We start from the raw sequence: 138,542 nt of genomic DNA, 5'->3' as shown, positions 1-138,542 counted from the left end.
CCCAATGATTCTAGAAAGTAAAAATGGGGGAGAAGGCTGATTTACAAGGTCAAAAGCTTTATGTTATGTTGTTCGTGTTGTTTTTTATGTACTGGACAGGAGAAAGATATTTGAATTTAGGAACTGCTAAAAAAGGTAGTTTAAATTTAAAACATGGGCTTAAGAATATGATGTTTTGGGAGAGAGGTTCTGTTTTCGCCTCCACGGAGGATGGGAGCCTAAGTATGTGCTTGAGATCCACGTGGTTTGAATCACCGAGACCTCCTGAAATGTTGTAGTGTATACCCCTAAGAATGCAACGGCCCAATTTCAGCAGGAAGCAGCCAAAGAGACTAAACGACGCCCAAATTCCCTAAAAGATTAAATGAGGTCCTTTCAAGCCTGCTTCTCTGAGTTCAGCTTTGCTCCATGCACTGGTTTGGGCGCGGAATGGGTGCAGCTGGGGCTGGAAGGCGGCTGGAACGGAGCTTTGCTCTATGGCTATGGTGGGGAGCACGTTGCGCCGGCTCAATTGGTGTGGCTCGGTTGGTGCCTGGCCTGGAGGATGTCACAGCAGTGCCACAGGCAGCCAGGCCAGAGGGCTTGCAATGTACCTGGGACTGTGAGGGTGTCTGAGGGTAAAATGGCTCTGATTCCATTTGGCTACGCTAAACGATGCTGACTTCAGGCAGGGCTGGTCGTATTTATCATAATAAAAGCGCAATTAAGGTTTAGACGCAGTAAACAGGCAGTACCGTATTACATCTACATAGTGCGACTTAAGTTTTTAAGAACTGCTTAGCATTTTAAGAACTCAAGTCCTCCTGAAAGATTGCTGTGTATACGCTTGGCTTGTCTGGTGTTTCGGGTTCCGCAGGGAGATGGATGCGAAGGGCCCTTGGATTTTGGGGTGATTGGGTCGTTGGCTGGATCTGTGAGAGTTTACAGCCGCTTTTGCTGTGGCACAGGTGTTGAGAGTTTGCTAGTAGAGAAGCAGCCCTGGTCGCCGCCTCTCCCATCGGCCCCTTGAGCCGCAGCGGCTCTGGCGCGGACCTTGAGATGTTGCCGCCTGTGCCGCCTCGGTCTGAGTGTCGGCTCCCGCCACACTCCGCCACCAACACAGCCTCAGAGAACTAGGCTAGCCCCGCGGGGAAGGCAGGGGCGCCTGGGGGTGGAGCCACCACTTCCTGGCCTGGGACACGGGGATCCGCGCAGCGAGCAGGCCCAGGGCCGCACACAGCCCTTGGATGGCGGGCGGGCTCTGGAGCCCGAGGCCACCATACTGGCAAGAAATACGAGAGCCAATAAATCTTAAACCTAATATCAACAAACAGGGCCTGGGTTTTTCCTAGGCGCCACTGGGGCAGCACGGCCTACATCATGAAAAACAAAGACCCTCAATCAGTTATCTACCACAGTGGCTACAGCCCTGGATCAACAGGCTACCATAGATACATCTATTAGAGGTAGAATAAAGAACAGGTGGATAGCTTATGGCAGCTTGCCCAATTGGGCTATATATGAAAAACTCCAGCCTTATGTGTGACCAATGTACCATATGAGAACTTTATAAAAGTGGCTAACTTGTCCTGAGAATTGTCTTTGTATCTTGCAGGAGAATTTTGATGATTTGCTGTCCTCCTTGAGATGGTCCATCATGACAATCAACTCCACGCGAGTGGACATAAGCCTGGTCAAAGGATTCCAGTCCTGGATTGTGTCCTTCATCCCCTACTTCAAAGAATGGGTGGGGGTGGAAGTGTTTTGGAACAATCCTATGCTATGGAATAGTGTTTCTTCTCTGGATGGTCTGCTGACTCAAATCCCAAAGTCTTAGGGACATAGTGGTTTTTGCACAGCGCTGGCTGCCCTGGAACAGGGAGCCTCTTTTGATATGTGGTTATCTATGCTAAAGCAGTAAGGTTTAAGCCAACCAGCTCCTGCATCCCTAGGACTGTGGTCCATTGCACAGGGTGGAGTGCTTGGCTTAGCTAGCCCTGAAGGTTGTGGAGCTGAAAAGCATCGCACAGAGAATGGCCCTCTCTGAGAGATAAGTCGCTCTGCATAAGGGTTTCCTGCCGTATGTTCCCTTTCCCAGAAAAATGGCAGAGGGCAGGCCGGATAAGTTCCAGGTGTCATGAGCCTAGGGACAGATTCCGTGTAAGCCCATTTTAATGTTTTCATTTTGGGAAGTGCGACCTCTATCTTTACCTTTTGAGGGAGTTGCCTTTCTGCTAAGAAGTAAAATTAGGGGGAGATGTAGAAGGCCGCAACCACACTCTCCACCATAGATGGCGCTGCACCGCCAGGTGAGCTAGAAAGCTCACACATGTTGGTATTTTTCCACTACTCCCAAGGTATCACCTGGGACTGGGAGCAGTTAACCAATCCAAGAATGACACGTCCAAAGCAGGGTCTGTTTCCTTTATAAGGGATGGGTTCCATCTTATCGGGGTCTCCGCCATGTGGCTTATGCTCTAGCTCCCAAGAGACATAAAGCTTTACTGCAGAAGTATCCTATGTGTCCCACGTGGTTCTTGCTGGCGAGACGGTAGCACGGGACACACAACCTGCTCAAAGATAAACCAGGATGTCTTAAACTTTCAAATAATCCCATGTATTTGATTATGTCATGAAAGTAACTTCTCGTTTATAGTGGATTTAAATTAATGACCATATACTGCCCAAACCTATGATGACCAGAAATAAAACTAGATGAAAAAGCCATTCAGTTTAAAGAGATCGTTCTGACTCACCCACACCTCCCACTCTAGCTACCAGGCTGCTCTGACTTCCACACTGCCTCCCACCACAACCCACCACTGCCTCTTTCCACCGTTGCTGCTCTCTCTGCCTCCCAAGAAAGAGCCTGCTCCTTTCTGCACAGGCAGTAGCCTGGTTCAGTGCTTTCACTGTGCCTTCACTTAGAATAATGAAGTCAATTATAATCATGAGTTATTGAATTTTTAATGTCAGAATTCAGCGCCTTGAGATAAAACGTATGCTTCATTCTGTTTACAACAACAAGCTGTTCTTAAGTATTGATCTTCTCTTAGTAATGTTTACAAAGAAATCATTTGCTTAGAAAGGCAAGGACGTTGTTTTATTCTTTAATGAAACATGTATTTAAATAAAACATTTTAAATCTGTGATTAGAGTTTATTTTTATGTGTTTCATGCTTTCACTTGCCAGACAGCCACTTCCTTATCAGTAGGAAAAATTCTCTTCTAAAGAAGCATGCCTGGAGTTAGAGAGATGGCTCAGTGGTGACAGATCCTTATTGCTCCTGCAGGGGGCTGGCATTAGGTTCACATTGGGCAGCTCACAATTGCCTGTAACTCTAGCTAGAGTGGATGTACATGTACACACACGTACACACACACACACTTAAAATATTAAGGGAATGATTCTTTTTTAGGGTATTCTTGATAAATTGCATAGGGATCATGGATCTCATTTTAAAGGACAAGTATTTAAATATATTTATTAATGTAGACTATTGAATAAAGAAATGAGACCAATAATTTGTCAAATTCTGCAAAAGCATTGGTTTAAAATGCATTAACAAATTGAATGTCCCAAGATAGTATATATTTCTCTTAGGTTTTTAATGCTTCTTAAATTATTATATAAATACATCTTTTTCAATTGCTTCAGATATTTATTATTTTACTTGGTATGCGGCTATGTGATTAAATAATGCCAACCTTAGATTTAAAGAACAGCATTCTGGGGAGGCAAGGTGTTGCATGCTGTATAAAGAGACCCTCTCTCAAAGAAACAAAAAGAATCATGGTTTTCACTAATCACGGTCTTGCTTACCCAGAACCACTGTCTTATTTGAATCCAGTTTTCAAGTTTAAAATAATTCAAATATTCACTTTTTCCTTTATTCAGTATTATTTGGATAAAATAAATCTACATGTCTGAGGTTTTGTTTTGGTTTTTGTTTGTTGCTTTGTAGTGTGGCTTAGTTTTAGTCATGTCCATAAATATTTCCAAAAACTTACAAAATACTCAAATGGAGAGAACACAGCAGTCGGGGTTTCTGGGTGTCTACTCTTGATACTGTGTAATCTCCTGACCTATAGACCGTTGGCTCTGAGCTCTGTAGAAACAGTGATCAGATTGCTCGCTCTGCTCTGTGACAGTGACTCCCGAAGCTCGACCCTGACCACACTGAACAAGACATGTACACAAAGACAAAAACAAACCCGGACGTCACACAAAAGGAGAAAAGTTCAAAATGACGGGGCTTCAGAGACTCCGCATATAGGTCTGGAGCGTTGGAACAACCACAGCTGCCTGGAAATGAAGACTCAGGGATGAAATAAAGACTTGGGATGGGGAAGGAACCCAGAACTAACAAGGAAACACTTCAAGATAGATTTCAAGCACAGATTTCAAAGTACTTCGCTCTTCCTCTTCGGAAAACAGATAATAAAGAGGATACAATGGCCTAACTGAATGGCTGACTCAGTTAAGGGGGGAAAGGGGTGATAGAGGCAGACAGGGAAGTGCTGTACGTCCAGGGTCCATGAGGAAGTAGCTTTCCTCAGAGTCTGGAGGATTGCAGGACAGACCACCTGAAGAGCAGTCACCAACCCCAAAAGACCACAAATGTCTCCACGCCAGGGCAGGGAGAAGTTTGATGACAAAATCTAGTTGTTATGTCGACGAATCTTATTGAAATCCACAAAATTCCATTCATGGGACATTTACAATTTTGGGGGAGCCAGAACTTATGACTATGACACTCATGATGCCTGTATTTTGAATCCAAACACTTTAGGTGGAAAAAGAAAAACTTTTCCTATTTAAAAAAAAAATCTAGTAGGGGCTAGAAAGATGACTCCGCAGTTAAGAGTGCTTATTGGTCTTGCAGAGGACTCAGGTTTATTTCTTGGCATTCATATCAGGTGGGTCACTACTGTATGTGACTCCAGCTTCAGGAGATCCGATGCCTCTGGCCTCCAGGGGCACCTGCATTCATGTGCACAGACATACACACATACACATCACTAAAAATAATACAGGGACTTGAGTGATGGCTCAGTCATTAAGAGCATTTGCTCTTACAGAGGACCTACATGGCAGCTCACACTGTCCATAGGTGCACATACACACATGCAGACAAAACACTCAAACATATAAAATAAATAAATCTAATAATCTAAAAGGTTTAAATTAATAATAATAATAATAAACCTTTTTAAAAATTGACTGGGAGCAACCAATTTGATTACTACCTCTCTAACGTTAACTCCACCTACCAGTGGGAGGAGAGACCTTTAAATTAATTCCGGTAGAATAAGTTAGAGTGCCTGTCTCCCTCCTCTGCTATCTGTACTTCCTGGAATTTTTAATATGACACTTCCATTACTTCATTGTTATCAGATACTGAGGACCGACCAGATCCTGACGGAGAATAGACTAATATGCCCCAGGAGTTTTTTCCTTAATGGCCTTTGTAACCACTTCTTCCTCCTGAAGCTCTGACTTCCTCCTGCTTATTCATCCTCATCTTCATCAAACCCTACAATGAGCCAATACTGGTCATGCTTGGACAATAGGAAACCATAAACGTTACCAGGAAAAGCTATGCCTTTGCTGCTACACCTTCAACAAGGTACGCCCACGTTGTCAGAGCTTCAGTGATGAATGTGGAAAGTAAGGCTATTTAGAGTTCAAAGCCAAAATCACCCAGGAAGCTGCTCACATGCTGACCTAAGGAAAGGGGCCAAAGGACCATATACACCTTCAACCTATTTGGACAGGGGACCACTGACCAGGGGGTGACTCATGCTGACTCTAGGGCAGGCTCAGAATCCAGGAAGCTGTATGCTTGTTGACCAAAAGACAAATCCAAGATCCAGAAAGTTACATGCATGTGACCACCAGGGCAGGCCCAGCACCCGGAAGACTGAAAACACACTAGCCCCAGCACAGGTCATAGTCAGGGGTCAGCAACACATTGGCACTCAATGCAAGTACTCAAGAGAAAACCCATATGTTGATGTCAGGGCAAGCCAGTACATAGAAGGCTGCTTATATATTGAAATCAGTGCAAGTTTAATATCTAAGAGACTGTGCCCATGCTTTCTATGGTGTAGACCCAATACACAGAGGGTGTCCTTACATGGACTAAAGGGCAAACCCAGTTCCAAGGAGGTAAATAAACACAAATAAGCATGGGCCCAGTACACACTTCACTGTGCAGACCCAATATTAAGAGGACTGTCCCAAGGAAGGAGCAGTACACCTTCACTGACCTTGGGCAGGGCCAGTACCAGTAGGAATGCCCACATGCTGAATTCAGTGGAGACCCAGAACCCAAGAGATCAACTGTAGCTATCCCCAGGGCAGGTTAGTCAATGGCAGGACCATACAATGATCCCAAGGCAGTTCTGTACATGAGCAGGCACAGGAAAGAAAACGCCAACATGACTGTCCCATCGTATGGCTAATAGAAAAGTTTTTTACTGTAAATAATAGAGAGAAAATGTCCAGAGGCATCTGGAAAAGTCCAGATCAGAGAATACATAGAGAAACAGACTGGTCATGGCCAGGGCTGCCTGCGAGAGAAGGGAAAATAGCAGGGGCGAGAGAGGCGGGCACTGTTACAAAGAGAACAAACTAGTGCCTGGGAGAAAAGAAGCCTGGGAAAATAAAAAGGTCTGGAATGCTGGCATGGAGACTTTGAAGTGTTATATACTGTACTCAGGGTGTTTGTGAGTAGGCACTGGGAAAGTCGGCAAGCTGGCATGGGCTTTGATATGCAACCACAGGTATATGACAATGGAGCCATATGTTCCTTCTGCCAGATGAAAGGAAAAAGACTCCTTTAGGCAGATAGGAACTGATTTCACAAATTCCTAAGTGATGCTGGCTTTTATCTAACTGTCAGAAGTGACTCTATAGTCCAGTCTGAGCTCACTTCTGCACATATGGACTTCTGGTTGGACTGCCTGGGAAGTACTCAGGAGCACCTTGTACACTGCTCCTAGGACAGGTGGGTAACTGCACACTGACCTCTGGGAAGATCCAGCAGCCATGTGACCAGGCCCAGGGTGACCACAGTCAAGGATCAACACCCAGGGAAGCTTCCAAATGAAGCTCCCAGGGTATCTCCTATACATAGGAAGCTGCCAAGGAGCTATCCTCTGGGTAGTTCCAGTATCCATGTTGTTACCTTCACACTTTCATCCCGAAAAAGTTCTGCATCCAGGGCTGTCCACATACTTCCCTACAATTCAAGACGAATACCCAAGTCTTCCCTGAAGTCAAATGTGGTTGTCTTCCTTTGGCACACTGCTCCCCAATGCTGCATGGTAGCCAGGGGGCCACCTGGGCACTGACCTCAGAATAGCATTGATACTCAGAAGGTCAAGTGCACACTTCAACCCTATCAGGCCAAGTAATATGGGAAAACCCATGCTGTCTCTATGGCAGGTCTAGGACCCAGAAGACGTCTTGGACGCTAACCTGACAGTAGGCACAATACTCACAGGGCACCACTCCCACCGCCTTTACAACTGGCCCAGTAGTAGGCCACATACTGAACTAGAGGATGTCAAGAAGACTCTTTCTTCCTACTGAAAATAACTGTCTTCTTTTGGCTAAAACACGACAAAGGATCCATTTTGAGTCCTTCAAAAAAACATAACCTTAAAATACATGTTTTAGGGTTGAGGGTTTAGCACAATGGCAGAGCAATTACCTAGGAAGCACAGGGCCCTCAATTTGAACCTCAGCTCTGAGGGGGAAAGAATCCATAGGTCATCTTTGCAGACAGGTTTAAAAAAAAAACAGTTGTCAAATAATGACATATACAGAACTGCTAATTTGATAATATAAAATTGAACAAAAGCTTCAGGGGAAACCTGAGTGTAGCAGATCCAAGGATAAAGAATGAGAGGAAAGAAGAAGAGGAAAAGGAAAAGAAAGAGGAGGGAGATACGGAAGAAAAACGCACAGGGGCTGGAGAGCAGGCTCAGCAGCCAAGAGCACTCACTGCTCTTCCAGAGGACCCAGGTTTGATTCCCAGCATTCCCATCATGGCTCACAACTGTCTGTAACTTCAGTTCTGGGACATCCAATGCCTTCTTAAGGCCTTCGCAGATACCAGGTACATGAGCAGGACACAGATGTGCATGCAGTCAAACACGCACACACACATAAAATATTTTTTTTTGAGTTCTTAGGGGGAAAAGAAAGAAAAGTATAGCTACTCACATATATCAATCAAGATAGCAACTGCTTGATGTATTCCATCTAATTTAATCCATGAATATCATATGAGAGAGGAGCTCACACTAAGAGGAACTAAGGCACAGGCCAGCTTAATAAACCAAGGACACACAGCCTGAAAGCAGCTCAATCACAATTCACTCTTGGACCCATTTGACCCCAAAAGTTGAGTTAGAAACCTTGCCTCCTAAACTATGGGACTGTTGCACTTTTTTCTTTTTTTTTAATTTTTTTATTGATATTTATTGAGCTCTGCAGTTGTCTCTGCTCCCCTCCCTGCCTTTCCCCTTCCCTATTCAACCCTTCCCCAAGGTCCCCATGCTTCCAATTTACTCAGAAGATCTTGTCTTTTTCTACTTTTTACTTCCCATGTAGACTGGATCTATGTAAGTCTCTCTTAGTGTCCGCATTGTTGTCTAAGTTCTCTGGGATTGTGGTTTGTAGGCTGTTTTTCTTTGCTTTATGTTTAAAAACCACCTATAAGTACATGTGATAATTGTCTTTCTCTGTTTGGGTTACCTCACTCAAAATAATGTTTTCTAGCTTCATCCATTTTCCTGCAAAATTCAAGATGTCATCATTTTTTCTGCTGTGTAGTACTCCATTGTGTAAATGCGCCACATTTTCCTTCCATTCTTCAGAGGGGCATTTAGGTTGTTTCCAGGTTCTGGTTATGGGGATTGTCACATTTTGTAAATAATAAAATACATGAAGAAACTCATAAAGACCTAATAATCTCAGCTGCCATAGAAACTGAGGCAGAAGGGTCAAGTCCACCTTATATAACTTACTCTGGCTGTGTCTCAAAGCTGAAGCAGAGTTGAGGAGTGTGTGGTAGACGCACGCATGTGTAATCGCTGCTCTGGGAAAGTCGGGACCGGAAGAGCAGGACGTCCAGGTCACCATCAGCTACGATAACCATTTGAGGCCAGCCTGAGGTAAATGATACCCAGCTTCAAAAAAATTAGAGAATTAAGGGGCTAGGAGTTGGCTCCATGGTTAAAAACACTTGTTGCTCTTGCAGAAAACTGAAGCTCAATTGCCAGTACACACACCATCTAACACACAGTGTTAACAACCATCTATAACGTCAGATAAAGTGGATTCACACTTAGGACTTCCATGGCCAACAAGTACACACAATATATATGCATAGAAGAAGCTAAAACCTCACAAAAACATGAAATAAATTCATCCCATTTTTTCTTTAGAATAACAATACAAAGTTAAAAGAGCAGACGAAAGGAAAAGCACTTGGTGATTGAGGACATACATAGCACACGGAAGACATTGGTTCAATGTCTAGTACTAGAAAAATCGGAATGAGACTCATCAAGAGAATGTCACCTGTGCAGAACAGATCACACTTTACCTACAAATTCAGAAGGTTCAGAGACACAAAGAACCCAGGAGAGGGACCTGTGGCCTGTGACTCCCAAAGGTCAGAACTGATCATACCACAGAAGCAATGGCACAAAAGGCCCAACTCAGCCCCTACTTAGAGAAGACCAGACACAGACAAGCTCAGGAGAAAAGAGAAGTGGAAGTCTGTGCACCACTGTGCGCATTGTGTGTGAGCTGAAGAACACAGCTATCAAAGGGGGAGATCTTGATGGCTCTTTCAACACCTTTGGCTCAAGATGGCCCATTGTGATTTCTTCACACAGAGGCCATTAACAGTTGGCACCAACTTTGCTTATCACAGGCAATTGTGATCTCAAGCCTGCCCTCTCCCTTCAAAGGCACATCAGAAGGTCAAATCATTTAGTGTCTGAGACAAGCTGCCCTTTGTCAACCCTTTGTCCCCAGTTGGGAAACCTGCTCTGTATGACACATTCCATGAATCCTGGATTAGCAGAATTCAATAGCTGCCCCACCTCCTAAGAACCAGGAGGATCAGAGGCCACCACAGACTGCCTCCTGATGTGTTCACTCCCTGCCTCTTTCATAAGTTGTTTGACTCCAAAGGGGACATTAAATCAAGAGGTTTAATCAATGAGAGGTGGCACAACTGTAGTCAAAAACATGGCTCAATTTCCCTCAAATGTCCAGAAAAAATAAGACCCAGAACACTTAGGTTCTGTCTTCTACTGAGCATCATGGGTAACGCTCTGAGTTCTGCCCTGTGAGAAAAAGTCAGCTTTCAACTGTTCCTTGCATCTGACATTTCACCAAGACCACACTGGGGCCTGGAGGGGAGCAGCTGCTGAGATTCAGAGCAAGGACCAGTGTGGCTGGCGAGAGCCCTGCAATGAATGCTGAGGCTGCTTGAAAGACCATGAGGGCGAGTAGGAAGACTGCTCTATTCCAGCATGTGGGCAGCCGGAGCAGGCATGAGTGACCTCTCATCGAATAACCTCATCCTGCCTTGGGTCTCAGATTGTAACAGACCATGTGATGGCATGTACAGGGGAAAGGGCAAACACTTCAGGGATGGGAGCCCCACAGCTTTCTCTGAAAGTGGAAGGGAAGCCTCACACAGAAAACAGGCATGGAAGCTTGAGAAACCCAAGATGAGAAAAGAGGCAGAAAGGAGTCAGGCTCCGAGCAGAAACTCGGTGCAGTCAGAACCACCACAGACCACTAGCAGCATTCGCACCTCATTCTGCTACTGAATTTAGGGTCACACCCAGTGTCCCATCCAGCAAGCCAGGTTTGCACACCCCTCTCAAGGAGACAACTAAAAGCCAAATGAATGTGAAAAGCACAAAAAGGAGACTTAATCGGCATGTCTCCATGGGAAGCAGGACAAAGAGACCAGTGACACACTGTCTCCCCATCGAGACCCTTTGTAGGGTCCTGGCATGAGGTTCAGGCTAAGTAGGGCCCAGCGTTATGTCAGCTAAGCAGTTCCAGTCAGGATGCGCTTGCTCCCATCACTGTCCCCCTGCAGGCTCTGCTCCTGGTGGTCTGACGAGTCCCCAGCTGTGAAATCTCTTCCAGGACACACCCCTCCTCAGGCAGGAACTGAGCTCCAGCCTTTCTGTTCCCAAAGTGAGGTTCCAGGGGTCATTTCCCATCCCCAAGAGTGCTATGTTTCAGTCTCCTTGCCAATAGGGATACCATTGTCTTTTTAAAATACCTTCATCTCTAACAGCCCTGCTATACTCCATGGGGAGAAGAAAGAAAAGGGGTAACACTCAATTATTTAGTTTTCCTTTTTAACAATCTCTAGAACACAGCAATACTCAATCAAGTTAAGTTGGTCCCCAGGTGCATCTACCTGCATATCATGCTCATTGTTACATGGTTACATTGCTAGATGTTACGTGTCAATCATGTCTGAGAGGGTCCTATAGTATGGATTCCTGACAGTCACCCTGCGCTGAGTCTCACCTATGCCCAGGGCACTGTTAGGAGCCATGAAATGAATTTCAGAGGACTGAAAACTGTCAGCTTCAATGCCCTTTCTACCCTGACATTCACCCAACACATACGACTACAAGATAGCAAGACTGTGACAAAAAGGAAGAAAGAGAAAGATCAGCCACCTAGCGTGATAAACTCAAGGAGGTCCAGATCAACAGAATTTGTAGTCTTCTCTTCCTCATAGAGCTGAATACAGAACACAAAGAAGCACCAGGCCCCTAGGGCCTTTGCACTCTCTCTGTGACGTGCCTGTCTCTGCCATCTCAAAACCAGCTCTGACAGGCCTAGGGACATGCCAACAAAAGCAAGAAGAGCCACCGCTGATTTTGGAAAGCAGACTGCATCACGCCTGTCTTATCAACACATCGAGATCATGCCCCTTCCTCTATGATGACCTTTCTAGGAGACAGTGGATGCCTATAAAAGTGGGGTTCAGCCTTGGGGTGGACAGTCAGAGGCAGGAGCAGGAGGAGAAGCAGCTACTGAAGACGTTGACCCTTCAGAGGGACAAGGTAAGGACCGCCCAGAGAGATGCACTAAGAATGGCAGGCTATGTGGAAACGACCATGGGACAGGTCACCTCTGGACAGATGACTAGGGTTTACTCACTGACGATCTAGAATGTTCCTCTGCTGTTGAACTGCAGGATACTGGGCCTAAAGTGGAACGGCAGATAATAAGGCTGTTTGGGAGACTGTTTTCTTTCTTTTCTTTTTTCTTTTGGTTTTTCAAGACAGGATTTCTCTGTGTAACAGCCCTGGCAGTCCTGGAACTAGCTCTTGTAGACCAGGCGGGCCTCGATCTCACGGAAATCTGCCTGCTCTGCCTCCTGAGTACTGGGATTGAAGGCGTGCCCAGGTGGAAGACTGTTTTCTTAAGAAAACAGAAAACTGACTGCTGAATTCTGAGAGAGGACCATCAAGTCAGCATAGCCATGAGTTTGTTAAGAGGCACAGTGCCCCACTTGTCCTGTGTTTAGATGGATGTAATACTGTTTAGATTTCCCAGAGGTCAGGGAGGAAGGGGAGAATTCTGGTGGAAATGTGGTGAGATTTAGTTTTCAAAAAGGCAATTTATTCAACGCAAAAAATTGTCACTGGCTTGAATTACTCTATGGCAATTGAGGGCTAACTTTCGCTAGTGTGTGCACACTGCCAACCTAAACCATCACAGCCACTGTCTAAGGTTCATCAGCTTCTCAGACTAAGGCCCCCTCAGCTCTGGAAAGACATAGGTACTGAGACGATTAGAGTTTGAAAAGAGAGCGGGGCATGGCAAGTTTGGAAGGATGAAAGGAGAGAGATTATAGATGATATTTTAAATCAACATCAAGTAATTACCAGAGTGGTACCAGTCGTGGGTGGAGAAGGCACTTGCTGGGCAGGTGGACCGCAGGAGCCTCTAATGTGCCAGGCAGCAGCAGCGTTTCTGTAAAGCAGGGACTACAGCTGAGGTCTGATGAATGTTTGTTGTAAACAGGAACACATATGCAGGGTTCTGTCTTTCATTAAGAAAATAGAACTTATTTACCTTCAGGATCAGGATTTGACAGAAGTGACCTATTTATAATTCTGACAACTTTCCCAAATGGCACAGCAAAGACCCAGACCCCCCGGTACTATAAACCCTCACAGGTGAAGGAGACCAAAAGGGAAGAAATGTCACAGTGCCACACATATCTTAAGAGCAGATGTGAGGGACACACACCTCAGCAGCACTCTAAATGTAAAGACAGGGGACGGCCCATTGTGACTGACATATGTGACCCATTTCTCTTCTGCAGGTTTCAGTCACAACGATGTGGGTTCTCTGGGCCTTGGCCATAATGTTGAGCATCCACGCAGGTACACTTGACCTGGTGGAAACACCCCCAGGGGTGAGCACTCTCCCTGCCGTTGTACCCAATGTGAACACCCTCCCTCTTAGCCTGCCAACACCACCACGCCTCAGAGATCCCCCCAACAAGCAAGGCTCAGCTCCCAAAAATCAACCAGCTCTCTCCAAAGGCGGCAAGTGTGCACCTGCAGCCAGATACTTCCTCTCCGGTGGCAAACTCCAAGACTGTAAGTAAGACTCACTTCAGCTGTCATCTTGGCTCCTGTCCACACCTCTCATAGCCTGATCATTTCTGAGGTCAGAGCAGGGTCGGTCAACCTTCTGAACAAGTGGTTTTCAAACACAAGGATCCTGGGACATCTTCTTGGTGCCTAGAGAGAAGGAATGTAGTTCAAACCTAGAAATTCTGGAAGACCAAGGGGCGGAATCCAGCTCATTCAAAAGCTCTGGGAGATGGTGGAGCTTCATGTAAGATTCCAATGTTTACGTAGTCCAGAACAGACCAATGCTACACTGGATGACGGGCATGTCTGACCCCAAAGGCTGTCTCTCTATTTGCCTTCCAGTGGGTTTTTACCACCTAGAGACTCTGTTACATCACAGAGTTTCTCCTTGCTGGATACTAAGCTCATTTAGACTCCCACAGTTAATTAATCCTCAGCCTGTTTCCAGAAAAAGGAAACAGAAAATGAAGAAGCTGCCAGGAAGCCTTTTACCACACACGCTCTCATGAAACTTCTACCCCATTCTCTCTCTGAAATACACACTGGTCCAAGAGATGAGGAATTCAAAGGCTGAGAGGATAGGAAACCGGGTAGTTAAAAGCATGGCAAAGAAGTGATTCAGTTTGTTAACAGGAAATGGATAGATTTGAAAACTAAAGAAGGACAACAAGAAACCCTTGTAGATCTTGGAAGTTTCCTGCAGCAATGGTCTAGCAAAGGCCTGCATCAGAGCATGACAGGATGGAGATGAAGGCCATTAGCCACTGAACTGTCACAGTGGCCAACAATCACCCCATAAGTCCAGTGTCCTAGACACAGAACTCAACAAAGAAGGACCAACAAGGCTGTAAGCGATGCTTCAGGGGACTGCTTCAATTGCAATTCTGCTGAGTCAGATGCCCTTTGGTTCAATCAGTCTCAGCTCTGAAGTTAGCAAGGCTGAACACATTCAACACTTCACCGACATTTTTTTCCCATGCACTTCCTACTAGAGCTAGCAAGACAGACATGTGGAAATAGCAACCTAGCGATTGGACTACTTTCCAAGTCACAGAATGACACTCAATCTGCTCTCTACTACCCAGAATTCCATGTCTCCCTTCCTATTTATACCAGATGGAGAGAAACATATGATAGGCCCCTGACTATCAGTGCCCAAGCCTCAGGCAAATGCAAAGGTTGTCCAACATAGCACATCCCAGAAACAATACTCTGCAAAGACTACTGAGGTGGTGAGGTGAATCAAACACCGGAGGTGAATGGGGCAAAATGGCCTAGAAAGAAAGGGTAACTGTGCTTGTCCCTTAACTACACACCTACTTCTGTAGTTCTTGGACTATACACAAGATATCAGCGACCATAACCTTTATCCCTCATCTGGAAGCCATGTAACACATCCAAAGTAAGCCTCAAAAAACACAGAGAATGGGGATCAGGGGACCATAAAAATCTAAAGATTGTGGCTGATATTGAGGAATAGACACAAGGGAGAAAAAAAAAATAAAGTTGGCCCGATGGCTCAGGGCTTAACAGGACTAGTCCAGATAGCACCGTGTGTGGGTGTGGGTGTGTATGTGTCTGTGTCTCTGTGTATGTATGTGTGTCTGTGTGCTTGTGATATTTTTTAAATAAAAAAAAGAAGTAAACAAGGCAAATTACAAGAAAAATAACATACATATATGGGGTTCCCTAAGTATCTCTGTAGCACACAATCTGATCACATTTAGCTCCATGAGGACTAACAGGAGCTATGGACAACAGGGAAGGGGGACATTTCTGACAGACAAATATTCTTAACTTAGGCAGGGGAAGCACTCAAATGGGAAGGCAGAATACAGAGTTCCTATGTGCCCCATATTTCAATATGCCATCTTCCAAAAGGAGGCTGCTAGGGATGATCTGAACAGAAAACCCACAGCAGGACTATCTCTTGATCTTTTTCAGATCTCATGGACGCTCTGCCACCACAGATCGAGGAAATAGTCAAGTGTGATGACGTTAACATAGCAGGTGTGCTTGGGACACTGATAGCCACCGTGGACAATGCTGACCTGCTCTCGCTCTTAGATCCCACCTCCCTCCTACAAGGGGCAGGCGGTCTCGGCCTAGATGGTATCCTAGGCAAAGCAGGGAATGAGGATCCCTCAAAGCCCTCTTCAGGGTCCAAGGCCGCTGGAGGTCTCAGCCAGCTCCTCCCAGGGGGCAGTGGTGGCCTGGGCAGCTTACTAAGCCTCGGTGGAGACAAGGGCCCTGGGAAAGGACTTCTGAATGGAGACGTGCTCTCCGATATCAAGAAGCCTTTGGATGACATGATTGGAAACGTAGACAACCTGAAAGACTCTGTAGAGGCCAAGGTGAATGAAATACTCCCAGAAAGCGTCAAAGACCCACTTTCAGATCTGCTCAAGGTCAAGGTCCAAGACCTTCTGCTCGAGTAAGTGCTTCCTTCACAGTTCTCTGGGTTTCTGGACAAACAGCTGCTCACTGGGAACGCTGACACTCACCCTACAGCAACCGCGGGGAAAGCCGCCCTTTCATAGAGAGACATACTTATTCCCGCTGGAATAGCTGCAAGATGTGACCAGGATGTCTTGACCTTAAACCACTGGGTGGGAAGGGGAGCTCGGCAGCCAGAGGACTGGCAGAGCTCAGCTGGTGCGGAACTGGCGGCCGCACGGAATTTCTCATGAGGGCCAGGCTGTTTCCAGGCAGAGAACTGAGTCTGTGTTGTTGTTCTGCAGCTTAAAGGTTGATGAAGTCACCGTGGACAGCATAGACATAACCATGGCAGCGGATGAGATCCAAGTCCACTCGGCAGTCACTGCCAACATAGGTGGAAAAGGGTGAGCCTGTTCCCAAAATGATTGCCGGGTCACCAAGGATGAGGATATGAGGTCCCTATTCTAACCAGATGACAGGGACACATAGACAGAAAAAGCTGGATCAGTCCAGACCTTCCTATGTTAAGCACAAGCTGTCTCCTGCTGGGCTTTTCTTATGCATTTCCACACAACTAGAAGACATAAGTACGAGACTCGTAGGTTCTGCCACCCACAACAAGTAACCTCCTCAAGGCTACAAAGGCAATTATTAGTCAAATGTTAACTAACTACCGAAAATGGCCACCTCTTCCTTCTGTGCATGGGTTTGAGGACCTAGGAGCACGTGGACTGGAACACAGTCCTCCCCTCTAGACGACAACCTTCCCCAAAGCGTGAGGCTGATTCCCAAATGCCCATCCCTCTGCTGGAGCCTCACCTCTCAGGCAGAATGTCATTCTCCACAGCGCACTTGGATCTGTCATCAGCTTACTGAAGTTTCAGTCTGCAATGGATGTGACGATGAAAGCTGTTATTTCCTCCAACAACACCCAGTGCGTCAACCTTGACATCCAGGACACCCATTTCCAGGTCAACGAAGTGAACATTCAGTTAATAGAGACGTACGTAAAACCCACTTTCTTTCTACTCGATCAATGCAGAAGGGTGCCAGAGGGGCCCAGCTGCTGTCTCAGAGGAGACTGGTCCACCATAGTACACTACACAGTCAGGAAATGCCAGGAGAGCTGACGACCAGCGTTCCTCTGTAGCTAAGAACAGCCTTCTCACATCTACCTTATGTCTTTCCTGCTGGCTCTATTTAAGTGACTCATCCTATATTTTTCCTAAACAGTACACGGACCTGAGTCAAAGAGGAAAAAAGAACCTCGAGGCCACACAGTAAAAATCTCTCTACCACTTCTGGGGGCCAGCTGCCTATGGCTCCTCTCCTGGAACAGCTAGAGGGTCAGGCCCTTCTCACTAGGCTCACACTAGAAGAATAGAAATGCTTCTCACCTGCCCATACCCAGCGTTGACATTCCTTCCTTCCCTCTGCTATGGCCTAGGCAGGAGTCATTATAGTTTCTCTAACTAGAACACAGAAAGCTGTGAACTCAGATCTACAGCTACACCAAGACAACAGAAAGGTCTGTGGACAAATGTGCTCCAGTGTCTGAAGGGTGAATCCATCCAAGGGGACCTCTGGGCCAGGTGTCCTGTGACTTGCCCAGGTATCTTTGCATTCTCCTTAAACACTAAAGACCAAGACGAGAGCTCAGGACTCACGTGCTCATTTAGAAGCCAGACATCATCTGATGCCTTCATCAGTGAGTCGGTTTGTCTAAGACACGGACAAGCCCAGAAACATGAAGATCACTGATCTCAGCGTTATATCTTTCAGAGTCACAGGAACTGTGCCTCTCCCCCTGCCTCTGCCCTTGAATGACATCGTCCCTGTACTGCTGACAGTAGAAATGAATGAGAATGTAAGTCCAGGGAAGGGGTGGGGCTCCTGCACAGACCTGATCCCTGGGAAGTAGGAGAGAAACTTGCAGCTTTGTAAATGCCCAGCTGCTAGGACAGATTGAGGAACAGTGCCAGGGACCTCTGGAGCACAAGAGCCACCATGGACAAGCAGCTCCTCTGGACCATAAACCAGTAGCATAATTAATAAAAACCCAGAGATAGATATTGGGGTTCAACATGAACACTAGAAAAAGCAAAGCAGCTAGTAACTGGCTCTTAACCTCTACATCAGCCTGCAATGGAGATCCTGCCTCCAGGAATCTCAGAATGAGACTGATCTGAGAGCTGTCTCCTCCTGTTTCATATTACTCTCTAGTGCTGGCATTAAAGGTGTGCACACTACTGCCTGGTTTTTATGGCAATTAGTGTGACTACTGGGAATAAAGGTGTGTGTCACCACTGCCTGGTCTTTAAGGCTGACCAGGGAAGCAGTTTCACACTCTGATCTCCAGACAAGCTTTACTTATTAACACAAATAAAATATCACTACATTACCAAGCAGCAGAACTAAAGGACACAAGATCTGAGAATAGCGGATAACTTCTGTCCAACAGAGGTCAGGGAAAGGACACGGGAAAGTGGGAAGCCAAGGGGAGATGCAGAGAAGGTAGGATGATAAGACAGGCGACTGGTGCTCCCTCAGCTAAGCTAACCTGTGCTGACTTCACAGCTGGAGAATTCCAACTCCTGTGCCATCGTTCTCACGAACTTCAATGAGTGCAAGAACAGTGAGTACTTCCTTGGTGGTATATCGCCAGTACACTGAGGTGCCCCAGGGACCTTGGGGGATGTCACAGGGTGGCATACTACAGAGGATGGGCTCCAGGGTAACAGACTGCAAAACTACAAGGACTCACACAACATCCTCAGCACACTTAGGAAGGAGAATGGCCCAGCAGACCTTTCTCTGAAGGCACTTGACTTCTGACACATGGAAGAGAAAGGACACAGTGCCTCTGGGGCATCTTCACAGAGTTCCCAACACAAACCGTTTTCAAAGGAGTACTGCAAAGAGTCTGAATCGGGAGCAGTCCCAGGTCCTCATCTATGGGGTCCTGAGATCAGGAAATCGCACAATATCCCTATAAACATGCCAACAGCCAAGGTGAGAGGACATGTTTGGTTGAGCCACACAGAGAGATGAAGTAGGAAAATTAGCTTATTTCTCAAGGCGCAGGGTAGACAAACTACATGGTCTAGATAGCCAGTATTTCCTTCTCCAAGAACATTTTGACACATCAGGTTAAAAAAAATCTGAATCCATGTGGGTAAACCACAAGCTCATAGCATCCTTTGGGATGTAGAAGGCATCCAAGAGAGCACCTTGTGCATGGAAGGCAGACAGAATCAAATGTCCATCTATGAGGGAGACCAGAGCTGCATTTGAGGCACAACAGCTGTCAACGGCCGTCTGAACTCTCTCCATTCCTCCCTCTCCTCTCCTCCGCAGCTACCGGCTTATTCAAGTACCAGACTCAAAGTGCCAGGTTGTCTCCCAAAGGACTTTCCATCCTCTACTGTGTAAGTATTTGCTGTCATTGTAATAACTGGATGAAGGCTGAAAGTCTACCTGAGCCCACAAAAGAGATCAAAAAGTCAGGACAGTAAAATAGTGACCGGCTCTTTTCTCACACCCATGCTTTCCTGGGATCGGTCTCCAGAGTACTCATCAGGGCATGGGCAGGCTAGCGTTCTTCCCAGTTCAAACATACAGCACAGGGCCTGTGAGAACCCCAACAGAGAAAACCAAAACATCGCCCAGCTCAGGTCTCCACTCTCAGGGGATTATACACAACAAAACAAAAAGGGCCAGCTCCTTCCAAACACCTCCTACCCAACCAGGAAGGCAAAAACAGAGCATGGCAAGTGGTAAAGAAAGGAGACAGAGTTGGCTCAGCTTCTCTTCTGCAAATCCATAAACAAAACTGCTCTCAGATGCTGAAACACAAATCCATGCACATTCAGGAGGACGTTCATCAATGACCTACAACACACACAAAGGACATAGCCAACCTGAGGGTCAGATTCTTCTATACAGGTCACATGTGGAAACAGAGCCATGATTTATGAATATAACTAGTATAAATAGAGAGCATGAATCACTCTAAAGTCAAAACAAAAAAACTAACGAACATATGCACAGGACAATGATGTTAGGCAAAATCCTCTCTTCTCTATCTTCATCTCTGAATGGTCCAATATCCCTTCCAGAAAGAGATAATATAGCTCAGAAATATGAGGGGAGAATGCATTTATAAAAAGGGAATGAAACAGACAGACAGAGAAAATACTCAAGAATGGACTTAATCTAAGGACTTATTCTGCCACATTATGATTTATGATACATGGGAGGGAGGGAAGAAAGGAAGGAGAGAGACATGGAGGGAGACTAGCCCTCAGGTCTGTAGACTGTGACAAGGACAGGAAGTAACTAGTAAACACACACGTCATCGTGAAGTCTATCATGAAAGGGTGACTTGCCCTCAGGTGAGGATTCATGGCCTCTCAGGAAAGCCCAACCGCCATGAGCCCTGCTCCCCTGCCACTGGAGCAAAGCCTCTGCACCCTGCCCTGTCAGAGCCAAGTCACAGTTTCCCTCTCCTTCTAGTCTCCTGAACTCACACAGCCAGTTCTCTAATTTCCTCTCCGTAGGTTGCAGCCAACATTGGCAAAAGAACAGTGCCCGTGCCTGGAAGTCGACTGCCTCCAGATCCCAGAAACGCCACCATTTCTGTAACTATGTCCACCTCAATGCTGAAGACACTTCTAGTTTATGTGGCAAAGCAGAGCTCTGTCAAGGTGAGTGTCCTTCATCACCCCAGGTCTGCACCACTCTGGACATGAGCTGAGGCTGTCACTTCTGAGGGAGAAAGTAGACATGTAACTGAGATCTGAAGGGTTTGGGGGAGGTGGGGGTTTGAATACGGTTTCTTTGTGTAGCCCTGGCTATACTGGAACTCGCTCTGTAGACCAGGCTGGCCTCAAACTAACAGAAATCCACCTGCCTCTGCCTCCAAAGTGCTAGGATTAAAGGCATTTTCCATCACTGACTGGCATAGATCTGGAAGCTCTTGTAGAAATGGGTAAGACCAATGCCACAGGACACACATCATCCTTAGTGTACTAAAAGGGCCGTTGATGTCATCAGTAAGGTATCAGGATCAGGCAAGGGGGTATGGGATAACAATGTAAGTATTTCATCCACATGCCTACACAAAAAGTCATATGTCCTTAAATGATCAATGACAAGTAATTATCATAATACAACTCAATGGAAACACTCTACTTCATTTTTCTGATACCCTAAGACTCTAGCAGCAAAGGCACCAGGCTGACCTACACAGGGGTACTTTAATATGCCCCCTCCCCTTTAAAGATGAAAGGAAGTCACCGCAGTAAGAGGAGCTCATAGCTGTATAAACTATGGTCAGGTGAAACCACATACAGGAATCTTCACCACACAGTCCATAAGCCTTCAGCAGAGAGCTTCCAGGACACAAGGGTAGAGAAGAGCACTGCTACTTTGAAAGACTTGATAGAAAGCAACATTTCACAAGGGTTCCGCCTCAACATCCATCCACTGAAGTAAACAGAGGCAAGGGGTGGGATGTCCCTGTCATTTCTTCTTCTCAGTTGCACCAGCACCCAGCCGGGTGACCAGGTCTAGAGGACCAAACTCAGTATCTCAGCCAAGACTGAAGAGCACATGCTGGCTCATGATACAGTACCTCCATCCTCTTCCCCAAACTAACTGAAGTCTTCTTCACAACAGACGAATGACCTGGAAGCCAACATCACCAAAATAGCCTATACCTTCCAGAAAGACAAACTCCTCAGAGTGTTTTATGAGGTTAAAATAACGAAGGATGGCGAAGACTTTGCCACTGGGAAAACGGTGAGTGCTGAGAAATGAGGGTTCGTGAGTCGGAAGAAGGCCATGGACTTGGACAGGGAGGGAATGCTCCCCAAAATCCTGAAGCCCATTTTGCCTTGGTGTCCCCACAGAGGAGAGAAGGGCCATGCACCCATGTCTCACTCATGTTCCCTTGTGTCATTTCAGCAATTAATCGTCAGCCATAACAGCAAGATTTCAAAAACCAAACTGGTACCAGACATCAAACTCACAAGGTACTACGAGGTGCAACTGCACAGACCTCAGAGAATTAAAGACCCTGGGAAACACAGAGATATGATGGGCTCTGGGCAGATATTTGAATCATTACAGGGACTCAGGAATTGTGGCTTCTGTGTTCTTTGTCACATGTCTGTTCTTGCCTACAGATGACTCAATCCAAACCAACAGAGACAAGACTTGAACTCTAAACATGAGTAGTACTGTTCCCATGAACCTAACATTTCTCTGTTCTTTGTGACTGACAGGTCTGATCACAGAGTGGAGCCCCCTGAGGCTGTAAGTTGATGTGTTCTTTTATACTGACCCATGAGAGCTGGGAAATCATGTCAACGCCAGACACTCAGTGACTCGGGAGTAGGGGAAAGAGAGGCCCATGGGGATTAGAGCGCAAACTTACTGTGGAACAGAAACACAGGCGCCTAACTGGCTCTCTGGACAACTCTTAAACCACAGCTTCCCATCTGTGTGTGGGCTACAAGGAGTGTATATATATATATATATATATATATATATATATATATATATATATATATATATATATATATATATATATAAACACATACAAAAAAAAACAGAAGATACTGAAAGTCCGGTGCCACATGCTGGATAGAGGCTCACAGTGGGTTCCCAGAGATGGAATTGGAAAATGTGTCCTTTTAGCAGCCCAAGATTTGGGGAGTCAGTTAAGCAGCAGACTCAGGGAACACTCCAAGGCTAGCAATCCCTATGTCTCTACTTAGCAGGGAAGTGACAGGATATTCCTGGCTGTGGAATCAGTGAAAAACACTGAGTAGGATTGTCCCCCAACCACAAAGACACACTCAAATACAGTCATTAATACTAAGAGATGTTCCATGGCTGTTAGAGGGCAGAGTTTAAGGGGTGTTCTCTGAGTGCACACAGTGGGGTACTGTTACAGTACACCCCAACCCAGTTCTGCAGAAGCCTGACTTCCCACAGAGAAGGGTGAGCAGGAGAAAAAGCAGAGGTGCAGAACAACACTATATGATCTCAAAGGACGGTCACGAGAGAGAGAAGGGAGCACCATGACAGAGATGGACCTAGAGCTATACATCCTTGAACCACATCACATCAGATGCAGTGGCCAACAACTGCCAGGCCTCCCACCTTTGGCGTCCAAGTTGTCCCTGAAGTTCCAAAGCCACCTGCTGTAACAGTAGCAAGGTGGCAGTGCACAGGACAATACCTCTGCTCATGGAACACAAGGCAACAGAGAAATCCCACAGGAATCTGCAGCCTGAGCTAAGGTTCTAGGCCCTGAGGACAAGCAGAGGCCTGCAAGGCTCTACTGAAAATGTCCTCCCATGTCTTGCAGAAGGAAGAGGTGGAAGGCATTTTGTCTGAAGTCATGAAGAAGTCCTGGTCTGCCTTCAATGGTATGTGGAGTTTTAACTCTGACTGCTGGCATAGATGACACATGTATGACACTAAAGCACCAAGCACAGGGCCATCCTGTCATCTGCTGGGTTACACATCACCTTTTCTGTCATAAATGACAGCAGCTAATGCTATAAAGGGAAAAGAGATCAAATTGCCTCCTCTGCAGCTCCCAGGAAGTCTTGTCCACAGGTGCTTTGGGACCAAGACCACCAGGGCATACAAATGAACAGTAGACCTGGGTCACCCACCACTATAGACATTATGGTTCTGACTCTTGAAGGTAATATCGTAACCTTTTTAGACAACAATGATGGTGGTGCCATGTGCCAGGTATGCACATTCCTGGTTAGCTCTACTCTGGTTGTAAACAGTATACTGGTCGTCAAATGTACATACAACCTCCAGTCAGGTCCTGCAGTGAGGTACTACATCGCTTCTCATCAGTGTTAGATCACCAGGTCCCCACCTGCTTTGGGGGCCTTTCTTCCCCTACACCATACCTTGCCTCCATCCTACAGGCTGGGGTGTACATATTCATGACACCACCATGCTGAATGTGTGTAGCAGTGTCTTTTCTAGCACCACAAACATGTCAGAGATCCCACATGTGACCGTGGTCAAAGAGCCATCCAGGTTACTGTTTCCCTTAACTCTTGTCACAAGATGATATTTCCTTATTTCAGAACTGTATAAACAAATGAATGTTCCAGAAGGAGTGTCTTCATTTGCCTTATCGAATGCCGATGTCAAACCACTGAAATCGGTAAGGAACTGAAATACAATTCTTTTCCTTGCTTCTCTGCTTTGCTTTACTTGATTTTGCCTCAAATACAGGACCTTACCTAGTCTCTTCCTCTGCCTGTGAAATTTGACCCGGAAAACATTAGCTTCTCTCATATAAAGCTTCTCAAACTTTAAGCTGTACCTGACCCCATCTCTCCCTGTATCTGGGCCCAAAGCAATTCCTAGAGGGTCCAAACGGCAGAAAGTCAGCATCTTCTCAGGGTGGTGCTTCATGCTCTCGGTTTTTCGTACTGACTCTATCAGGAGTCAGAGAACCTTACACAAGTCAGCCTTGATCAGGGAAACAGATCAGATGGATGACATCTGAGCCACAACTACAGGGACAAGAAACACAGCCCACCCCAGGTTATATGATAACTGTGAAAGTCTAGTTACTGACAGCCAGCATTGTGCCAGGGTCAGCAGGTGCTTCACTCAGAAACCTGTGACCCCAGAGTCAGTACCTTACACCTGCTGTCTCTGGGTGGACCCCGAAAGCATCTGTATGGATTTCCTCCTGCCACCTCCCTTCCAGAGACTTCACCTCCAGTTCCTTCTCTCCTAGTCTGAACTCTCTGGGGTGCTCACTCCAGGTGTTTGATCCCACCCCTGAGGCAGTGCTATGTGATCTGGTGGGGTATGGGTTAGCACTGACCATGCTGCAGTCAACTTCTGGGGTTAAAGGCAGCGACTGTTGTCTTTCTCTCCCCCTAGAGTGACCTTCAGGCAGCAAACTGAAGCCAGCACTGCTGAGGCCAGGCAAAGTACTGAATGACAGCGAACCCCTCTGTGAATTTTTCCATGCAACTCTGAAGCCCCATCCTTATGATTAAGGACAGTAGCAGTAGTCCCTCGGCCTGCTCAGGATCCTCTGCCCTGACTGACAAGGGAAAGAAGGAGAACATTTCAAGGACCTGGGCGCTTTGTAATCATCTCCTTAATAAACAGTCTCTTCATGCAAAAGTAAAAGACGACTCATGTCTCAACTCTGGTACATGTTCATGAGCGCGCAAAGAGCTTCTTACTTGGAGCTGAACAATAATATGAGACAACGAAATCCACTGTTCTCCAGCACTCTGGGGACAATTGTGACAATGATCAAAGCTTTTCCCCTCACTTTCCTGTTTTATTTATGATCTGAAGTGTCTCACAAAGGCTCAGGTGATTAAACCTTGCTCCCACCTGGTGCTATTGGGAGGTGGTACCTTTAAAAAGTGGTGGCTAGAAGTAGTTCTTTAAGTCACTATGGGCACACCATTCAAGCCATTGGGGATCTCTGTCTTTTCTCCCCTTGCTTTTTCTTCCTAGCCATTTCGTGTATGTTTGGCTACTTGTGACCATGTACTGCTCACCACAGACCTAAAAACCAGTAGAGAAATTAGGTCATAGCCTGGGTCCTCTAAGACTGAGCTGACCTTAACCTCTTCTCCACTTAAGATGCTTACCTTGTTACATTGCGGAAAAGCCAACACTCTCTAACACTGCATGCTTTCTTATTAATCAAAATGAAACAGAGGCTGGAACCCAAATCGTCCAGGTTGAAAATGGAGGAACACATTTCAATACAAACAGTGAGATGGGTCAAAGCAGGTAAAAGTCAGATATCACTACAAATCTGTTCAGTGCTGGGGAATAATCTTTTTGTATGCTGCAAATATGCATTGCTCTCCTTGTTAATCCAAAGCTGGGTGGCCAAGAACTGGGCAGGAAGAGATTGGGCAAGACAGCCTGAGACAGATGGACTGCTGGAATGAGGAAGGGTGGAGTCAGAGCACTCACAAGTCAAATGCAGAAAAAGTCAGACACTCAAAACAGGATAGAGGTAAAAGCTACGATCCTTGGGGCAGCACATACATTAATAGAAATGGGTTAAGTTGTAAGAGCTAGTTAGTAATAAGCCTGAGTTTAGTAGAACATTTACAATTAACATTAAGTCTCCGAGTTCCTTATTTGAGAAGCAGCTGCTGGGGCAGGAAGACTTCCTCCTACAGCTGGGAGCATAGCAGTCGGTCCTTGTGCCACAGATCTCCAGACAAACCAGGAATATTAAGCACACAGGATTGTCTTTCCAATAGGAAAGATGAAAAACCCATTCTTCCATTCATAAGCTGAGAATAGAAATGATTAACAGCCTGGTGATCTGTGTTCTGTGCTGGTACAGGTAGTGTATCTCCAGAACCCATCTTCCTGGAAGAAATGACATTGTACCCTGAGTTGGATTTCAATGTAATTCTGCTTCCTCGTGCAACAGGGGTTGCATTACACAAGGACACTTTCTTTCTTATTTATTTATTTATTTATTTATTTATTTATTTATTTAGTACACAGTGTTCAGCCTCCATGTATGCTTGCAGGCAAGATGAAGGCAACAGATCTCATTACAGATGGTTGTGAGCCACCATGTGGGTTGCTGGGAATTGAACTCAGGACCTCCGAAAGAGCAGTCAGTGCTCTTAACCTCTGAGCCATCTCTCCAGCCCAGGACACTTTTTTTTTGAGATTGTCCTAGGCTTAAATCCATCGGAAATAAATGGCCTGTTATTACACCCCTCGAAGTCTGATCCAGGTTGAAGTCAGTCTGCACTGGTTTCATCCTTCTCTCTTCCTGAGGTTCACTTCTCTGTGTGACCTCACAAACCATGCAGAGAGGATCTCCTATGTCCTAGATCAGTAAGTGTACTCCTAGCCATGTGACTGTGAGTGAAAAGTCAAGCCTGTAGTGGCTACAGCAATTCCTGTTTGTAGCAGTCTGACTTGTAGCACACATACTAAAAGAGACCTGGACTTCTTAGTGAAAACCTCTTGGTCCTGGAGAAGCAGTGACAGCTGGATTCCTAGGGATCATTGGTCAACAACCTAGCTCACTTTCTGAGTGCCAAGCCAGTGAGGAGTTATTAAAAAAATAAACAGTGGGAACAACAATCCCCAGTTGCCCTTTGACCTACACACACACACTCTCACACACTCACACACTCACTCACTCACTCACACAAAGTTGTACCTGGCATACACAGACCCACAATTACATGTACAAGAACATATAAAAACATACACATATATACAAATCAAAAAATTAAGAAACTGAATCAATAAAGGTAAGCTAATAAATGCTGAAAACCTAGAAGCATGAACAAATTAGTTTCCCAGTTTGGTGTGGTGGTGCATGCCTTTAATCCCAGCAGACAGGGAAGGAGGTGGGCGGGATTTGTCTCTTAAAGGGACAGGACAGACCATTACATTCCCATCTCTTTTTTTATAATAAAAAGGCAGGAGGTTAGGCACAACAGGTTAAAAAAATGGGGCAGTGAATTCTCAAGACTGCTTCCTGCTTATTTGTTGGTATTGTCTTTGGGGGGGAACCTGAGAAGGCTGGGTGCTGGTCACATCCTGGCCTAGCTGGTCTCTTTGCTCCTGTCTGGTGTTTGTGGCATGAAAATGTCTCGTATCTCTTACACCTGTTTAAGGTACTGGCAGAACAGAGGACAAAGTTAAGTTTAGGGAAAAAAAATTTTAGGACCAGAGAATTGAGAGGGGTGTATCTGACCTGTTTAAGGTAAATTCTTTAATTCAGCTCCCTGGAACTCACAAAAATTTTTTGGGTTTGTGAAAACATAAGTTTTTTTGTTTTGTTTTGGTGGTTTTGAGACAGGGTTTCTCTGTAGTTTTGGTGCCTGTCCTGGAACTAGCTCTTGTAGACCAGGCTGGCCTCAAACTCATAGCGATCCACCTGCCTCTGCCTCCCGAGTGCTGGGATTAAAGGCATGCGCCACCACTGCCCAGCTGAAAACATAAGTTTTAAACAGCAGCATATTTATATCAGAATGACCGTGACAGGTATTTTTGCATAATGAAAAGTATCTGTACGACTATGAAAGGCAGCATGAAAGAGAATTTTGTTAACTTGTATTTGTCCTTACACCTTTATAACTTGCAGGTACACACCTTAATAACTTGTATATGTATTATACTGAAATTTGTTTGGTGAGGTTGTCCTTTCAAATTGACAAAGTCTTTCAGCTGTCAAACTACATCAGAGATCTTTGAGAAGGATAAAATTTTACTTGAGGAGTTATTGATTAAAAAACAACAGAGAACTTACTTGGTTGGCACCTAGAGTTACTCCTCAAAGCCCTCCAAGGTTACTGAGGGGCGTATTTTGCTGTAAACAGCAAAAGCGCAGGGCCTGCCAGGCTCCAGAAGATCCTGCGGGCTAAGAAATCTGTAGGAAGACAAGCCTACCTTGACCTGAAGAGCGAGGCTCTCAATTCCAGTGATTCTGTCCACTGTCTGGTGGCCGGGGCTTGTCTCTTAAAAGGACAGGACAGACCATTACAACGTTCCCTGAATCAGAACCTTGAAGGAAGAAACAGATAAGCAGATCAGATATAAATTACCTAACACCAGCCTATAACATCTTCACCAAGAAGGAGTAAAGAGAATTTTGGTACCCAGATTTTGGCATCATTTTTTATCAAACCCTAGTATTATCAAGATGCTATTTGAGGCATTCAGGGGATAAAATATTTTTTATGACTTGGAATCTGTGTACAGAAGCATGTGGAAATTTACATGTCTTTCCCGTGTTAGACAGAAGCCTCTCGACCAGGTGATAAACACACAACATGCTGAACTTCAGAGCTGGTGTCAGCTGCCAGGGAGATCAGAAGTTCACTAGAAAGCAAAGAATCACAAGAAAGGGGCTCTCTTAGTGGCCCTGAAATGAACAGCACTGTTCTTGGGTGACTGGCCCAGTGCTAGGACAGGCCTTCAAGCTGACTTCTGAGCAATCCATCACTCCCTCTCACCAGCCTTTCCCTCTCTTCCCCAGTCCCATGGTGGCATCCTCTGGTACCTATTTCTCATTTTATTTTTTCAGTTTTGTTTGTGTGATATATATGTATACACGCAGAGACCAAAGGAGGTCATTTGGTATCCTCCTCTGTAGGAAGCCCTGACTGAATAAAGTCCTGAATGAATGTGTACTGTGGGCATAGGCACAGCCATGTTAAGGATGTCTTATTTCCATGTGAGTGAAAAAAAAGCCTTCCCTGGGTGACTTAGAGAGATGGTAGAGTCTTCCTCTAGTCTGCAAGCAATGTTGATAGTGTAAGAAGAAAATGTCACTATAACACACACACATACCACAAATGGTTATAGTCTGAAGACTGCTTCCCTACAGACACTACCAGGGGTTAGCCTAACCTGCCTCCTTGTTCAGATGTATATAATAACCCACCTCCTTCCTCTGCTGTGTGCAATACCCTGGCTCCTGTACAACTGCATATAATAAATACACCGAGCTCCAGAGTGCTCCAGCTTCTCCACCTGAGAGCCCAGAGACCACCTGATCCCCACTTGTCCATATATTTGTCTGTCGTTTCTTCAGTACCCCTCAGCCCATTAGGTCCATCCCTGGGGACATGCAGAGTGTGGCACCCCTCTGTCTTGCTGAATTTATAGGTCAGATTTTTGGCTAGGCTGGCAGGCAGCAAGCCCCAGCCATCCTCCCTTATCTAATGCCTCCACCCCAGTGCTGATAGTAGAGGAGCACATGACCACCCCTAGTGTGGCACAGGTGCTAGGGGTTTATCAGGATTCTATGCTTGCTAAGCAACTGCTTTGAAATCGCCTATCCCAAGCAAGTGTATAATTAGAATTTGTTTGTTGAAAAGGACACTGTAAAAGCCTAGATGAATAAAATGCAGAAATACATCATGTCTGCGCCACCTACTTTTTTCCACAGCTGTCTCCACTGTCCTCCTCACTTACTGACAAGGTCTTGTTCTTTGCTACATTGTTGTCTCCCTTGAGCCAGCTGACAATAATGCAAGCTGCATGAGGAGCTCATAACCCTACCCTACAGGTCCTTCTAACCAGAGTCTTGCTTTCTTGAAGAGGCTCTGGACACGCCCTGGCACTGGCCACTAAGGTCTCCTGAGATGGGTATAAAGGGTGAGCTGACGTATGTGCCTAAATGCTGGTCCTCTCACCCTGGCCATTCTCCCCAGAGAAGGGAGACACATGACAGAGGAGGACATTGCTGTTCTTTGGTTGTGAGTGCCAGCTGCTGTCATGTCCCGGAGAAGCTCACTGGACAAGATTTCAGGTGTGCACTTCAAGGGCAGGCTGGTATATAACACACCTTCAGAGGTGGCATTGCTCTCAATGTCCCCTCAACTGATGGACTTACAGTGAGCAGCAGTGGTAAGTAACATCAGAACCAAAACATCTAAACTGACCAATTCAAAGCAACAAAATTGAAACAGTAATTTTAATAATTCCCACCCGGCACACACACACACACAAAAAATTCAGGACCAAGCAAATGCAAACAATTTCATAAAATGGAAATATATGAAGCCCTTCCAAACTTATCCTCTGAAGCAAGTACTCCAATGCTAAGACAAAATAGTTAAACCATAACAAGAAAAATTGTAAGTCAATGTCCTGGGTACAAACAGATGCAACAACCTTTGGTAAGAATACTGATTACCAGTGCAGTCTCACTGGGTGGCTTAGCCACACCTCAGGACAACCCCATGCCCAGGAGCAGCTAGCCAACATAAAAAGAAACTAATGGAAATTCTTAGACTTTTGGTCTCATTTTGCATTGGGGGGAGCATTTTTTGTCTTATTGTGCTTTTGCCTGTTTATTTTGATTTTTGAGGTTTTGGAGAGTGTTTGTGTTTATTTTTGTTTGAGGTTTATCTGTATTTCTTAAGAACAAGAAAGAAAGAACATAAAGTTGGGTGGCTAGGGAGGAGGGGAGGATCTGGGAGGAATTGAGAGAGGAGAAAAATATGATCAAAATATAGCATATGGAAAAGTAATCCAATAAAAGTGTTTAAGTGTTCATCATCCTTAGCACTCAGAAAATTGCAAATTAAAGCAACTTTGAGATTCCATCTCACCCAGTCAGAATGGCTAAAACCCAAAGAAAGCAGCAGAGAACAAACGCTGCAAGGTTGTGGAGGATGAGGAGCCCTGTTCACTGCTGGTGGAAATGCAAAGTGCTGTGGCCCTCTGCAGATCAGTATGGAGATTCTACAAAACACTTTTTTAAAAAAATCTACCACATGATCCAGCTACACCACTCCTTGGCCAGTGCCCAAAGGACTCAACAACCTCCTCCTTGGCATTCCCTAACGTTCTATTCATAACAGCCAGAAAATGGAAACAACTTAAACGTCTTTCAACCAATGAATGGATAATGAATATTCAGTACATATGCACTACAGAATACCATTCACCTGGTATTCTGACAAGACATGAAATGTGCAGACAAATGGATGAACCTAGAAAAAATTATACTGAATGACATAAACAACACTCAGAAAGACAAATGTGATCTCTCCTCTATCATCCGTGGTTCCTAGTTCTAAATCCTCAGATGTGAATAAGCAACATGAGATAACCACAAAAACCAGGCAATTATAAAGAGACTCGTAGCCCACAACAGTGGTTATATGGGGAGAACAGCAAAGAGAGAAAGTGTCACAATTACAAAAATATTTAAAAATCCATATTGACTTTGACTCCTGGGAAGACAGTGGACGTTAACAGGGCTGTGCTGATGCCCAGCAACTGAAGGCTGCTTTTTACTAGGAAAGATGGCTATTGTGTTAGTCTTCTGCTGTCACTTTAAGAACTAACCACGCCCACCCCAGTCACTTTGGACCTCCCCCACCGCCATCTTCTCTCTCTCTCTCTCTCTCTCTCTCTCTCTCTCTCTCTCTCGTGTGTGTGTGTGTGTGTGTGTGTGTGTGCGCGCGCGCGTGTGCGTGTATGTATATGTGTGTCTTTGTTCTCTCTCTGTTTGTCTATGTTTTCCTTTCTTTAAGTAATAAATGTCTAGCTTTATGTATAGTCTTATGTTCATTTACTCTGCCGTCCACTGCATCCAGCCGCCTGACTCTGTCGCTCGCCCAGGGACCCTGACTCCCTGGCCGCATGGCGCTGCCACCCTGGAGATCTTACGGGGACCCACAGCCACTATCAGCTGCTCCGCGAGCTGTCTGGGACATCCCATCATGGTATTATTTTTAAAAAGAACAATATATTGCACTTTTTGTTTTGTTTTGTCTTGTTTAAATTCTTTTTTATCTGCTCTGTTACATGATTTAGTTTCTTAAAACAACCAAGTCCGAATTACACATTAGGTGCTGCATGGAGACAAGCCTTTCTGAACTGCCAGAAAACTCAGAGCTACTCGCTAGCAGGAGGCTTTCTGCTAAAGAACAGAGGCATACATTGTCCCACCTTTCAAAGTTCATTCAAATGGGCCTGCCAATCTCTTCAACAGGAAACATTCTTATGGACAGCTATTATGTTCTGGAGACTTTGAGAACTACTTCTACATGTAGGTCAGCACAATAGTCTCTCTGCCCATTGTCTACTCTCAAATCTCAATAATATCTCCTCCACAATGGTCCCTTCAACCATTGCACTCTCTCTCTCTCTCTCTCTCTCTCTCTCTCTCTCTCTCTCACACACACACACACACACACACACACACACACACACACACACACACACCCTTGAGAGAGCCTCATTGCCGGAAGCAAAGACCTGTATTTTGAGATCTGCATTTTGTTTACAGCCATCTTAAGTTCACAAGTGAAGAAAAATATTTACCTCTATCCCCTCTGCAGGGTCTAGCAAATGAACCCGCGTCTTATCTCCTAGCAGAGACCAGCAGGCACCAAGAGACCAGCAGGCACCAGGCTCGGAAATCAGTTAGCATTTTCCTTTGTTAGTCAACAATCACAGACCCACAGTATTTACTTATCAGATAGAGATGTCTCCGGACCTGAATTCCAGCAGGCCTGCGTTTCCTGACACCCTTCCCTTCCCCGCTTTGCCCGTTTGCTATATAACAGCTTCTGAGGAAAATAATAAACAAGACGGCTTGATCAGAAGTCATTTCTCCTGTCTCTTGCCCCTCCATTTCTCTCCTCTAGGTTTTTCAGGGATCCCCGTTCGCATCCCGCTGACCAGGATACCTCATCCTATTCTGTAATAAATTCTGTGTGTCTTGACATTATGGTCCGCAGGCCTCATTTGAAACAGATGGAAGACCAAGGAGCCAAGGGAGACCAGACAAGATCCTAGGAGCACACGCTCCACAGTAAGCAGGGCAAGAGCACAGAAGAGAAGGAAGGAAACTGAATGTCCTCCTTGACTACCTCAAGAAGACAACGAGATCAGACAGGAGGTTTGACTCAAAGACAAAAGAACGGGTGTTCCTCTCCAGAAGAATGGGGGACTTCTTCCAGGAGAGGCTATTGCTAAGCCCACAAATGAAGGACCAATTAAATGACGAACATCAAACAAATGTTCTTCTCAGGCCATCATGGAACAAAGTCAGAAAAAAACATCAAAGGAAAAGGGCAAACACCTCTAATACCAGCACTCAGGAGGCAGAGGCAAGGGGAGCTCTATGAGTTTGGGGCCATTCTGATCTACATACTGAGTGAGATCAGGCCATCTATAAGACACATACTGAGACCTCATCTGGGAAAGAACTCAGTAAAACAAATCCACAGTCGCTGAAACTACATCATACAGCAAAATAACATCAATAACCTATCACAAGAGAGTTCACGTGGGGTAGAATCCTGATCCACTATGGAGAATCCACAGTGCATTGGAAGGAAGCTGGGTGCCAAGCTCACCACAGACAGCACAGTTCAATGGGCTGAGTAAGACTTGGATGCCTAAGTCAACATATAGATACCCCAGAGAGTGCTCAGCAGAGTCAGGCCTGGAGACCACAGGTCCACACTTTTCCTCCTCTAATGTGTGGACAGTACACAACAAAATGCCTGCATGATAAAACCAAAACATTCCCTGTACCATGACGGCCAACTTGTTGGGGTTTCTGTCCCACCCGGTAACCCACAACCAGCAACTCCCAAGGAAAATCAATCACACAGAGATCTCTATAAGTTATAAAGCTGATTGGCCCATTAGGTCAGGCTACTTATTAGCTCTTATAACTTATGTTACCCCATTATCCTTATCTATGTTAGCCACAGGGCTCAGTACCTTTCTCAGCTGGGCAGGTTACATCTTGTCTCTTCAGTGGTCTGCACAGGAATGGCGGAGGGAGCTTCCTGTTTTCCCAGAATACTCCCAGTCTCTTTGCTCCACCCCTACTTCCTGTCTGGCTTTCCCGCCTATACTGCCTGCCTGGCCAATCAGCGTTTTATTAAAATATGATTGACAGAATACAGACATTTCTCCCATGCCATTTCCCTCTTTTTTTAAAAAAAAAAAAAAAAAAACAAAGGAAAATACCCATAGTCCATTTGTTGGGAATGTGGGCGTAGTATTTCAGGCTACTTCCTGCTGGTTGGGGGCGCTGATGATCTTATGGGGACCTAAATAAAATTTAGAGTTATAATCAAGTCCTGACTGGAGTATCCTGTGAGTCTTGATCATCTCAGGCAACAGTCTTGAATCTGTTCTGGATGTAGAACTCAGACATCCAAACCTGTTCCTATCGGAGATTTCTCGGGTGGTCTTCCTTATTCAAACTGGATTTTTCTTAACTCAGAATGAATCCACAGCCTCTCATTTTCTGTGGAAACAAAAGTAAAATCTTTTCTCCAAAGAATCATACCTTTTGACTTCAATTTTGAAGCCAAGGTATTTTCAAAATACATATCTGGGGTTAGTTCAGCAGCATTTATAAGCAAATATCTTTTAGCAGCTGTTGCTCCTTCCTCAGCATTGAAACAATTCAAAGAGAGCATAATAATATACAGTATCAAGATTCTCTGTGTATTTTCCATCTTTATGTGGCTTTAATTCAACCTCTATTTCTTTTATTTTTACTTTTAACCTTTGGCTTTTTGAGACAGGTTCTCTGTATACATCTTTGTCCTGGAATAACTCTGTAGACCAGGCTGTCCTTGACCTCACAGAGATCTGCCTGTCTCCACCTCCCCAGTGCTGGAATTAAAGGCGTATGCTACCACACCTTGAACTCACAGAGATCTGTCTCTGCCTCCCAGGCATTGGGATTAAAGGCGTGTACTACCACACCTTGAGGTCACAGAGGTCAATCTACCTCTGCCTCCCAGGCATAGGGATTAAAGGTATGTACTACCACACCCAACTACACTCTTTTTTTTTACTTTAAGAACTTTAACTTTTATCCTGCATATATTTTTAACACACTGTAAACATTAAGAGGTTTTTTTTCTTCTTTGAATCTCTTTTTACTGTATATTTCTCTTTTTCTGACTTATATGAGTCTTTAAGGAGAGGATGAAAGCCGTGGCTTTGACGGCTAGATCCAGCCCATTACTTAGCTTTCCAGCCTCATGGCAGAGGTACCGCCAGAGCCATATTTACCTTCACAACTCTACAGTGTTTCAAGGTCCCTGCCAGCAAGCAAGTTGCAGCATTCTGCTCACAGACTACACTCAGTTGGACTGCCTGCCTGCAAGAGTCAGAGTTTTTCCTGGCAGGACAGCCCAGAAAGCTGGCATTTTAAAACAGTGCAGCTTTTTTCCTGCTACGGCTGAAAGCCGAAAAGCATGTGTTCAGCTTTTCATCAACACTGATTAAGTTTTTCGTGGCAGGACCTCTTAAAAGAGCTGCAGGGTTTTGCAGCTAAAGCTGAGTCAGGAAGCCTCTCTTAGATGAGAGTGCTTGCTTGCCTCTAGCAAGTAGTGCAGACCTGAGAAATCGCTGCCACCAAGAAAACATGCTTTACTCTATTCTTTCCCAAGCTTTCTCAAGTTTTCTGTGGATTCAGTTATCCACGTGGGCGCCATATGTACCATGATGGGCCGGCTTGTTGGGGTTTCTGTCCCACCCAGTACCCCACAACCGGCAACTCCCAAGGAAAATCAATCACACAGAGATCTCTATAAGTTATAAAGCTGATTGGCCCATTAGGTCAGGCTACTTATTAGCTCTTATAACTTATGTTACCCCATTATCCTTATCTATGTTAGCCACAGGGCTCAGTACCTTTCTCAGCTGGGCAGGTTACATCCTGCCTCTTCAGTGGTCTGCACAGGAATGGCGGAGGGAGCTTCCTGTTTTCCCAGAATACTCCCAGTCTCTTTGCTCCACCCCTACTTCCTGTCTGGCTTTCCCGCCTATACTGCCTGCCTGGCCAATCAGCATTTTATTAAAATATGATTGACAGAATACAGACAATTCTCCCACAATTCCCAGCACCAAGGGTCTCACAATGCAGAGTCTGTTACCAGGAGTTTACTTGAAAACTGTCTCTCAGGTCAATCTACATGCTGCACCCTAGGACAGCCCCTTTACCCAGTAGGCTACCTGAACATCAAAATTAGTTCAGGCATAGTACCCAGGGTACCACAAAAATGCTACTCCAATGGCAGACTCAGAAACTAAGGGGCTGCCAAATCAATACCCACAAGGAAGACTGTTGAACAAAGAGAACAAACCACACACTGAATTCAAGGAAAGCCCAGTACTCAGGAGACAATCCACAAGCTGCCCACAGGGCAGGCCCTGTTCCTAAAGAGCAGACACAGTGCTGAGGGGACCACCCACATAGTTTCCACAAGGTCAATCCAGTAGCCTTTGAGCTCACAGCCTTCTATTCTCCAACACTAGGTTGGTACCCAGGAAGTCAACTGCATGGCAGCCTCATGGCAAGGCAGCATCCCACATCCAACTTCAACCCTGATACCCATGCAGCACTGGAAACAAATGAAACCCACAGTGCCCCAGGGTAGGCTTAGTGGCATCAACACACTTCACTCATTACAGACACGGTACTAGGAGGCTGTCCCCATGTTGACCACAGAGAAGAAGCAATATCTTTTAGCCTCATCACATGGAACCCCAAAAGGTTCAATACCCATGGGAATGCTTACAGGCTAAATTCACTGCAGACTCGGTGCTCAGGAGTCCAAATGTAGGCTGTCCCTAGGACCAGTAAGTACCCAGGGGACCACTGCATGCTGACATCAGTGAACACCCAGTACCCGTGTGACCACAGTCAGGCTGTTTAGAGTGAAGGACCAGTACCAGGCAATCTTCCACATGATGCCCCCAGGTATCCGGTATACAGGAGGCTGCCAGGAACTGTTTTCAAGGGCATTCCAGTGCCCACAGCGCCACTCCTGTACTTCCACCAGAAGAAAATTTCCATGGGGCTGCCCGGATGCTGCCCCTCAGTGCAGGCCCAATACCCAGAGGGTCTTCCCTGATGCCAGCATGTGGTTGATTCATTTTGGCACACTCCTGTCCAGTGTCCCACAGTAGCCAGAGGACATCGCATGCTGATCTGGATGCAGGAGCTGCCTCTTGGTAGGCGATAGGGGAAAATGGCTTCTGGGGAAACCAACAAGATGCTCACGTACAGTGCAGTGGGGCTGATGTTAAGAGAGAGACTACAGGTTAGGGCAGCAAAGCCTGGAACACTGGGGAAGGCGGAAATGGAGGCTGGTACATGTGTGAGACAACCAGACTGGCCAGAGAAGAGGAGGGACAGTGCTGTGAACTGGTAAAGGTAGGCCGGCTGTCCCCTCTCAAACCCTGGAGAAGCATACATAAGGCACTGCTGTCTTTTCCTTGCTTTTAACACTGCTAATCCTAACAGACTATGTAAAGACAGCTTCTACAAAAGCCTCCACCCATGTTAAGACAGAGCGCCCATCAATGCTATAGAGTAACTAAAACAGTTGCCACTACTTTTTGGTGGACATGAAGCAAAAAGTGCTTACTATAAGGTTGGCCCAAGAGACATGACTAGAGCATGTGCGCCCTCTGCTGGCTTAGCCCACGATAGCATGGAGAACTAAACAGTAATTAGCACACTCAGCCTTGGTCCAGTTTCTGCTATGCAGCACCTGCACATGCATGTGTGAGCAGGCACGAACACACGTGTGCACATGAACACACACACACACACACAGACAAGAAAACCCTAGAGAAGAAAGTTCAATAGCCTTTCCTCTCTCAGAAACCCCTCCCACTCTCTTTAGTTTCTCATTTTTCTGTAATTCCCCTTTAATAAAGTGTGTACTTTGCTTACTTCCACCCACAATGTATTTGTCTTTATTCTTGATTGGCATGAGACATGAACCTGAAGTGCTGTTGCAGGACTTAACTTAAGGGTCTTGGGCCGAGCACAGCAGGACTAAGAAAAGTCCCCTCACATTCAAACCGTCTGTTAACTCAGAGACGGATCTGTCCACCGAGGACCATGTGCACTCTTGAGCACAGGACTCAGAAGACCACCTGCACGCTGACCTAAGTGCAGCGCGTTACCCAGAGAGGCCCACGCTCAAAGCCTTCAGAGCTGTCCCAGGACCTAGAAGACAACACACCCTATAAACCAGGGCCAGCCCAGTGTCCAAAGTGTCATGTCTATACCGCCATCCGAGTAGGCTTAGCACTGAGAGCACACACCATTCTGACCACAGGTAGTCCTAGTATTCAAGGGCTAACTGAACTCTGCCCTCAGTGGATTCCTACTATCCAGGATGCCGCTGTAACATGGTCCCCATGACAAACCCAGTACTGAAGGAGACAGCCTCTTACTGCCTAAAGGACAGACTCAGTTTTAATAGGGTGGTGTGCTGAAAACTAGGTAGGTCCAGGACTCATGGGGAAACCCACATATTGACTCAGTGTAGACCTGAAACTCAGGAGGCTGACTTCCAGTTAATCTCAGGAAAGACCTAGCACCAAGGAGACTGTCTAAATGTTTCCCAGACAGCATCCAGAAGATAACCCCACAGTTAGCCTGGGATGAGACCGTATCTCAGAGGACCACTTGCACTCTGTACAGGCCCAGTAACTAAGGAGCTAAAATCATACTGCCCCTACATCAGGTCCAGTACCCAGGGGGCACCCTTACACTGACCAGAGAGTAAACCCAGATTCAAATAGGTGACCACATGCAAAAAGCAGAGTTTATGCAATGCCATGGAGACGTTCAAACACTGTCTTCAGTATAAACCCAGGACCCAGGTTACCCATCATGCTGTCCCTAGTGTAGGTCTGATACACAGGTTCTTGTTGCAACTATGCTCCCAGGACATTCTCAGTATCCAGTGGCAGTCTGAGTGCTGACCCCTACAATAAGGCTCACCAATGAGGCAGCCTGCCACATGCCCTTAATTAAGATGAAATACCAAGGGTATGCTGGAATGATGACCCAGTACCTAGGGAAACAACTGAATACTACTCCTTGTCCTGTCCATGTCCTATACCCTAGGGAGTGTATCCATATTGACACTGTTGACAATTCTATTACCCTGTGGTCCAACCACTTGCTGATCTCAAAGCAGGCAAATATTGGGAGTACTTTCTCCTACACTCCAAGGCAGGCCAAATTCCTAAGGCCAGACTACACATAGTAGATACAGTAGGCCAAGTACTTAAAAGGCCTCACAATCCCTTAGGGTAGCCCCAGTTCCTAGAGATGCATAGAGAGTCTACTTTGCACCCCTCACAAGCACTGTTATGTTGACCTGGACCAGCATATTGTTCTTCAGTGACAGGTCCTGAGGGAGGGGACCAGAGGATGACAAAACGTTAAAAATTGGAAATCTGGGGTCAGAGGATCTTGAACAAGCTATCTCTTAGAACAAGCAAGTTCATTAAGAAGTATAGCATCTTAAGTACAATTTGTAGAGGGAAAATGGGACAGATTCAGCAAAAAGTGATATACAATGAACAAAGTCAGTAGGAAGCTAATCCAGAACATAACAGTCTTGGAATTGATAACCACAACCCCTTGGGGAGAAACAGTTTGAGTTGCTTGGGGACATCCCTGGTCAGGCCAAGAATGTTCCTGGGTTTAGCCAAGGACTTGCATTCCTTTACCATACATCAGGGCCTCAGGGGAAGCTTTGCACTGTCTTGACTCCCAACACCTCATCAAAGAAATGTCACCTCTGCATCAAAACCACACTTTACCTACAAATTCAGAAGGTTCAGAGACACAAAGAACCCAGGAGAGGGACCTGTGGCCTGTGACTCCCAAAGGTCAGAACTGATCACACCACAGAAGCAATGGCACAAAAGCCCAACTCAGCCCCTACTTAGAGAAGACCAGACACAGACAAGCTCAGGAGAAAAGAGAAGTGGAAGTCTGTGCACCATTGTGCGCATTGTGTGTGAGCTGAAGAACACAGCTATCAAAGGGGGAGATCTTGATGGCTCTGTCAACACCTTTGGCTCAAGATGGCCCATTGTGATCTCTTCACACAGAAGCCATTAACAGTTGGCACCAACTTTGCTTATCACAGGCAATTGTGATCTCAGACCAGTCCTGGACAGCCTTGAAAGGCTCTCCCTTCAAAGGCACATGAGAAGGTCAAATCACTTAGGGTCTGAGACAAGCTGCCCTTTGTCAGCGCTTTGTCCCCAGTTGGGAAACCTGCCCTGTATGACACATTCCATGCATCCTGGATTGGCAGAATTCAATAGTTGCCCCATCTCCTAAGAACCAAGAGGATCAGAGGCCACCACAGACTGCCTCCTGATGTGTTCACTCCCTGCCTCTTTCATAAGTTGTTTGACTCCAAAGGGGACATTAAATCAAGAGGTTTAATCAATGAGAGGTGGCACAACTGTCGTCAAAAACATGGCTCAATTTCCCTCAAATGTCCAGAAAAAATAAGACCCAGAACACTTAGGTTCTGTCTTCTACTGAGCATCATGGGTAACGCTCTGAGTTCTGCCCTGTGAGAAAAAGTCAGCTTTCAACTGTTCCTTGCATCTGACATTTCACCAAGACCACACTGGGGCCTGGAGGGGAGCAGCTGCTGAGATTCAGAGCAAGGACCAGTGTGGCTGGCGAGAGCCCTGCAATGAATGCTGAGGCTGCTTGAAAGACCATGAGGGCGAGTAGGAAGACTGCTCTATTCCAGCATGTGGGCAGCCGGAGCAGGCATGAGTGACCTCTCATCAAATAACCCCACCCTGCCTTGGGTCTCAGATTGTAACAGACCATGTGATGGCATGTACAGGGGAAAGGGCAAACACTTCAGGGATGGGAGCCCCACAGCTTTCTCTGAAAGTGGAAGGGAAGCCTCACACAGAAAACAGGCATGGAAGCTTGAGAAACCCAAGATGAGAAAAGAGGCAGAAAGGAGTCAGGCTCCGAGCAGAAACTCGGTGCAGTCAGAACCACCACAGACCACTAGCAGCATTCGCACCTCATTCTGCTACTGAATTTAGGGTCACACCCAGTGTCCCATCCAGCAAGCCAGGTTTGCACACCCCTCTCAAGGAGACAACTAAAAGCCAAATGAATGTGAAAAGCACAAAAAGAAGACTTAATCGGCATGTCTCCATGGGAAGCAGGACAAAGAGACCAGTGACACACTGTCTCCCCATCGAGACCCTTTGTAGGGTCCTGGCATGAGGTTCTGGCTAAGTAGGGCCCAGCGTTATGTCAGTTAAGCAGTTCCAGTCAGGATGCGCTTGCTCCCATCACTGTCCCCCTGCAGGCTCTGCTCCTGGTGGTCTGACGAGTCCCCAGCTGTGAAATCCCTTCCAGGACACACCCCTCCTCCAGCAGGCACTGAGCTCCAGCCTTTCTGTTCCCAAACTGGGATTCCAGGGGTCATACCCCATCCAGAAGAGTGCTGTATTTCAGTCTGCTAAGCAAAGGAACAAATCAGCACCTCTTTAAAACATCCTCATCCTTCTCCTTTCCATTCCATCAGTCAAATGGCCCAGTTCTTCCCTGTGCCACAGGCTGCAGGGTCCACCAGGATCTCAGCTCCCTGTGCTGCCAATGACATCGAGCTTCTCCAGAATACCACTTTCCTGCCCTGCTGTCCCATTCCTCAGGCATCTGGCATCCCGTGCCTATTGGCAGACCCACTCCTTCCCACCCCATAGGCCACACAACTCCTATGGGAATCACACTAGACTTTACCAACAGGTCAGCCCACAGTTGTAACCCTCAGGGTCAGTGCCACAAAGGGAAAAAGTGTCTTGACCCTCTCTGTACACTAAACATCCTCCACTGAAAGTAAAACAGTTACTTAAAGAAAAAAATGACTAAATCAACAAACTACTTCAGATGTGCAAGTCCCAGCCAAGAAACTAACATAGATGCACACACACACACACACACACAAGAAAAAATAAAAATAGGAAGATCCCCTTCCCAAAAAATTTGAACTGTATGCTAACAATCCCAAGCAAGAAAAATCTGAAAGAACTTCCAAACAGAGAACTCACAATAATGAATACAGTTGTGTTGCCACACAGCAAAGAAGCTATGAGTATGCCCAACAAGAAACAAAGATCTGAATGAGAGGAGGAAGTCAATTCAAGATATGAAAGCAGAATTCACAAAGAATGAGATGCCGAAATAAACTCAAATAAAAATATCAGTGAAAATCCACAACAGAATAGATTGTGTAGAAAAAATAATGTCACAACTGGAAGACGAAATAGAGGAAGTGGATTATTCATTAAAGGTCAATAATCAGCTTCTGAGAGTCTACAAATGGAGCATGGAAAGCTTTGGAACACCACAGAAGACAGAACCTTTATTTTACTTTGTGGACATGGGAGAGGAAGAATAACATACTGAAGGCATGGAAAATATTATCAAACTTTGCTAAGATATTTTGTGGGGTTTTGCATTTTGCATGTGTTTCTGTGTGTATACATGCATGCATGAGAATGCCTGAGGAGGCCAGAAGAGGGCATTAGACCCCCTGGAACTAATTTCCAGATGGCTGTAAGCTGTCTGATGTGGGTGCTGGCAACAAAACTCATGTCTTCTGCAAGAGCAGCAGGTGCTCCTTAACATTTAGCCATCTCTCCAGCCCCAGCATGGAGCATATTTTCAGTAAAAACCTTGAAGAATATGTCCCAAGTCTAGACAAAAGAGTTGCCCTACCAGATAGAAGAGGTTCATTGGACACCAAATAAACAGGACCAGAAAAGAAGCTCCTACAACATATTGTAATTAAGACACCAACTTACAAGTTATCGGGCGGAGAGAAGTACCCAAAGCAGCACAGGTTGTTGCTCTTAGGGGCTGTATTAGTTGGAGTCTCCATTGCTGTGACAAAAATCATGACCAAAGCATTTGGGGGATGAAAAGTTTTATTTCAGCTTACATTTCCAGGTGAGAGTCCATCACAGAGGGAAGTCAAGGCAGAAACTCAAACAGGGCAAATACCTGAAGGCAAGAGCTGACGCAGAGGCCAAGGAGGGTCACTGATTATTGGTTTGCTTCCCCATGGCCTTCTCAACCTGCTTTCTTAAGGAACCCAGAACCCAGCCTAGGGATGGCACCGCACACAATGAACTGAGCCCTCCCCCATCCCTCACTAATTAAGAAAATGCCTTATATTATGGAGGCATTTTCACAATTAAGACTCCCTCCTCTCTGAGAACTAGCCTAGCCTGTGTCCAGTTGACATTAAACTAGACAGTACAGGTGCCTACCCTAACTAAATGATAAAACAATATTACAAAGTCAGCACTCTAAAAAAAGATGCAGGATTTAAAGAAATCAACTTCCATTGACCAGGAAAATCTGTCCCTGCTGGGTAGCTATTAAAGTGCCAGAAGGTACTACTCAAGCTTCCTGGGTCAGGAGAGACATCAAAAGTCTCATGCCACACTGGATGCACACAGCACACAAGATGTGGGCACACAGGATGTGCCCATAGTGGAATGATGAGCATGGGAATAAACAAGGGCTTTCTGACTGAATATGAGTCCTGCTTCACAGAGGGATTTCATGTCTGCTGTTGTAAACGGCTGAAAAGCAAATGACTAAGGAGATTGCAGGACCGAGGAAGGGAATCTCCTCTTGTTTCACTACCAGCGCATGCTGTCAAACTGCGTTCCAACATCTACGTATGTACATGTAGGTTTTTTATCACTTTGACTTTAGCCAGACACTTCTTTCTGCAGTGGGTAGTAGTTAATACAGCCTCATATCTGACCCAAGTGTGAAGTATAAGTAACTGTGAGTTCACTGTGAACAAGTAATATACAAAAACCTCCTTACACACAAGGCTCAGGAAACATCATGAGAGAGAGAGGGCAGAAAAGATGTTCAGAACTGTGAACTGCTGACATCTGGACGTGGCACTACTACCGCACACATAAACTCCTACCAGCTGTAATCACCTGCAAGGTCGTCCAGGAGATCAGACCAGTTGTGATTCCAGTATGGATGAAGCTGGACCAAGCAAAGACCTACACTTAGTGGATGAGCTATTGGCAGTTGTTGATGGTTGAGGGATGGTTTCTCTCCTCTGGGGATACTACAGGTTTGCTGCCCACACAAAGGTAGAGAGCCCTGATTGGTCAAGGTATAGAAATAACCAAAAGAAGGAAAATGAGAAGCTATGAGGGAGAGTAAGCAAGGGTACCATGGAGAGTTAGAAGAAGGCAGTGGTAGATGAATAACATCAAAATACATTGCATGAATGTAAAACATTTTCAAAGAATAAATAAGTATTACTGAAAATATAAATGGTACATAGCATCCACATCCCTGACAGGCCTGTTCTACTTTCACAAAAAGAATAAATAGAAGGGGTCTCATAATTACATAAATAAATATTACTGAAAATATAAATGCATACACATCTCTGCTAGCCCTGTTATACTTTCACAAGAAGATTTAATAGGAGTCTCACACAGGTATATAACTTCTCTGCTTGACAGACCCTAGCTCACTACTATGCTCAGATAGGTTCATTTTGTCACTAGAAATATACCATCCGTGCACACCCCATTACTCGTGAGTAGGAATGATACCACAGGATGTTTCATGTCAGTCATACATGAGAAAAACTACTTGATGGGAAGCCATCACTTAAATTAATGACCAAAGGGACATCATAGCTGAATCATGGATACCTGCCCTTCTGCTCATCATTAGGTGCTGAGTTTATACATAAGGACATTGTGGCACCATAAAAGCTCTTTGAAGAGACTTATAACTGTGTGCCTTGGGCCTCTGTCCATCTTGACGTTGTACAAAGTCACCCAACACTCCAATGACTAAAAGATAGCAAGACACAAGAGAGCTTGTGAGGATGTAAAACAAGAAGGGGACAGATAAACCACCTTCTAAAAACTCCATAAAAACATTGATGAAAGCAATTTATTGGCTGCAACCCATCCCAAAGATAAATACAGAACACAAAGAAGCACCAGGCCCCTAGGGCCTTTGCACTCTCTCTGTGACGTGCCTGTCTCTGCCATCTCAAAACCAGCTCTTGACAGGCCTAGGGACATGCCAACAAAAGCAAGAAGAGCCACCGCTGATTTTGGAAAGCAGACTGCATCACGCCTGTCTTATCAGCATATCGAGATCATGCCCCTTCCTCTATGATGACCTTTCTAGGAGACAGTGGATGCCTATAAAAGTGGGGTTCAGCCTTGGGGTGGACAGTCAGAGGCAGGAGCAGGAGGAGAAGCAGCTTCTGAAGACGTTGATCCTTCAGAGGGACAAGGTAAGGACCGCCCAGAGAGATGCACTAAGAATGGCAGGCTACGTGGGAACGACCATGGGACAGGTCACCTCTGGACAGATGACTAGGGTTTACTCACTGATGATCTAGAATGTTCCTCTGCTGTTGAACTGCAGGATACTGGGCCTAAAGTGGGATGGTAGATATCAAGGGCCGATTAGGGGACTATTTTAAGAAAACAGAAAACCAGCCACTAGAACTCTCAGAGAGGTTCGCCAAGGCAGCATACACATGAACTCATTAAGAGGCACAATGCCTCACTTGTCCTAACAGTATGTTTAGATGGATGTAATACTGTTTAGATTTCCCAGAGGTCAAAAAAGAAAGGGAGAAGTCTGGTGGAAATGTGGTGAGATTTAGTTTTCAAAAAGGCAATTTATTCCAGGCAAGGAATTGTCACTGGCTTGAATTACTGGAATCACTTTCTGATGGCAATGGCAATAGAGGGCTAACTTTCACTAGTGTGTGCACAGTGCCAACCTAAACCATCACAACCACTGTCTAAGGTTGACCAGTTTCTGAGACTAAGGCCCCCACAGCTCTGGAAAGACATAGTTACTGAGACTATTAGAGTTTGAAAAGAGAGCGGCAAGTTTGGAAGGATGAAAGGAGAGAGATTATAGGTGATATTTTAAATCAACATCAAGTAATTACCAGAGTGGTACCAGTCGTGGGTGGAGGAGGCACTTGCTGGGCAGGTGGACCGCAGGAGCCTCGACTGTGTCAGGCAGCAGCAGCGTTTCTGTAAAGCAGGGGCATTAGTTGAGGTCTGATGAATGATCTTTGTTATCATGAACACATAGGCAGGGTCTCCTCTGTCATATACCAAATTGCAATTACTTCTCTTGGGGTCATGATTTGACAGAAGTGACCCCATGATGATTCTGACAACTTTTCCAAAGGTCAAAGAGAAGACCCACACCCACAATTTTGCAATCCCTGGCAGGTGAAGGAGGGCAAAAGAGAAAAATTGCTGTGGCAACTCCTGTCTTAGGGGGAAATGACATGACACATGCCTCAGTCCTGTTTCAACGCTAGAGAGGGACAAGGAAACCACTCATCTGGCAGAGGGACCTGTCACCAAGCCTGATGAGCTTGGTCTGATCCCTGCAGCCCACGGAAGGAAAGAACCAGAGCCATCAGTTGTCCTGGGACTTACACACACGTGACTTACAACAAACATCACAGCTAACAGAAAGCAATGAATAAATGTAATTCAAAGATATAAAGACAGGCCAGGCATGGAGGGACAGAGGCAACAGTTCTCGGTGATGTCACAGCCAGGCAGAACCAGAAAGCAAGCTTCAGGAAAGCTGGGACTGGAGACTAAGACCCTGTCTCAAAATGAATAATCAGCTGAATAAGGTAAATGTCAGAGACAAAACATGTGGAGAATGAGCATAAGAGAGGAATCAAAAAGGGAGATGGGAAATAATCTCCAGGAGCCTCTAGCACAGCTCAGATCCACCATGAATGAGGAACACCATCTAAGACAAGGGAAACCATGGTAAGGATGGGGCCTAATGTCCAGCTTTGCTGGCACAGTTCCTTAAGATGTCTCAGGTAAAGTCCAATACTAGCTACTCATTAAGAAGACACTTGGGGAAGAAACCTGAGATTGGAGCTAAGGTCTTGACATGTTCACAGACAGGGACTGGATCATGACCAGGGGGCTAGGACACAGATAAGTGCTAGAGCAATTGTATAACATGGGCAAGTCCTGTGTACAACCTCAGCACTGAGAAACAAAAGAGGGGAGAAATTCATATTGGGGATAATACAAAGGATATGTGACTACACAATATAGCAGGATGATATATATGGATCCAAGAAGTCAGAGCTCAGGGTAGGGCTCAGACAACATTGACATGATGTCGCCATTCATGACAGTACAGTTACCCATAGAGGAAGGAGTTGCTTCCACAGGATGCTAACATATTCCCATGAATAGAGGATAACTGAGGTGTCGATAATGTGAAAAACACACTCTAACAAAGACAAGGAATCCCCTATACAAAGTTGCATTACAACTCAAAGGGCCATTGTGACTGACATATGTGACCCATTTCTCTTCTGCAGGATTCAGTCACAACGATGTGGGTTCTCTGGGCCTTGGCCATCATGTTGAGCATCCACTCAGGAACACTTGACCTGGTGGAAACACCCCCAGGGGTAATCAATCTCCCTGTCTTGGTGACCAATGTGACCACCCTCCCGCTTAACCTGCCAACACCACCACGCCTCAGAAATCCCCCCAACAAGCAAGGCTCAGCTCCCAAAAATCAACCAGCTCTCTCCAAAGGTGGCAAGTGTGCACCTGCAGCCAGATACTTCCTCTCCGGTGGCAAACTCCAGGACTGTAAGTAAGACTCACTTCAGCTGTCATCTTGGCTCCTGTCCACACCTCCCATAGCCTGATCATTTCTGAGGTCAGAGCAGGGTCGGTCAACCTTCTGAACAAGTGGTTTTCAAACACAAGAATCCTCGGACATCTTCTTGGTGCCTAGAGAGAGAAGGGAATGTGGTCCATACCTAGAAATTCTGGAAGAGCAAGGGGCGGAATCCAGCTCATCCAAAAGCTCTGGGAGATGGTGGAGCTTCATGTAAGATTTCAGTACTAGTTTAGAACAGGTCAGCCCTATACTGGACAAAAACAATGTCTGACCCTAAAGGCTGTCTCTCTATTTGCCTTCCACTGAATTCTTACCACCTAGAGACTCTGTTACATCACAGATTTTCTCCTTGCTGGGTCCTAAGCTCGTCTAGACTCCCACAGTTAATTAATCCTCAGCCTGTTTCCAGAAAAAGGAAACAGAAAATTAAGAAGCTGCCGGGAAGCCCTTTACCACACACACTCTCATGAAACTTCCACTCCATTCTCTCTCTGAGATACACACTGGTCCATGAGATGAGGTATTCAAAGGCTGAGAATATAGGAAACTGGGTAGCTAAAAGCATGGCAAAGAAGTGATTCAGTTTGAACAATACGAAATGGATAGATTTGAAAGCTAAAGTAGGACACGAAACACCTGTAGATCTTGGAAGTTCCCTGCAGCAATGGTCTAGCAAAGGCCTGCATCAGAGCATGACAGGATGGAGATGAAGGCCATTAGTCACTGAACTGTCACAGTGGCCAACAACCACCCCCATAAGTCCAATGTCCTAGACACAGAACTCAACAAAGAAGGACCAAAAAGGCTGTAAGAGATGCTTCAGGGGACTGCTTCAACTGCAATTCTGCTGAGTCAGATGCCCTTTGGTTCAATCAGTCTCAGCTCTGAAGTTAGCAAGGCTGAACACATTCAACACTTCACCGACATTTTTTTTCCATGCACTTTCTACTAGAGCTAGCAAGACAGACATGTGGAAATAGCAACCTAGCGATTGGACTACTTTCCAAGTCACAGAATGACACTCAATCTGCTCTCTACTACCCAGAATTCCATGTCTCCCTTCCTATTTATACCAGATGGAGAGAAACATATGATAGGCCCCTGACTATCAGTGCCCAAGCCTCAGGCAAATGCAAAGGTTGTCCAACATAGCACATCCCAGAAACAATACTCTGCAAAGACTACTAAGGTGATGAGGTGAACCAAACACTGGAGGCGAATGGGGCAAAATGGCCTAGAAAGAAAGGGTAACTGTGCTTGTCCCTTAACTACACACCTACTTCTGAAGTTCTTGGACTATACACAAGATATCAGCGACCATAACCTTTATCCCTCATCTGGAAGCCATGTAACACATCCAAAGCAAGCCTCAAAAAACACAGAGAATGGGGATCAGGGGACCATAAAAATCTAAAGATTGTGGCTGATATTGAGGAATAGACACAAGGGAGAAAAAAAAATAAAGTTGGCCCGATGGCTCAGGGCTTAACAGGACTAGTCCAGATAGCACCGTGTGTGGGTGTGGGTGTGTATGTGTCTGTGTCTCTGTGTATGTATGTGTGTCTGTGTGCTTGTGATATTTTTTAAATAAAAAAAAGAAGTAAACAAGGCAAATTACAAGAAAAATAACATACATATATGGGGTTCCCTAAGTATCTCTGTAGCACACAATCTGATCACATTTAGCTCCATGAGGACTAACAGGAGCTATGGACAACAGGGAAGGGGAACCTTTCTGACAGACAAATATTCTTAACTTAGGCAGGGGAAGCACTCAAATGGGAAGGCAGAATACAGAGTTCCTATGTGCCCCATATTTCAATATGCCATCTTCCAAAAGGAGGCTGCTAGGGATGATCTGAACAGAAAACCCACAGCAGGACTATCTCTTGATCTTTTTCAGATCTCATGGACGCTCTGCCACCACAGATCGAGGAAATAGTCAAGTGTGATGACGTTAACATAGCAGGTGTGCTTGGGACACTGATAGCCACCGTGGACAATGCTGACCTGCTCTCGCTCTTAGATCCCACCTCCCTCCTACAAGGGGCAGGCGGTCTCGGCCTAGATGGTATCCTAGGCAAAGCAGGGAATGAGGATCCCTCAAAGCCCTCTTCAGGGTCCAAGGCCACTGGAGGTCTCAGCCAGCTCCTCCCAGGGGGCAGTGGTGGCCTGGGCAGCTTACTAAGCCTCGGTGGAGACAAGGGCCCTGGGAAAGGACTTCTGAATGGAGACGTGCTCTCCGATATCAAGAAGCCTTTGGATGACATGATTGGAAACGTAGACAACCTGAAAGACTCTGTAGAGGCCAAGGTGAATGAAATACTCCCAGAAAGCGTCAAAGACCCACTTTCAGATCTGCTCAAGGTCAAGGTCCAAGACCTTCTGCTCGAGTAAGTGCTTCCTTCACAGTTCTCTGGGTTTCTGGACAAACAGCTGCTCACTGGGAACGCTGACACTCACCCTACAGCAACCGCGGGGAAAGCCGCCCTTTCATAGAGAGACATACTTATTCCCGCTGGAATAGCTGCAAGATGTGACCAGGATGTCTTGACCTTAAACCACTGGGTGGGAAGGGGAGCTCGGCAGCCAGAGGACTGGCAGAGCTCAGCTGGTGCGGAACTGGCGGCCGCACGGAATTTCTCATGAGGGCCAGGCTGTTTCCAGGCAGAGAACTGAGTCTGTGTTGTTGTTCTGCAGCTTAAAGGTTGATGAAGTCACCGTGGACAGCATAGACATAACCATGGCAGCGGATGAGATCCAAGTCCACTCGGCAGTCACTGCCAACATAGGTGGAAAAGGGTGAGCCTGTTCCCAAAATGATTGCCGGGTCACCAAGGATTAGAATATGAGGTCCCTATCCTAGCCAGATGACAGGGACACATAGACAGAAAAAGCTGGATCAGTCCAGACCTTCCTATGTTAAGAAGCCCAAGCTGTCTCCTGCTGGGCTTTTCTTATGCATTTCCACACAACTAGAAGACATAAGTACGAGACTCGTAGGTTCTGCCACCCACAACAGGTGACCTCCTCAAGGCTACAAAGGCAATTATTAGTCAAATGTTAACTAACTACCGAAAATGGCCCCCTCTTCATTCTGTGCCATGGGACTGAGGACCTAGGAGCACGTGGACTGGAACACAGTCCTCCCATCTAGACGACAACCTTCCCCAAAGCGTGAGGCTGATTCCCAAATGCCCGTCCCTCTGCTGGAGCCTCACCTCTCAGGCAGTATGTCATTCTCCACAGCGCACTTGGATCTGTCATCAGCTTACTGAAGTTTCAGTCTGCAATGGATGTGACAATGAAAGCTGTTATTTCCTCCAACAACACCCAGTGCATCAACCTTGACATCCAGGACACCCATTTCCAGGTCAACGAAGTGAACATTCAGTTAATAGAGACGTACGTAAAACCCGCTTTCTTTCTACTCGATCAATGCAGAAGGGTACCAGAGGGGACCAGCTGCTGTCTCAGAGGAGACTGGTCCACCATAGTACACTAGACAGTCAGGAAATGCCAGGAGAGCTGACGACCAGCGTTCCTCTGTAGCTAAGAACAGCCTTCTCACATCTACCTTATGTCTTTCCTGCTGGCTCTATTTAAGTGACTCATCCTATATTTTTCCTAAACAGTACACGGACCTGAGTCAAAGTGGAAAAAAGAACCTCGAGGCCACACAGTAAAAATCTCTCTACCACTTCTGGGGGCCAGCTGCCTATGGCTCCTCTCCTGGAACAGATAGAGGGTCAGGCCCTTCTCACTAGGCTCACACTAGAAGAATAGAAATGCTTCTCACCTGCCCATACCCAGCGTTGACATTCCTTCCTTCCCTCTGCTATGACCTAGGCAGGAGTCATTATAGTTTCTCTAACTAGAACACAGAAAGCTGTGAACTCAGATCTACAGCTATACCAAGACAACAGAAAGGTCTGTGGACAAATGTGCTCCAGTGTCTGAAGGGTGATTCTATCCAAGGGGACCTCTGGGCCAGGTGTCCTGTGACTTGCCCAGGTATCTTTGCATTCTCCTTAAACACTAAAGACCAAGACGAGAGCTCAGGACTCACACGCTCATTTAGAAGCCAGACATCATCTGATGCCTTCATCAGTGAGTCGGTTTGTCTAAGACACGGACAAGCCCAGAAACATGAAGATCACTGATCTCAGCGTTATATCTTTCAGAGTCACAGGAACTGTGCCTCTCCCCCTGCCTCTGCCCTTGAATGACATCGTCCCTGTACTGCTGACAGTAGAAATGAATGAGAATGTAAGTCCAGGGAAGGGGTGGGGCTCCTGCACAGACCTGATCCCTGGGAAGTAGGAGAGAAACTTGCAGCTTTATAAATGCCCAGCTGCTAGGACAGATTGAGGAACAGTGCCAGGGACCTCTGGAGCACAAGAGCCACCATGGACAAGCAGCTCCTCTGGACCATAAACCAGTAGCATAATTAATAAAAACCCAGAGATAGATATTGGGGTTCAACATGAACACTAGAAAAAGCAAAGCAGCTAGTAACTGGCTCTTACCTCTACATCAGCCTGCAATGGAGATCCTGCCTCCAGGAATCTCAGAATGAGGCTGATCTGAGAGCTGTCTCCTCCTGTTTCATATTACTCTCTAGTGCTGGCATTAAAGGTGTGCACACTACTGCCTGGTTTTTATGGCAATTAGTGTGACTACTGGGAATAAAGGTGTGTGTCACCACTGCCTGGTCTTTAAGGCTGACCAGGGAAGCAGTTTCACACTCTGATCTCCAGACAAGCTTTACTTATTAACACAAATAAAATATCACTACATTACCAAGCAGCAGAACTAAAGGACACAAGATCTGAGAATAGCGGATAACTTCTGTCCAACAGAGGTCAGGGAAAGGACACGGGAAAGTGGGAAGCCAAGGGGAGATGCAGAGAAGGTAGGATGATAAGACAGGCGACTGGTGCTCCCTCAGCTAAGCTAACCTGTGCTGACTTCACAGCTGGAGAATTCCAACTCCTGTGCCATCGTTCTCACGAACTTTAATGAGTGCAAGAACAGTGAGTACTTCCTTGGTGGCATATCGCCAGTACACTGAGGTGCCCAAGGAACCTTGGGGGATGTCACAGGGTGGCATACTACAGAGGATGGGCTCCAGGGTAACAGACTGCAAAACTACAAGGACTCACACAACATCCTCAGCACACTTAGGAAGGAGAATGGCCCAGCAGACCTTTCTCTGAAGGCACTTGACTTCTGACACATGGAAGAGAAAGGACACAGTGCCTCTGGGGCATCTTCACAGAGTTCCCAACACAAACCGTTTTCAAAGGAGTACTGCAAAGAGTCTGAATCGGGAGCAGTCCCAGGTCCTCATCTATGGGGTCCTGAGATCAGGAAATCACACAATATCCCTATAAACATGCCAACAGCCAAGGTGAGAGGACATGTTTGGTTGAGCCACACAGAGAGATGAAGTAGGAAAATTAGCTTATTTCTCAAGGCGCAGGGTAAACAAACTACATGGTCTAGATAGCCAGTATTTCCTTCTCCAAGAACATTTTGACACATCAGGTTAAAAAAAATCTGAATCCATGTGGGTAAACCACAAGCTCATAGCATCCTTTGGGATGTAGAAGGCATCCAAGAGAGCACCTTGTGCATGGAAGGCAGACAGAATCAAATGTCCATCTATGAGGGAGACCAGAGCTGCATTTGAGGCACAACAGCTGTCAACGGCCGTTTGAACTCTCTCCATTCCTCCCTCTCCTCTCCTCCGCAGCTACCGGCTTATTCAAGTACCAGACTCAAAGTGCCAGGTTGTCTCCCAAAGGACTTTCCATCCTCTACTGTGTAAGTATTTGCTGTCATTGCAATAACTGGATGAAGGCTGAAAGTCTACCTGAGCCCACAAAAGAGATCAAAAAGTCAGGACATTAAAATAGTGACCGGCTCTTTTCTCACCCCCATGCTTTCCTGGGATCGGTCTCCAGAGTACTCATCAGGGCATGGGCAGGCTAGCGTTCTTCCCAGTTCAAACACACAGCACAGGGCCTGTGAGAACCCCAACAGAGAAAACCAAAACATCGCCCAGCTCAGGTCTCCACTCTCAGGGGATTATACACAACAAAACAAAAAGGGCCAGCTCCTTCCAAACACCTCCTACCCAACCAGGAAGGCAAAAACAGAGCATGGCAAGTGGTAAAGAAAGGAGACAGAGTTGGCTCAGCTTCTCTTTTGCAAATCCATAAACAAAACTGCTCTCAGATGCTGAAACACAAAACCATGCACATTCAGGAGGACGTTCATCAATGACCTACAACACACACAAAGGACATAGCCAACCTGAGGGTCAGATTCTTCTATACAGGTCACATGTGGAAACAGAGCCATGATTTATGAATATAACTAATATAAACAGATAGTATGAATCACTCTAAAGTCAAAACAAAAAAACTAACGAACATATGCACAGGACAATGATGTTAGGCAAAATCCTCTCTTCTCTATCTTCATCTCTGAATGGTCCAATATCCCTTCCAGAAAGAGATAATATAACTCAGAAATATGAGGGGAGAATGCATTTATAAAAAGGGAATGAAACAGACAGACAGAGAAAATACTCAAGAATGGACTTAATCTAAGGACTTATTCTGCCACATTATGATTTATGATACATGGGAGGGAGGGAAGAAAGGAAGGAGAGAGACATGGAGGGAGACTAGCCCTCAGGTCTGTAGACTGTGACAAGGACAGGAAGTAACTAGTAAACACACACGTCATCGTGAAGTCTATCATGAAAGGGTGACTTGCCCTCAGGTGAGGATTCATGGCCTCTCAGGAAAGCCCAACCTCCCTGAGCCCTGCTCCCCGGCCACTGGAGCAAAGGCCTCTGCACCCTGCCCTGTCTGAGCCAAGTCACAGTTTCCCTCTCCTTCTAGTCTCCTGAACTCACACAGCCAGTTCTCTAATTTCCTCTCCGTAGGTTGCAGCCAACATTGGCAAAAGAACAGTGCCCGTGCCTGGAAGTCGACTACCTCCAGATCCCAGAAACGCCACCATTTCTGTAACTATGTCCACCTCAATGCTGAAGACACTTCTAGTTTATGTGGCCAAGCAGAGCTCGGTCAAGGTGAGTGTCCTTTATCACCCCAGGTCTGCGCCACTCTGGACATGAGCTGAGGCTGTCACTTCTGAGGGAGAAAGTAGACATGTAAATGAGATCTGAAGGGTTTGGGGGAAGTGGGGGTTTGAAAACAGTTTCTTTGTGTAGCCCTGGCTATACTGGAACTCGCTCTGTAGACCAGGCTGGACTCAAACTAACAGAAATCCATCTATCTCTGCCTCCAAAGTGCTAGGATTAAAGGCATTTTCCATCACTGACTGGCATAGATCTGGAAGCTCTTGTAGAAATGGGTAAGACCAATGCCACAGGACACACATCATCCTTAGTGTACTAAAAGGGCCGTTGATGTTATCAGTAAGGTATCAGGATCAGGCAAGGGGGTATGGGATAACAATGTAAGTATTTCATCCACATGCCTACACAAAAAGTCACATGTCCTTAAATGATCAATGACAAGTAATTATCATAATACAACTCAATGTAAACACTCTTCTTCATTTTTCTGATACCCTAAGACTCAGAGACAGACCAAGTCACAGTAGCAGCAAGGGCACCAGGCTGACCTACACAGGGGTACTTTAATATGACCCCCACCCCTTTAAGATGAAAGGAAGTCACCGCAGTAAGAGGAGCTCATAGCTGTATAAACTATGGTCAGGTGAAACCACATACAGGAATCTTCACCACACAGTCCATAAGCCTTCAGCAGAGAGCTTCCAGGACACAAGGGTAGAGAAGAGCACTGCTACTTTGAAAGACTTGATAGAAAGCAACATTTCACAAGGGTTCCGCCTCAACATCCATCCACTGAAGTAAACAGAGGCAAGGGGTGGGATGTCCCTGTCATTCCTTTTCTCAGTTGCACCAGCATCCAGCCGGGTGACCAGGTCTAGAGGACCAAACTCAGTATCTCAGCCAAGACTGAAGAGCACATGCTGGCTCATGATACAGCACCTCCATCCTCTTCCCCAAACTAACTGAAGTCTTCTTCTCAACAGACGAATGACCTGGAAGCCAACATCACCAAAATAGCCTATACCTTCCAGAAAGACAAACTCCTCAGAGTCTTTTATGAGGTTAAAATAACAAAGGATGGCGAGGACTTTGCCACTGGGAAAACGGTGAGTGCTGAGAAATGAGGGTTCGTGAGTCGGAAGAAGGACAAGGACTTGGACATGGAGGGAACGCTCCCCAGAACCCTGAGGCCCATTTTGCCTTGGTGTCTCCACAGAGGAGGGAAAGGCCATGCACCCATGTCTCACTCATGCTCCCTTGTGTCATTTCAGCAATTAATCGTCAGCCATAACAGCAAGATTTCAAAAACCAAACTGGTACCAGACATCAAACTCACAAGGTACTACAAGGTGCAACTGCACAGACCTCAGAGAATTAAAGACCCTGGGAAACACAGAGATATGATGGGCTCTGGGCAGATATTTAAATCATTACAGGGACTCAGGAATTGTGGCTTCTGTGTTCTTTGTCACATGTCTGTTCTGCTCAGTAGCTCTTGCCTACAGATGACTCAATCCAAACCAACAGAGACAAGACTTGAACTCTAAACATGAGTAGTACTGTTCCCATGAACCTAACATTTCTCTGTTCTTTGTGACTGACAGGTCTGATCACAGAGTGGAGCCCCCTGAGGCTGTAAGTTGATGTGTTCTTTTATACTGACCCATGAGAGCTGGGAAATCATGTCAACGCCAGACACTCAGTGACTCGGGAGTAAGGGAAAGAGAGGCCCATGGGGATTAGAGCGCAAACTTACTGTGGAACAGAAACACAGGCGCCTAACTGGCTCTCTGGAGAACTCTTAAACCACAGCTGCCCATGCTCACACTGACATCTTTGTGGGGGCTGCAAGGAGCATGTGTGTGTGTGTGTGTGTGTGTGTGTGTGTGTGTGTGTGTGTGTATGTATGTATGTATGTATACACATACAAAGGAAACAGAAGATACTGAAAGTCCGGTGCCACATGCTAGATAGAGGCTCACAGTGGGTGCCCAGAGATGGAACTGGAAAATGTGTCCTTTTAGCACCTCAAGATTTGGGGAGTCAGTGAAGCAGGAGACTCAGGGAACACTCCAAGGCTAGCAATCCCTATATCTCTACCTAGCAGGGAAGCGACAGGATATTCCTGGCTGTGGAATCAGTGAAAAACACTGAGTAGGATTGTCCCCCAACCACAAAGACACACTCAAATACAGTCATTAATACTAAGAGATGCTCCATGGCTGTTAGAGGGCAGAGTTTAAGGGGTGTTCTCTGAGTGCACACAGTGGGGTACTGTTACAGTACACCCCAACCCAGTTCTGCAGAAGCCTGACTTCCCACAAAGAAGGGTGAGCAGGAGAAGGAAGCAGAGGTGCAGAACAACACCATATGATCTCAAAGGACGGTCACGAGAGCGAGAAGGGAGCACCATGACAGGGAGGGACCTAGAGCTATACATCCTTGAACCACCTCACAACAGACATAGTGGCCAACAACTGCCAGGCCTCCCACCTTTGACCTCCCAGTTGTCCCTGAAGTTCCAAAGCCACCTGCTGTAACAGTAGCAAGGTGGCAGTGCACAGGACAATACCTCTGCTCATGGAACACAAGGGCAACAGAGAAATCCCACAGGAACCTGCAGCCTGACCTAAGGTCCTAGGCCCTGAGGACAAGCAGAGGCCTGCAAGGCTCTACTGAAAATGTCCTCCCATGTCTTGCAGAAGGAAGAAGTGGAAGGCATTTTGTCTGAAGTTATGAAGAAGTCCTGGTCTGCCTTCAATGGTACGTGGAGTTTTAACTCTGACTGCTGGCATAGATGACACATGTATGACACTAAAGCACCAAGCACAGGGCCATCCTGTCATCTGCTGGGTTACACATCACCTTTTCTGTCATAAATGACAGCAGCTAATGCTATAAAGGGAAAAGAGATCAAATTGCCTCCTCTGCAGCTCCCAGGAAGTCTTGTCCACAGGTGCTTTGGGACCAAGACCACCAGGGCATACAAATGAACAGTGGACCTGGGTCACCCACCACTATAGACATTATGGTTCTGACTCTTGAAGGTAATATCATAACCTTTTTAGACAACAATGATGGTGGTGCCATGTGCCAGGTATGCACATTCCTGGTTAGCTCTACTCTGGTTGTAAACAGTATACTGGTCGTCAAATGTACATACAACCTACAGCCAGGTCCTGCAGTGAGGTACTACATCGCTTCTCATCAGTGTTAGATCACCAGGTCCCCACCTGCTTTGGGGGCCTTTCTTCCCCTACACCATACCTTGCCTCCATCCTACAGGCTGGGGTGTACATATTCATGACACCACCATGCTGAATGTGTGTAGCAGTGTCTTTTCTAGCGCCACAAACATGTCAGAGATCCCACGTGTGACCGTGGCCAAAGAGCCATCCAGGTTACTGTTTCCCTTAACTCTTGTCACAAGATGATATTTCCTTATTTCAGAACTGTATAAACAAATGAATGTTCCAGAAGGAGTGTCTTCATTTGCCTTATCGAATGCCGATGTCAAACCACTGAAATCGGTAAGGAACTGAAATACAATTCTTTTCCTTGCTTCTCTGCTTTGCTTTACTTGATTTTGCCTCTAATACAGGACCTTACCTAGTCTCTTCCTCTGCCTGTGAAATTTGATCCAGAAAACATCAGCTTCTCTCATATGACTCAAACTTTAAGCTGTACCTGACCCCATCTCTCCCTGTATCTGGGCCCAAAGCAATTCCTAGAGGGTCCAAACGGCAGAAAGTCAGCATCTTCTCAGGGTGGTGCTTCATGCTCTCGGTTTTTCGTACTGACTCTATCAGGGGTCAGAGAACCTTACACAAGTCAGCCTTGATCAGGGAAACAGATCAGATGGATGACATCTGAGCCACAACTACAGGGACAAGAAACACAGCCCACCCCAGGTTATATGAGAACAGGGAAAATCTAGTTACTGACAGCCAGCATTGTGCCAGGGTCAGCAGGTGCTTCACTCAGAAACCTGTGACCCCAGAGTCAGTACCTTACACCTGCTGTCTCTGGGTGGACCCTGAAAGCATCTGTATGGATTTCCTCCTGCCACCTCCCTTCCAGAGACTTCACCTCCAGTTCCTTCTCTCCTAGTCTGAACTCTCTGGGGTGCTCACTCCAGGTGTTTGATCCCATCCCTGAGGCAGTGCTATGTGATCTGGTGGGGTATGGGTTAGCACTGACCATGCTGCAGTCAACTTCTGGGGTTAAAGGCAGCGACTGTTGTCTTTCTCTCCCCTAGAGTGACCTTCAGGCAGCAAACTGAAGCCAGCACTGCTGAGGCCAGGCAAAGTACTGAATGACAGCGAACCCCTCTGTGAATTTTTCCATGCAACTCTGAAGCCCCATCCTTATGATTAAGGACAGTAGCAGTAGTCCCTCGGCCTGCTCAGGATCCTCTGCCCTGACTGACAAGGGAAAGAACATTTCAAGGACCTGGGTGCTTTGTAATCAGCTCCTTAATAAACAGTCTCTTCATGCAAAAATAAAAGACGACTCATGTCTCAACTCTGGTACATGTTCATGAGCACGCAAAGAGCTTCTTACTTGGGGCTGAATAATAATATGAGACAACGAAATCCACTGTTCTCCAGCACTCTGGGGACAATCGTGACAATGATCAAACCTTCTCCCCTCACTTTCCTGTTTTACTTTAGATCTGGTGCGCATCACAAAGCTCAGATGGGAAAGCCTTGCTCCCACCTACTGCTATTGGGAAGTGGTACCTTTGGCTGCAATTGGTATCTTCCTTCTCCCAGTCAGCATAAATACTTCCCCGTATTCATGGGAAAGACTACCGACCATCCAGCATCCCACTGGTGTCCTTGGAGGTGGAGGAAACCCAGCCACTATCTTCAAGCTATATCTGACCCCTTTGCCAACCAGCATCTCTGGCTATTATCCACGAGTGAGTCCTCGTTTCTCGAGCATGGTTTCTCACATCTCAGTCCTCTTTGATATCAGACAACCCATACGTCTCTTAGGCCCACATGTCCCTAGGGCTCAGAGCCCTGGTGCCTGACCTGTATTCGCTGAATAATTGAGCAGCTTGTGCCTTCTCAATTGATTCTCACTTAACTGGAACACTAGAAATTCCAAGTCGTGGAATCTTATTTCTCTCCTCACTCATGGTTAAGGCACCTACCAAAATAAGCTCAACATCTCCTGGATATCGTTTAGAAAACCTCAAACCTCTACGTTTAATGCCTGATTTAAAGGCTTCTAAATTCATCTGCTTTGTATGCAGACATGGCCCAAATACTTCTTAGATAGCCAGTCAAAATGGCAACCTAATGGCAGTTTGAACCCAATATTTTACGGGCTCATTCCAACTTCTGCCCGTAGACGGGTAGATGGAAGGATGTGACTAATGTACAAGCCTTCTTCTACCTCAGCTCCAAACCCTCTCTCCGTGCTTCCTGTTCACCCACTCACTTCTTCCTAGCTATGCAATCTGAACCAAAAGAATCCTCCACTAATCTGAACCCTGCTAACGAACCCCACTATTCTCTCCTCAACATGCATCTGCTCCCTCAGCTCCTCTCGTGTCTTCCTCCTCTCCAGCAACAGGCCGTTCTAGCCATCTGACTCTCGTGCCCACTTTCACCCCTCCAGTTACTCATCCTCATGCCGCCATGGGACCCCATCTATCCCTCTCCACCCATTTCAAGCCAGCTACCATTCTCCCTTTGGTCCCCTTCTCATTAAGTAAACTCTCTCAGATAGAGAAAAATCTGGGATCCTATGCATCTAATCTTACATCTTTCATTAAAGAATTTCAATATATAACTCAATTGAATAACCTCACATCCCATTTTATATATATATATATATATATATATATATATATATATATATATATATATATCCTACTTCCTATTGAATGCAGGCAAGTTTGGGTACAGGCCAGAGAATGTGCAGACGAGACTCATCAAACTAACATAGGCAGTCCCCAACTGTGGCCCTCGATAGGTCTATAATAGCCCAGGGGGCACTCTAGCTAGAGATCAGTTTACAACCTGCCTCCTGGCAGGTCTCCATAAGGCTCTACTCAAACCAGTTAACTATGAAAAACTCCAAGAAATCATCCGGGAAAGACAGGAAAATCTGTCTCAGTTCTTAGAACACCTCACGGAGTCCATCGTACAGTATACAAATCTAGACCCTGAAAACCCAGAAGGCAGAAAACTCCTAATGACCTATTTCTTCTCTCAGAGCTTCCCTGACATGAGGCCCAAGTTTAAGCATCTGGAGAGAAGATCCCTACCCCCACAGGCAGAAGTCTTAGTGCCAGCTTTCAAGGTGTATCATGGGAGAGATAAGAAAGCCCATAAACAAAATTACCAAATGCTGGCCAAGGCCATCTGACTGACCTCGGCGACTGCCAGGCTCCCTTGCCCCATGGGGCTCAAGTATCACTGGGTCCCTGCTTCAAAGATGGTCAGGAGAGTCACTGGGACTGAGCTTGCCCTAATCCCTGCAGGTCACCCAGACCAAAGTGCTACCAAGAGGAGCACTGGTCTGTTGACTGTCCCTGTGCACCTTGTGACATTGGGACATCAAACACAGACCACCCTCAAGCCTACCTTTTAAGCCTAGCCGTGGACGACTGAGGCGACCTGGGCTCTCTTAACCCAACCACTCTCATCTCTGACAGGGAGCCGCGGGTAATCAGCATGGTATCAGGGTGGTCCACCTCCTTTCTCTTGGACACTGGGGTCACTTACTCAGTCCTGAGGGAATTTTAAGGACCTACCTCTCCCCATGCCCCTATTGTCGGGGTATGGGGACAGCATTACCCACCTCATCAGACTCCACCACTCAATTGCATTTTCAGGGGCTTTCTCCTCACTCATTCATTTTTGGTTGTGCCCTTACTGGGAAGGGATCTTTTAGTAAAGGAAGCTTCTATTTCTTTTGCTCCCCACATCTGCCTGATTCCAGACTCATCAGCAGCCCCTCTCTGGTTCCAACATGTCATTTTCTCTACCAGCCTCCCATGTGGACCCCCAAGTCTGGGATATTCAAAACCCCTCTGTTGCTAGACACCATTTCCCCATTGTCATCCAATTACAGAACCCTGCCCGGTTCATTACCCAAGCCCAGTGCCCACTCTCACTCCACAGCCTTAAGGGAACTTAAACCTATCATCTCTGACCTTCTAAGAAAAAAAACTACTTTGTCCTACCCTTCTTTTTTAACACCCCTATACATTCAGTTAAGAAACCTAAGGGTACCTACCACCTGGTTCAAGAGTTCCAGCTCATTAACTCTGCAGTGGTCCCCCTCCATCCTGTGGTGCCTAATCCCTACACCCTTGTTTCCACTATCCCTTCAGGGACCTCCCATCTCTCAGTTCTGAATCTCAAAGACACTTTCTTCTCTATACCTCTCACACTTAGTCCCAAAATATCTTTGCTTTCACCTGGACACTCACCCCTCCACACAGATCACGGGGACTGTGTTGTAATCTGCTGGCCTGGTCTGTCACCTGGGTATCCTGTCCCTTTAAGAGACAAGCTCCACCCACTCTCAACTCCCCCCCCCACTTCTGCTAAGGCCTCCTCTCTAGTCTGCTTGCTCATAGCCCACTAAATAAACTTCTATACCCGGTCTATCTGTCTGTCTCCTGTGGGGCCTCAGGCTACCCACCAGGGGACCCACCAAGGTGACCCACCACTGTCCCTCGTGGGACCAGTCTCAGGTCACCAGCCTTGATGAATGATAACACTTGATGCTGTGAACTCGGCAGGCTATCCCTTTCAGCTGAGGACTGCTAGGGATTCTGTAATCTTCTAACTCTTCTTCTATGTGGTCGCTTTTCCAACTTAAAATCACTGGAACATCAAACGGCAGGTTCTTTCCACACATCTGGCTATGTCTCCATGAGTGTGCAATCGCTCAGCAGAGATTACCCCACATTAAAAAAGGTCCAGTACTGTCCAACCACTAACCCATTGGGCTTAAAGCTCCTCACTTGAGCCTCTGACTCCACGTGACAACGTAGAGGCTTGGTTTGTGCCCACTCATTTTCATGGCCCCTGGACTTTGAGTGACAACCCAAAGTCAGCTTGAGCTACAGTTCATTCTCTTTCTTAGTAATGTCTTTCTATGGTTTGGGTATCAGGGTAATTGTAGCCTCATAAAAAGAGTTTGGCAATGTTCCTTCTGTTTCTATTGTATGAAATAATTTGAGAAGTATTGGTATTAGTTCTTTTGAAAATCTTGTAGAATTCTGAGCTGAAACCATCTGGCCCTGGGCTTTTTTCAGCTGGGAGACTTCTGATGACTGTTTCTATTTATCCTGTTGCTGGGTATTCCTTCCCCAATATTAGAACCTACTTCTGTGGGCTTCCAATATGGATTGCAGATCAGCAGCTATTCAGGAATCCTCCAGGCCTTCAATGTCAGATTAGGACTCCTGTGATACCCAGCTTCAAAGACTGAGTCACTATAGGATAATTGAACTCTCAAGTTCATTCTGGACTCCCTCTCTGGAACAGTAAGCCAAAATAAACTCTTCTATAAAAGCTGCTTTTGGTCATGGGGTTTTTAATCACAGCAACAGAAAATAACTTATACAGACGTTGGCAACAGGAAGTGGGGTACCACTGTGAAGACATAGCCATGTTTTTATAGCAGGGGTCACCAACTATACGTTTGGGGTCACCAACCAGCTCTCAAATCAAGATACAGAGACTTCATATTAGTTATGAATACTTGGCCTTATTGTAACTGTTATTTTAATCTGTTTCTTTTTATCTAGTTTTTGCCTTCAGGCTTTTACCTTTCTTTTCTTCTATATATTTTACTTTCAGTGCTTCTTGTGTTGGCTGCCTGGCAGCTGCCTGGCTTGTTTCTCTCTTTCTCCTCCTTCTCTTCTCCTTCGAGTTTAGATTTCTTCTCCTATTTATTCTCTCTGCTCACCAGCCCTGCCTATCCCTCTCCTGATTGGCTATTGGCTGTTCAGCTTTTTATTAGACCAATCAGGTGCCTTAGGCAGGCAAAGTGAAACAGATACAACACATCTTTACATAATTAAACAAATGCAGCACAAATAAATGCAAGACGTTTTTACATCATTAACAAAGGCAGCAGAAACAAGTGTAATGCGCCTTCACATAGTTAAAGTAATATTCCACAGCATAAACGTCTTTGTCTAGTTAAAATAATATTCTACAACAATGTTTTTTGGAGGAATGTGGATGAATTTGGAACTTTGGACTAGAAAAGCAGTTAAATGCTGTAAGCAGAGTTCTGATAGAAACTTGAAAGACAGTAGTGTTGAGAGTAATGCAGACTGCTGGGCGGTGATGATACAAACTTTTAATTCCAGCACTTGGGAGACAGAGGCAAGCAGATCTCTATGAGTTCAAGGCCAGCCTGGTCTACAGAGTGAGTTCTAGGACAGCTAAGGCTGTTACACAGAGAAACCATGTCTTGAAAGAGAGAGAGAGAGAAATGCAGACTATAGAAGTCAGCTCATAAGGTTTCAGAAAGTTGAAAATACTGAATAGCTACTGGGCTAGAGTTCATTTGTGTGATATTTTGGAAAAATCTGACTATTTTTTGCTCTTATCTTTGATAAGTATTGGATCCCCAGTTATTGGGTATCCTCAACTGTTGCAGTAAGCCAAATCAAACCAAATTTATAAGTCCAGGTTTAACAAATAGAACAAAGCAACCCCCACATGACTTTAGGAAAGGCAGGAGAGAAAATCACATGTCAAGCCTGGCCATCAAGTCTTAAAGACCCTGTAGGCATGATCTTGAGCAGTACTGGGGGAGGAACTGACCCGAGGCAGACTTTCTCAGGGGCATGGTCTGGAGAGAGAGAGAGGAGGCCAAGGAGGCCAAGGCAGGGCTTCCACCCAAACAATTTACATGAGGCTAAATTGAAAAGTAATGAGCTAATTTCTTTGGCAGAGTAAATTTCATGCTATATAACACTAGTCTGTGATAAATTTTATGCCTGCCTACAATAAAAAAGAGCAGTGGGGCAGAAATAAATACAACATGTAGTTTAGAAAGAAATAAAATGCACTAGGAAGCTTAATGCTCCTGCCAAGGGTTAGGCTGAAAAGGACTAATTGTTGAAGAGATTAGTACCATTGAGAGGAAAGCCTCTTGCTCTACATTGGAGTAGGAAGGGGATCCACCCACGTGGCAAGACACCATCCCTGTAAGGCTTAGAGTATAAGCTTCTTCTGTGAAAGAGAGCTAAGAGGGTCTTCTGCTCCAAGAGAGAAACTGTTTGCAAAAGCTGCTGCTATGTAAGGCAGGCAAGGTCCATGCCAAGGTGCCTGGTTGCCCCGCCTATACTTCCTGCCTGGCTATTGGCCAATCAGCATTTTGTTAAAATAATTCAAGTGACAGGATAAGAGACCATTTTTAAAAATTAAAAGTAAAAATACAAGAAATAGAATTTAAAATAAAACCATGTAAAGATGGAAAACATACAGAGACTCTGGATACTGTATGCTATTGTATTCTCTTTGAATTGCTTGAATGCTGAGGAAGGAGCAACAGCTGCTAAAAGACATTTGATTATAAATGTTGCTGGACTAATTTAACATACATATTTTGAAAATGCTTTGACTTCAAAATTTAAGTCAAAAGATAATGTTACTTTGGAGAAAAGGTTTTGTTTTTGTTTCCACAGGAAATGAGAGGCTATGGATTCATTCTGGGCTAAGAAAATCAGGTTTGATCAAGGAAGATCCCCTGAGAATCATCCAATTCAATCCATAGGAGCGGATGGCACAGATGATCCAACATTTTAGAGGACCTCTGTTGGAGTTTCCTCTGAGTTCTACATTCAGAACAATTTCAAGATTGCTAGATGAGATGATCAAGCCTCACAGAATTTTGCAGTCAATACTTGATCATAATTCTGAATTTTCTTTAGGTCCCTGTAAGATTATCAGTGCCCCTAATCATCAGAAAGTAGCCTGGAAAACTATGCCCACATTCCCAAAAAATGGATTATGGATGTTTGCCTTTGTTTAGAGTGTTGGTTACAAGATGCTATGGATAATGGTCTGGACAAAAAGATAAACAAAGGATATTAGATTCAGAGTTCTTGTTTTAAAAAAAAAGAGAAGTGCTGTGGGGCAATGGTCTTTTATCCTGTCACTTGTACTATTTTAATAAAATGCTGATTGGCCAGTAGCCAGGCAGGAAGTATAGGTGGGGCAAACAGGCAGGAAGTAGAAGCAGGGCAGCAAGAACAGGAAAATTCTGGGAAGAGGAAAGATTCAGTCTGAAGTCATAACCCAGACACAGAAGCCAGACACAGAACAAGCAAGATAAGAATGCCTCACTGATAAAGGTACAAAGCCACATGGCTGACACAGACAAGAATTATGGGCTAATCTAAGATGTAAGAAAGAGTTCATAATAAGCCTAAGCTAATAGGCCAATCAGTTTAAAATTAATGTAGACCTCTTGTGTGTTTCTTTGGAACCGAACAACTGTAGGACCAGGGGTGACAGAAACCTCTGTCAACAATTATGGTAGGGAGCATGGTAGCATGCAGGCAGATGTGGTGCTGGAGGAATAATTAAGGGTTCTACATCTTTCAGGCAACAGAAAGTTGACTCTCTGTCACACTGAGCAAGGCTGGAGCAAAAGAGACCCATCCCCACAGTGACACACTTCCTCCAACAAGACCACACCTATTCCAACAAGGCCCGACCTCCTCATAGTATCCTATGAGATTATGGGAGCCAACTATATTCTAACTACCACCAAGGCCATTGTGAGAGTCTGTGAAAGGGAAGCCTGACTTGCAGTGGAGATACCAAGATGCTGGAGATTCCAGAGGCATGAGACATCTGACAATAACAGAGAGTGGAACTAACCTGAGAGAGCCATCTTTATTACTGGCAGGAAAGCAGGAGGAATAGGCACTATAAGCCCTTTGAAATGTCCCAGACACTGGACATGGAGCTACAGGATTTGGTAATGGCCCTGCTGGGTTTTAGTCTTACTTTAATCTAATATTTTCACATTGTGTCCCATTCCTCACCTTTGAAATGGAAATGCATGTTCTGGGCCATTAAATGTTGAAAGTATGTAAGATTTTTTATTATTGTTGTTATTATTATTATTACTATTTTATAAAAGGTCACAGTTAAGAGATTGCCTTGAATTCAAGAGAGATTTTTTCATTTTGGATTTTTGAATAGTATTGAAACTATTAAAGGAAGGGTTGGGATAAATGCTTTTTGCATCATGAGATTATCACTGACCCATGGGAGCAAAGAAGTGGAATGTGTGACCTAAACGACAAATAGGCTTATGTATTTTAACACTTGACCCAAGTTGGTACTATTTGATGAGGCCAAGACATAAAGCCTGGGTCACACTTTGAGAGTTTATAGCTTCTTCCACTTCCAGTTCACACTCTTGGCTTTCCAAGTGTTTTAGGACTCTAGCAGTCACTCTATCTGTAGGGTAAAAGAGTCAACCAAAAAACCCACCCTGGCCCTGACACCAGAGCTAGTGGGGGAAAAAACTGGCCCTAAAACCAGAATTAGTGAAAAAAACCTAACCTGGCCCACCAGCATTTCCCTGATGGCTAAGGATGTTGAACATTTTCTTAAGTGTCTTTAGGTCATTTGAGATTCTTCTATTGAGAATTCTCTATTTAGTTCTGTACCCCATTTTTAATTGGTTTATTTAGAATTTTGATATTTTTTGAGTTCTTTATAAATTTTGGAGATCAGTCCTTTGTCTGATGTGGGATTGGTAAAGATCTTTCCCATTCAGTAGGCTGCCATTTTGTCTTATTGACTGTGTTCTTCGCTTTACAGAAGCTTCTCAGTTTCAGGAGGCCCCTTTTATTAGTTGTTTTTCTCAGTGTCTGTGGTACTGGGGTTATATTTAGGAAGTGGTCTCCCATGCTGTAGTAGGAAGCTGCTTGTTTGTTCCCAGCTGCTCAGCCCGAAATAACCACACAGAAACTGTATTAATTAAAGCACTGTTTGACCCATTAGCTCTAGCTTCTTATTGGCTAACATTTACATCTAAATTTAACCCATTTCTATCAATCTGTGTATTGCCACATGGTTGTGGCTTACCGGCAAGGTTCCAGCATGTTTGTTCCCAGTGGCGGCTACATGGCATCTCCCTGACTCTGCCTTCTTTCCTCCCAGCATTCAGTTTAGTTTTCCCTGCATAACTCTATTCTGCCCTGCCAGGCCCAAGACAGATTCTTTATTAACCAATGGTAGTTACAGCGTACAGAGGGGAATCCCACATCACTGTGCCAATGTGTTCAAGAGTACTTCCCATTTTGTCTTCTATGAGGTTTAGTGTGGTTGGTTTTATGTTGAGGTCTTCGATTCATTTGGACTTGAGTTTTGTGCATGGCAACAGATATGAATCTATTTTCATTATATCCAGTTATGCCAGCACCATTTGTTGAACATGCTTTCTTTTTTCCATTTTATATTTTTAAGCTTCTTTGTCAAAAATCAGGTGTTCATAGGTGTGTGGATTGATATCCGGGTCTTCAATTAGGTTCCACTGGTCCTCCTATCTGTTTTTATGCCAGTACCAGGCTGTTTTCATTATTGCAGCTCTGTAGTAGAATTTGAAGTCAGGGGTTCTTTTATTGTACAGGATTGTTTTGGCTATCCCGGGTTTTTTGTTTTTCCATATGAAGTTGAGTATTTTTTTTTTTTGAGATCTGTGAAGAATTTTGCTGGCATTTTGATGATCATTTCATTGAATATGTAGATTGCTTTTGGTAAGATTGTCATTTTTACTACGTTAATTATACCTACCCAAGAACATGAGAGATCTTTCCATTTTCTGGTGCCTTCTCCAATTTCTTTCTTCAAAGATTTAAAGTTCTTGTCATACAAGTCTTCCACATGTTTGGTTAGAGTTACACCAAGATATTTTACCATGCATCCCTCTTAGGGCCCTCCTTGTTACCTAGTTTCTCTAGAGCTGTGAATTGTGATCTTGTTATCCTTTACTTTACATTGAGTACTCACTTAGGAGTGAGTACATACCATGTTTGTCTTTCTGGGTCTGGTTACCTCACTCAGGATGATTTCTTTCCAGTTCCATCAATCTGTCTGCAAATTTCAAGATGTCACTTTTTTTAACCACTGAGTAATACTCTATTGTATAACTATACCACATTTTCTTTATCCATTCTTCAGTTGAAAGGCATCTAAGTTGTTTCCAGGTTCTGGCTATTAAGAATACTGCTGCTATGAACATTGTTGAGCACGGGTCCTTGTGGTATGATTGAGTATTTTTTGGGTATATGCCCAGAGGGGTATCACTGGGTCTTGAGATAGATTGATTCCCTATTTTCTGAGAAACTACCATACTGATTTTCAAAATGGCTGTACTAGCTTGCATTCCCACCAGCAATGCAGAAATATTCCCTTTTCTCCACAACCTCTCCAGCACAAGTTGTCATCCGTGTTTTTGATCTTAGCCATACTGACAGGTGTAAGATGATATCTCAGAGTAATTTTGATTTGCATTTCCCTGATGGCTAAGGATGTTGAGCAATTTCTTAAATGTCTTCCAGCCATTTGAGATTCTTCCATTGAGAATTCTGTTTAGTTGTGCACCCCATTTTAATTGGATTATTTGGTATTTTGATGTCTAGTTTCTTGAGTTCTTTATATATTTTGGAGATCGGCCCTCTGTCAAGTGAGGTTGCTGAAGATCTTTTCCCATTCTGTAGGCTACCATTTTGTCTTATTGATAGTGTCCTTTGCCTTACAGAGAAGCTTTTCCGTTTCAAAGGTCCCATTTATTTTCGATTTCAGTGTCTGTGTTATTGGTGTTATTATTCAGGAAATGCTCTCCTGTGCCAATGTATTCAAGGCTATTTCCCCCTTTCTCTCCTGTCAGGTTCAATGTAACTGGATTTATGTTGAGGTCTTTGATCCACTTGGACTTGATTTTGTGCAAGGTGATAGATATGGATCTATTTGCATTCTTCTGCATGCAGACATACAGTTATGCCAGCACCATTTGTTGTAGATTCTTTTTCTCCATTGTACAATTTTGGCTTCTTTGTCAAAAATCAAGTGTTTAGAGGTGTATGGATTTATATTAGGGCCTTCAACTTGATTCCATTGATCCACATGTTTGTTTTTATGTCAATACCAAGCTGGTTTTATTAATATAGCTCTATAGCAGAGCTTGAAGTCAGGAATGGTAATGCCTCCAGAAGTTCCTTTATTGGACAAGATTATTATGACTATCCTGGGGTGTTTTGTTTTGTTTTTCCATATGAAGTTGAGTATTGTTCTTTTGAGGTCTGTGAAGAGTTGTGTTGGGATCTTGATGGGGATTGCATTGAATCTGTAGATTGCTTTTAGTAAGATCGCCATTTTTACTATGTTAATCCTGTCTATCCAAGAGCATGGGAGACCTTTCCATTTTCCAATATCTTCTTCCATTTCTTTCTTCAAAGACTTAAAGGTCTTGTCGTACGTGTCTTTTACTTGTTTTTTTTAAGATTTATTTATTATGTGTACAGCATTCCTTCCATGTGTGCCCACATGCCAGAAGGGGGCGCCAGGTCTCATTATAGATGGCTGTGAGCCACCATGTGGTTGCTGTGAATTGAACTCAGGACCTCTGGAAGAGCAGTCAGTACTCTTAACCACTGAGCCATCTCTCCAGCCCCCTGTCTTTTACTTGTTTAAGTTGCCCTGAGATTTTATAGTACTTGTAGCAATTGTAAAGGGTGTTGTTTCTCTGATTTCTTTCTCAGCCCATTAATCATTTATGTATCAGAAGGGCAGTTGATTTTCTTTTTTTGAGTTAATCTTGTATCCTGCTATATTACTGAAGGTGCTTATCAGCTGTAGGAGTTCCCTTATGTAACTTGGGGTCACTTATGTAAACTATCATATCATCTGCAAATAGCAAAGTTTGACTTCTTCCTTTTCAATTTGTATCCCCTTGATCTCCTTTTGTTGTCTTATTGCTCTAGCTAGAACTTCAAGTACTGTATTGAATAGATATGGAGAGAGCAGACAGCCTTGTCTTGTTCCTGATTTTAGTGGAATCGCTTTGAGTTTCTCTCCATTTAATTTGATGTTGTCATCCTACTTTCTTTCAGAACTCAGGACCACCAGCCCAGATATGGCCCCACCCACAATGGGCTGGGCTGTACCCCATCAATTACTAATTAAGAAAACACCCTGCAGACTTGCCTACAGCTGGATCTTATGGACGCTGTTTCTTAATTAAGGTTCCCTCCTTCCAAACTTTAGCTTGCATCAAGTTAACACGAAACTATCCATCACACTTATTAAGTTGGAGGCAACAAGATGGCTCAGCAAGTTAAGTCACTTGTCACTAAGCCTGACAGCTGAGTTCTATCCCTATGACCTACCTACACCGTGGAAGGAGAAAACCAACTCCTGCAAGTTGTTTTCTGATCTCCTCATGCACATACACACATGACTAACTCTCTGAAACTGTAAGCAAGCCTCCAACTAAATGCTTTCTCTTATTACAGCTAGCTGCCTTATTCACACACACACACACACACACACACACACACACACACACACACACGCACACGCACACACAAATAGATAAGTAAGCAAATGCAAAAAAAAATTAAGGTCTAAAGAGAATGTGTGGTAGCTTGAATAGGAATGGCCCCCATAAGTTCATACATTTGAATGCTCAGTCACCAGGGAGTGGCACTATTTGAAAGGATTAGAAAGATTAAAAGGTGTGGACTTGTTGGAGGAAGAGTTTTCATGCTAAGGTTAGCTTGAGGTTTCATGCTAAGCCCAGAGTGTGTGTGTCTGTCTCTCTCTCTGCACCTTATAGATCAGAACATAGTTCTCTGCCACCACTCCAGAATCTGCCTGAATACTGTCATACTTCCTGTCATGGTAATGGACTAACTCTCTGAAACTGTAAGCAAGCCTCCAACTAAATGCTTTCTCTTATTACAGCTAGCTGCCTTATTCATGGTGTCTCTTCACAGCAATACAACAGTAACTAAGACAGAGTGCATACTGTTCTTGCAGAGGACCTAAGTTCAGTTTCAAGCACCCACATCGGGCAGCTCACAACAACCTGTAACTTCACCTTTGGGATCCAAAGGCCTCTTCTAGACTCCACAGAAACCTGTACACATGTGTATATACACAAACATAGACACACACATGCACATAAAAATCTTTTTTATGCAATAGATAGCAATGTTATATACTAAATTAATTTAAATTATGAAATGAAATACAGAAGTAAAAATTTCCTTAGATTTAAACATACATATAGCAAAAGCCTTAAAGAAAAAGCAGTAATAGAGCAAATCTCCCAAATAGCTATTTACTGAAACTGAGCTGTGGACCCAAAATACCTTCCACTTACACAGCAGTAAATTCCTAAGGGGCAGGGAATCATCTTTTAAATTACAGGGGCTTAAAAGATAGAAAAGAATGCCATCATATCCACACTTAGGCAGAAAAGAATACTGTCATATCCACATTATTTAAACAATGGATGAAACACAATTTTGGGATACTAAGCAACCAACACTCCTATGTAAAGCTGTCAATAGTTTCCTGAGTTGGAGATATCCTTGGATCATCTTTGAGTTATTCAGATTTGTCTGTAAAAGAATCATTTAAAGGTTCACATTTGTGCTATAAATTTAAGTTGAAGAAGTCTGTTGTTGTATCCTTGTAAAACTGCACCCATTATTTCTTTGGCAGAAAAGAAAGTGTCTCTTTGATAGCTGGGGTATAAATCAAGGACAAGAATGATGGAAGGTAGAGAGAGCTGGTCCAGCACAACTGACCAAGAGTACATACCGCTTCTGATCGGACATCCCTTGCAGAGTACGATTTCATCTGCGTCTTCTTGTCATTTTCCTTCTGGTAACTACTGTAATGCTTGGATAATTTACTTTTAAAGAACTGGGAAAAGATGTTTTCTTCAAGATAATATAAACATGAAAGGGCTGGAGAGATGGCTCAGTGGTTAAGAGCACTGACTGCTTTTTCAGAGGACCTGTGTTCAATTCCCAGCATATACATGGCAGCTCACAACTGTCTGTAATGTGAGATCTGACACCTTCACACAGACATGCATTCAGGAAACACCAATGCACATATAAAGTTAAAAAGTAAATTAAAAAGTTGGACACTGAAAAATAGAACCAAGTATCCAGGACTGAACCACACTGAAGAAGGCTCTCATAGGTTGTCATGCTAATCAGCAGGGTGTCTGAAGAGGATCACAGCCAGACACAATTAACAGCTAAGCATGCCCAAATACGCAGTCTGTTTCAGAAGCAAATCTTTCAAGGACTATTTCCACTTGGTAAGAGCTTACAATGGAACAGTGGGTATAGCTCAGTTGGTGGGGAGTACTTGCTAGCATGAAGCTCTAGATTTGATTCCCAGATATTCACACCTGGTGTGGTGGCACGTGCCTTTAATTCTAGCATTCAGGAGGAGGGAGGCCAGCCTCAATTACAAAAGACCCTACTTCAGGGGAAGAGGTGGGTTGGAGCACTATAAACATTAGTTTTCTTTTTCCCCCTATGGCACTGTAGATCTAACCCAGGGCCTTGCTTATTCTAAGCAAATATTATACCACACTAATTTACTCCCATAGCCCTCATATAACAACCACTAAAGGAGTAAGGATCTGATCTGAAATCTAGTTCTAATTATTCTATGCTACCATCTTGGATTTTGATTTTCGTGGTTTTTGTTTTTGCTTCATGAAGGTAAGTGCAATGGTAAATAACCCATTTCTCACAGTTAAAGGAAAAGCTGAAAAAGATGGCCATGATGAAAACCCTCAGGTCAAAATAACTAAATAAGTAAATGAACAAGTAGAGGTGGCTAGCAGCTGAGTCAACAGCATTAAATAGCAAACACTGTGCTGAGAAGCACTTACCATAGAGAAAGGCAAGAACCCCATAAATGGGCCTAGATGAAAATGAAAAGTAGAGACAAAGGAGTCATTTAATTTTTGAAATTTATTGTTGTAAATCTGTTCAAGTGACAAGGAAATGTACTCTTCCATTCGGTACAAAGGCGCTTCATGACTATTGTCTTATCTCCAAAGCACGAGGAAAAACTGTCCAAGTCTACCCTTAAGTCACCCACTCATGTCAAGCAATACACTGATGAGTCTTTCATGGTGGTCCTGCAGAGAACATGTCCTTTGAGAGTCTGAGAACTGGCAGAGGTGATCTGAAAGAAAACCCACCAAAAGAAGACAACGTAACCTGACGTAACATGGAAGCTCACGGTACTTGTGAAAGGAAGACACAGACAGAACAGTAATGCACATGAGGTAAGAAGTCACATGCTCCCTCAGGTGTAGGAGGCCTGGGAGGGACTGATGGGGAACCTCCTTCAGCCAATGGCCTTTGGGAGGCTGGACCAGGCTGGGGTGTGCCGTCTCAACCACAGTGATCAGTATTCTGACAGGGCGCACAGTTGCACACCTGATGGGCTAGAGCTATCAGCTCAATGTCAGCTGACCTCCGGTGTGCTCAGCATGAAAGGGCCTAGCCTTCTGCAGAAAGGGAGGACTGAGCCACAGGCCCTGAGGCAGACTGGGCACAGCAGGACACACCTGGGCTGCTGCTGGCAGTGGAGTCTTCTTCCCTCTGCAGTTCCCTTCAGTCTGTTGCTAGGCACACAGTCTCCCTGACCGCTGGTGTACTTTCCACGCTCTGGGAACACTTCCTTTTCAACAGAGAAAAGGCCTCCAGAGCCTTGTGCAGGCCACCAGATTCGTTTGGAGTTTAATGACATTGTTTTGTTTTCATTGGGCTTATTTTTAAGGTTACTTTCTACTTATGGCACAAGATACTGGCTTCCCATTTATGGAGGGATCTAGAGTGTCCTTTAGAAATAATAAATTTATATTTATTTTTATTTTTTATTTTTTCCTCTTTATTGAAAATAGAGTTAGGCGATGATGGCACACACCTTTAATCCCAGTCAGTATTTGGGAGGCAGAGGCAGGTAGATCGCTGAGTGTTCGAGGCCAGCCTGGTCTACAAGAGCTAGTTCCAGGACAGGCACCAAAAAAGCTACAGAGAAACCCTGTCTCGAAAAACAAATCAAAACAAAAAAAAAAAATTTTTTCCTTACATAATAAATCCTAATTACAGTTTCCCTTCCCTCCACTCCTCCCTACCTCCCCTCCTAACTGGATCCACTCCCTTTGTGTCTCTCAATTAGAAAACAAACAGGTAGCCAGCAGTGCTTGGTACACACCTTTAATCCCAGCACTTGAAAGGTAGAGGCTGGCAGGTCTCTGTGAGTTCCAGACCAGTCTGGGCTACAGAACTAATTCAGGACAGCCAGGGTGACACAAAGAAAAGCCATGTCTTGGGGGGGAGGGGAGAAGAAGAGGAGGAGGAAGAGGAGGAGGAAGAGGAGGAGGAGGAGAAGATGAAGGCGAAGACGAAGACGAAGACGAAGACGAAGAAGAAGAAGAAGAAATAGGTTATCTTGCCAGTGGAGGCGCACACCTTTAATCCCAGCTCTGGGGAGGCAGAGGCAGGTGGATCTCTGTGAGTTAAATGCCAGCTTGCAGGCTGGAAAGATGCCCCAGCAGTTAAGAGCCACTGTCTGCTCTTCTAAAGGTCCTGAGTTCAATTCCCAGCAACCACATGGTGGCTCACAACCATCCATAATGAGATCTGGTGCCCTCTTCTGGCCTGCAGGCATATAGGCAGGCAGAATATTGTACACATAATAAATCTTTAAAAAAAAAAAAAAGCCAGCTTGCTCTATATAGTGAGTTCCAGGCCAGCCAGGTAATAAGACCCTATCTTAAAAAAAAAAAAAATGCAAGTCAAGTACAGATCCATCCCAAATAATATCTCACCATTTTCTGAGGAGCACATGGCTCTTTCTCAGCTCCAACTGTAAGACCACATGTGAGTTGGGCTAGTTAAAGCCATCCTTAAGATTTTTTGTTTGTTTGTTTTGTTTTTCAAAACAGGATTTCTCTGTGTAGCTCTGGCTGTCCTGGAATTCTCTCTATAAACCAAGCTGGCCTCAAACTCAGAGATCCACCTGCCTCTGTCTCCCAAGTGCTGCGATTAAAAGCGTGTACCACTACCACCATAAATATCTTTATGATATTTTTGATCAAATGCTAGTGAGAAAGTTTATTTTGTCTCTGTTGAGGACTGAATGGCTAGGACCCCAAAGTTATCATTAATCACATTTCTCATCAGAACAAGCTGATCCATTAATAAATATTTACAAGGTTCTTACTGCAAGATAGAAATGACCTTTTATGCAGGAAATACAAATATAGACAAAATAAGTACTTCCTTACCCACAACAGAGTTTCAGAGAAAGGCAGGTAATAAACATATACATAAACAAAAATTATTTCAGGAACTAAAAAATACTCTAAAGATTACGGAGAACAGGTAGTTAATAGGCATGGGAATTAGGCAGGAAAAGTTGCTTCCAAACAATGATGTTCATGTAAGGCATCTCTGAGGTAACAATAAAGAGATAACCTTAAAATTAAAAGAAAGGAACCAGGCAAAGATCAAGAATCTCCCAAGCCAAAACAGTATGTCTAAGTTCCTGAGAACAGAAGAGAAGAGAATCGAAGAGACAAAAAGAAGGTCATGTGACTGGGAGAGAGAGAATGAGAGGACATTATAGAGATCCAAAACTGTGCGCCTATTTCACCTTGTCTGAAGGTCAGAGAGTTTGAGTTTATTTTGTTCTCTCAAAGTTGTTGACAACAAGTGTGGTTACACACCCTGACCTGCGGTGTGGTTACTTTGTGCTTTGGACATTAAGACAGCCCATACAGGTAGATCCACTCCACCCTGATCAAAGGTCAGAAAACTCAAGTATACTTCTGCTCCTTCTTTTGAAATAGGTTTGACCTAGGCAGTGACTGCCTTCAGGACATTTGATCTAGGGTATGTTCACTGCCTAAACAACAGAATGTTTAACTCAGGATATAGTTGTTTGATGTTTCAAGTATTGGAGCAAGTAACTGTTCTGGTTGTGCTTTGTTTCATGTTAAAGCAGTCTTCTGCCTTCTCCCCATTTTTGCACTGAGGTATAAAAGTGTATGGAAAATTAAACATGGGCAAACTCAGAAGTCAGAACTCAGTATGCAGCAGGCACAGAGTTGCCCTCCCCATACTATACATGTCTCCGTGTTTCTTTCTTATCTCTCTGTTCCTCCTATCTAATGTTTCTAATCCTCATGCCCCTACCCTGAAACATAGAAACCCGCTGTGTCTAGGATCACGGCAGAATTCACCCCAAAAAGGTGGATCCCGACAGACGTCAAGTTGGAAAGTTGCTGGGTTAGATCACATAGGCCTGAATTATACTCTGGCTCAAAGGAAAAGCTAGTGGAGGGCTCAAGCTGCAGAGTAAATGATTTGAATCAGAAGGATCACACCAGCTGTCATGGGGCAGACACTAGAGGAGAATAAGAACAGAAACAGAGAAGGTGAAGTTTCTAGAATTCTCTATCACTGCTAGCAGGAGTGTAGAAAGCACCTGGGTTATTCCTATTACAGAGATGAACACTCATGTGCCTTACAACACATGTACAGGAATATTCACAGCAGTATCATGTGTACTAGCTCCAAACTGGAAACAACCAGCATGGCTCACCAGCAATACCACACATAACAAATTGTCGTGATGAGAAAACACACCCACAAAAGAACTACAGAAAGTAAGTTGAGGAAAAAAAACAGAAATTCAAATTATGTACTATAGAATTCAGTTTGCAAGAAATCAAAACCAGACAAAACCAAGCCATAGTACAAAAGTGGGACAGGGTATGCACAGGCCTACAATTCCAGGACTCAGATGCCTGGGGAGTAACTACAAGTACATAAAGGGCATTTCTGGGCTTCAAAAACCATTCTTTTTAATCTCAGAAATAGCTACCTGAGTGAGTCCCCAAATCATGATACTGAAACTTATTAATTATGAATGCTTGGTCCTAGCTTAGGCTTGTTTCTGGCATTTTGTTTTTGTTTTTTTAACTTAAATTAACTCATTTCTTTTAATCTATGTGCTGCCCCAAGGCTCACTTACCTCATCTGCATACTGTTCATCCTGCTTTCCTGCTTCTTCTGCGTCTGGTTAGCTGGCCCCCAGCTGGCTGGTCACAGGCTGGTTGGCTAGCTCCCTTTTCTCTCTGTCCCCAGCTCTGCCTATCCCTCCTCTGCCTAGCTATTAGTCATTCTGATTCTTATTAAACCAATCTTATGCTTTAGGCAGGCAAGGTTAAATAGCAACACATCTTTGCATAGTTAAACAAATATTGTATTCCACAACAGCTATCCTCCTGCCTCAGACTCCTAAGAGTTAGGATTGCAGGTATGAGTCATTAATCTGATTATCTTTTTTAATTGAGTCATTCTCAATGATGTACAGTTAAGCTCTGTGTTTTTTAAGGTATATATTTTCTACCTTGTTTCTACTAAGAATAACATTTCTTCTTTTGGTAGGGGAGGAAGAAAGACCCAGTCTCTCCATGAAACTCTAGCTGACTTGCCTAAAACAGGAGCTTGTGAACTTCCCAGAGCAGATGCTGGGAAGGGAACTTGGGTCCTCTGAAGAAGAGGAAGTACTCTGATAACCCATCTCTCCAGGGGCTCTATATGTGTTTATATGGCGCCATATAAATTAAGAGAGAATGATGATATAATTAGCCCAAAATTCCTTTTAGTTTATAGAACTTAAATCTTTAAAAAGTCAGGTAATTCAAATTTGTAGGTAATCCAGGTTTGGTGATACACACCTTCTATCCCAATGCTCAGAAGATGGATCTCTTTTGAGTACCAGGTAGACACTCTCAGCAATTAAGAACACACACTTTGGGGAACAGAGAGGTGGCTCAGCAGGCAAGAGCAACGGCTGCTCTTCCAGAGGACCTGGTTTCAATTCCCACACCCACATGACAGCTCACATCAGTTCTGTAACTTCAGCTCCAGGAGGGATCCAGTGCCCTCTACTGGCCTCCACAGGCTCTAGGCACACACATGGTGCAAAGATACATGCAAGCAAAACATCCATACACATAAAATAAATGAATAAATTTAGAGGGGAAAAATGAGGGTTGCCTGTTGCTCTTCCTGAGGACTTGAATTCACTTCCAAGCACCCACATTAGGTGGCTCTAGCTTGTATCTCTAGCTCAGGGAGATCTGAAAGAAATTTCTGGCCTCTGCAAGTATCTACATTCACATGCACATATACACACATATACACACAACTAAAAATAGTAAAAACAAGGTCTGAGAGATGGCTCGCTGGTTAAAAGAACTTTCTGCTCTTCCAGAGGCCTGTTTGGTTCCCAGCACCCACACTGGAAATTCCCAACTTAATTTAAGAAGAGCATTTCTTGGTCCAATGTCAGGGAAGGGAAAGGGGACTATGCGGCCTGCCAGTAAACTGGCTGTGTTCTAGGTTTTGTCAGATAGACAGAACAGGAAACTCGAGACACCTTACCTTCACCAGCACATAGTCCCCAGGCTGAGTTCTGACCTTCCGCCCAGAGTTAGTGACATCCTCCAGCTCTGCATCAGGGAAGACCACCTTGAGGTTTGCATCATTCCGCCCACACAAGTCTGTGGAAGAACGTTTGCTAAACTGTAGAAAACAAAGACAAGAATGTATGCATCTGTCAGTAGTAAGTTTTAGGAGGCAGACATTGCTCCTGTTGTCTGTGTGGATGGCTGCTTCAACAATTGGACAACATGCAGTGCACAACAGCAACAAAGTTCTGTTGACTATTTTAATGAACCCATGACTCTTTACAGACTTGGCTTCCACAATAATGAACTTTCAACAAGCATGAAGTCCAGGTACTCGTGAGTGAGTGATGTGCTTAACAAATCAATGTTCACGACTCCTGACCTCACATTAAGCACTTAGGACTGGCCCAGAGTTTTTGGTCCGAGTGACTTGCTCCTCTTGAACATGCCAATTTGAACTAGACTCCACCAGAGCCTGGGACCAGGAAGAAAGATAAGCCTCAATGAGAAGATCAAGTTCTAGAATAGAATTAATCTATTAAATCTTAATCTAAGTCTTTCTATTCCTGTCAAGATTCAGTAACAGGAACCAAATTTACCCTCTTCTCTAAAATCAGAAAATAAGACAAAATACAAGAAACAACTGTATTTAGAAATCAGAAAACAAATCACACAAGACCTCGGCCTGACTGAAGTGGAAAGCGAATGAAGTGAGTCCTCCCTCCAACCCTGCTTTCAAACAGAAAGGCACCTGTCACCAGAGCATGGAAAACAAAGGAGATCTCAAGAACAGCATCAGGTTCTCTTCCATAACAAGAAAGATGAACCTGAATTCAGGCTGCTGGATGGCGTAGGAAAGTAAAGAACAAATTCTGGAAAGGAGAGGGATAAGCAGAAAGAAGAGCTCTAGAATTCTCTCTGGTTTTGAAAGTGACAGAAAAAAAAACTAAAAATAAAAAAATTTTAAAAATGAAAAATAAAAAAAAAATAGAATTCTCTCTGGGTTTCATGATTCTTTACTAAACAGATATGTGTAAAGGAAAAACTCCAGAGACTCGGGTCAACAGAGTAACCTGGGAACTATCAGCTAGACGGTTCTGGGTCGTGGAGTATTTGTCTAGCATGCAGGGGCCCTGGGTTTGATACAATTACCACACAACCTGGGCAGGACGATGCACTCCTGTAATCACAGTGCTCAGGAAGATATAGGCAGGAGAATCAGAAATTCAAGATTACCCTTGGCTACATAGTAAGTTTAAGGTCAACCTAAGTAAGCTACATGAGACCAGGTCTCAAAAAAAAAATTAAATTAAATTTTAAAAAATCAGAATCAAGTAAGACCTAGATAAAGAAAACACATAGTGTTATTTTTAAAAGTAAAAAAAAAAAAAAAAAAAGATACATGTGACCTTACCCCCTCAACCAATACCAGCTGGGTGTGGCCCACTGAGGTCTCATTGGCTTTTGAAGCCTCTTCTCTGAAGACAGTAATAAGTTCCTCCAAACGCCTTAATTTTACTTCTTCTGGAACATCGTCCTTCAGCCTATGATATGCTCGTGTCTTCTGTTAAAAAGACAAAACAGAACAGAGGTCACTAAGGAGTTGTAGAATCCTCAGGGCACAAACGAGAGAATGTGTTCATTCTACTCACAAGTTACAGATGTGTAATCTGGTCCAAAACCCAAACCTGAACCAGACTTATTTCTCTAGTTCTAGGAACAGTCCATGAGAAAATGGTGACTGAAATAGAATATTTGTAGAGTCATTCTAAATTTAGCAAATGAAAATCACACTCATGGCTGGCAGGGTGGGTCGGGGGCAAAGGTACCTACCACCAAGCCTGACAACCTGAATTCAACCCTAGAACCCATGTAGTAGAAGGAAAGAACCAACTCCAGCAAGTGGTCCTCTGGCCTACACACACACACTGCAGCACACGCACATTCCTACAAATACATACACACAAAATAAACAAGTTTATAAATAAATACATTTAAAAAGAAAACCACAGACTCAAAGTTCATATTTATATCTGAACACAAACTAAATAATAATAATCCATGCTCTAAACTATTCACTGCACTGTCTATAGAGACACAGATGTAAAGCAGCCTAAATACTCACCAACTAGTACCTAGTAGACTATGGCTTAGCAACACAGTGGAGTATTACATAACTGTTAATAAAATAGCTCCACGAATACTAATGTAATTGTTCCAAAATATCCTGCCAACTAAAATTAGGAAAGTACAATCAATGTGCATGTCTTTGGTATAGGAAGTAGTCATGATTATGAATACATGAAATATATCTGAAAAGTCACAGAGAAAATCACTAGAGTTCCTTCAAGAAGGGAACTAAACCTGGGAGCAACAAAAGGGAGAAGTGCTTTACCCTTCACACTTCCTACCATAGCACATATCACCTAGTCAGAACAACAGCTATCCTCGGGAAGTGTCTAGAAACTCTCCTGGGTACACACTTACATACGTCCTTATGCTCAAATCAGGTGGAGAACCACCGAGCTAGGAAGAAGTCAAGGAATAAAAGGAAAAGCTGAACACCACTGTCTGGATATTCAAACCACTCTGCCCTGAAAGAACTACCATGCCCACAGAGGAAAACCGAGTGGGAAATGGGCATAAGATCCCACTTGATGTTAGCACGCTGTTGACAGCAGCGACCGTGCAGGAAGCACCACACTAAGTGCATTATACACACCACCTTATTTATGCCTCAAAACAGCCTGAGCCGGTATTGTCATTCCCACTCCAGGAAGCAACTAAGGACTTTAGACAAGGTCACTGTTACATGACAAAGGTACAATTTGAGTGCCATATTTCTACTGTGTATTGAAAGGCCATTTTCCATCTAGACCAATCTCATAAATAATTTCTTTTGTGCATCTGTGATGTCCACAAAAAGGAAGCAATACGGAATGTTACGGGCTCTGGGGAAGTCTCACTTCCAAAATGATTTTGTAAAAGACACTGGCCAATTGAAACTGACTACAGAACACGAGCAGTGCGCTTTGGTTTTGTCTTGTTTGCTTGTTTGTGTTTGTTTTTGTCTTTGAGACAATCTCAGTCTACTCCAGGACAGTTTCAAACTTGAGATTCCCCTGCCTCAGCCTCCTAAGTGCTGGAATGACAGGCATAAGTCACCAAACCCAGCTACTGTAAAATATTTCATAAATAGGAACAGTAGCATGGTATTTTTTTCATATCAATTTGCTGAAGTTTGTGGTGGCTAACACCTATAATGCTAATGATCGGGCAGCTAAGTGAAGTAGAAGGAAAACAGGTTCAAGGCCAGCCTGAGTTTTATGGTAAGAGAACGATGCTAATTGTCTCCCATTCAAGACTCACCTGCCTCATGCTGTAAGCAAAGAGAAAACCGGTATTATACTGGACTTCTCGAAGTAAAGACACTGTCTGCAGGTGATCATCCTCTGTCTCTCCACAGAAGCCAGTGATGAAGTCGCTGCTGAGGCTCACACCTGCCAATACACAACAAAGGACAAGGGACCAGTGCTCAGAGTACTGCTTCTGCCTACCTCAGAAGGAATGTGGGCATTTACAGAGTCCAGAAGGAAGGAAATCAAACGGTACAGATTTCCAGACTACTCCGCCCACATCCAAGTAAAACAGAAGTCATTACAGAGCAAGGGAAAGAGGCTTGCTTTTCTACATCATGCCAGAATTGGCTTCTCACTCGACATTTCCTTAAGCACTAGAAGATAAATCTTGGTTTCAAATGCTGGATTTAGAGATATTGCAGAAATGCAGTTTCAAATCAGTCCTGCTTTTGCAGGGGAGGGTAGGAGACAGTGCTAAAGACTGAACTCAGAGTCTAATATATGCTAGACAAGCACTCTACCACTAACAGTCCAGCCCCCAGGTCCTGCTTTTACTAGTCAATCTTTCAGTGCTTCACACAAACATATACATCTATGTATCTTGTTTTGTTGCTATTGTTTGAAGATAGGAGACTGTTTCTCTACTGTGTTAGAGACAGAACCCAGGGCCTCTACCTCTAAGCTAGACTATAGCTATGTATTTTAGTCAATTCATAATAACTGCATATGTATATATGATCAAACATTGAATTTAATTTAGCATTATGTTCATTTACAATGCAGTAGCAAAAATTATCAGATACTGAATACTTAGAAAGTGCTATATGTCACTACCTATTCAATTGCTCCCAAAATTAGATAACATGAGCACTATTTACTCTATTTCATAAATGACAAATCTTCCTTGTTGTCACATAGCCAACAATACAAAGCCAGTACATCCAATGGCCACGTCATCCTGCCCCATCAAAACACAAGTATATGTGCATAATACAAGAAGCATGGTGGCATACACCTTTAGTCTCAGCACTCAGGAGACAGAAGCAGGTGAATCTCTGTGAGTTCAGGGCCAACCAAGCTAGTAAGTTCTAGACTCAAAAAGAGAAAAAATAAAATTTGAGGTAAATGTCAGGCAACATCCTCAACCAAATCTAAGCAAAACAAAACAAAAATGGTAATTTTATTAGGAGGAAGGGGAAAGGAGAGGGGTAATCTAAAGTCTGCCTAATTATAGTGGAATAAGTGGTAGTGCATATTTATAATCCCAGCAATGGCAATGAAGGTGGAAGAGCAAGTTCAAGGCCACCCTAAGCAACACAACAAGATACTGTCAAAATTCAAGTGCTAGAGATGCAGATCACAGCATATGCCCATAAGACATGAGGTATGGATTAAATCTCTTGCAAAACACACACAGTCAGAAAGATGGAAAGGAAAGAGGAAGAGAGGAAAATAGAGAAGCAGAAAATGAACATGAAAGTAGCAAAAACTACAAAACGACACCATAAGGAATTTGCCAAAGAGGCTGGTAATTGAGCAGAATGAATGCGGATGTGGTAATGTGCTCAGCACTTCTTAAATGTACCTGGGATACAGTCTCTGATATGATGAACCAATGCCACATAAGCTTCCCTTGAATATCTGCAGCAAAGAACAAGAAGAAAAGACCTAAATGAACTATTCATTCTTTTTTGGGGGGGGGGGAAACGGGGGAGAGAAACAGGGTTATAAGGGCTCATGTAGCTAAGTTTTCCTTAAACTTCTGTTCCACCTGGCTCTACCTCCCAAGTACTGGGCTCATAGGGGTACACTACCACACCCAACTCAATCTTATTTAAATGAGCACTATAGAGAGATAATACTATGCATTCCCACATATATTCATTTTTTGATTTTGGATTTCACAGCCACAAATCACACTAGAGAAGTATATGAAAGCACCCCTTTGGGTCACTGAGATGTTTCAGCAAGTAACATTCTTTTTTTCATGCTTCACCAAACCTGATGACTTAAATTCAATCCCTGGGACCTACATGGTAGAAGAAGAAAACTAACTCCCGACAGTTGTCCTTTGATTGTCCTTCCAGCTCCTAAGGATCTTTCATTTAATAAATCAAGAAAAAAAATTAAACACTGAAGAGGACTTGTAGGGGCTGAAGAGATGGCTCAATGGCTAAGAGCACTGAACCTAGGTTGAGTTCCCAGAAACCACAATGTAGCTAACAACCATCTGCCACTCCAGTTTCAGGGGATCTGATGCCCTCTCTGGGCTCCATGAGCACTGCATGTACATGATGCAGACATACATACAGGCAAAACACCCATACACATAAAATAAAATTTAAAAAAAGAAATAGGATTCCTACACCTTTGCCTCTGTGGAAAATAAGGCAAAGTTCCAGTTCATATTAACCCCCAGTCCTACCTCTGCAAATGTATTTCCAAAGTGAGTCAAGTGATCTGCATTTATATTCTAAGACCTAAAAAACTTTACTATTCTTGCAAGTTAAAAGACTAAAATTTCAAATATGGCACCCAACAAGCACTTAATTTTAAAAATGTTAAGCAAATAAGAGATTCGATGCATATTCTGCTTATGGGATACACAGAAGCAAGTTCAACTGTCCATAGATATATTCAAACAACAATCACTTATTAATTTGCTACTGTGTGTTATACATCATACTAGGTCCTTAGCAACAAATGCAGTGTTTAGTGATTCAAAGAAACTGGAAAGGTAAAGGATGTCCTCTCCCCCAGTGAGTCTGACCCTCTCCGCATGGCATCCAGTACACGGTTGCTTCCGCTCTGGGCTGGCAGGTGGATCTGCTTACAGATGTTGTGTCTCTCGTGAATCAGCTGCAAAACCTGATGAAACAGAGCACATGGGTTACCTAAGTCTCATCAAGGAATCCTGTAAAAACGAATACTCTCTACATCTGGGAGGGGTTGCTGTTGTTTCATTTTGTTTGAGAGAAGATTTCACTGTGTAGATCAAGGTGGCCTCTAGCTCAGCAATCTGCCTGACTCTGCCTCCTGAGTGGTGGAATTAAAAGTGTCTAACACAGTACTCAGTAGGATACTCCTCTCACTGTTTCTCCTCAAAGACAAATTTTCAAGTAATTAAAAGGTTGACTGGGAACTGAGGACAAAGCTCAGTGCACTGACTGCTTAGCAGGGACGAGGTTCTGGGCCCAGCACCGCATCAAACTAGGCATGATGGTGCATATCTTTAATCTCAGCACTGGGGAGGAAAGGGAAAGAATCAGGAGAACAAAGCCAGCCTCAACTACATAGCCAACATGGGCTGAGTGAGACCTGTCTCAAAAACCAGAAAGAAAGAGCCAGGGCATGCCTTTAGGGCTGCCCTAGCTGCTAGTCCAACACCTCTATGGTCTCACCCTAGAGCTTTGCTATTTGGGGGTAGTGGTTGCAGTCATTTGGGTAGCAGGCCCCAAGTGACAGCAGCATGGAGGAATTCGACTCCGAAGACTTCTTCACGTCGGACGAGAATGAGGACTACGTGTTGTCAGGTGGAGAGTGCAGTGAAGATGATGTCAACCAGTTAGTGAAGGAGGATGAAGTGGATGGTGACGAGCAGACTGAGAAAACCAAAGGGAAAAGAAGGAAGGCGCAGAGAAAACAAAGTGGCCTCTTGTTAGAAGACGAAGAGGAGGACGGCAAGGAAGAATCTGGAGGTAGTAGCAGTGAAGAAGATGAAGAGGACCAAGAAGGAGGCCTTGGGTCTGAGAATGCAAGGAAGAAGAAGGAAGACGAATTATGGACCAGCTTCCTTAATGATGTGGGACCAAAATCAAAAGCAGTTCCAAGTCCACAAGTTAAGGCAGCAGAGGAGACTTAAGAGACTAGTTCAAATAAATTGTTAGTCAAAGCAGATGAACTGGAGAAACCTAGAGTCAGAAAAAGTGAAGATCACCAAGGTGTTTGACTTTGCTGGTGAAGAAGTGAGGGTGACGAAGGAAGTAGATGTTGCACCTAAGGAAGCCAAATCTTTCCTCAAGCAAAATGAGAAAGAAAAACCTCAGGCTGTTGTCCCTTCAGCAGCACCAGCGCTCCCTGCTGGATCGGGGATAAACAGATCAAGTGGCATGAGCAGCCTTGGGGGAAAATTAGAGTCAAAAACCAGAAAATGAGCACCCTTGAGAAGTCCAAATTGGACTGGGAGAACTTCAAGGAGGAAGAAGGGATTGTGAAGAACTGACTGTCCATAACCGAGGGACAGAAGGGTACACTGAACGGAAAGCTTTTCTGGATCGAGTGGACCACAGGCAGTTTGAAATTGAATGAGACCTCAGGCTGAGCAAAATGAAACCTTGACATTCTGGGGAGAATTAGTAGCAGTTTGTTCCTATTGACAATGTGAGCTCTTCTGTGTGTCTGTGAACTGTCTCCAGTGTTCATCGTGTTTCCAGCAAGGCCCTTTTCTACGTTGCAGTTTGGTTTATGTATCTTAATCTTAGCTGGTTTCATTCATTTTACTTTTTAAAATTTGTCTTTAAATAAACAAATAGAAGTCCTCAAAAAAAAAGTTAAATCAATAAATAAATAGAAAGAGCCAGGCAGTGGTGGCACACACCTTTAACCCCAGCACTTGGGAGGCAAGAAGTAGGTGAATCTCTGAATTCAAGGTCAGTCTGGTCTACAGAGTGAGTTCCAGGACAGCCAGGTCTACACAGGGGAACCCTGTCTTTAAAAAACAAAAAACAAACAAGCAAAAAGAAAACAAAGAAAGAACTTTTTATTATTCAGTAAGAAATAAAACAATCCAGTCCAAGTAGAAAAGGTGGATGATTGGATGTCTAGCAAACATGTGTGCTACCTATTCAATGTGTGGCACTGTCCCAAGTCTGAAACGTGTTTATTCTCAACAACCCACAGCACTAGGTTATTACTGCTCTCTTTTCCCAGATAAAGACAACAAGCTAAAAAGTATCTTTATATATCTACTAGCAAAAGAGTACAACATCTGGAATTTGGGTTTTTTTTTTTCCTTTTTGACATTTCTCTCTTCTTTTTTTTTTTTTTTTTTTTTTTTTTTTTGGTTTTTCAAGACAAGGTTTCTCTATAGCTTTGGAGCCTGTCCTGGAACTAGCTCTTGTAGACCAGGCTGGCTTTGAACTCACAAAGATCCACCTGCCTCTGTCTCCTGAGTGCTAGAATTAAAGGCATGCGCCACCACCGCACAACCATTTGTTTGTTTCATAAAGCATAGTCACAGCCAGGCAGTGGTGGCACACATCTTTAATCCCAGCACTCAGGAAGCAGGGGCAAGTGGATCTAAGTGGGTTCGAGGTCAACCTGGTCTACAAAGTGAGTTCCAGAACAGCCAGAACAACCAGGACTGTTATACAGAGAAACCATCTCAAAAAAACAAAAAAGAAAAAAGACAGTCTTGCTAAGTTGCCCTGACTGACTGGCCTGACACTACGTAGCTAAGGCTGGCCTGGAACTCATAATCCACCTGTGTTAACCTCTCAAAGCTAGGATTATAACCATGTATCACACACTGGGCAAGAGCTAGTATCTGAGCCCAAGTGTGTCTCAGGCTACAGTCTGGGCACTTTCCCCATGACATCACATTGCCTCCCCTGTTGTTCTCACTGTATCTCCTCCTCCTCCACCACCATGTAGCTGCCCACTTCGATAAACTTCTCACTACACAGGTGGTCCCAAGTTCCCATGGGAAACCATCCTATCGCCTTCCTGACCTTAGGGAACTTTAAATCCTGCCCAAAGGCCAGTAGTTCTGCAAGGAGATATTGCAATGTAACACAGAATCCCCAAAGCAGGACTCAAGGTCTCCGCTGTATACTACTGGGTCCAGGCAATCATATGCCTCAAGATGCTGGTAAGTTTGTTACAACGCTAAATATCAACACTCACCTCATCGGGAAAATCCTTGGGGTGGGGAGAGGTGAAACGGATCCGCATTTCTGGGTCTATTCTTGAAACCTGATCCAGAAGATGAGAAAAACGAAGCCCCCCTTGTTTGGTTTTATAGTTGGTAGTAAAACCACGGCTGAGGTTGGTAGACACTGCGTTATTGAACTGGACCTGCGAATTGTCCTGATAACTATTAACATTCTGGCCAAGAAGTGTCACTTCCTTTACCCCCTAAAAACAGAAAGAACATGTTGAAAACTAGTTTAAAATCTCTTGAACAACAGCATCATGTTAAACCACCAATTAAAAATTAGCTAAATCTATCAAGAACCATATAGAAACCTGTCATTAATACAATAATTTCACATTGGAGTATTTTATCTAAAGATCAGGCCAGACAGTGATGGTACATGCCTTTAATCCCAGCACTTGGAAGGCAGAGACAGTCAGGTATCTGTGAGTTCAAGGACAGCCTGGTCTACAGAGTGAGTTCTAGGACAGCCAGGACTGTTACACAGAAAAACCCTGTCTCGGGAGGGAAAAAAAAAAAAAAGACTGAACAGAATAAAACCTTAAATAATAAAAGTGTGTATGCCTATAATCTCAACACTCAGGAAGCATAGGCAGGTTTCTGTTAGCATCTCAATCTTTTGAACAGAATATATCTTTTCAAAAGGAGTTTTGTACTGTGGGGGGGGAGTTAAAATGGGGGAGAAGGAGATGACTTTAGTATTTAGGCAGGTGAAAACAATTTTATAAGCCACCAGTGATGGAACTATCTGTGGATAGTAGAGAGGCACAGGCTACAAAATTAGAAAGGTTGTCCTCAGCCTGCCCAGAGCATGCTCAGACAAAGAAAGCTTGGAGAACCTTACCTGTTCAGACAGCTTCCTCACTTCATCTAGAATGGAGGCAACCGGCCGACTCCTCTCCCGGCCACGAGTGAAAGGAACGATACAGTAACTGCACATGTTGTCACAGCCACGCATGATTGATCTAAGGGGACAGCACCAGAGCACAGTTAAGAGAGGAGCAGTGTTGTCTTGGAAGGTCGCAAGCAATGGGTCACAGCTCTAAAGTTCTCTTGGGATTTTTCTTTGACTCTGGATCCTCCTGCCTCTAAGCTCACATTGAACTAACGTGGAATTTCTAAGTATAATCACAGACTATAAGCCAGACTATAATTGGTAGACATGCTGGTAAGGAAGCACAGTAGTGAGGGGAAGGAAGAGGTCAGACTCAGCACTGTGGAGTCTCTACTGTTTTTACAGGTATATTGGCTGGAACTTTTACATAGAGATTAAAAACAAACTCTATTGTCTATCTATGTTATAAAAGAGATCCTGAATTTAAAATATAGTTTGCATTTCTCATACAATTTTTTTCTTTGAGACAGGGTCTTCTGTGGATCAGACTAGACTTAAATTTGTATGTAGCAAACACCATGGATGAGGATCTTGAACTCCTGATGTTCCTGCCTCCATCGCCCAAGTGTGTTTACAGATAGCATCACTGTATCTGACTCCAGCTTTGGTTTTCTGACATAGGGTCTCTCAAAAGAACTCTCAACTGCCTAGTACATGCTGTGGAGCCCAGACTGCCCTTGAACTCACAGCAAGCAATGTTCCTGCCTCCTGCTCCCAACTGTTACAATTATAGGTATGAGCCTCTTCCTGGCTGCTGTTTTCTATTTCTAAGAGAAGGGCTTTCCAAATTACACAGATTAGCCTGGAACAATAGAACCCAAAGTGATCACAAACTCATAACAATCCTCCTCCTGCCTTGGCCTCAGATTGTGAGCATATACTATAGCAGCTAAAAAAATATTTCCTTAAGTGAAAATAAACACAGAACAATATTTATGTTTTAAAAAGGAGGGTACGGGCTGGAGAGATAGCTCAGAGGTTAAGAGCACTGACTGCTCGTCCAAAGGTCCTGAGTTCAATTCCCAGCAACCACATGGTGGCTCACAGCCATCTACAATGAGATCAGGTGCCCTCTTCTGGTGTGCAGGCATACATGGAGGCAGAATGTTACAAATATAATAAATAAATCTTTAAAAAAAATAAAAAATAAAAGGAGGGTAGAAAAAGTATCCATATGAGCATATGACTACATATACAAGGGATAGTTCTAGAAGGATTAATAAGAATGACTGCCATGGAAACCTTCGAGAAATGGTCTGAGAGAACAGGGAAGATGGGTGAGAGGGAGTCTTACTATATCACGTGCTGTTTTCTGCATGTTGTATCCTAACTTTCAAACTCATTACTATTAGGAACTTTCCATTCCTAATAGTAAAATTAAACATACTATTCCAAAAGTAAAAGAGAAGGAAGACGCTCATCCCCAAGTATCACTCACACAAAGGCAGAAGTGGCACTGGGGCTCGTTTGGACTGGCATGATATCTGCATAGGTCTCATCCAGAGAGAGAAGCACGTTTGCTGCCTGCTGACCTGACTCCACAACAGCCAGCAGTCGGGGGAGGTCTCGATAGGCATCTGGACCAGCCAGGAGATCCACCATTTTCTCCCTGTTGAGGATCTCTCCCTTCAGTCTCTCAGCCATGCAGCCTAGGAAGTAAAAGAAACTCGTACCTCTTCTACAGTTCATCTGGATTCCTGGCTTTTGCTCAGTGCATGTGATTGATAACTTGCATTGGAGACCAGGGCACAGAAAACTTCTCTAAGAGCTTGGTATTATCCTTCAAACTGGACCCACACCACGGAACCCACATCTTCAAATACAAGGAGACCACAGAAATATTTATAGCAACTCAATTAAATGCCTAGGGTTACAGGGAGGCATCCAAAAGCCTCTCCCCATTCTTTTCATCATTGCTGGGAGTGGAAGACAGAGCCTCCCACATAAACCAAGCATGCCATGAGTGAGCAGCATAGTCTGCCCCCCCGAAAGCCCCCCAAAACGAGCTACCTCTTCTCACAGTTAAAAATCCTTACCACTGAGACAAAAGATATCTTACATCAGAAGCCTGTTCATAAATTTGCAACTACACTCACACATTTTTCTCTTTCAGCCCACAATACTTGCTAAACCAATGAGAAATGATAAAATTAATACCCCCAAACCATCATTTTATTATCCAGTCTTTATTTTCTAAAATACAATTGAAATGTCACTGCATGGGGGCAGCTACAATGATGTGAAAGGAATTCAGCTCGTGCAGCGTCTCTCTATACTAGCCAGTACAACTGGATATGCTAGCTGTGTGCTGACATCGAGAGTGAGGACGGTAACTACAGGACAGTGGACACAGTCCACAGTGCATAAAGTTAAAAATACCAGCCAAATTCTGCGACAAGAAGGATGCAGAGATTTTTCTTTTGATTAGCATATTTTTTACACTTATTTATTTATTTAGGGTGTGTAGGTGTGCATATGCTACGGTACAGGGGTGAAAGTCAGAGAACAAAGTAGTCAGTTCTCTCTTTCTACCATGTGTGTTCTCAGAATCAAACCCAGGTCAGTAAATCTGATGGCAAGTTCTTTCCCTGCTGAGCCACTGGCCAACCCCCCCAAGCATTTATTTTTGAAATATGTTTCCTGGCCATCTAGAGCAGAACTGTCCAGCCAAACTTTCTAACAAGATGAAAGGAGTGCTGGATGGAAAAGACTGGAGGGGCCATGTAAGCTGGTGGTCTCATCAGCTGTGGCCACTGAGAAATGACGGGAGGGGCCGTGTAAGCCGGCAGCCCCATCAGCTGTGGCCAATGAGAAATGACGGGAGGGACCATGTAAGCCGGCAGCCCCATCAGCTGTGGCTACAGAGAAATGACGGGAGGGGCCATGTAAGCTGGTGGCCCTGTCAGCTGTGGCCACTGAGAAATGACAGGAGGGATCGTGTAAGCTGGCAGCCCCGTCATCTGTGGCTACTGAAAAATGACGGGAGGGGCCGTGGAAGCTGGCAGCCCTGTCAGCTGTGGTTACTGAAGCTGAAAAGGGTCTGATGCAAAGGAAGGAGAGGATTTTTGAAATTTTATTTTAAATGTGACTACTGACGACCAGACAGGTCAGGGCAGACCTGGATTCACACTTGGGCATGCTTCAGTAGCTCTCATGACAGATGACTACACTGGGAACTCAAGCTGCCCTTCAGACAGCCTGCATATCAGATATTTACATTATGATTCATAACAATAGTAAAATTACAGTTATAAAGTAGCAACAAAAATAATTTTATGGCTGGGGTCACCACAACATGAGGAACTGTATTAAAGGGTCCCAACATTAGGAAGGTTGAGAACCACTGCTCTATAGGAAAACTCTAGGAACCCAAATCTCAAAATGTAGAAGTCTGAAAATGAATGGATACCTAGAATCCCAATTCTCAGAGGCACCCGGGAGCGTGGTCGCTTTGTCTTCAGGGCTTTCAGCTGACGTAAACGGTTCCAGATGGTCTGTTCAGCCTTCTCCCTGGAAGATCCAAAGAGACGAAAATGAGCAAGATAGAACAGGATGGGAGCAAAGGGGATGAAAGCCATGTGAGTCCTTTCAAAGGCATCTGTGTTTAACTCAGGGCAGGCACCACTTGCTATCATTCCCTTGCTCTCTAACAATGTCCTTCCCACACATCTCAAAATCCAGACGAGCCTTTAAACCAAACTCAAAACTACATTCTTCACAAACCCTTCCCAACTCTTCCATGATTCTCCTCCCTTCAAGTATCTCTACCTTAACTCTACTTCTCCTGAACTTGGAAGTTTGTTTTTATTGTTTCATACATTCTACAGCCCAGGCAAAACACATTATGTAGCCTGAACTGTCCTCAAACTCACAGCAACCCATCTCTCTTGACCACCCAAGTACTGGGATTAAAGGCATAAATCACCACCCCAGCTTGTATGATGTTTACTTAATATTTTCCATCAGATGTTAGTGAGCTACTTATACACCTGTCTTAGTCCCCATATGAGACCAAGCTCTTTGAAGCCTGGCTTTATAGAAGAAGGTTCATTTCTGAATCTCTCATAACAACTAGCTCAATATCATTCCGCAGAGGTCCCATAAAAAAAAAAGTGTCAGATCAACAAATTAATGCTAAAGGCAGCTGTGGAAATAGTAACACTAACATGCCTTCAACAACAACAAAAAAAAAAGAGTGGTATGTTCGCTTTTTTAAATTCATTTTTAAAATGTGTTATGTGTTTGGGTATTTTGACTACATGTATGTGCACCTGCCAACCATGTGCCTGGTGCCTGGTGCCTGTAGAGGAATCAGTCACCTAGAACTGGATCTTCAGACGGTTACAAGCTGCCGTGGATGCTAGGGATTAAGCCTGAGTCCTCTAGACAAGCAGTCAGTGCTCTTAACTGCTGACCCAGAAAGCACAATTAATAAAAACAGAAAGTAATATTGGGGTTCAATCTGAATATCTGAAAAGCAAAGCAGCCAGTCACTGGCTCTTACCTCGACCTCAGATCAAAATAGTGCCCCTGCCTCAAGGAATCTCAGAATGAGATGGAGACTGAGAGCTGTCTCCTCCTGTTTTATAATCCTCTCTAGTCCTAGGCATGCACCATTACCACCTGGTTTCTATGGCAAGCTAATGTGGCTACTGGGATTAAAGGTGTGTGTTATTGCTGCCTGATCTATAAGGCTGGACAGTGTGACTGTTTTACTTTTCTGATTCTCAGGCAAGCTTTATTTATTAAAATACAAGTGAATGCTACTACAGAGCCATCTCTCCAGTCTATCACTTTAGATGAACTTCCTGTGATCAAGTATTTCCTGGCAACTTCTGAAGATGTCATTCATATTCTTTCAGAATTCTGTTTCCCAACCATTGACTATACCTCAAATCACGTATATATATTGTCAAAATATGCCATTAATAGCCATAAAACTTCAGGAAATTTGGGAGCTCAGCACTTTGGGTTTTAAAATTCTATATAATGTATAGAGCTTGGTTTGGGCATTTTTGTGACTATTGTTTGCTTTTTAGACAGTTTCATGTGTAGTCCAGGCTGGTCTAGAACTTACAATCCTCCCAACTTTTACAGCGCTGAGATTACAAGTGTGTACTACCATGCCCAGATAAAATGGGTTAGGAAAGAAAAACAATGTCACAGAAAGGCTACTGTGAGAATTAAACTTATAAATCCATGTATACTGTACACACGGAACCCAACACACAGGACATGCTCAGCAAACCTCAGTTAGTTGTATTAAAACTATCTCTATTACAGAAAACTCCTAACTCTCAGTGACCTGAAGCCATTGGTTCATCTCCATAAGCAAGCCTCCTTGACATGATTACACACAGTATATTCACTCCCTAGGGAAAGAACAAATTTGTACCTGATAGAACACGTGACAAGAAGGATCACATCAGCCTAATGGAGACAAGAAAAACAAAGTTATAAACTTTGAAATTAGCTTTGCAGAATGACTACCATGTAGTCCACCTGTTTTTTTCTAATTATTACGGTAAAACAAACATAAATCTTATTTTAAACATTTTTAAGGATACAGTGCTATCATAAGAACACTTGAACACTATAGTGCAACCATTACCATCATCTCCTTCCAGAACTTCCCAGTGGAAGCTCTCTCCCATTATGTACTTTCTCCTCAAGCCTCACCACAAGAAGTCGTTGTTTTGCTCTGGTTTGGTTGGGTGTGGTTTAGCTGCTCTGGAGATACAGTCATGCCCTACAGTCACCATGGCCTCAAATTTGAGATCCTCCTTCCTCCACTTCCCAAGGCTAGGATTACAGTCACATGTGACCACATCAAGTCTGATAACCCCTTTCCTGAAGATGAACAGCATCATTAAAGCTCAAAATAGCTGGAACACCAGTATATGCCAGTCCTACGGTACATGTCACTCAAAGGAACTAACTCAGCAGGCAGCATCCTCTCCCCGAAACTCACTGCATCTAAGAGCCTGCACCAAGGTAGGTAGCCCAGGCCCAGGAAACAGGGAAGCAGGGAATGCAAGCACCTCTTGGATGTTGCTGGTCCGCAGGTAGCCGCTCTTCTGTAAAATGGACCAGGCTATCTCTGTGTCATTCACATTCATCTGGCAGCCATAGGTCTCGAGATAGACTGCAATGAAAGGTAGACTGAGTAGGCAGAGGGTCACATGCTTTGAGCTTCCTTCCCAAAGCACTCAGAAACCCAAGACAACATGTTATCCACAAAGTCCCTTGTTACCTCAACCCTAAAACACCATCAACTGCTAGATGTACCCCAAAATTAATAAAAGCCTTTCAGAACAAAGGAAATACAACATCATATACACACACCTACTATACCTACTATAAACAGGGTATTTAAAATGTAGGGGAAATGTGCTCCTTAAGAAATAAGGAAATGGGGCTACAGAAACAAGTAGAACAGAAAGGCTAATGATCACTTTTATCCATCTGAGGAAACACTAAATTCAAGTCTCCATATTATAGTCCTCCCTCTAAACAAAGGGAAGAGTAAAGTAAAACCAACCTTTTCGCTGCCTTCCTAGAAGTTCAGCCCCTGTGACATAGGGGGGTGGGTCCTCCACTTGTGGAGAAGATGGTTTCTCTTGAAGAACTGAAGCACTTCTTAAAAAATGCTGAAAAGTTGGCCCGGCAGCAAGCCTGGAGCTGAAGTCCTTTTGAACATCTTCTGAGCTCTGCCCCTCTGGACTTGACGTGGTGGGGACACTGCCATGTGCCCTGCAGGCCCTGAGCAGCAACCAGGACACAGAGCTCAGGGGCCCCCACTTTAGAGATCTCTGTGCTTGGAGGAGACACTGTAATGGATGCATGGCACCTGCAGTCCTAAATCTGCAAAAGAGTGAAACACATCAATACACATTACTGCACACTCTCTACAGGCATGCTCTGGACACTTCCTCCTCACAAAAGCAGAAGAGAGTATGTTTTGGGGGAGGGGCATAAGAGGTGTTGAGACATAATCTCAGTATTATCCTGAGCTGGCCTGGAACGCACTCTGTAGTCTAGCCTGGGGGACAGGGAGGGCATAAGTTGGGGAACAAAACTAGGTTCTGTTTGTTTGTTCTTTTTTTTTTTTTTGAGATCTTGTTATATAGCCCAGACTGACCACAAACTCTCCTCATTCCCCCTGCCTCAGTCTCCCAAGTACTAGGATCAGGAGCATAGACAACCATATCCAGTTCAAAGGCACTCTTGACAGTCACCTTAACCCAAGCATGATAAACCTGCAGTCTCAGTGACTTGGGAGGCTAAGGCAGGAAGATCATTTGAGTCCAGGAGTTCTAGGCCTACCTGGACAGTCTACCAAGGTCTCATAAAGTGTACAGTCTCTCATGTTGGGAGTGGTAGCACGTGCCTTTAATCACAGCATTTGGGAGGCAGAAGCAAATATGGATCTCTGTGAGTCTGAGGCCAACTTGATCTACAGAGCGAGTTCCAGGACAGCTAAAGCTGTGCAGGGAAACCCTGTCTCAATAAAACAAAGCAAAACAATCTTACAGTCTCTCGAATTTACAGGTTTATAGGTGGAAATAACTAAAGTAGGGCAGTGAGATGGCTCGGTGGGTAAAGGCGCCTGCCACCAAGCCTGACTTGACCCACAATGTGGGAAGAAAGAGCTGATTCCCATAGTTTGTCTTCTAATCTCCATACACACACACACACACACACACACACACACACACACAAACCAGATGTGGTGGCGCAACCTTTAATCCCAACACTCAAGGAGGCAGAGGCAAGCAAATCTCTGTGAGACTGAGGTCAGCTTGGTTGACAAAGTGAGTTCCAGGACAGCCAGGACTGTTTCTATAGAGAACCCCCATGGGGGGAAGGGGGCATAGCAAATGCAAGTAGGACCTAACCACCGGCCAGGTGTTATGAAAATCACGCAGTAAAAATCCAGTCAGAGTGGTAGTCACAGCTTTAATACCAGCACTAGAGAAGTGGATTATCTGTGAGTTCGAAGCCAGCCTGATCTACTGAATGAGTTCTAGGACAGCCAGTGCCACACAGAGAAACATTGTCTCAGAAAAAAACAAACAAACCAAAACAGCTGGATGCTAGGCACTGGCAGCACACACCTTTAAACCCAGCACTCAGGAGGCTAAGGCTGAGGCAGGGATTTCCTCAAGTTTGGAGTCAGCCTGGACTAGAATGAGACAAACAAACAACAACTTTAAAACTTAACTTGGTCAAGATGGTTCAGTGGATAAAAATGCCTGTGGCTCAAGTCTGAAAACCTCAGTTAGAGCTTCTGAACCCACCGTGAATGGGAAGAACTGACGGCGGGAGGAGGAACGACTCTGACCACCACACGCTGTGCCCACACTCACACACATAACACTTTTAAAAGGGGGGGGGATCCAAATAGTCATACTAAGACTTCAGCAACCATTCATTCCCGGCCCACACCTCTTTTCACAGTATGACCTTAAGAGTCAAAGTAACTGCTGTCTAGCCGGGTAAGCCCCGGATCAAGGAGCCTTCTTTATGAGCGCTGGGATGGGGCAGCGATCCTCTCTGTGAAACCTGACAGAGGAAATCAAATGCAAACTTACAGGTTTGCACAGGACAGCGCAGGCGAAGCTCTTTTAAAGGCAGTGGAAAGGGGCGGGACCACCTATCACATCCAAGCACATGATTGGGTAGATACTGGTGCTGGGCGTGGCGGGGCTATGCATAAACGCCCACACAATCATCCAGCAAGGCCGATCTGACCCCTTCTCTGCTTCCCAAGGGGAGACGCTAGGGCTCGGACGGTGGCCTGGCCAAGGACATGCAAAAGTAGACAGCAGGACTGAGCTACAGTCGCAGCGGTCTCTCTCAAGACCTCGCGCCGCCCAGTGACACCTTCCCCTAGAGCTCCCGGCTTTTCCTGCACGCCGCGAGCCCGGCTGCGCCACGGCGGGTGACCCGCAGCAAGTCCATCCTCAGGCCTCTCACCTCCCACAACTGCGAGGTCCCGCGCCCGAACCGGAAGCTCGGTCAGCTGGTGTGCGTCTCTCTCAGGCGTCCTCCGCTGCGCGCCTGGGTGGGCAACTTCTGTTCCGCTGTGACTTCCATCAGCCGTGTTCTAACGGAAGTGTTTCCTACCGGCCTGGTGGACTCCGGCCACTGACTGAAAAATATTTGGGTGTGAAACCTAGTTCTTTAAATACTAACCGTGTGTGGGGGGGGGGGGGGACATATTTAAATAAAGCTTGAAGTGTGTGTGTGTGTGTGTGTGTGTGTGTGTGTACATATTTAAATAAAGCTTGAAAACCAGGTTGAGCCGAGCGGTGGTAACGCACTCCTTCAATCCCAGACAGAAGCAGGTGGATCTCTGTGTTCGAGACTAGTATGGTGTGCAGAGCGAGTTCCAGGACAGCTAGGGGAACACTGAGAAGAAACCCTGTCTCGAAAAACAAACAGGTTGGGCATGTGGGCAGCCTCAGAGTCTGCATCTGCCCGTGTCCCGAGAAAATGAGGGACTCTTAGGCGAGCTCTACCCGTGGAAAGTAGGGACTCTGCCTTGTCGTCCATTAGCTCCCTCCTGTCACATGCACGCTCCTCTCCTCTCGGCCCCAGGTTTTTTAAGAAACGTGACCTGTGGGGCTGATAAAACGACTCAGAATGTAAGTCACTTACTGCCAAGCCTGACGACCTGAATTTGAATCCCCAGAACCTACAAGGTGAAAGAGAATTGACTCTTCAAGTCCTCTGACCTCTACACATACGCTAAGGGACATACAATTCTCCCTAACACACAAACACAGACACCCAACATCTCTTAGTGCAGTAATTCTAACACTCAGGAAGCAGAGCCTGACAACCTGAGTTCAAATCCCTAAAATCCACAAGGTGAAAGGAGAGACTGACTCCCACAAGTCCTCTGACTTCCACAGATAAACCACGGAATATGCAACCCCACACACACAAAAGCGCACACACACACAAATACACACACATTAAATGTCTCCTGGCCCGGTAGCATACTTTAGTAATCCCAACACTCGGGAAGCAGAGGCAGGCTGGTCTTTGTAAACTCAAGTTCAGACAGAACTACATAGTAAGACTTTGTCTCATAATAAATAGATGGAAAAAGACAAATAGATGGAAAAAGAATTTAGAGAAAAGAGGCTAAGGAGGGATTTCTGTGGCTAGCTCTGAACTACCTCACCTTTCCTGAATCTCCCAGTTGTTCCTCTTCACCTCTGTCCTATTCCTGTCACCTGGCAGGACCTTGATGCCCTCAGTCACTCTCCCTTGCCCATGGCTCATGCCTCTAGCCAAGGTGCTTCTTCTCCCCTAGACCTAACCTATAGACCCTACACTCAGGAAAATGCTGAGTACAGGATTCAGACAGACCAGAGCCCTGTGGTCAGAACCACCCTGTGTAGCATAGGTGTTTTGCAAGCGCCACCATAGTTTTAAAGTGTGGACATTTGGTTGAAATACAAATTGCAAGTTCAAGTTCCACACACTTACAGCATGAGTAACAGAGGAGAGGCGCCCCCTCCTGGCCTCTTCCAGTTACTACCCCCAGTAAGAGATTGGATTGGGGGTGGGGGGAGCATTCCCAGCCTTCCTCTTTGTTTTGTTTTGCTTTGCTTTGCTTTGATTTGTGTGTTTGTGCATCTGTGTGGAAAGCCAGAGACCCCTAGCCTCCAAGTGATGCCAGAGTTACAGGCGTTGTGAGCCATCTGATGTGGGTACCAGGAATCAAACTCCAGTGCTAACAGTACTAACACTCAGTACTGTTTCTCTGGCCCTCCATCTGATTTCTTTAACATGCTAACTCTGAAATCTCTGTGTAAGGCATTCTGGGCCTCAATCTCCACCTCATTCTCTTATTTCAAGCATATAGATGGTGTTGTGGTCTCTATGTGGGTGTCCCCCTCAAATCCACATATTGAAACTGTAACCTTCAAGAAAATAGTTAATAGGAGGTAGGGTCTTTGCACCGTGATTAGGTCATAATAACAGAGCCTTCATTGATGTGGTTATTTTAAGAGGCTAGGCAGCACATACCTTTAACCCCAGCACTCCGGAGACAGGCAGGTGGATCTCTATGAATGTGAGTTACATCAAGCCTATACATATCTAGTTCCAAGTCAGCTAAAGTTACATCGTGAGACTTTGTCTTGATGAATAAGCTTTTTTTTTGAGGGGGGGAGGTTTACTAGACAGGGTTTCTCTGTGTAGTCTTGGCTGTCTTGTAACTCACTTGGTAGATCAGGCTGGCCTCAAACTCAGAGATTCGCCTGCCTCTGCCTCCAAGTGCTGGGATTAAAGGTGTGCACCACCACCACCAGAATAAACAAATTTTTTTAAAACAGTAAGTCTGTAAAGAGCCAGGTGTGGTGTGCGTACCTATAATCACAGCACTTTGGAAGGAGGAGGCAGGAGAACCAGGAGTTTAGAGCCAACCTCAGTTACATTAGGAGTTCAAAGTTAGCCGGGACTATGTGTGACCCTATCTCAAAAATTTATTTTAAAAAATAACCAACAAATACATATACATATATAGTCAGTCATGGTGGCTTCCACATGTAAACCAGCCAGCACTCAGGAAGCAGAAAACAGGAATATAGGAGTTCAAAGCTAACTCAGACAAGATAGTGTGTTCCAGGCCAACCTGAGCTGAAGAGTGAGACCTGTCTCAGAAAATTTATTTTTGAGTCCATAAAAAAAAAATCTATGGGGCTGGGGCTGGAGAGATGGCTCAGTGGTTAAGAGCACTGACTGCTCTTCCAGAGGTCCTGAGTTCAATTCCCAGCAACCATGTGGTGGCTCACAACCACCTATAATGAGATCTGGTGCCCTCTTCTGGCATATAGGCAGGCTACTGTATAAATAAATAAATAGATCTTTTTTAAAAATCTATGAAATTAACTCATTTTACAAACTTAAAAATGAGAATACAAAAGTAGTCACACACAAAGGCTCCCACAGCAAGACAGAGCTGTGCAGTATTTGGGATCCACCCCTAGTTCAGTCTGATCCCAAAGCTCTATTCTTAGCACTAACCCAACCTCAGACTGGCTGGGTTCCCACCAGGGCTATGCTGCTGACAGTTGGATAACCACAGCCAACTAGTCACTGCTGACTCCCGTGTCCTTGCCTACAGAGTGACAACCGCGACCTGACCTGCGGCGTGAGGGAAAAGAGATGAGGAGGGTCTGAAGGATCAGAAAAGCACTGGGGCTGTGGCAGTATTCCAAAGAGCTACTGTGGATTCCTGGACCAGTGTGGGATTTGGGGCAGTGAAGTTTGGAAAAATAACAAAACCCTATAGTTCCAGGAGATTGGGGCCCTCATATTCTACCTGCTCTAGGACCTGGGTGTTCCACCTGAGATGATGTGTGAGCAGGGTGTGCGTTCCTTCCCACTGCTGTCAGACAGAGGATCTGGAAGGTCTGTGAGATTGACTGTTCTTTGTACTCCACTGACCTACCACAGGGTGAACATGCCCAGGAAGCCCAATCAACAGCCGGGAGCAAAAGTGCCCTGCTCAGCCCAGGTTTTCCTAGTAAAACTGTAGTCGACGCACAGCCAGGATCATGAAAACAAATGCCCTTTGTTATAGCCACAGAGACTGAGTGGGTTAGTTTGTTGTTGTGCCACAGCATCTCAGGAGAAGTGGCTAAAGCAGGTTTCTCTCTAAGGTGTACCTGCTTCGGTGTCTCTTCCTACAGAAATGAGACCGGGTGAGCGCCCGCCATCCTTTCTGCTCACTCCCTGTGGCCAACCAATTGGAATCTCGCATTTGATTGTGGAAGATTTTGGCAGATTTCTTCAGGCTGAGGATAGAGACCTGTTGGCTACATGTCACCAAGGCCTAGCACAGAACAGATGTATCCTGGATACTTCTAGATGAACTGTGGGTTGGTGGATGCATGAGTGAGGTGGATGAGTAAGCAAGACTGGAAAGTCTTCACCTACCTACATGTCCCCATTTCTTGGTGCCTAATTTCTAACCATGCTAATTAAGCAACTTCACGGGATAACTTCCTCATTGGCTAAATGTCCTAAGAGACCTCAGACAGGAATAAATCCAACTCAGCCACTCTTAGATTTCTGACCCACAGAATGGAAGATGTGGTGAGTACTTGTTGCTTTAACATAGTGAATAGTGCTAAATTGTAGGATCACTTATCACAGAGCACAGATAAAACCTGTATTCACTTTGAGACCCCAGTTCTCCAGGAGAAGGGTCTCACATCTTTGTCCAGTTCCTCTTGGGACTGCAGAGCCACCTTCGAGTCCAAATGTCAAGACACAAATCACAGACATGGAGCCAGGCAGCCTATGTGCTCAGAGGCTGTTTATTATTCAAGAGGAAGGAGGAGAGAGAGAGGAGAAAACCCGGACACCCCACGGGGCTCGGGAGAAAGTGAACCGGAAGGCTCCTCTTCTTCCTCTTGCCACTGACCCAGAAGACTCCAGCTGCAGAGACCTCAGGGGTGGCTTGGAGGCCTCCAGGAGGCCTGGCAGCTCTGCTGTTGGCTGGGAACAGAATCCCCACAGGGGCAGGTCCCGGACTCGGAATGGCTTCTGTGTACACAAAATATCTCTCTTCAAAAGGCACTGGTGGAGGTGAGCAGTAGGAAGGCTGCCCCATCACAAACCAGACCTGTTATATCAGGTCTGAGTCCTGTTCCCCAAGACCAAGCCAACCTTCCTCAGGCTGGTCTCTGAGGCCCTCGTTCCCCTCCTCTCCCTTCCCTCAGCCCAAAGATGAGCAGGCAGTCAGCAGAAGGACAAGTCAGGCCATGGGGTAAATGATCCTCTTCAGGGCTGGCACCTGACAACTTCTAGGCCAAAAGTCCCAAGCGGGTGACTTTGGCCGAGAGGAAGGAGTGGATGATAAAGACCATAGTTTTGGGACACGAATGCAGGTCCAGCTGCTGCAGAGTGGACAGAGAAAAGGATCAGGGTCTCTCTCCAGCCTGGCCTCCAGGAGAGCATCCCCACCCCCAAGATGCAGAGGTGACCCTCCACTTACGATCTCTCCTTCAGCACCCCCAAAGTCCAGGAAAAGGAGACTCGTGCCATCATCCGATGACATCTGAAGCTTCTCGAAGGGCTGTCGGAGCAGCACGGCTCGGGCTGCTCCGGGCTCAGCTGCCCACAGTGTGAAGCCCTTGTCAATGTGCACAGAGAGGTTACAGGGGCGGCCATTCCATGTGCAGGCTGTGGGAGAGCAGGGAACACAGGCTTCTCTGAGGCTACTTCAGAGACCACAAGCTCCACTCAACTTCAAAAGCAGCTCCAGAATCTGGCTTGACCTCCCCCAGATATAGGAGACTCTCTCTGTCCACCTGCCCAGTCACCCCTATCCAAAAATAAAGAAGGGTGGGCCTTCAGAGAACCTACAGTTGCATCTATCCCCACTTCTAGCACATGTGTTGAAGAAGCTTGGGCTGGAAGGTTCTGTGGGAGAGGATTTAGCTGTCAAGTATAAGGTCTTGGGTTTAATTCTCAGAATAAAATAGAGTTAATTTCTGTGATGTACATAGTTTATCCCATTAGAGGTACAGGAGTGTCCAGTTAAATTTAAATTTATGAAATTTAAGTGGATAATTTAGATTGGCATATAAAAACACTATTCATCATTTGAAATTCAAAGCTACCTTACCTACAGCCTTGCCCACAAGACAGGATCTCATTGTGTAGTCCTGGCTTGCCTGAAGCTTGCTATGTAGACCAGACTGGCCTCAGACCCACAGAGATCCACCTGCCCTACCTCCCAAGCGCTAAAATGAAAGGTGCATGCCACCATGTATCCTTCCCAGCAGAATCACAAAGAGAACAGAAAAAAAGACTAAGGAAAAATGTCTCCCTTCCTCCCAGAGTGTTGGGGAATGTTATTTTAAGGTGTATTGCTTTTGTCTATGCTGCATTTGTTTAACTCTGTGAAACTGATTCTTTACCTGTCTAAAATGCCTGATAATCTAATAAAGAGCTGAACAGCTAATAGCAAGGCAGAAGCAAGGATAGGTGGGGCTGGCAGGCAGAGAGGATAAACAGGAGAACCAAGAAAGAAGAGAAGCAGGAGAAGAAGAAGAGGAGGACATCAGGAACCAGCCAGCCAGCAAGCCACAGAGAAAGGCGAAAGGTAGTCAGGATAAATATACATGAAACCATGGCAAGGAAGAAGCCAGGCTGTTAAGGTCTGGAATTTCTAACTAAGACTAAACCTCTGTGTGAGATTTATTTGGGAGCTGGGTGGTGGTGGGCCCCCCAAAAGCCAAAAGAGTAAAACATCACCCAACGCTAGAGCACCTGCCTCTTAAAAGGCCCACCCTCCATTAGTTATCCCCCTCCAAAAAAGTCATAAAGAAAGAAACTTGAATGCCTCTAGGCACAAGAGGCTCCACCTGGCACACCTGTAGACACTTCTTGCACACCTTCAGCAGCCCGGTGACAGCCATCCACCAGCTGTCGGGTCCAGGCTGCCAGCTCTTGCGGTGACTCCACACTGAACAAGTGAGTGTCCACCCCATGACGTGTGCCCGTCCGCAGGGCAAAGGAGAGTTCTGCATCATAAGGCACCGAGCCCTTGGACGGGCCTGAGTGCACCAGCCTGCGTGCAGAGCAGAGGGCCAAGTGGTGAGGCTTTGAGGTGGGGTGGGGTGGGGTCAAGGCAGTGGCCTGCATCCTTCAGAGGACAGGAGCTGCAGGGGTGTGTCTCTTCCGCCTCATCCTTAGCTTCACTTCAGCCTAGCGGAGGTCCTCACACACGTTGTTCCCTCTGCCCGGATACTCCTCCTGATCCCCACACCACTCGCCCTTTGACGTCCTATGGACCTTTGTTTGAATATTCTCTCCTCTGAAATGAGCTGTCTAAAATAGTTCCTCTATCACTCGGTAGCCTTACTTTTCATCAGGATTACAGAAATTTTACATTGTGAATGCTTTTGTCATTTGAACAGCATCTCATTATACAGCCTTGTCTGGAATTTACTAGGTAGACCCAGCTGATCTTGAACTTGCCTTGACCCTCCAGTTTCTGCCTAAGTACTGGAATTACAGGTATGTGCTCCCACACCCAACTAAAACTGTATATTTTACTTATTAGTTTCAGTAGGCTTTTGCCTACCTTTTTCCCTAGAACATAGCTAAAGCAGTAGTTTTTCTTTATTTTATACAACACTATATTCCCAATAATTTAAACTATTAGCACATGGTAGTTGTTTAATAAATACTTGTCTCAATTAACAAGTCAATCGATTAGGCAGGCAATCCAAAACCTGCCACACCTGTCCGCTGGAACAGACCCCCCCCCCAAGCCAGAGAGAGAAGACAAGGCAACAAGGGCCCCAGCTCCTGCAGTTTGATTCTCATTTGCTGCTGTGGCCTTGAGCAGCCCACTGCCCCTGTCCGGCCAGCAGTCCTCTAAGTTCTGGCCCTTAGACTCCTCCGTTCCTCACTCAATCCACTCTGCTTCCCTTTAGAGCTTCTACTGAAGCCCCACTCTCTAGCCCTGAGCCTCAGACCCGACAGTCCCCAAGCTTCTGAGCCATGGTCTCTGTGTTTCCCACATATACTCTGGACCTGACTCAGCATCTCGTTGAACCTCCTCCATAGGCACACTCCCTCCAGTCCCACTGCCCCCACCAACACACACACACACACACACACACACACACACACACACACACACTCCAAACCTCCTATTCATCCAAGACGTCTCCTGCCCTCTCCCATCTGCCAAGCACTGCGCCTGTGAGTTCCCACCCATGCCCCTTTCCTCCGCAAATGTCTCTGCTCTTCTCCAGATGCTTCCTCCACCCACGTCTCCCGAAGAGATGGCAGCCTCCCAGCTTCTGTCCTTCCCTCCCCAAGTGAAAGTTCTCCATGGCAGACACAGGGCTTCCTCTAAAACACAGTCCGGTCTCCTGACTCCCCAGCTTAACCCCTCCAGCGGTACTGCTGGGACTGGGGACATGGCTCAGGGGGTACAGTGTTTACTGTTCAAGCATGAGGACCTGAGTCTGCTTCCCTAGCATCTCTGGAAAAGCCAGACATGGCAGCAGATACCCGCAGCCCCAGTGCTAGGGGACGCTGAGATGGGGGCCACTGGTCTGGCAGTCTAACCCAAACAGCAAGCTCTGAGTTCAACGAGAGACCCTGTCCCGAAAAAATAATGAGTGAGTGTGACAGCACTTAGAGGCAGGGGCAGACAAGTTCAAGGCCATCTTGGTCCGTTTGCAAGTACCCGGCCAGCCAGGGCTACATACTAAGAGTCTGTCTCACAAAAATTAATATAAATATGTACATATACACAAATACATATCTACATACAAACATATGTGTATATGGTAAAGTCGAATGTGGTGGTACATATCTGACTCTGCGGGACTGGAGGGGGCAGAGACAAGTGGATTGTGTGAACTTAATGGCCAGCCAATCTAGGCAGAAATACCAACCTTTAGGTTTGGTGGGAGACAAAGTCTCAAAAATAAGGTAGAGAAAAATAGAGAAAGGTATCTAAATATGAACTCTGTATGCATGAATGCACACATGCACACACACACACACACACACACACACACACACACAAAACCTTGATAACACAATATTCCTTCTCCAGTTCTATCTCTTTCCTCTATACTTCCCATGCAGATTCTGCATCTGGTTCTGCCACATTCACAGGTCATGAACATGCTCTAGCCCTTCATGCCTCTGTATCTCAGGCCACACCTAAGATGCTCCACCACCCTTCCTCAAAAGCCACACTTCTCATTCACCAACATCCTTAAGTCTTCCCTGGCCAAGCCAGCAGACAGCTAAGTGTCTCCTACAACCTTCAGTGTATGGCTATTCTGCATCTGTCTCCCAACTCTGGGTTCTCTCTGAGGGCAGTGACTGTTCCTGTTAACTCTGTGTCCCCTGAACCATGCAGTATAAGATGCAGGTATCACTAACTGGGGGACAGTTAGCACTTGACATTTTTCTGTTCTGAGCCTCAGCTTTAAAAATGAGGAAAAACTGTGGCTAAAAGGAGCAGATCACCTGGGAAATAGCTGGAGGCAGAACAGGGCTGGGGTTTGGGGCTGCTGGGGCCCATCTGGAACACCACCCTCCCAAGTCTTGAGTATAACACTGAGTGCAACCCAGTGACCCTGCTCCTTGGTACCTGGTGGCAATGAGCGGGGCAGTACGGGCTGGCCTGCTCAGGGCCTCTCGAGTCTGGGGGAGAGAGCAGTAGAGGAGCAACTCCTTCTCCGTCAGCAGGGCCAGGGTTGGGGCTGTACCCCCACTGGGCAGCTGCAAGCAAAACGGTAATGAGGAGGGATGGAAGGAAAAGAGGTCAAAGGGCCAGAAGGGCATGGGGTGACAAGGGGTGACAGCAAGCACCTGTTCTGTCAGCCAGCCAATTTGCTTGATGTCCTGGTTCCCAGCTGTACCTGTGGCTGTCAGCAGTGCCAGCAGCTCATCCTTGACCCAAGGTATGAAAGTGCTGATCTGGGCTTGGATGGCACCTGCCCATGACCTTGCACTGGCCTCATCCTTGGCCCTCAAGAATAGGGTATCCTGGCCATCTGCTGCCCAGATTTCCAGATACCTGAAGACACATGGGATTCAAAAATAGGACATGTCACTGGTCAGCATCTGTTCCAAGAAACCCACCCACTGCCAAACTGGAAGAAACCACACAGGATGTCCATGAGAGGTAAGGACTGAGTTTGTAGATACATTCCCAGCCATGCGTGTTAGAACCTCACAGGTTCTAGGGACAAAAAAGCAACAACACACACATATACACAGTATTCTAGATTCCCACCCAAACACGTGCCAAGAGCCACAGTTATGGCCAATACCCTTTTCTCCTGGCATCTATGAAAAGTTCCTGCTGAGTTACTTTCCAGGCCTTCCTGTTGCCTAGAATCTACTAATAGGGAAAATATATTAAGAATCTTAGGAGGCCAAGTTTACTTATATAACAAAGAACTGGGCCAAGTAGTACACGTCTGTAATCAAATCAGGCTGAGGCAGGCAAGAACAGACTAAAGAGACTCCATCTCAAAAGGAAAGGAAAGAAAAGGAGAGAAAAGGAAAGGGAAAGGGAAGGGAAATCAGTCAGGTATGGTGCTTCCCATTTGCAATGTCAGCACTTGGGAAACTGAAGCAGAAGGATCAAAAGTTCAAAATTATCACCAGGGCAGTCAAGACGGCTTCATGTGTAAAGATGCTCGCAGCCAAGCCCAACGACCTAGTTCCTAACCCACATGGTGGAAGAGAACCAACTCCTAAAAGTTGTCCTCTGACCTCCACACATGCACTGTGGTGTGCACATACACGAGAGGGGAAGTAGAATAAATATAATGAAAATTTTTTCAAGACTTAACTACCTAAATTATACGAGACCCTGTCTGAAAGAGAGAGAGAGAAGAGAGAATAAAAAAAAAGCAAAAAGCCATGCCATCAACTATGGAGGGAGAGTTTCAGGGGACAGCAACGGTGATGCTGGAAAAGTTTATGTTCCACTAAAGATTGGCTCCCCTTTGGATTTCTGTACTCCATGGAGTAGGGAGAAACGGGAGGCTGCTCCCAGCACCTAGCCCAGCCACCTTCACCCCTTGCCTTCCTCTGTTGCAGAACTAGAAAGCAAAGTACTTGAGCTCATGGCTTCCCTTGCAGTTATGCCTGCCAGTTAGACCCAGTTCTAAGCACTGAGGCTTTGACAGAAGTCTCTGAAAATCAAAGGTAAATCTTTCCTAGATGATCATACAAAGACAGATTCCACCAAATCCACCCCTCCCTACACACATGTTGGGGGCTATGGACCCCAGACCCTGAATTTCCTGTAACCCCCTTGCCTTCTGGAGTAAACAACTTGTTATGCTTGCAGCTGCTCTGAGCAAACAGCTTGCTTTCCTGTGCTTGCAGCTACTCTGAGCACGAGACAGGGGAATGGTTTCTGGTGGGCTTGCAGCTGAGAGTTAAGGTGTGGCCATTGGTCAAGGAGACTAAATAAGCTGCCCTGGAACACAATAAAGTGGGTGTTCTTAATTCAAGGGGGCATTCTTGGGGAATTCAAGGATGCCCTGTGTCTCCGTCTGTGTTAATGCCAATCTCCAGCCCCTTGCCCATATGCAAACCATATCATAGAGCATAGAGCGCAGAACAGGTGTAGTGCCATACACACACATAGTCTACTTCTCCCAGCAGAAGGATGAAATTCAAAACACCAGATATGCGGGGACACCTTTGATTCCAGCACTCAGGAGGCAGAGACAGGCAGATCTCTGTGAGTTTGAGGCCAGCCTGGTCTATAGATAGAGCAAGTTCCAAGGTGGTCAGGGCTACACAGAGAAACCTTGTCTTAGAAAAGAGAGAGAGAGAGAGAGAGAGAGAGAGAGAGAGAGAGAGAGAAAGAGAGAGGGTAAAGCAATGCATGCCATCACCCTAGAGTTAATTCATGCATCCATTTGACCTAGCTACAAAGCACCAGCTTCCACGCCAGCATGGATGCTGATACCATGTTAGTCACTTATATACAACACAGATACCTTACATTTGTGTTATCTGAGTGCCTCACCTGGGTTCCGGGTCAGTGGGGGTGCACCTCCTTGAGACATATGCCATTTTCAAGGATATGTGTTTAGCCTCACTGAGGTTCCGGGGCTGGGGTCCAGGGGAAGAAGGCTGTCGCTGAAGAGGCGAGGCAGGGGGTGAGTCCCAGCCAACCGAGGTCCCGCCAGCGGAATTCTTGAAATACGGTGAGACCTCCTTCATGTATTTAACTGGTAAGGAGAGAGATCACCTGTTACCACAGTAGCATGAACTCCATGTAGCATATATCACGATTGTCGCCAGTTAATTAAAAGCTTAGTTTATGGGGCTGGAGAGAGGGCTCAGTGGTTAAGAGCACTAACTGCTCTTCCAGAGGACCCAGGTTCAAGTCCCAGCATCCACACGCCAGCTCACAACTGTCTGTAACTCCAAGATCTGACAACCTCACACAGACAAACATGCAGGCAAAACACCAATTCACATAAAATAAAATGAATTATTTTTAGAAGTTTAATTTAAGTCTAATATTATAATTTTCTAAAGTAAATCCTCTATCATTGGCAGAAGGGTAGAAAATATTCGATACCTCCTAGTAGCCATCTACTCATTTAGCCTGGTTTATGGACACATGACTGTCTAAAACAAAGACCACGTTTTCAGCCTCCTTTGCCGCAAGTGTGGCCAAGTAAGTAAGTTCCGAGCAAGGAGTCAGAGAATTCAGGGCCTTCAGGTAGTCATTCACAAAAAAAGACAACAGAGGCCAGCCACGCAATGATGGCATGTGCCTAGGATCCCAGCGCTCAGTAGGTGGAAACAGAAGAATCTCAAGGCCAGCATGGACTATATACTGAGATGAGAAAGAGAGAGGACAGGAGAGGAAAAGGAAAATAGAGATGTGGAGAAAAGAGGGGTGGAGATGGGAGAGAGGAGGAGAGAACACCACTGTAGCAAGGCAGGCTCAGAGCACCGAGATGGAAGTCAGGTTGTGTGGCTGCTAGCTCTGTCCTGGGGCTTGTTGCCACCTCTTCATACCTCATATCTGCCAGGAGTTGAATAAGATAGTTCTATGGCATTGCTCATTATCCTCCAATATATTAATAGCCTCTGAAAGACTTCATTTCCCAGGATCCTTTGCATTCATAAATATCCATGCCACTAATTCTGGTCACTAGCATGAGAAAAGAATAGTAGGCTTTGAACTGATGGGAAAAAGAAGTGTCTTTTCCTTTCCCCTATGTTCTCCTTTCCCTGGCCAGAAGCCAGACTAACAGGATATCATCTTCAACATGAGGATGGAAGCCATACTCTAAGGAAGTCCAATTAAAATAGAGATAGCAGGGCACTGTAGAGATGACTCAGTGGTTAAGAGCACTGGCTGCTCTTCTAGAGGACCAGGTTCTATTCCCTGCACCCACGTGACAGTTCACAGCTATCTCTAATTCCATTTCCAGGGGCTCCAGTGCTTTCTTCTGACCTCAGTGGGCCATTCATGTACATGGTACACAGATATATATGCAGACAAAATACTCTAAAACATAAAATAGTAAAATAAAAATAATCTCAAAATATAGATAGTGCAGTCCAGTTAGAATATACATAAACAGATGCAATTACCTCAGAATTGCTAACATCAGACATGCAACCTTTACCTAAACAAAACATTTGGGCTATCAAGCACAGGTAAACATACACACACACACACACACACACACATACACATAAATATTTCAAATTTTTAAGAATAATGTTTTCAAAACAAAACATCTTTCAGGCATGGTGACATCAGCTGCCTTTAATCCTAGCTATTCAGAGGCTGAGGCAGAAGAGTCACGAGTTGAGGCCAGTCTGGGTGATTTAGCTAGGCCCCACCTCAGTAATCCCAGTTCAAGGGCAAGCCTGGTCTACAGAACAAGTTCCAGAACACAGAGAAACACTGTCTCAAAAAAAACCTAAATAAATAAGACAGATGTGTACACTTGACTGTAAACCAAGCATTTAAGAGGTCAAAAAAGGAAAATCAGGAGTTTGAGACTAGCCTGGGCCACACAAGCCCATCTCACACAAAAAAAAAAGCAAAATCACCAGGCGGTGGTTGCTCGCACCTCTAAAGAAACCCTGTGTTGAAAAAAAAAAATAGAATCAGACTGGGAAGATAGCCCTGTGGTAGATTTCTTGGCTAGCATACACAGGCACAAGGTTCCATCTGTAGGACCAAAGAGAGGGAGGGAGAGAATGGGAGAGTTTACGGAGGGGGTGATTACAGCAGAATTCTTGTCTGCATATTCAAATCCCTGAGTTCAGTCCTTGGTACCACAAAAAAGAAGGGAGCAATGGAAGAGAGAGAAGAAGTGGAGACAGAGAGCTGTGTGATGTTCACACCTCTAATCCCAGAACTCAGGCAGCTGGGCAGGAGGATGCCAAGAACTGGACCCTATAGAGAAGTAGTTCTTAACCTCCTAATGCTGCAACCCTTTAATATGGTTCCTCATGATGCAGTGACCCCCTAACCATAAAATTATTTTATTGCTACTTCACAACCTTAATTTTGTTACTGCTATGAGTTGGAATGCAAATATCTGATATGCAGGACATCTGACCCGGTGGTGGACGAGACCCACAGGTTGAGAACCACTGCTATAGTGTATTCCAGGCCAGCCTAGGCTATAGAGTAATATACTCTGTTAAAAAATAAAATAGAAGATGGGCAGAGGTAGTGCACACCTTTGCTCCCAGCACTCCAGAGGCAGAGAAAGGCAGATCCTCTATGAGTTCAAGGCCAGAGCAAGTTCCAGGACAACCAAAACTACAGAGAGAAACGCTGTCATGAAAAAAAAATGTAAATAATATATATAATAAGATAAAATAAAAACAGAAAGAATGAAAAAGAGGGCAGAGAGAAGAAAACGAGGAAAGGGAGAAGAGAAGAAGGAAGGGAAAAGAAAAGGAAAGAAAAAAGAGAAAAACTTCTATTACACTGTTTGGCCTTCTTCAATTTTCCTTTTAGATTTATTTATTTTATTTTATGTGTAAGAAAGTTTTGCTCAAATGTGTGTCTGTACACCACATGTATGCCTGGTGTCCTCAGAGGTCTGAAGAGGACACCGTGAGCACCATGTCAGGTCCTCTGCAAGAACAGCAAATGCTCTTAACCACTGGGCCATCTCTCCAGCCCTGCTGTTAGTCTTTTTGAAATAGAGTCTCATACTGGTCTCCCGAACACTAGGATTGTAGGCATGTGTGATCATGTCCAGCTAATTTTATCCTTTTTTTTTTCTTCCAGTTTTGGTCTTTGTTTTTCCAGACAAGGTTTCTCTATGTAGAACCCACTCTGTAGACCAGGCTGGCCTTGAACTCAGAGATCCTCCTGCCTCTGCAGGATTAAAGAAGTATACCACCACCACTACCTGGCTTACTTTTATTATCTCTAAGGCACCATGGTTCCTAGGTTTATTTCAGGGACAGCTAGCATCTTAACCAGCATATGCGGCCAGGGACCCTGGCAGATCTGCCCAATATCACTGAAAGGGCCTTTGGTGATGATAGAAATGTGTCACTCTATACAGCAGAGCCACCGCTGGCTACACACTGCAATGAGCACATGTAAAAAGACTAGCACAAGCCAGCAGACACCAAAATAGGGCCTCAGATTACGTGGTGCTATGGGCCACTGGGGATCCACCTGATGTCAGAGCTGGGAGCCAAACCCGGCCCCTCTACAAGAGCTCTTACCACTGAGCCTTCTCTGCAGAGCTCACAACTGTCTGTAACTCCAGTTCCTGGAGATCTGACACCTTCACACCAATGCACATAAAATAAAGTTAAATAAAGTATTTTAAAAAGTATTGAACCGCAATTAAAATTCATTTTAAAAACTAGGTGTGGTGGTGCATACCTGTAATCCCAGCACTCAACAGACAGAAAAGGAAGGTCAGAGGTTCAAGGCCATCCTCTGCCACAGAAAGAATTCAGAGGCAATCAGGGCTTCATGAGACTGTCTACAACAACAACAACAAAAAGTAACAGGGCCAGCAAGAGGCTCAGCAGGTAAAGGAACTTGCCACCAAGCCCAGTGACCTGAGTTTGACTCCTAGAACCCATTCTGTGAACAGTGAGAACTGACTCCTAAAAGTTGTCCTCCCTTTTAGGAGGTGGTGGCGCATGTCTTTAATCCTAGGACTTGGGAGGCAGACGCAAGCGGAACTCTGTGAGTTCGAGGCCAGCCTGTCTACAAAGCAAGTTCTAAGACAACCAGGCTATAGAAAAACTCTATCTTGAAAACAAAAAAAAAAAAGTTGTCCTCTGACCTCCATCTGACCTCCACGCAAATGCTGTGCCTACCCCTGTCCCTGCCCACTAGTAAACAGTAAATGTAAACAAAAAAAACTAACATAAAACAACTATAAGTAAATTCAAATGGTCACAGTACTAGCTGTGCTAGGACAGGAAAGGACATCTGAGCCAAAAGCCAAAAAGTTGCCCCAACTGGGACACACAGAGTCTATACTGGGAGCTGAATGCAAGAGGATCAGAAGGCTGAGATTCTATTCAGTTATACAGCAAACTTAACAGATTCAATGCAATGCCCATCAAAATCTCAGCAAAATTCTTCAAAGACCTCAAAAGAATGATACTTAACTTCATATGGAAAAGCAAAAAACCCAGGATAGCCAAAACAATCCTGTACAATAAAAGAACTTCTGGAGGCATCACAATTCCTGACTTCAAACTCTACTACAGAGCCACAGTACTGAAAGCAGCCTGGTACTGGCCTAAGAACAGACCGGAGGACCAATGGAACCGAATAGAAGACCCGAATATCAATTCACACATCTTTGAACACCTGATTTTTGACAAAGAAGGAAAAATATCAAATGGAAAAAAGAAAGGATATTTAACAAATGGTACTGGCATAACTGGATATCAACATGTAGAAGAATGAGTAGACCCATATCTATTACCATGCACAAAACTCAAGTCCAAATGGATCAAAGACCTCAACATAAAGCCAGCCACATTGAATCTTATAGAAGAGAAAGTGGGAAGTACACTTGAATGCATTGGCAGAGGGAATCACTTCCTAAATGGAACCCCAGCAGCACAGACACTGAGAGAAACAATTAATAAATGGGACCTCCTGAAACTGAAAAGCTTCTGTAAAGCAAAGGACACAGACAACAAGACAAAACGACAGCCTACAGAATGGGAAAAGATCTTCACTAACCCCACATCAGACAGAGGTCTGATCTCCAAAATATACAAAGAACTCAAGAAATTGAACACCAAAAGAACATATAATCAAAAAAATGGAATACAGACCTAAACAGAGAACTCTCAACAGAGGAATCTAAAATGGCTGAACGACACTTAAGGAAATGTTCAACATCCTTAGTCATCAGAGAAATGCAAATCAAAACAACTCTGAGATTCTATCTTTCACCTGTAAGAATGGCCAAGATCAAAAACACTGATGACAATTTATGCTGGAGAGGTTGTGGGGGAAAGGGAACATTTCTCCATTGCTGGTGGGAATGCAAGCTGGTACAACCCCTTTGGATGTCAGTGTGGCGATTTCTCAGAAAATTAGGAAACAACTTTCTTCAAGACCCAGGAATACCACTTTTGGGTGTATATCCAAAGGATGCTCAATTGTGCCACAAGGACATGTGCTCAACTATGTTCACAGCAGCTTTGTTTGTCATAGCCAGAACCTGGAAACAACCTAAATGCCCCTCGATTGAAGAATGGATAAGGAAAATGTGATATTTACGCAGTGGAGTACTACACAGCAGGAAAAAAAATAACATCTTGAATTTTGCAGGAAAAAGAGAGAACTAGAAAACATTATTTTGAGTGAGGTAACCCAGACACAGAAAGACAATTATCACATGTATTCACTCATAGGTGGTTTTTAAACATAAAGCAAAGAAAAACAGCCTACAAACCACAATCCCAGAGAACTTAGACAACAATGAGGGCACTACGAGAGACTTATATAGATCTAATCTACATGAGAAGTAGAAAGTAGAAAAAGACAAGATCTCCTGAGTAAATTGGGAGTATGGGGACCTTGGGAGAGGGTTGAAAGGGGAAAGGGAGAGGCAGGGAGGGGAGCAGAGAAAAATGTAGAGCTCAATAAAAATCAATAAAAAAATAAAACAATAAAAAAAGAATTTAAAAAAAAAAAGAAAATTCAAACCCAGGACACTTAAGTCTGCTCTCAAAAGAAATAGAAACAAAGCCAGGCAGTGGTGGTGTACGCCTTTAATCCCAACATTCAGGCAGAGGTAAGCGAATCTCTGTGAGTTTGAGGTCAGCCTGGTGTACAGAGTGAGTTCCAGGACCGTTACAGAGAAACCCTATATCAAAGAAAGAAAAGGGAGGGAGGGAGAGAGAAAGAGGGATGGGGGATGGAGAGAAGGAGAGAGGGAGGGGAGGGAAGGAAGAAGAGAGACAGAAAGAAGAGTTTGCACATAGCCAGGTATGAGGAATCAGAGTCATCCTTGACTACATAGGGAATCTGAGATCCATCTGGCCTATTAGAAGGAGACAGACAGACAGATAGAAATTTGAGGCAGCATTGTGGCTCACACTATAATCCTAGACCTTGGGAGATTCTAAGGCAGTTGAATTACCAAGAGTTCTAGGCTACCCTGGGCTACAGAATTAGGCTCTATCTCTAATGACTGAAAGGAAAAGAACGTTAAGGAAGGTAATTAAGCTTTACTTCATTATATAGGTGTGACACTGGAGTCTGGGTCTTACTCTTGGCTTCACCCTCACAGCCACAGGAGGGCTGCCATAACTCAAGTCACAAAACACAAAGCAAGGAGAGAGGAGCAAGCAGAAAAACACGGCTCCCTTGCACCTGTGTAACAGGTGCCTGTGGCAGCCAGAGGTGTTGGATCCCATACAGCTGAAGCTACAGGTGGTAGCAAGCAGCCTTATGTGGATGCTGGGAACCCACCTCCAGTCCCCTGAGGTCAGTGTCATCCCCCCCCCGCCCCGCTCACCCCGGAGAGAACACTGTAAAGGCAAGAACTTCATGTGACTCATCTATGTCCTCAGAATCCAACAGGCTTCTCATATGCTACATGCTCAGCAAATGAACATTTGTCAACTCTGGAGCCAAAGAAACTGGTAAGAGTCAGTGCTCGCCCGGCTGTCCCAGAACCAGGTCACCTTTCTCCATTGCCATAGGAACGTACTATAAATGAGGAGTGTTCCAGCTGGTGCCAGAAACAGAGCTTGGATTTCACAGACCAAGTGGCCTCTCCCTGAATGAGGGTGGAAACCTGGGGGCCCCAGAGTTTGACCATAAATAGCCTAGCTCCAAGACTGTCTCGCCACTCTGACTTCTGCCTGATTCATTTGAGCAGATAGGGTGGGACTGCCTCCAGACTATGGCCTCCAGAACTGAGGACACGGCCATGGCTGGTGGCCAGGATCATGGAATCTACAAGGATAGGTCCAGCCAGAGTCCACATTCTCCCCAGCCAAGTCTCTGGCCCAGCAGCCTAGTAAAGCTCACACGGGAAGCTGAGGCTAATGAAGGAAACCAGAGGAAAAGCAGAAGTGAGCCCTGGCCCCAGGATATAGGAAGAGATTCTACTGGAGGCATTCCACTAGATTCTGCAATGGAGCAAGGCCATACCCCTGCCCAGTTTACTTGGAGAACACAGGTCTCGTGTGCCTTGCTGAGAGGAGTCACATTTGTTTTGGCTCAATGCAGAAATGTTCAGAATGCATCCCAGGGCTCAGTAAGTGCCTGTGACTAAATGTCCTGGCCTGGAACCTTGGGAAATCTGTTAGCTAGGCTCAACCTGTCCCCTGTCTGTTCAGAGTAGGTTGTTACTCCCCCTGTTGAAATTATAGCTTGAACTCATCCTTTTACTAATCTAAAGCCTCTATACGCTAACCCAGATGTCAATAGTGTGAACAGAGGACCCCATCTCCCCTGCCAGGGCACACCCAGCTTCTCCTACAGCTCTTGACTTACACTAGGAAGCAGGATAAAAACACAAACCAGGTGTACTAATGCATGACCACAGTCCTAGCACTGGTGGCTGAGGCACGAAGAAGAAGATCAAGAACCGTGCAGGCCAGGCGGTGGTGGCTCATACCTTAAATCCCAGCATTCAGGAGGCAGACCCAGGGGGATCTCTGAGGACAACCTGGTCTACAGAATGAGTTCCAGGACAGCCAGGGATACACAGAGAAACCCTGTTTTGAAAAAAAAAAAAAAAAACATGTAGGGGGCTGGAGAGATGGGTTCAGTGGTTAAGAGCACTTGCTGTTTTGGTTAAAGACCCAGATTTGGTTCCCAACACCCACATGGGGGCTCACAACTGTCCTTAACTCCAGTTCCTAGGACTGCTCCACCTTTTAAGGGTGTCAGGTACACATGTAGTATACATACATACATACATACATACAAACAAACAAAACACTCATATACATAAAGTAAAAAATAAATGTCTGAAAATAAATATTTAGACTACATGGAAATGCCTAGTATTGAACAAAAACAAAGAAATATGTTCGATGTCATGACTGAAGGCATCGCTCTTTGGTCAAGTGCTTGCCTTGCACACGTCAGAGCCTGAGGGAAGGAAAGAAGAAAGGGAGGAAGAGAGGAGGAGTATGAGAAAGGAGGGACGTTTGTCAAAGGAATGGCCATCGAAAGGCTTGGAACTTGTGGGACTGGAACAAGAACATAAATGTGGTGTCTGGTGGCTTGGCTTAATGTCCTCATTTTATGACATCACCACGATGAGCCTTGATGTCCTGTTTGTTCCTGGGCCTGCCTTTCTTCATTTCCTGCTTTTTTATCTCTTTCCTTCCTTCTCTTTCCTTCCTTCTTTTGTGAATAAGATCTCAAACACATTAGGTGGCTGAGGATGACCTTGAACTCTTTTTTTTTTTTTTACAACTGTCATTTTATTAGGCACAGAATTTTAAATGATCTCTTCAATTTCTCCATAAAGAGGCAAAATGATGTGTGGCATTTAACATATTTGAGCTTGCCAACTGACTCACTCTCTAGAAAAGGGGAAACTGACCCTAACATGTTTAACCAGGAGGTCAGTTCATCTGCCGATCCCAAGAACATGGAGATGAATATGCCAGACAGACTGTTGCCCGTCTGCACCTTCATCCACCACAACCAAACAACCCCAGTCTAGGCCCAGATTCCACAGCACGTTTCCTGCCAACGGTTCTTAAATTTCCTAGAAGACTTTTTATCATCACCCCCTGCTACAGAAATCTGGGCTAGAAGCTCCTTGGGTATCCCCAACAAGTGTGCTGGTGCTTGAGGAGAAATGTCGTGAATGAAAAGATGATCTTGGCAGGTTGGGCCACTTGAGTATTGGCATTCTCGTCAGTCATCAGGGCCCCTCGATGTCCTCCCTGAGCAGTGGCCACTGGGAAGAGCAACCTTGAACTCTTGATCCTCTTGTCTCTACCTCTCAAGTGCTGATGTGCACAACCATTCACCGGGCTCTTTTCTGGTCTTAAGGCAAGGTCTCATTACCACATGTCCATAGTGTCCAAGTGCTGAGGGTTCAGGCATATGCTACCATGCCCAGTTAGTTCCTCATTTTAAAAATAATTTATAGGGGTTGAAGAGTAGGCAAATAACACATATGAATAAAATTTTTAAAAAATGGAATTTTTATTTTATTTTATTTTGGGGGTTCTTTTTAGACAGGAATTCTCTGCATAGCCCTGGCTGCCCTGGAACTGACCAAACTGGACTGGAATTCAATCTGCCTGCCTCTGCCTCCCGAGAACTAGGATTAAAGGTGTGCACCACCACATTGGGCCCTAATAGAATTTTTATTTTTATTAAGACTGGAGAGATGCCTCAGTGGTTAAGAGCATCTGTTGCTCTTGAAGAAGACCTACTGACTTCACAAAGCTGGACACAAAAAAAAATAGTTTCTGGGCCCCTGCATGCTGACTGACCAGCAGAGACCCCACACTACTACACCTAGAAAATAAAATCTCATTTTACTTCACCTGTACTACAGATGTGGAATGGAAGTAGTATTTAGTGAGATTCTAAAGGCATATGAAGCCTTTATTCTAATAGTTCCCCAGGAACCATACTCCAAATATGTATTCACAGGTTCATGAAAAAGTCATATCAGAGTTACCTAGGATACAAGAGCCTACGGAAAATGTGCATGTTCGTGATGAACATCAACAGCACAAAACAAGATGTGAGCTCCCTAACTGGCAGACATCATTCTGTGCCCTGATATTTGCATCCAGCCCTGGACCAGAAGGAAGCGGGAAATGTTTGCTAGAAGGATGAATGAGCTAAGTAAGCATGGTGGAGATTGCCTGTAACCATGCTGGAGGCTACACAAGCACGACTGAGGGCCCATGAGAAGGCTCAGCAGGAAAAGGTGTTTGCTGTCGAGCCCAATATCTGAGTATAATCCCTTGGATCCACATGCTGGAAGGAGGAAACAGACCCCCACAAGTTGTCCCTCTGCCTTCTACATATGCACAGTGATACAAATGCATAAACATCATACACACATTAACATACAAAATAAACAGGGTGTAACTTAAAAATTAAGAAACGGACCTTAGTGGTTAAGGACATGTACTGTTTTGCAAGAGGACCTGAGTTTAACTCCCAGAAATCAGAAACTCACAACTGCCAATAACTCCGGCTTCAGGATTCAATGCCCTGGCCTCCAGGATTCAGTGCATACCCATAACTACCATGTATATAATTAAAATTTTAATTAAGAAAAGAAGGACTAGCACATTTGTTTAACATGGGCAAATCCCTAGGTACAAGATACCAAGGCATGCTAAGCACTGTGTTAAGTGCCTTCCCTGGGTCATTTCACTGGCTCCTCAATACCACCCCTTGAGAGAGGCACATGGTTAATACCCTCAGACAAATGAGAACACTGAAACTCAGGTGAGGTTATTTACCTAGGGCCATGCTTGCCTAGTCTACACAATGAGATCCAGGTAAGCCAGGGCTACTGAGTGAGACTTCCTCAAAAATAAAAGATAGATAGATAGATAGATAGATAGATAGATAGATAGATAGATAGATAGATAGATAAAAATGAACATAAATTTTGAGCTCAGATCTCTCAGAAGCAACGTTCTGAAATATTCCTACTACACAGCATATGACCTAGATGTCACAAGATACCTGGCACTGTAAAAAATAAAATAAATAAGCCAGATATAGTGACACTTGGGAGACTGAGGCAGGAGGATTGCTTAGACTAGCCAAGTATGGTTTACACAGAGATAACCAGAAATGCATAAAGACCCCCATCTCAAAAGGTTATAAGTCTTTAACTTGTAAGCACAAACATATAAAGTTCTCTGATGTAAAAATATCAACAGAGGTTATCACTGTACAGTGGGGGTTTTGTTTGGATTTTTAGTTCTCATTGTTGTTGAGACATAGCCTTGAACTCCTCTTCCTGCCTCCACCTCGCAAGATCCTATTGTATCTGGGCAAGTTCTCCACCATTGAGTCATATCTCAGCCCTGACTATAAATGACCTTCTTAACTCCCTGCTGTTTTGTTCTGGGGAATATATGTTGCTTTTTAATATTTAAAACACCAACTTGAGTTTTCAAAATATACCACTGGGGCCTTGGAGATGATTCAGCAGGTAAAGATGGATGATGGACCTGTCACCTCTCTGCCTGTACACGTCCTTCCTTAAATTGCCCTTTGTCAGTTTATCTATCACAGCAACGAGAGAAGTAACGAAGATATCTAACTTTACCTAGTCAATGAAAGATTAAAATTCTTTGGTAAACGATTTTGTGCACTAGATCTTAGAGAGTCCATGACTTGCAGTAGGGATATTTAATAACATCACTTCTAGCAGAGCAGTGGTGGTACATGTCTTTATCCCAGCACTGGGGAGGCAGAAGCAGGAGGATCTCTGTGAGTTCAAAGTCAACCTGATCTACAGAGTGAGTTCCAGGAGACAGCCAAGGCTATTATACAGAGAAACTCTTTGTATAAAAGTAGGAACAAAAACAAAAGCAAAAAAAAAATCACTTCTGAGAGATCTGTGCTCAAATTTCCTTCTTCTCCTCCTCTTCCTCCTCCTTCTCTTTTCTCTTCCTCCCCTCTTTCTCCCTTCTCCTTCTTCTTCTGTCAAAAGAATCTCATTCCATAGCCCTGGCTTGCCTGAAACGCACAATTAGATAAGGCAAGTGTGACCTTATGCAAGCATCTAAAGACCTGGCAGTTTCTCGGTTTGTTTGTGGGGAGGCGGTGTTAGGAAGTAGCACTACCACTGTACTACTTCCTAGCCCTAATTATTTTCATTACATTTAATTATTGTGTGTTTATATGTAAGAAACACACATGTACAGAGGTCAGAGAACAACTTACAGGAGTTAGTTCTCTACCTCCAACACGTGGACTCTGAAGACTGAACTCAAGTCCTTAGGCTTGGCAGCGAGTGCCTTTACCTGCTGAGCCATCTCACCGGCAAAAGCCACAAGCATTTCAATTGAGTTCTGCAGATCAGGCCAGGGTTGGATTAGGCCAGGTTTTGTCTGTGGGGAGTCACATGATCCAAAGCTATGTGCAAGCAGCCAAAAAAATGTCTCCTTGAGAACAATGGTCAGAATAACAGGTCTTTGCCTTCACGGGAGACCCAGACAGGGGTTCCATTTATGTCTGTTCCAAGTACAGAAGTCTCTCTGGCACCTAAGGGGCACAGAACACTCAGCTCAACTGAATAAGTAACCCCAAATTAACTACATCCACTTTAAAACTGTTAACACATGCAGTCAAATCACATGGGACTCATAGCAGTGTCTGTATCTCAGAGGAGGAGACAGAGTTGGCTGACTTCAGAGTTTCAAGGACCCATAACTGAAAAACTCAAATTTCACAAGCCAGAATGAGCCTGGAGACATTATTCAGATTTAGGAATGACAACTACAATCATGAACGTTATCGGGAAAGTAAAAAAGGTCAGAGGCATAGCCTACTGATCAATCTCCAAACACTCTCAAGATCAAAGATGTACAGAGCTCAGTGCCAGCCCTAGAGGGAGGGGCAGCAGGGCTCAGAAGTATACAATAGCATCTGCTCTCAGAGAGCTTCTCTGTGTATCCCTGGCCCTGTGGCCCTGGGTTTGATTCCCAGGGTTGGAGTTGGGGGCCCCGCTAGGATTAAAAACATTTGGCCACTTAGCCTACATGCATTATTCTTTAACCTTGGGGGGAGGGGAAATGAAAGCAAGGCAGGGAGTATCACCCAAGACTGAGGCAATAGTGGCGTCTATAACCAGATAGAAGCTGGTTCAATTGCAGTCAGAATCTTCTTAGCTGCAGGACTTAAGAGTCATTACTTATTCTCAGAGCTGGAGAGATGGCTCAGCGGTTAGAAAAGCTCGCTGCTCTTGCAGATGACTGCAATTCAGTTTCCAGCACCCAAACCAGGTGGCTCACACTGTTGACTACAGCTGCAGAAGAGGGGACCACCCTCTTCTGGCCTCCAAAGGCACATACTCTCACATGCATATATATGCACATATATATAATTAAAGATAATAGCAATTCCTGTTATTCTAGGCTTTTATCATGAACATTTATTTAAGCGCTAATATATATACTTGTACCTATTTATTTATTTATTTATCTATTCATTGGTTGTTTGGTTAGTTGATTAGCTTGTTTTTGATTCAGAGTCTTACTTATATAGTCCAGGTTGGTCTGAAACTCAGCAGTTCTCCTGCGTTGGCCTCCTGAGTGCTCAGGATTAAAATTAACTCTTTTTTTCCCTTCTTTTTGTTTTCTTACTTTATATATATATATATATATATATATATATATATATATATATATAAAAATTTATGTCTCTGCCTGTGGATGTATGCCTTGGTGTGCAGATGCTCAGAAAGGCCAGAAGAGACTGTCAGATCCTCTGGAATTGGCTTCACAGGCAGTTGTGAGGCACCCCATGTGGTACTAGGAATGGAACTCAAGTTCTCTGAGCAGTAAGCATGCCTCACTCCCAGCCATCTTGCCAGCTCCTCCCATGCTCATTTTGTACATTTCTCTACATTTTATTTGCAAAAACTAAGAAATAAAATACATGCATTTTAAGTAGGAGAAACTCTCTAGTAAAATAGGTCAAAGTGTAAGCGATCGGCCTGAGAGCAAAGGTTTGTGTTATGGAGGATGGGGGCTCTTCCATCATTTAAGCCTCCCTTCTAGTCACTCTCATTACAAATCTCAGAAGCAGACCTGGAGAGAGGGCTCAGCAGTTAAGAGCACTGGTTGTTCTTCCAGAGGACCCGGGTCCAATTCCCAGCACCCATGTGGCAGTTCACAACTTTCTGTAACTCCAGTTCCAGGGTACCCAATACCCTCATGCAGGCCAAACACCAATGCACATAATTTTTTAAAAAAAAAAAAACTGGAAAAAATTCAGAAGCAGCTGAGCTGCGGTGGCACACACATTAAGCAGACAGATCTCTGTGAGTTCAAGGCCAGCTTGGTCTACAGAGCGAGTTCCAGACAGCCAGGACTACACAGAGAAACCCTGTTTCAGAAAGAAAAAGAAAAAGAAAAAAGAGCTAAGGTCTCACTGTGTTGCACAAGATGGCTCTGGATGCCTGGACTCAAGACAGCCTCTTGTTCAGTCTCATGAGTACCTGAGATTACAGGTTTGCTCCATCCTGATCACCTTTTTGTTTATATCTTTAAAAACAAATAATCTCTGTGTAATGTATAACTTCCCACCTTCGAATAAAACTTTAGACTTACTTTATGAGTTTTTACTGTGCCTTAGTATTTTATTTTTACCTTTTTATGTATTTTATGTTTAGGAGTGTTCTACTCACATGTAGCCCTGCATGACAGAAGAGGGCATTAGATCCCATAACAGATGGTTGTGAGCCACCATGTGGTTGCTGAGAATTGAACTCAGAGGACCTCTGGAAGAGCAGCCAGTGCTCTTAACTGCTGAGCCCTCTCTCCAGCCCGTGTAATATTTTTAGTAATATTTTTCAGTGCATGACAGATTCACTACTGTCACTGTCAGTATGTTCCGCCAAATTGGAAAAAGAGCAAAAGAAAGAAGGGCATTTTCCTTGTGGTATCCTCCCTCTTCCCCCTGGCCTGGTCTCCAAGGGCCCGAGCGAGTCCTGGCATGAGATCTGCACACACAATAGGCCTCTCTAAGCAGCGGACAGAAGAGTGTTGGCTGCCAGCTTACGCCCGGGCTCTAGTCACAAACATATTCCTGTGGCTAAAAAAAGGCTCAGAAGATCTGTGCAAATCCCTGACTTAGCAGGAAAAGAAAGTTCTAGGAGGCATGCTGGGGTGGCTGAGGCCCAGCTGAACCCCCCAACTCAGGCCTGGGAAAGGAGGCCTACCTGTGGGAAACACCTAGAGACCACTAGTGACACCAGTCCTTACTGGACATTCTCGAGGATTCTACATCCATCAAGCTGCCTTGCCAAGTTCACATCCAAATGACAGACCAGCCTTCCATGACTCTTCCAAGAAGCCTTAGGAGTCAGTTGGGGAATGGGGAAGTTGCAAACAATGTGGCCAGAGACTGGGCTCTCAGGGAACCTAGGGCCTGGCAAGATCCTAAGAGCCCTGGTTCCAAATAGGGAAAATTGAGTGGCTAACTCATACAAACTCCTCAGAGTCTCAAGAAACAAGTACAACTCAGCATCGTTCTGTCCACCAGACTTTTCCAATCACTGCTGCAGCGCAGACTTGAGCCCAATTCCTCACCCAACACCCCTCCCGCCCAATCAGCCTGTGGTGCTGCCTTAAAGAAAATGAGCTCCCCCTTCCAGGAGGCGGCCGGCCAAGAGACCAGGTCAAAACAGACCTCAGGGCTGGAAATAGAGCTCAGTGGTAGAGAACCTGCCTAGCATACGTGAGCCCTCAGTTCAGTTCCAGAACTCCCACCGCCACCACAGCACAACAGGGAGCTGGGACAGGGAGGGAGAGAAAATGAGATTCAAGGAGGAAAAACTGGAAAGCAGAACACAGTGATTAAGACATACAGCACACAGGCCAGGCGGTGGTGGCGCACACCTTTAATCCCAGCACTCAGGAGGCAGAGACAGGCAGATCTCTGTGAGTTCGAGGCCAACCTGGTCCTACAGAGTGAGTTCCAGGACAGGCTCGAAAGTTAGAGAAACCCTGACTCGAAAAAACAAAACAAAACAGCCAGTCCTAAGGGCTGGAGGGCTGGAGTGAGCACTGACGGTTCAGAGCTCATACGCTCTTCCCGAAGACCCAAGTCCAGTTCTGAGTTACCACATGGGATGGTAACTCCAGTTCTAGGGAATCTGACAGCTCTGGCATCCAGGGGCACCTGTGCTCATATACACAAACCCACATACAGACATACACCAACTAAAAATGATACGATTTTTTAAAAAGAATCCAGCCAGGCAGTGGTGGTGCACGCCTTTAAACCCAGCATTCAGGAAACAGAGGTAGGCAGATCTCTGTGAGTTCAAGGCCAGCCTGATCTAAAGAACTAGTTTCAGGACAACTAAGGCTGTAGGGCTGTTACACAGAAAACCCTGTCTCAGAAGAAAAAAAAATCCAGGCATGGTGGTATAATCTGTAATCTCCACACTCAAGAGATGAAGGCAAGAGAATCAGGAGTTCAAAGTCAGCCTACTTGAAACTACATCAAAAAACAACACATAAAATGAAGGTGTGGGGGGAGATGTTCCAAGTACCTTTTTCGTTAGCATTCTTTTGTTTGCTTGTTTTGAGTCTCACTGTGTAGGCCTTTGCTGATCTGGGACTATGTTTACCAGGATTTCCCTCAAACTCATAGAGATTTACCTTTACCTCTGAGTACTGGAATTAAAGATATGCAGCGCTATATCTGGCTGCTACTATTCTTTTAGTAAGAAGTGTGAGTGTGAGAGTGTGTGTGTGTGTGTGTGTGTGTGTGTGTCTAGGTCTGTGTTTCTATCTGTATGGATCCCTGGAGCTGGAGTTATGAGCGGTTGTGAACCACTGACCTGGAGACTGGGAACTGAACTCGGGTCCTCTAAGAGGGCAACAAGTGTTCTTCACCACCAAGTTGTCTCTCAGCTCCCTCTTTACCTCCCTTACCAGACCTAGACTGTCCTAGCCAAGGACAACATTGAAGTTCTGATCCTCCTGCTTCCACCTCCCATCAAATGTCAATCATTCATCCTCAGAGTGATATATGTGCTACAGATAAATTGTTCTCCTCCTACAGATGAGAAGGTATGATTAGGAACATGGCTCCAGTAACTTTTGCCATCGATAGACTAAGGTTTTAAACAGCAATCCAGGCACAGAGGCATATGTCTTTTTTTGGTTGTTGTTATTTTTGTTTTTGTTTTTTGAGACAAGATTTCTCTGTGCAGACTTAACTGTCCTGGAACTCTCTCTGTAGACCAGGCTGGGCTTGAACTCACAGAGATCTGCCTGCCTCCGCCCTCCCGAGGAGTGCTGGGATTAAAGGTGCGCACCACTGCCACCACGGGGTTTGTACATATGTCGTTAATCCCAGCACTTGGAAGCAAGAGGCAAGCAGATTTCTGTGAGTTCAAAGCCAAGCTAGTCTACATATCAAGTTCCAAGACAGCCAAAGCTGAAATTAACGAAAAGCTTCAAACAGCATAAACTAAAGAAGCTTTAACATCAACTGCAAATGATTCATTTAGATGTGAGCTGTCCCGGGGCAGACTCCCACCGCCATCCGTCAGTCACATCTCTGTGCCGTTTTTGCTTTACCCCTTCAAACCATAAGCTTAACATAAATACCACCTCCTTTTTGTGACATTTCAATTAATGTCAATTATTTTAAGTCACATTGCTGGCTATAAACATCAAAATAATAAAATGTCTGAAGTGGAAAGTCTCTCCAGATCTATAACATGTATGATCTTATTTGTTGATTGTGCTGTTAAAGTATAATTGCTAGGGGCTAGGGATATATCTCACTGGACGAATGCTTCCCGGCAGGCAAGACGCCCTGGGAATATGGCTTTTTTTTTCCTTTTTATTAGACTTACTCATTTTTTTTTATTTTTTAGTATATATTTTGCCTGTTTGTAGGTATGTGACTACTTGCATGCCTGACGCCCACAGAGGTCAAAAGAGGGTGTTGAATCCCCTGAGCTGAAGTTTCTGGAGTTTCAGGTGGTTGTGAGCATGTGGGTGCTGGGAATCAAGCACAGTCCTCTAGAAGAGGAGGAAGTGCTCTTAATTGCTGAACCACCTCTACACTCCAACTTCTCTCTCTCTCTCTCTCTCTCTCTCTCTCTCTCTCTCTCTCTCTCTCTTTCTTGAGACAGGGTCTCATCCTGTAGCTCTAGCTGACCTAGAACTCCCCATGTACACCAGGCTGGCCTTGAACTCATGAAGGTCTTCCTGCCTCTGCTTCCTGAGTGCCAGGATTCACTGCCCCAGACTTTGCCTTGATTATACTACACATGTAGATATTTGATATACTTTAGCTTTTAAGAACTAACATACTACTAGGCTGAGAAACAAAACTACTGTGCACAATGAAAGAGAATGTATCAATACTAGTTATAGATGTTTATAGATGTGTCTAAAGTATCAAATAAAATAAAACTGAGTGGGAGTTGAGGTTTGGGGCCACAAAATGACAAAGGTGAGGATCTGGTTAACTCAGTGACTAAGAGTGGACCACTGAGAACCGATGTACTATACACATACATAGTACACAAACATACAGGCAGGCAAAACGTCCATTCACAAAAGATAAAAACAAATCTTTAAAGTGGCAAGCTGGGCAGTGGTGGGGTGCGCCTTTAATCCCAGCACTTATGAGGCAGAGGCAGGTGGATCTTTGTGAGTTCAAGGCCAGCCTGATATATAAGAGTTAGTTCCAGGACAGGCTTCAAATCTTCAGAGACACCCTGTCTTGGAAAACCAAAAAATAAAAAATAATAATAAAAATGGCAAAGGTCACCCAGGGTCCCAAAGCCTCCTTACTTCTATGGCGTCTTGGAAACCCCTTTGGGGAAACTTGGCAGGATCTAGGTCTGGGACTGAGCTCAGCAGGTTTGCTAACCATGGCATTGTGCATCAGCCCCCACCATCTCTCAGTTCCTATTCTGGGCAAGAAGCCAAAGATACATTCTTCAGGCCCCCACAGGCATTTGGAACTGACAGAGTGGAGTTTGAGGAAAGGGCTGAGCAAAGCAGAAATCTCCTGAGAGTGTCAAAAGGCAGATAACACACAATCACATCCATCACGGGGCTTATTCAACAATGGAGAAACTGAGACCCAGGGAAACTGAACATCTTCAAGAACACACATGAACGGCTCGTGGAGAGAGTCACCCCAGTAAGGGTCTCCTCAAAACATTTCTCTGGTCCTCGCTAGATGTGATGGGCCACTACATAGCGGACATCTCTCAGGCCCTGAGGGCCCCTAGATGATCAAGAGCCTGTGGTTAAAGGCTCCAGCAGCCCTTTGTCTAGAAAGAATCCAGTCCCCACTCTTCCCCTTCCCTCAGCCACTCAATGGGTGACAAATCCTGTTCACAACCCGGAGAGCCAGGAGTTATGGCCCTGTTTTAAGAGGAAATTAAGGTTTTTGGAAATGAAGTAATTTGTCCAAGACCACACTACTCATGAATGAGAGACAAGAAGTACAAACCAGACCTTTTCAGCTCTGGGCCTTCTCTCCTTCCAGCAGCCCTGGAAGACCCCAGGTAAGTCCGGATTCTATTTTCGTGCCCACACCCCATCCCTAAAGGCCACGCGGGAGCCACTTGAGGCCTGGGGGAAGCAGAAAAGAAATTAAAACAGCCCTTCCCTGGCTCTGGGCCCTGGTACTTACCCTCCAGCACCACCTCCTTGCCTGTCTTCTTGAGGGCCTGGACCGCTTCATCATGTGTGGCAGAGGACAGATCTTCACCATTCACGGACAGAATGGCATCCCCAACAAAGAGGGCCTCTGTCTGGTCTGCTGCCAGTCCCTTGAAGATCTTGGAAATGAGAATAGGCATCTTGTTTTCCCGGCCCCCTGCACAGGCACAGAAGGAGGAGGAAACTGAGGCAGGTGCTTCAACACATGGGAAACTCATCAAGGTGAAATTGCTTCTGACTCAGTGCTGGGAAAGGGGAGATGGGCAAATAATGAGAAATGAAGAGAGGGAACTTAGACACACAGCCAGGCTTGGTGACATGCAGCTGGAAACCCAGCATTCAGGAGGTTTAGACAGGAATGGATTGCCTTGAGTGAAGAGTCACCCAGAGATATAGCAAGACAAACTAATGGTATATTTTCCAAATTCATAATGCTATAGTTTGACTCCTAGATCCTTTGTTTAAATGTTTTATTTGTTCAGTTTTACTGGGTTTATTTTTAATGTTTTGGATTTTAAGCAATTTCCCACAGTATGAAAATTTACTGATAACCCCAATCTGGAGTTCATGGAAAAGCACCGGTTGCTCTGACCTGAAAGCACCTCTTCTACAATCATCAAGTTTTAGAATCCAGAACTGGGTGTGGTACAGAATGCCTGTTATCCCAGCACTGGGGAAGTAGAGGTGGGGAAGGGCAGTGGGGGGGGGAGCCCATGAGTTCAGATCAGCCTCAGCTATGTAGGGAATTTGAGGCCTGCCTGGGATATATAAATCCATCTCAAAAATAAAGCAATTAATTAAATGGACTTTACTAACCAAGATCCACCCTGGAAAGGAAGGCCTTAAGTTCTAGAAATTTCAAAAGTATATCTGCCAGCCTAGTCTAGTTTCAGGACAGACTCCAAAGCTACACTCTGTTTTGAATATATATATATATATATATATATATATATATATATATGTGTGTGTGTGTGTGTGTGTGTGTGTGTGTGTGTGTGTGTGAATTTTTCTGATACAAGAAAATTTTACTAAACTAGTTTATTGTTAAAATCTCAAACGTCATTTTAAAGAATTTAACATATATTTATTTTGTGTCTATAAGCATGTATACAAATACACATGTGCACTGTGGGGGTCAGAGGAAAACTTGCCAGAGTTGGTTCTCTCCTTCTACCCTCTGGGTACTGGAGATCGATCTGGTCATCAGTTTTGATAGCAGAATCTTTACCCTGAGCCAGGGGTTCTCAATCTGTGGATCAAACCCTTTTGGGGAACGCACAACCTTTTCACAGGGTTTGTGTCAGATAGCCTTCATAGCAGTATTTATGTTACAATTCATAACAGTAGCAAAGTTACATTTATAAAGTAGCAACGAAAATAATTTTACAGTTGTGGGTCACCACAACATGAGGAACTGTGTTAAAAGGTCAGAGCATTAGGAAGGTTGAGAACCACTGCTTCTGAGCCATCTCACCAGCCCTCCAATGTCTTTTGCTTGTTTTGTTTGAGGTTTTGTTTGTTTGAGAAAAGACGTCACTATGCAGCCCCGACTGACCTGGAACTCCCTATACAACAGGCTAGTCTGAAACTCAGAGAGATCCACCTGCTTCTGCCCCTGGGGTGCTAAATTAAAGGCATGTGCCACCAAGCCCAGACCAAATGCCCCTTTAAATAAATAGTCAGCGGGGTTGGCCAGGGTGGTACATACGTGTAATCCCAGCACCTAGGCGGCAAAGGACAAAGGATTACTGCAAATTTAGGAGCAGCCTGTTCCACATATGATATTTCATGACAATATGAGCTACATAGCAAAAACAGTCTCCAAAATAGAAAGAGCAACACTCAACCTGATATAGATTCAAATCGGACCCTCGGATATCACATTCCTGACCTCAAAGTCAGGAAGATGAGAGACTAGTGCCACAGAGCAAGAGGTCATTGTTTCAAGGTTATGTAAGTCGGTGACATCTGAGCCTGGAACACCTCTCCCAACCCCACCCCACCCCCCCCCCCCGGCCCCACAGTTGCTCATGCACTGCACAAGGCTAGAAGAGGAAGGTGTTCCTATTTATAGCTGGCCTCCCCATCTAAAAGTAAGGACCGCCATTCCATTTGAAGAGATGACCATTCCCAGCTGCCTTGGACTCAGCTGGACCCCAGAAGGGAAGTTACCATGGCAACAGGAGCCCAGTCTTCAATCCAGGAGGAACTGAATGAAACTGCTACTTTCCCTACCATCCCACCAAAATATCCTTTTGATCACCTGGCAGTACAGATGTGCACAGTATCTCTGTACCTTGGCAAGACCCTGCTCCTCTGGGAGTCAGTTTGTCTGTCTGCAAAGTGGAACTCTATAGGAACTCTAAGTCCCTTCCTGCTCTGACATATTGGGTGTATTTTTTAATTGCTTTTTCTCCAGCCAGTCTATAATAGAGCTTGGAATTAAAGCTGGCGTCCACTCACTGTTTTCCCATCCCCCCTTTCGACTCTTGGGTTTAACTAACTAGGAATTTACCCTTCCCTGGAAAGAACTGACTCCCTGATCAGTCGTTAGGGCCATAAAGGCTCTATAATGAAGATTTAAATTCTGGCTCTGCTGTTCACAGACTGACTCTGGGGAAATCATTATTCCCTTTTGAGTCTCGATTTCTTCACCTGAAAACTGGAGACTCAATGCCTTCCAGCACTGACTGTCAAGAACTAGACCATGAGCTAAGTATAATGAACACAACACTAGTACACAGCGGCATTCACCCCATGACCACTTCCTAATTTGGGTCAAAGTCTAGACAAGGTATCGATGAACACAGTCTGCCAGGAGGCCTGGGAATGTATGGACACTTTCAATTAAAAAAATAAATAAATAAAAGAGGCCGACAGTCTGTTGAGGAATGAAACTGACAGAGAGACGGACAGGAATGGTGAATCCAGCAGCTAGCGATGCGCACGGATTTTAAACACCGCATTTAGTTGTTTTGCGAGTACCTCCTGGCCTCTTTTCCTCTCATCACGTGTCGGCAAGCCCTGCTCTCAACACATTCCGAGATCGGAAGTGACTTGTCCAAGTTCACACGGAGATCTAGAACTCCGGGTGCAGCCTAAAGAAGCTGGTTGGTCAGTTGACAAAGTGCTTGCCTAACATGGATAAAGCTCTAGACTTGATCCCCAGCACAACATAAACCTATTTTAGCATCACATTGCAGTAATCCCTGCACTCTGGGATTACTTCAGTGTTACCTTTTGCTACATAGTAACTATGAGGCCAGCCTGGGATACATGAGACCCTGTCAAACAGCGGTCAGTCTTGGAGACTAAGAACTCCTCAGGAAGGAATGGCAACTCTGGGTTCACCCTTCCCCCGTGTCCATGGGCAGGTGAGGAGACTCAAATCCAACCTAGAAGGCACCCAGCCTACACATAGAACCTTCTGGAGTCCAAGATGTCTAAGTTCTTACTGATCCCTTCTCTGGGACCATGCCTGTGTCTCCTCCATCCACGTGGAGTTTCTAGACCCCAGGGTGTGTCTCAGGACTTACCCTCCTTGGCCTAAGTAATGTCCCAGGTCTCTAACCCCTTTCTCTCCTTCTGCCTTCCTTAGAATTCTCATGTCCTTGAGACCCATAGCGACCATTTTGCTTCACCCCATAACTACAAACCCACATCCTTGATGCGCCCGCACATTTCCACACTTGTGTCTTCTGGGCCCCCTGTAAGACCTCCAACTCCCCAAGCCTCTTCCGACCTTGGTGCCCCTCCTTCACCTCGTTCCTTCCTCCCCTCAATCTCTGTTCCACCTCAGACAGAAGACTCTTGGCTATCTAGTCTCCGCGCTCTGCCAGGCCCCGTGACCACTGAGCACTTCTCAGCAGCACGGACATCACGACCCCATGCCCTCAGTGCCCCCGCACCTACCCTTGATGCTGATGCCCAGCCCACCGGCATCGGCCTTGCGCACCGTCACGCGGCGCCGCTGGAGCAGCAGCGCCTCTGACAGCTGCGGGGGCGCCGTGCCTGGCTCAGCGGCTCCGTTGAACTGCGCGGGCTCGGGCTCCGGGCCGGACTCGCCGTCGGCGGGGCTCACGGTCAGCGCGTCCTCCGCCAAAGTGAGCAACACCCGCTGCCACCGCTCGCCTCCCGCTCCGGAGCCCGCCCCGGCGCGCAGTTCCAGCAGCCCGGTGCGCGGAGAGCGCCTGCCTGACGCCATCTTCGCCTCAAAGTCCTAGTCTGCGGCGCTCGCCCGGTCCCACCGTACCCGGCCGGCTCCGACCCAGCGCCCAGGGCAGAGGGCGGCAGGGCTGCTGAGCCAGCCGCCACCCTACCCCGGGCCTGGGGGGCGGAGCTTCGGGGGACAGGCTGTCGGGGGCGGTGCTAACGGGGGCGGGGCCCTGAGAGAGACTGACGATCCGCTGCTGGGTAAGCTAAGGATGCTCTGTGTGACCGCGTGGGAGTGGGTCAGAACCACGTCGCCGCGAGACCACAAAGTTAGGGGAGGAGGTTGAGGCTGTGGCGTGTTCGGCGGGGACATAAAGCGGCCGGATTCTGTGGATAGGGCAACCTAAGGATCGGGTTCTGTGCACCGTCGAGGACTGGCCGAGCTACTGCTCCTGGAGGCAGAAGGACAAGAAAAGGAATCACCAAGGATCCCCGGGCGAGACTGTGGACGTCGGGACAGGGCTGCGTGTGGCGGGGATCTAAGCTCCAGGGACTTTGCAGACAGTTAACTCGTAAACGAGCCAAGGAAGGAGATAGTTTTCCACGTTTTGTGTGCCACGGAAAGAGGGTCCCAGAGGCGGTCTGTGCGCGTGACTTAGCTTGGGGACACAGCCTCTAAAGAGGTTTGAGTGTTTGGTCCCAACACTTGTAGAGGCAGAAGGATTTGCAAGTTTAAAACCAGCTAGCTATATGAGATTCTGCCTTTAAAAATGCAAAATAAAAGACACGAGAAGCTAAAGAGATAGAAGGCTCAGCGACTAAGAGCATAAAGTTATAAATAAAGTTCACAGCATCCATGCTGGGCAGCACACAGCCACTTGTAACTCCAGCTCCGTGGAGATGGGACACTACTAGCCTCTTTGGGAACCTGCGTTCCCATTGCACAACCCACACATGGCACACAATAAAAATAATAATAATAATAATAAAAGAAAAGATATGTCTAAGCCAGACAATGGTGGTGCACACCTTTAATCCCAGCACTCGAAAGGCAGAGGCAGGTGGATCTCTGTGAGTTTGAGGCCAGCCTGGTCTACAGAACGAGTTCCACGATAGGCTCCAAAGCTACACAGCGAAAACCTGCCTCGAAAAATAAAGCAAAACAAAAGACATGTCTAATAAACACATATACATACATGTATGTCATATATTCAGTGTTTGCATGGCACATCAGCTGGCTGATTTATACTATCATTTGTGCTTTATTTATAAATCTTGCATAACCTATACATTATTGCCATTTTATTGATGAGGAAACTGAGACATATGAGTACTAAAGAGCAGACCTCTGTTCTTTTTGTTTGTTCGTTTGTTTGTTTATTTTTTTGAGACAAAGCTTCTCTGTGTAACAACCCTGGCTGTCCTAGAACTCACTTTTTAGACCAGGCTGGCCTCAAACTTGCAGAGATCCGCCTGCCTCTACCTCCTGAGTGCTGGGGATAACAGTGTGTGTACCATCACGCCTACTTGCAGACCTCTGTTCTAACCTGGGTCTTCCTGGCTTCCAAGCTCAAACCCCTCCTACTCCCCTGTGCTGCATGCATAGTGGCAAGGAATGATTGCACTATTTATTATTAATTGAGCACTAACCAAACCAAGCAACATACCATACACCTGTAATCACAGCACTCTGGAAACTGAAGCAGGAGGCTCATGAATTAATTCTAGGCCAGTTAGGGATTCATAGCAAGTTCTAAGTTATACTTTTTTAAAATTTATGCAGACTGGTATTTTGCTGCATGGATGTCTGTGAACCACATACATATAGTGGCCTCAGAGACCAGAAGAGGGCAGTAGATCCCTGGAACTGGAGTTACAAATGGTTGTGAGCTGCCACGTGAGAGCTGGGAATTGAACTTCGGACTTTTTGGTTAAAGACTGAAGACAAACTGGGCGGTGCTGGCACAGGCCTTTAATCCCAACACTCGGGAGGCAGAGGCGGGCAGATCTCTGTGAGTTCGAGGCCAGCCTGGTCTACAAGAGCAAGTTCCAGGACAGGCTCCAAAAGCTACAGAGAAACCCTGTCTCAAAAACAAAAACAAAAACAAACAAACAAAAAAAAACAACTGAAGGACAAGCCAGGACTACTGGGGAAGAACTATAATCTCAGATACTCAGGAAGCTGAAGTAAGATGGTCACAAGCTCAGAGCCAACCTGAGCAACTTGCAACTTATAAGACTCTGTTTTAATTTTTTAAAATACAGAACTAGGGATATATAACTCATTGGTAGAGCCTATTATGTATAAAGTCCTACATTCAATCTCACCACAGTAAACACACATACACACAAGGCAGCAAGGATTACAAGTCTCATGCTTGTAATCACAATACTGGGGAGATGGAGGCAGGAAAATCAAAAGTTCAAAGGCTGAGGCAGAAGAGAAGGTTCAGCAGTTAGGAACACTGGCTGCTCTTGCAAAGACCTTGGGTTTGATTTCCAGCACCCATGTGGTGGCTCATGAACATCTATATCTCTTGTTCCAAGGCATCTTACACCCTCTTCTAGCTTCAACAAACCAGGTACATAAACGGTGCACAGGCATATATACAGGCAAACACAATATACATAAAAAAACATGGTTTAAAGCTAAAAGTCTGCATGGTGAGACCCTGAGTCAAAAAAAAAAAAGAGTCAAGAGGGAGGGAGAAAAGGGGAAAGAGAGAGGGAAGAGAGAGAGCATTAGTAAGAATACATGAGAGGGGGCACACATCCACACACCACCAAGAACTGAGGTCCTTTTCCAAGACCAAGTTTGCAGTTAGATTCTTAAAAGTCCCCCCACGTACTGCCCTGCTTAAAGAAGCCCAATGAATGCTGGGCAAACTCTCTGGGAAGGAACCCTAATAGTGAGTTCCTCCCCTAGGAAATATTCTCTGTAGACAGAGCAGAAGAAAGGGGAAATGGACATCTGTATACCAAGCAGCTAGCAGAGAAGGGAGGAAGTGTTGAGCCAAAAAAGTGTGTGAGCTGGGGGTGGGGCTGTCCATGATCACACAACATGAGCAGTGCCCATCACCTGCTTCCCTGCCAGCTGCCTCATGAGCATGTATCGGGAGGAATGTTCCTACTCCCCCACTTAGTCAGCTGTGGCCAGAAATTGATGGCACACAGAAACTAACACCACACACACACACACACACACACACACACACACACTGGCCTGGCTACCTACCAAATGCCTGGGCAAAGCTCCCAGAGAAAACCAGTTCACTCTGAAGAGATAGGAGGGGGAACCTAGAAAAGGAAGAACACAAGGGAACTGCCCAACCACTGAAGTCCCTACTGGCTCATGCTATGAGAGCAAGTCTGAAGTCCTGGTCAATAATGAGTTCCCCCTGCAGAGACTCCAGGACAAGAAGCGGAGGATCCTCAATGTCCAGCGCTCCTGATGACAACTGTCATGGCTGAACATATCACATAGTAAGCGTTTTCTGTGGATCAAAAAGGATCCTCAACACTCAGGAGGCTGGGGGAAAGTTCCAAGTTGAAGGACCTTCTACATATGAATATTCTCAAGTAAAACAGCCACAGCAAAGCAGTAAGCCTGGGTCCCTTCTCTGTGTGAGTTGGAGCTGTGGGAAGGGCTATTAGCTGTGACATGCTCTCCCTTGATCCTGAGACCTCCAATCCTAGGCTAGAGAGGCAGCTGTCCAAGACTCTACAGAGTGCCACTTTAGTTGGGTTAGGTGGCACTCACGGGTTGAAGCAAGAAGATCAGGAGTTGGAGATCAGCCTGGACTCCACAAACTCTATCTCAAAAAAATAGGGAGAATAGACATCTGGCAAAATTGCTCAGCAGTAAAGGCACGTGTCTTCAAACCTGATGACCCAGCAAGTAGGAGAGTACCAACTCT

The 138,542-nt window shown here is 45.1% G+C and overlaps 4 protein-coding genes and 1 pseudogene across 7 annotated transcripts; 3 read left to right on the top strand and 2 right to left on the bottom strand.

Moving 5' to 3' along the window:
• Positions 1-11,860: 11,860 nt before the first annotated feature.
• LOC146892785 (vomeromodulin-like) lies at positions 11,861-25,147 on the top strand. The gene is made up of 15 exons (XM_087911416.1): positions 11,861-12,111; positions 13,383-13,662; positions 15,604-16,093; positions 16,401-16,502; positions 16,946-17,101; positions 17,881-17,965; positions 18,676-18,733; positions 19,456-19,526; positions 20,658-20,804; positions 21,778-21,900; positions 22,066-22,133; positions 22,386-22,416; positions 23,477-23,537; positions 24,225-24,304; positions 25,039-25,147. The coding sequence occupies exons 1-15, from the start codon at positions 12,013-12,015 to the stop codon at positions 25,060-25,062; spliced, it is 1,875 nt and encodes a 624-aa protein (XP_087767542.1). The 5' UTR covers positions 11,861-12,012; the 3' UTR covers positions 25,063-25,147.
• A 22,750-nt stretch (positions 25,148-47,897) lies between these two features.
• Positions 47,898-59,732, top strand: LOC125398718 (vomeromodulin-like). Its single transcript, XM_087911415.1, has 14 exons — positions 47,898-48,162; positions 50,100-50,589; positions 50,897-50,998; positions 51,446-51,601; positions 52,381-52,465; positions 53,175-53,232; positions 53,955-54,025; positions 55,158-55,304; positions 56,297-56,419; positions 56,585-56,652; positions 56,918-56,948; positions 58,016-58,076; positions 58,764-58,843; positions 59,572-59,732. The coding sequence occupies exons 1-14, from the start codon at positions 47,898-47,900 to the stop codon at positions 59,593-59,595; spliced, it is 1,761 nt and encodes a 586-aa protein (XP_087767541.1). The 3' UTR covers positions 59,596-59,732.
• Positions 59,733-74,316: 14,584 nt separating this feature from the next.
• Positions 74,317-99,157, bottom strand: Cdk5rap1 (CDK5RAP1 mitochondrial tRNA methylthiotransferase). Of its 2 annotated transcripts, none has more exons than XM_048431508.3 (14): positions 99,028-99,157; positions 96,590-96,912; positions 96,090-96,193; positions 95,444-95,478; positions 93,458-93,558; positions 91,487-91,697; positions 89,998-90,118; positions 89,123-89,353; positions 85,989-86,086; positions 84,804-84,859; positions 83,229-83,359; positions 81,274-81,423; positions 79,834-79,974; positions 74,317-74,551 (listed from the first exon to the last, which is right to left on the bottom strand). In XM_048431508.3, the coding sequence occupies exons 2-14, from the start codon at positions 96,891-96,893 to the stop codon at positions 74,465-74,467; spliced, it is 1,770 nt and encodes a 589-aa protein (XP_048287465.3). In that variant the 5' UTR covers positions 96,894-96,912; positions 99,028-99,157; the 3' UTR covers positions 74,317-74,464. The 2 variants fall into 2 exon arrangements, with proteins under 2 accessions (XP_048287465.3, XP_048287466.3); XM_048431509.3 differs by lacking the exon at positions 99,028-99,157 and adding an exon at positions 98,643-99,002.
• Positions 86,688-87,761, top strand: LOC125398652 (heterochromatin-stabilizing protein CFDP1 pseudogene; annotated as a pseudogene).
• Positions 99,158-103,375: 4,218 nt separating the features above from the next.
• Snta1 (syntrophin alpha 1) lies at positions 103,376-134,799 on the bottom strand. 3 transcript variants are annotated; one of them, XM_048431511.3, is made up of 8 exons: positions 134,386-134,799; positions 130,445-130,630; positions 110,615-110,819; positions 108,430-108,637; positions 108,209-108,339; positions 105,447-105,652; positions 104,072-104,259; positions 103,376-103,973 (listed from the first exon to the last, which is right to left on the bottom strand). In XM_048431511.3, the coding sequence occupies exons 1-8, from the start codon at positions 134,675-134,677 to the stop codon at positions 103,881-103,883; spliced, it is 1,509 nt and encodes a 502-aa protein (XP_048287468.2). In that variant the 5' UTR covers positions 134,678-134,799; the 3' UTR covers positions 103,376-103,880. The 3 variants fall into 3 exon arrangements, with proteins under 3 accessions (XP_048287468.2, XP_048287470.2, XP_048287469.2); XM_048431513.3 differs by having other exon boundaries at positions 105,477-105,652; XM_048431512.3 differs by having other exon boundaries at positions 105,456-105,652; positions 134,386-134,797.
• Positions 134,800-138,542: the final 3,743 nt, after the last annotated feature.

Source organism: Myodes glareolus, chromosome 10 (assembly GCF_982192425.1).
Source record: "Myodes glareolus chromosome 10, mMyoGla1.1, whole genome shotgun sequence".
Classification (NCBI taxonomy): domain Eukaryota; kingdom Metazoa; phylum Chordata; class Mammalia; order Rodentia; family Cricetidae; genus Myodes; species Myodes glareolus.
The sequence above is the reverse complement of the archived record's forward strand: the minus strand, read 5'-3'. Positions and strand labels throughout refer to the sequence as shown.

Excerpts from the sequence above, each read along its gene's own strand:
- LOC125398718 (XM_087911415.1), top strand. The coding sequence starts at position 47,898 with ATGTGGGTTCTCTGGGCCTTGGCCATCATGTTGAGCATCCACTCAGGA. Across the intron at positions 54,026-55,157 it reads GACTTTCCATCCTCTACTGT|GTTGCAGCCAACATTGGCAA; the intron begins GTAAGTATTTGC and ends TCCTCTCCGTAG. Across the intron at positions 56,653-56,917 it reads CCAGACATCAAACTCACAAG|GTCTGATCACAGAGTGGAGC; the intron begins GTACTACAAGGT and ends TGTGACTGACAG.
- Snta1 (XM_048431511.3), bottom strand. The coding sequence starts at position 134,677 with ATGGCGTCAGGCAGGCGCTCTCCGCGCACCGGGCTGCTGGAACTGCGC. Across the intron at positions 108,340-108,429 it reads TTGGCTGGCTGACAGAACAG|CTGCCCAGTGGGGGTACAGC; the intron begins GTGCTTGCTGTC and ends TTTTGCTTGCAG. Across the intron at positions 105,653-108,208 it reads GCCCCGCTCATTGCCACCAG|GCTGGTGCACTCAGGCCCGT; the intron begins GTACCAAGGAGC and ends CTCTGCACGCAG.
- Cdk5rap1 (XM_048431508.3), bottom strand. The coding sequence starts at position 96,893 with ATGCATCCATTACAGTGTCTCCTCCAAGCACAGAGATCTCTAAAGTGG. Across the intron at positions 96,194-96,589 it reads TCTAGGAAGGCAGCGAAAAG|TCTATCTCGAGACCTATGGC; the intron begins GTTGGTTTTACT and ends CTTTCATTGCAG. Across the intron at positions 93,559-95,443 it reads CTTGTCACGTGTTCTATCAG|GGAGAAGGCTGAACAGACCA; the intron begins GTACAAATTTGT and ends TGGATCTTCCAG.
- LOC146892785 (XM_087911416.1), top strand. The coding sequence starts at position 12,013 with ATGCCTATAAAAGTGGGGTTCAGCCTTGGGGTGGACAGTCAGAGGCAG. Across the intron at positions 19,527-20,657 it reads GACTTTCCATCCTCTACTGT|GTTGCAGCCAACATTGGCAA; the intron begins GTAAGTATTTGC and ends TCCTCTCCGTAG. Across the intron at positions 22,134-22,385 it reads CCAGACATCAAACTCACAAG|GTCTGATCACAGAGTGGAGC; the intron begins GTACTACGAGGT and ends TGTGACTGACAG.